Below are 143,422 nucleotides of genomic sequence, written 5' to 3'. Positions count from 1 at the left end.
GCCTGGCCCCCTCCACTTGACAGCCACCCCTCAGGTATTTCTACACATTGATTAGATCCCCTCTCAGCCTTCTCCTCTCCAGACTAAACAGCCCCAGGGCTCTCAGTCTCTCTTCACAGGGTAGATGCTCAAGTCCCCTAAGCATCCTCGTGGCTCTCTGTTGGATTCTCTCCAGCAGTAGTGAGAGATGTTCTGTGGCTGCTGATATAGCTTCAGGTGGACCAACCTGGGGGCTTTTAGCAGTCCAGCTGTGGTGTTGTGGAGGTTAAGAAGGTAGCAAAATCTTCACCAGAAACCTGGTTAGTGGCAATTAATCTACACTGGAACAGGCTGCCCAGGGGGGTTGTGGAGTCTCCTTCTCTGGAGGCTTTCCAAACCCACCCGGATGCATTCCTGTGTGGTCTACCTTAAGTGATCCTGCTCTGGCAGGGGGGTTGGACCTGATGGTCTCTTGAGGTCCCTTCCAACCTCTGATATACTGTGAGACTGTGATATTTTGGCCATCAGGTAGTTTAAAGTCCATCCACAGAGCTGTAGTGACATATCCTCCAGCTTCCAAATCCCAGTGTGTCACCTCAGGTAAGCCCTTTACTTAAGATGTTCTGTCTGAATGGAGGAGGTGCAATAAGCATCCCAAGAGTGCTTGTAAACATTCCAGAGAACAGGATATGGGCCAGACTTTGAAGAAGTAAACACATTAAGTGACTTAGTGAGACTACCCATCAGCAGCAAAGGAGCCTGAACTTTGAAGTGAAATGGTCTAAATTCCAGAGAGGCCAAGGGGTTTACACAGTGGAGTGAAATGCTGAGTTCTGCAGGCCTATCAGAGGTGTGGTGTTGGGTTAAGTGCTGTAAATATAGCGATGACCTCCTGCTGGTGGGTCACCCAAGGACATTTTCTGTGCTAAACTCAGCCTCTGATGGTACAAATCCTTAATAGCCACCTGAGTGGTGAAAAGGTTTGATTTTGTGAGGTCTTCTCTAAAATTGAAGCAGGAGAATAAAGAGGTCTTTTACCAGGGGGGTGGGGTGGGATTCAAATGCCTGTTAAGATCAAGTGGTAAATTCATCACTCCCACATGCAAAACCCTGGGCTGACAAACTGAGCCCACCACCCCACCACCCCACCAGAAAGCACAGCCTGGAGGACTTTCAGGAAGAGTACGAACACAGAGGTGCAGCAGAGGGCATAATTTCCCCATGCTGTCAGTCGAAGAGAGAATATTTTCTGCAGCGACACTGCACTGAACTTGCAGTTATAAAATATCTGCTGCTCTGGGAGGGCCATGCTGGGCTTTTCCTGAAGCAAATGGCAAAGCTCCCACCGATGAGGTTTGGTCCCCAGCAGCTTCAGCTCTGGAAGTGATTCTGTTAAATGTTCTGTGTAGAAAGATGAAAGTTTCCAACCTGCCCAGCTTTGATGCAAACAACTTTTCCTCTTTATGTCAAAGGGATGAAATGTGTCCTGTAAGCAGCATGCAAACCTTTCCAAAAGCCTGGGTTCTTGAATAGGACCTTGGAGTTTTAGTGACTTTCCCAATTGATTCCCTATGCTTCTGTGCTGTCCAAATAAATGGCAAAACCTGGAGTGGGCTTTCCAAAGGCATGAAGCATCCTACCCCTTTTTAAGGGCTCTGTTAACTTGCCCAGGGAGGTGGTTGGGGCCTCATTCCTGGAGATATTCAAGGTGAGGCTTGGCAGGGCTCTGGGCAACCTGATCTAGTGGACAATGTCCCTGCTCAGTGCAGAGGGAGTTGGACTGCATGACCTTTGGGGGTCCCTTCCAACCCAGACCATTGTGGATTCTATGATTCACCAGACACTGCTAGGTCCTTTCAGATAGATCCTCTTGCCTCACATTAAACTATATTCTTACCCTGAATGGTAGGACTAGATAATCCTTGAGGTCCCTTCCAACCTGGTATTCTATGAATCTATGATTCTATGAACTCCAGGCTGTCTCAAACTATAGTTTTTATCAATTTGGGATATTGGAACCAATCTTCTGCTGTGCCAGAGTGCTGTCAAGAAGCTGGGAATCTAAGTTTGATCCAAGCAAGTCCTGCACAGCTTTCTAGGAGGTATAAATCACCTCTCACCTGCTGTAAAGCGAAAAGTCACTGGTTTCTCCTCTCTAGAATGCTGGAGAGTTTCATTTTCATCTAGTTCAGGATGTGCCTGCTGAGTGCAGAGGGAGTTGGACTAGATGACCTTTGGAGGTCCCTTTCAACCCAGACCATCTATGCTTCTATGATTGATCTATGATTCCATGATTCCATGATTCTATGATTCTGTGATTGATTCTATGATTCTAAGCCAGGTATCTGACTTAGACAATCCCTGGTGTTCCATAGATAAAGGTTGCCATAAAGAGCAGTGTTGGTTAGGACACAGTGAAAGAGCTTGGAGAGGTTCTGTTGCCTTAAAAAGGAATAGGACTCAGCTCAGCTTCTGGTCTAAAGGGTCTGACACACAAGCAAGCATCTGTCAGCTGCCCAGTAATAACTTGCAGTTGGGGTATTCTGAGCCTGTGACAATCCACAATAAATGGACAATAATTAGATGTTGAGTTTTCCTCTGTGACTCATGAGAAAGCTGCCCTGTGTTTGACAGAAGGGTCCCACAGGGTTGAGGGCCTGTGTGTGGACTGTGAGAAACTGGTTTCTGGTACTTTGTCAGCTTGAATCCACTCATTGCTGCCTCAGAGCTCTGTGACACAGCAGTTCCCATGTTTTCTAACTCCCTTTGTCTCTGCTGCTGCTTCAAGTGCTGTTTTCCCTTACAGAAAGGAGGTATTCATAGGCCAATACTGAAATTGTGAGTGTCTTGCCCATGTACCATTTCTCCTCTCTGTTTTCCAGGCTGATGGAGATAAGCTGTATCTTATCACCATCAGAACAAGACCCTTGGTTTGCTGCTGGTACTCTCAGCTTCGAGTAACAGGATGCAAACTGCAGCTTTTGCCTTCATCCCTAGGGTTATGGTTAGATGGATGCTCACTCAACTACTGGATGCTCCTGTCCTTTAAGGTGGGTTATAGCTGGAGGGGACCTTTATGATCAGCCAAACAGATCCAACTTCTGCAACCTGGCAGGCACCCCCTGGCTCAGACTGGGGAAGACCTTTGTGCACCAATGATGGGACCAGTCAGTTCTTTCTTATCTCTTTTGCTTATTATTCCATTCAGGTGTGGGTCAAGTTTGAGGTGAGATCTGTGCAAAGTCCTGTTTGTGATGTTGCAGAAGTTGTGGTGGCTCCTTGAGCAAGCCCAGGAGGGTTAAAGCCTTTCCAGAAGCCTGGGAAGAGCAGAGGTGAATATAAAGAGAAAGAACTGGGTCTCCTTGCCTCCTGTGCTGGGTGCCTGCTCCATCTTCTGGCTGGTGGAGTGGGTCCTGCCAGTGGTACTGCAGGTCTTTTGTCATCTCTCACAAAGCCTAGTTAGGTAGCAGAGGTTCTCTGTGGAGAACCACCTGCCTGGTGAGATCTGAGGCAAGCTGATGAGGTGAGGTGTCCTGAATGGAGGTGTGTTCAGGGTGGCTGAGGACACAGTCCGGTGTAAGCATTAGCTCTCTCTGTACTGGCACTCACTCACCATTGGATGAACAGGCAGCAGGAGCTGGTTCAAAGTGGTTCAAAGTTGAGTATTAGTGGACTGTGAAAGTAAGTGCCACTCCCATCAGATGAGGAGAAAACTCAGAAAAGAACATTTTTTGGGGGGGGTCCAAGGTGTGGAAAAATGAAACTCTCCAGCATTCTACAGAGGCGAAACCAGTGACTTTTTGCTTTACAGCAGGTCAGAAGTGATTTATACCTCCTAGAAAGCTGTGCAGGCCTTGCTTGGGTCAAACTTAGCTTCCTGGCTTCATGACAGTGCAGAAGACTGGTTCTAATATCCCAAACTGATAAAAATGTAGTTGGGAATACTCTCTGTGAGAGCCTGAAGTTCATATATTCACAGAATACCAGGTTGGAAGGGACTTCAAGGATTATCTAGTCCAACCTTTCAGGGTAAGAATATAGTTTAATGTGAGGCAAGAGGATCTATCTGAAAGGACCTAGCAGTGTCTGGTAAATCAATAGAATCACAGAATGATGGAATGGTCTGGGTTGGAAGGGATCTCCAAAGGTCATCCAGTCCAATCCCCCCTGCTGTCAGCAGGGACATCCTCAACTAGATTAGGTTGCCCAGAGCCCTGCTGAATATCTCCAGGAATGGGGCCCCAAACACCTCCCTGGGCAGCCTGTTCCAGTGTTCCACTGCCCTCATGATAAAGAACTTGTTCCTAACATGACAGACCTGCAGCCTCTCTTCAGTTCATGTGATGGCAGAAAAAGAGACTTTAGCCACACCACAGGCAACCAAATAGTTTGTGAAAGGACTCAGTAACTTAACGTGATCTTACTTGTATAGAACTTGTTGTTCTTTGATCCAGCTAACTCAGTCCAGGAGGACTTTAAAAGGAGAGAAATAAAGTGTTTCTAATTAAAAATTGGGGGGAAAAAAAAAGAAAGAAAAAAAGTTTTCCAGGAAAAAACCCAAACCAAACCAAATCAAAACACCAACAGAAGAACATCGATTGGAGAGTTATTTAGTTTCAAAAGTTTCCTAATTCTCCCCATGTTTTGACATGAAAGGTGGGTCTGTGGCCAGCTTGTTAAGTGGAGCTGCTTGGCTACTGGCCCACACACATGGGTAGCAAAGCCAACTCCTGCCCTACCTCCTCACTGCAGCGCTGATGTGCTGCAGCGTGGCAGCAGGAGACAGATGGATGTGTGCAGGAGCTCTGCAGAACTGGCAGAGTCAGCAGTTGATTGGATGCCATTTTCACAGCTGTTGGATGTTTGAATTGGGGAAAGGGAAGCCAACTCCTGATTTTAAGACAAGGATCATTCCAGTCCTTTTAGTGCCTCAACACAGGGGACTGACCCGGAGGGACAAAGTCTGAGATTTTGCAACTCGTGTTCAGGCTTCTCCTTGTCAGCTTCTTTGGGTGATGAATTAAGAGAAAGGTTTTTTTTTTTTTTTTTTTTTTTTGTTGTTAAGTCTTTGGGGTAATAAAACCTGGGTGATATTTCTTAAGTAGGTTTAGGCCAGGGCAAAGTTTATTTGATCATCTCGAGTTTCACTGCAATTTTGATCATTCTCCCTGGCATCTGGTGCCCATTTATAAGGTACAAAACCAGGACTCACTTAAAAGCCTGCACAAGCAGCTGTGAGATTTGTGCTAAAACAATGCACTTGGGAGATTTCAATGCAGTAATTGACCCCTTCCCTGTTTGTCTGTGTAATGCTCACTTTGTTCTCTCCAGATCTCACAAGATATTGAATTTACTGGCTAGAGAAGAGCTGCAGACTAGAGAAAACAGAAAAATTTGCTGAGGAAGCAGAAGAAGAGGTTAGTGGAAAAATCTTGTTTTCTCAGGGCAAATAGTACTTATTCTCCTTGTGATCAACACCAGATACTCTCCAGCAGTGGTCTCTTGTTTTTCACTCCACCCTAAAAGAGTTCTTCTAAGCAGAACTGTTGTGGTTTACTGATTTACAGATTTGATAAGAAATACTCAGAAAGCCATAACAATCCATCTGAGGTTATAGCAGATCAGGATTGAAAACCTTCCACTTTGCAAATTCCCAGCCACCTATGAGATTTACAGACAGCAGTGCCAGCCCCAAGCCCTCTTGCTCTTGTTCATAGCATCACAGAATGGCTCAGGTTGGAAGGGACCTCAGAGATCATCTACTCTAACCTCCCCACCATGGGTCAGGATGACTCTCAGCTAGACTCAGCTGCTCAAGGTCTCATCCAACCTGTCCTTCCACACCCCCACAAAGGAGGCATCCACAGCCTCCCTGGGCAGCCTATTCCAAAGTCTCACCACCCTCCTGCTGAAGAACTTCTTCCTAAGCTCCAGTCTAACCCTGCTCTCCCTCAGCTTCAAACCATTCCCCCTTGTCCTGTCTCTAGACACCCTGATGAAAAGTCCCTCTGCAGCCTTCCTGTAGGCTCCCTTGTTCTGCAGGTCATGCTGGAGGGTATAACCACCATGGTTGGAAGTGTATGTTCCTTGGATCAGAATATGCAACATTTCTGGTGACCAAGAATTCAGTACTCCCTGTGTGTCAGGTCCCACACCTCAGAGCTGGGAGAGAGCTGCTGGGGGACTTCACTGAACTGCTGTGAAAGTAGAAACAGGAACAAGTACCACAGTTTCAGTGGCACCTTTGCAGTGGTGTCTCCTCATCCATTGCTTGTGACCAGTCATCCCTGACTCTTCTCTTCCAGCCACATCTCCCTGTTCTGGCTGAGACTGCTTCAGTCAATCAGTTGCAGCACTTCCTGTTCTAGCTCTTGGGCTAACACTTAGGTCTCCAGCCTCTGATCTAGTTCCTTGCTTCTCAGATGCCAAGCAGCTATTTGGATCCTGTACCCAGACTTTCCTTATGCTGGCAGAAGTTGCCAGCATGGCTGCATAGCTCTCAGTAGGCTTTCTTTTTGTAGACCTCTTGTTTCTCAGCCTGTCGGTTTCACCTGTCCTCAGGAGGAAGCATTCAGCAGAGGAAGGATTGAACAGCCAGGTCCCGCTGCAGGACATCCAGTTGTGTCACTCAAACCCCAGGTTTGAGGGCTGATAATTAAGTGTTTCATTAAGTCTGACGCTGTGGTGGAGCCTGAAAAAGTATGTGCTGTGTGTCAGAGCACTTTCACATGCTGCAGCACAGCCAGAGCCCCTCTGCTGCAAGCCACCACGAATACAGTGTGCCTGCAAGGACTTAGCAGGTCTCCGAGTGGGGAAGAGGTGCAGCTGAAGGCAGCATGTCCCAGCAGCAGGCTGAGCTGCACACATGCTACAAAACCTGCCACCTCTTCCCCAGGAGCCTCCTGAACAGAAGCAGAATGGGTGAGAAGAGCTGTCCCTGGGTGAGGGGACACAGGAGGATATTGAAGAGGGCCAGAAAGTGCTGGGGACTTGGAAGACTGTCAGAAGGGAAAGACATGACTGGAAGGGTCCCAAAGACATTAAAATGTGGGAAGGAGAATTTCTCTGCATCTTTAGATGAATTGGAAGGCATTTGAGCATGGCTGGTTCCTTGTCAACTCCTTGTTACCATATTCAGGCATCTCTCCAGAGATCTCTCAATGAACCTTTTGCACTGATTGGTTCTGCAGCAGACACCAGAGGCGCAAAGCAATTTTTGGTCCTGTGGTTTCATGCAGCTGTTCTGATCTACATCACATCTCAATTTTGTCCTGAGGGAGACACTGCTCAACATGATCAAGACAGTCTTGTTTCAGAAAGAACAGAATGAGAACTAAAAGGGAAACAGTTCCAGTAAAGGGAGTTAGAAAAAGGCTCAGGGTCCCGGAGTATCTCATTGCTGTCAGGTTGGGATGTAGTCACAGAATCACAGAGTCACAGAATGTTAGGAGTTGGAAGGGACCTCAAGAAGTCATCCAGTTCAACCCCCCTGCCAGAGCAGGAGCAGAGCATCACAGAGAGCAGGAACACAGAGTCCCAGAAAGCAGGAACACAGAGTCCCAGAGAGCAGGAGCACAGCACCACAGAGAGCAGGATCGCAGTCACAGAGTGCAGGAGCACAGCACCACAGAGAGCAGGAGAACAGAATCAGAGCAGAAACTCAGAATCCCAGAGAGCAGGAGCACAGAATCACATCAGTGCAGTGCATTGGCCAATCTGGTTTCCCCAGGTGCCTGCTGGGTTTATGGCTTGTACCTGCACAGCAAAGCCAAACCTTGTCTGATGCTGAGAACATGTTCAGGTGCCTGTGGGTGGACAGATGATGACACAGTTAGAGGTAGATAGAGGGTGTCCTGCACCTGGAAGGAAACACTGTGGGGGGGCATTTCTTTTACACCAGTGGGAGTGACCTGTGGTCTGCTTTTCTATGCAGCCTGCTGTTTATTGCTCACAAACAATGGCAGCAGCTCACATTTAAAGTGTTTGCTCATCTTAAAACTAAGCCCCAGTCATGAAGGAACTCTCTGAAAGAAGTTTTCAGCAATAATTTACTTCACTCTAATACGAACAAGCTTGAACTGAAACTTTTATGACCTCTGACTTGTCAGATTTTTCTCCCCCAGCCCTTACCCTTTAGCACATTTTTCACCATGATAGAAGCCAATCTGTTTATCATTTTCAATTTAAAATAGTAAAAAATAAAAAAAGAGAGAGAGAGAAAAAAAAACAGAGGGAAAAAAAAAAGGAATATTGCATCCTCCTGAAAATTGCTTCATTGCTGGGCTCTTTGAGTGGTCAGTGTAATATATCATTGTTTGATCTGGCAGAGCCATCTATTTATAAGCTAGTATGTGTCAAACTATTTTGTTGGCAAAACTGGGAAGACACCTGGTTTAGTTTAGATTCCCCGCTCTGCAATTCCAAACATCGCTCAGCCCTCTTGGATTGGAAACCCAGGCTGGGATCCAGGCTTAAGAGTGCTGCTGTCATTCACGAGATGCTCAAGGGCCTCTGCTCTCAAGGTTCATGAGATCATAAATTCTTTGTAGTTTTTTTTTTTCTTTTTTTCCTGTGGTTTAAGTCTAGGCACAAAGCCAGAGCAGGGCACATATTAAATGTAAGTGAGGAGCAGTCAGTCCCCTTTGGGGTTGCCAGCAGAGGCAGAAGCAAAGCAGGTAAAGAAAGTTTTGCTGATGAGATCAAGGGTGGGACACCTTTGCAGAGGTGTTCACAGAATCACAGAATGTTAGGGGTTGGAAGGCACCTCAAGAGATCATCCAGTCCAACCCTCCTGTCAGAGCAGCATCACCTAGGGCAGGTCACACAGGAACACATCCAGGTGGGGTTTGGAAAGTCTCCAGAGAAGGAGACTCCACGACCTCTCTGGGCAGCCTGTTCCAGTGCTCCAGCACCCTCACTGTAAAGAAGTGTCTCCTTGTGTTGAGGTGGAATCTTCTGTGTTCTAGCTTGTACCCCTTGTTCCTTGTCCCATCACTGGGCACCACCACCGAGAGCCTGGCACCTTCATCTTGACACTCACCCCTCAGATAGTTATAGATGTTGATTAGATCCCCTCTCAGCCTTCTCTTCTCCATACTAAACAACTGCAGGTCTGTCAATCTTTCTTCATAGCAGAGATGCTCAAGTTCCACAATCATCCTTGTAGCTCTCTATTGGACTCTCTCCAGCAGATCCCTGTCCGTCTTGAGCCTGGGAGCCCAAAACTGGACACAGTGTGGTCTCACCAGGACAGAGTAGAGTGGCAAGAGAACCTCCCTAGCCCTGCTGGCCACACTTTTCTTGATGCCCCCCAGGATCCCATTGGCTCTGTTGACCACAAGGGCACATTGCTGTCCCATGCAGAACTGTCTGTCCATCAGCACTCCAAGGTCTTTCTCCATGGAGCTGCTCTCCAGTAGGACAACCCCTACTCTGTACTGCTGCCTGTTGTTATTTCTCCCAAGATGCAGGACTCTGCATTTGTCCTTGTTGAACTTGATGAGGTTTGCCTGCACCCAGCTCTCCAGCCTGTCCAGTATCATTGGATGGCAGCACAGCCTGAGGGGGTGTCAGCCAGCCCCCCAGTTTCATATCATCAGCCACCTTGCTGTGGGTCCAGTCAGTCCCCTCATCCAGGTCACTGATGAAGATATGGAAAAAAACTGGACCCAGTACTGGCCCCTGGGGAACACCACCGGCCACAGGCTTCCAGCTGGACTCTGTGGTAGTGATCCCAACTCTCTGAACTCCGTTGTTACACAGCACAGCCATAGGTCATGCTTGGGAAGAAGAAATGGATTTCTGCAGTTAAGGAAGTTTAAAGGAGCAGATGAGTGACTTGCTTTTGGAAAGGTGCTGCTCCCTAACAGCACAATAAAGCCTCTGCAGAGGTGTCTGGAATTTGCTGGTTCCCTCCTATTAGAGCTGACACACAACATCCTGTATCAGTACCATACCTTAGTGCAGTTCCCCTTCTGAGATAGCTAGATCATGCTGTTAGACAAGATTCAGGAAGTCATTGTTGCTTGGTTGTCAGGTTCAAGAGCTTCTCTTGATGTACTCAGCACTGGTTAGGCCACACCTTGAGTACTGTGTCCAGTTCTGGGCCCCTCAGTTTGAGAAAGATGTTGAGATGCTGGAAGGTGTCCAGAGAAGGGTAACAAAGCTGAGGAGGGGTCTGGAGCACAAACCCTGTGAGGAGAGGCTGAGGGAGCTGGGGGTGTTTAGCCTGGAGAAGAGGAGGCTCAGGGGTGCCCTCATTGCTGTCTACAGCTACCTGAAGGGAGGTTGTAGCCAGGAGGGGGTTGGTCTCTTCTGCCAGGCAAGAAGCAGCAGAAGGAGGGGACACAGTCTCAAGCTGTGCCAGGGGAGGTTTAGGCTGGAGGTGAGGAAGAAATTCTTCCCAGAAAGAGAGATTGGCCACTGGAATGTGCTGCCCAGGGAGGTGGTGGGGTCACTGTCCCTGGAAGTGTTTAAAACAAGACTGGATGAGGCACTTAGTGTCATGGTTTAGTTGATTAGATGGTGTTGGGTGATGGTGTTGGGACCTGATGATCTCAAAGATCTTTTCCAACCTGGTTGATTCTGTGATTCGTATTGATTTCCTCTGTAATTGTTTGTCATCACTTTCTAGTGACTGGCATGATGCAGTACCATGTGCATGGTCAGCACTCACATAAATGCAGTAGCAAAGATGAGAATGAAGACAAGGTGAGAGCAAGAGAAGAAAAGGATGAGATAGGCAAAAGGAAGGTGTGAATCCTGCCCATGTGCTGTGTTCCTGGCCAAACCATTGAGGCTGGTCCTTCCTTGTCCAGTACCATCCTACCATTGCATCATTGCCATGTTCAGCATTTAGCAGGCTTTGTTTTCCCTCTGTGGTGGATCTTCTCTCTCCGAACTGAGAAGGAGCCCTTTGCAAGGAGCTGGCCAGTTGTCTAAATAGGCTCCAGCCCCTCTTGATTGTTTTCTCTTCATCCTCCTAGTGAGGGAGATAGGTGGTCTGGAAAACAGAGTCAAATTGAAATGGTTCATGCCCAGAGCAGCTAAGCAAAACTATGCTTTGAGGCCAACTTCTTTTTCATAATTTATCTTGTAATGTAAGCCAGTGCAGTAGTTTAAGACAAATTTATTTCAGGCCTTAGAGGGCAAAGGACTTGTATATTTAACCACAGGCTAAGTTTGCCTTAAGTACACTGAAGTCAGCAATCACTGTTGCTTCATGACCTCCTATCTCCTACTAGGCAAAGTCCTTCTGTTTCTGAGCCTGTGCTTAGATACTCCTCAGTGACACAACCTTGACAGTGCTTGGGGAAGAAGAGATGGAGCTTGGTTGTGAGTAGATGAGTGGCTACCAGCACCAGCTCAATGCTTGCCAATGTGCATTAAGAAGAGCATGTCCAGCAGATCCGGGGAGGTTGTCCTTCCCCTCTACTCTGCCCTGGTGAGGCCACACCTGGAATACTGCATCCAGTTCTGGGCTCCCCAGTTCAAGAGGGATAGGGATCTGCTGGAGAGAGTCCAACAGAGAACTACAAGGATAATGAAGGGACTGGAGCATTGCTTGATGAGGAGAGGCTGAGAGACCTGGAACTGTTAGTCTGGAGAAGACTGAGAGGGGATTTAATCAATGTCTATCAATATCTGAGGGCTGTATCAATATCTGAGGGCTGGGTGTCAAGAGAGAGGGGTCAGGCTCTGCTCAGTTGCACCCTGTGATAGGACAAAGGGCAATGGATGTAAACCACAGCACAGGAGGTTCCACCTCAACATGAGGAGGAACTTCTCTACTGTAAGGATCAGAAAGCACTGGAACAGGCTCCCCAGAGAGATTGTGGAGTCTCCTTCTCTGGAAACTTTCAAGCCCTGTCTGGATGCATTCCTGTGTGACCTGCATGAGATTCTATAGTCCTGCTCTGGCAGGGGGTCCCTTCCAACCCCTAATATCCTGTGAGCCTGTGAATGTGGTGAGCAAACTATGTGGCTGTTTCTAGTGTGTTGGGTACTCAGTTGTGCACTGAGTGAAGAGTCAAAGATCATCCAGTTCCAACCCCCATGGGCAGGGACACCTCACACTAGAGCAGGTTGCTCACAGCCACATCCAGCCTGGCTGCAAAAACCTCCAGGGATGAGGCTTCCACCACCTCCCTGGGCAACCTCTTCCAGTGTCTCACCACCCTCATGGGGAAGAACTTCTTCCTAACATCCAATCTGAATTTACCCATCTCTATTTTTGTTCCTTTCCTCCCAGTCCTATCACTCCCTGACACCCTAAAAAGTCCCTCCCCAGCTATCTTGTAGCCCCCTTCAGATACTGGAAGGCCACAAGAATGTCTCCTTGCAGCCTTCTCTTCTCCAAACTGAACAACCCCAACTCTCCCAGCCTGTCCTCATAGGAGAGGGGCTCCACCCCTCCACTATATCTTATCCTCCTATATCCTATTTCCCACTATATCCTATCCTCCAATATCCTATCTCCCACTATATCCTTTCTTTGAGCATGTATTGGGTTGGATCTGTTATCCAGGGAGAGGAAGCAGGATGTTGTGGATTGGAAGCACTTCATAGTGACTCTGTGTGGACTGAGAATTCAGTCCTGGAGACAGTGAGACATTTCCAGTTTTGTTTTTCCTGTGCTAGCAAATCACTGTAGAAGTAACATTTTCCAGCTTCTTAAAAACTAAGAAAAATTCTGGACATCTTCCCCAGCTTTTCAATGTAATATTTAATTTTTAAACAGTTCTGCCTCTGTGCAGCCTTCAATAGATTCACATTCCATGATACATGTGATCACCTTGAGATATTGCTTGGTCTGTTATCAGTCTGTCCTTGAAGGAGTTGAATATCAAATTTCCTTTGAGGGATGTCATTTTATTTCTTGCTTTGCCAGTTTTCAGGATCCCAAGATCTTTTCTTATCTGAACCTGGGGGTTTGGTGTCACCTTTTACCATGGCAGGGCTTTGGGGAGAACTTAGTTTTTCTCAGACACAGGTGCTGGTGCTTACCCTGCAGTTAGCAGAGATTCAGAGAAGTAGGAATACAATCAAAATGCTTGCATCAGGCTTAAGAACATCTGCAGTCAGTTACACATCTTTGTTCTGCTCCCTTAATGCTTTTGACTTCTCTGCTTTTCATCTGAAATATTGTGTTCAGTTTTGGACCTCTCACTATAGGAAAGACATTGAGGGGCTGGAGCATGTCCAGAGAGGGGCAATAAAGCTGGTGAGGCATCTAAAGAACAAGTCCTGTGAGGAGCAGCTGAGGGAACTGTTTAGTCTGGAGAAAGGGACACTCAGGGGAGACCTTCATGCTCTCTATAACTACCTGAAAGGAAGTTGAAGTGAGGTGGGTGCTGGTCTGTGCTCCCAAGTAACAAGTGATAGGACACGAGGAAATGGCCTCAGGTTGTGCCAGGGGAGGTTTAGGTCAGGTGTTAGGACAAGTTTCATCACTGAAAGGGTTGTCAAGCCTTGAAACAGGCTGCCCAGAGAAGTGGTTGAAACATCATCCATGGAAGTATTTGAAAGATGTGTAGTTGTGGTACTGAGGGACATGGTTTAGTGGCAGACTTGGTAGTGTTAGGTTAATGGTTGGACTCAAGGATCTCGAAGGTCTTTTCCAGCCTAAACAATTCTATGCTTCTATGATTCTGTTGTACCTATTCACTACAAGTACTGAACTCATTCCTTTGGATTTGTCCTTAATATCATGAGGGTAAAAGCTGTTGGAAGCAGTGTTCTGTCTTCCAGAAGCAATATGGAGTCTCAGCATGACATCCTTGCCTCTCTTAAGTGCTTGTTAGTTTGGCCCTGACAATGACTGTGGCTTCCAGTCCTGTACATGCCATAGTATAAACTCTGGCCTGTCCCAGAGGTGGAGGCATAGATTGGTTTTATGAGTGTGTTACACAAACCACCACAAGCCAGTAGATTCTGATTGTTATTTGGTGGTAATCTCGATCAATAGCAGCTAAATCACTTACAGAAGAAAAAGAAATGGGAAGAAAATGTCACATTTATATTCCAGCTGTGCAGAGGGAGCTTGGGTTTTCCCCCATTCTCTCCTCCCAGAGCTTGTCAGCAGTAGGAATTCATAGTAATAGAAGCCAGACTTATTTCCAGTGCAGGTGTTTCTGGAGTGATTGTAAGCTTTCTGATTAACTGCATCTGCAAGGGACCTCATCAGTACAAGCAAAGCAGAAGTTATGAAGGAAGGTGCCCCCTAAAGCAGTGAACTGACAATTAAAATAATATTCTAGGCTGTGAGAGGTGGGATTGCATGGGGAGTTTGGAAATGCAGTAAAGACAGGTCTGAAGGTGTCATTATGCCACCAAGACCTTTGAAGCCTGCAGCAGCATAATGGCCTGGCAAAGGCAAAGGAGCCCAATGCGATTAGGTAGTGCTGAAAGCCAGCTTGTGGAGATTAAGCTGCACTGCTAAGATCAGGGGGCCCTTATCAAACTCAGTCCCAGCAGACTGCCCTAAGTCATCTGCCTTGAGTCATCAAGGAAATGGCTGCAGAAAAGTAAAGTGCTGAGCTTGTGAAAATGGGATCTGACTGCTCGTGGAAGGCCCAGGGCTGACAGCTTCGGAGACAGATGTCTGCTTTCTTCATAAGGCTTGGTGCAGTACAAACTGCACAAACTGGTATTTGGGACAGGTATGTGGGACAACACAATTTAATTGAGGGGGATTAACAGTCCTTAATGGAGGACACATTTTCTTCTAGCCTCTCAGCTGGGGCATGTGAACCACTCGTGAATGACTGTCATTCCAAGCTGAAGTTTCAGTGAGAGCAGGATAAATTTGCACCAGGGCTGCAACCTGCCTAGGGGTTTTCATAATGTTTACAGCCACAGTCTGAACAGAGCTGGCACAAAAGGGTGGGACTGGCAAAGGTGAAGTGGACTTCAGTTTGTTGATGGCAACAATACTCCCTTCTGCTCACCCTAGCTGATACTGCCAGATCTTACCCCAGATCTTGGTTGCCTGGGACTGAGTTTTCTTTCCCTTAATCACCACTCTGAGCCCTCCAGTCACAAGAAGATCATAAAATCACAGAATCACAGAATGTCAGGGCTGGAAGTGACCTCGAAAGCTCATCCAGTCCAACCCCCTGCCAGAGCAGGATCACCTAGGGCAGGTCACACAGGAAGGCATCTAGGCAGGTTTTGAATATCTCCAGAGAGGGAGACTCCACACCCACCCTGGGCATCCAAGTGTTCTGTCACCCTCACAGTGAAAAAAAATTTCCTCCTGTTTCCACAGAACTTCCTATGCCTCAAATTCTACCCATTGGCCCTTGTGCTGTCATTGGGCATCACTGAGCAGAGCCTGGCTCTATCATCTTGGCACTCACCCTTTACATCTCTATCAACACGAATGAAGTCAAGATATCGTCCCTACAGCAGCCTTTTGAGGTGAGAAACTACTTCCACACCGTTAGCTGCAAAAATAGGTGACTGTCCAGGACATGTGCCAGGATTTCAACCCTCGAGTGCCAGTCCAAACCCCTGTTTCTGAGATAACCCATCCTGCATCTCATAATTTGATGTAAAAAATCACCTAATGCTTTGTGGCATCAAAACAGCTAATTTTTTTTGGTGGCACAAACAACTGAACTGCCCCTTCTCAGTCCTTTGGTTTTCCCCTCATTACTTCTAGAGAGCCAAATGAAAGGAATCCTTCAGTGTCATAGAGCTGTGACCTAAAGTCAGAAGGCTGTCTAAGTTGTTACTGGAGGAGTTCCAGTTGTAGAAAGAAAAAAATCTTGCCAAATCAGCTAGAGAAAGTTGGCTGAAAAGTGTTTGAACAGACAGATTGTTCAGCCATCTCTGCAGCTGGCTCAAGAGAGGAAGCAGTTATTTCTGAGTAATTGGAAGCAACTATGTGTGGAGATGTAGAAATATATATATATATGTATACACAGACATATATATTCCATCCAACAAGAGCTGGACAGGCTGGAGAGCTGGGTGCAGGCAAACCTCATGGAGTTCAGTAAGGACAAGTGCAGGGTCCTGCATCTGGGGAGGAATAAGACCAGGCACCAGGACAGGTTAGGAGCTGCCCTGCTGGAAAGCAGCTCCATGAAGAAAAACCTTGGAGTGCTGGTGGGCAGCAAGTTCTGCATGGGACAGCAATGTGCCCTTGTGGCCAAGAGAGCCAATGGGATCCTGGGGGGCATCAGGAAAAGTGTGGCCAGCAGGGCTAGGGAGGTTCTTCTTACCCTCTACTCTGCCCTGGTGAGACCACACCTGGAATACTGTGTCCAGTTTTGGGGTCCCCAGTTCAAGAGAGACAGAGACCTGCTGGAGAGAGTCCAACAGAGAGCCACAAGGATGCTTAGGGGACTTGAGCATCTCCCCTGTGAAGAGAGACTGAGAGCCCTGGGGCTGTTTAGTCTGGAGAAGAGAAGGCTGAGAGGGGATCTGATCAATGTCTATCAATACCTGAGGGGTGGGTGTCAGGTGGAGGGGGCCAGGCTCTTTTGGGTGGCGCACAGTGATAAGACAAGGAACAATGGGTTCAGACTGGAACAGAGAAGATTTCAGCTCAACATGAGGAGAAACTTCATTACAGTGAGGGTGACAGAGCCCTGGAACAGGCTGCCCAGGGGGGTTGTGGAGTCTCCTTCTCTGGAGCCTTTCCAAACCCACCTGGATGCATTCCTGTGCAGACTACCCTAAGTGATCCTGCTCTGGCAGGGGGGTTGGACCTGATGATCTCTGGAGGTCCCTTCCAGCCTCTAATGTACTGTGATTCTGTGAGATATATATTAGACAGTCCTTCTAGTTGTCACCATTTCTCTCAGTGAGAAGTCTGAAATCCAAGGGTAGGTAACAGGGACTCAGACCTAGGAATTCCCCACCTCTCCCAGTAATATCCCTATTTCATCACAGTAGGACTGCATGGCTCCAGATATTGCTGAACACTTGTCCTGTGCTTTGGGAGGTGGTTTTTCACGTGCACCAACCAGCTGTATCCAGTCATACGAACTGAGCACAGGAGAGGCACCTCTGGTCCCCACCTGGTTCTCCCCACAAGCCTGGACCACATCTGGCATGTTTTCCACTCCAGGCTGTGGCCCTTCTCCTGCCCACATGCCAGGCAGAGCTTTTACCTTGCCAAACAGTTTTGTACAGAATACCATGTGGGAGAGATCAGTGTGGGAGAGAGGAGAGGAGTTTGAGGCATAAATAGAACAAGGCCAACCTGGCTGTGGAACCAAAGTGATTCATCACCATTAAATCATGTTAGCATCAGTGTCCTGTGGCCAGGCCTCCCAGGGTAAGGGATGTGCTGCAGATATCCAAGTGCTGGAGCACCTCTGCTGTGAGAATAGGCTGAGGGAGTTGGGTTTGTTCAGTATGGACAAGAGAAGACTGCAGGGGGACCTTATTGCTGCCTTCCAGTACCTGAAGAGATCCTACAGGAAGGCTGCAGAGGGACTTTTCATCAGGGTGTCTAGAGACAGGACAAGGGGGAATGGTTTGAAGCTGAGGGAGAGCAGGGTTAGACTGGAGCTTAGGAAGAAGATCTTCAGTAGGAGGGTGGTGTGGCTCAGTGTCATGGTTTGACAGGGTGTCTTTAAAAAAACCACAGAGTTGAGACCTCTAGTAGGTGCAGAGTGTCCAGCCCAGTAGGTAGACACAGGACATGATGTTATTTCATTCCCATAATGCCTGCATCTCCGATATAAACCTGGTTGCAGAGTCAGTCTCTGCCCCTTCTTCTCTCCCTGAACCCTTCCTGATGTGGCTCCCTTATCTCCTGTTTTGGTATGGAGGAAGGTTTTTTGGCCTTGAGGTCTGCTAGCCTCCTAGGCCAAACTAATTTTAAACAGCATCACTTCTGCCTGGTGTTGGGGGGGTAGTCAGGCCTGGGATTTTGGCCTTGTTGGAGGGAGGTTTGTAGAAGCTTTGGCCTAAAAAGGTTCTTGGATAACCATAGTCTATGGATTTCTTTGTATTTTATATGCTTTGCACTGTAGTATTCTAGTTTATGAATGGCACTCCCATTTAGACTTCCAATAATATTCCATATTCCTATCCAGTCCTCTGTGGAGTTTTCTTTAATACCTTTGAGAAGAATTAAAGAGCCTTTCTTCCTCCCTTAAATGAAGATACCATGGAACAGGCTGCCCATGGAGGTGGTGGAAGCCTTCTCCCTAGGGGTGTTCAAGGCAAGGTTGGATGAGGCCTTGAGCATCTGAGTCTAGTTGAGAGGTGTCCCTGCCCATGGCAGGGAGGTTGGAGTGGATGATCTGTTGAGGTCCTTTCCAACCTAAGCCATTCTGTGATGATTCTATGATCTTAGAGTGTCTCCATTACCTTGTGCAAAGCACAAAAATGCATCATCAGTCTGTGTTTGCTACTCATGTTTCTCATGTCCTTGCCCATGGCAGGGAGGTTGGAGTAGATGATCACTGAGGTCCCTCCCAACCTGAGCCATTCTCTGATTCTATGACTGTGTCATAGAATCATAGAATTGTTAGGGTTGGAAGGGATCCCAAGGATCATCCAGTTCTAACCCCCCTGCAATGGGCAGGGATACCTCACACTACAGCAGGTTGCTCACAGCCACATCCAGCCTGACCTTAAAAATCTCCAGGGATGAGGCTTCTACCATTTCCCTGGGCAACCTGTTCCAGTGTCTCACCACTCTCATAGGGAAGAACTTCTTCCTAACATCCAATCTGAATTTACCCATCTCTATTTTTGTTCCTTTCACCCCAGTCCTATCACTCCCTGACATCCTAAAAAGTCCCTCCCCAGCTTTCTTGTAGGCCCCCTAAAGATACTGGATGGCCACAATAAGGTCTCCTTGGAGCCTTCTCTTCTCCAGACTGAACAGCCCCAACTCTCTCAGTCTGTCTTCACAGAGAGGTGTCCTACCTTCACAAGCCATTCCAGATTTCTTTTGCTCCACCTTCTCTCATGGAAGAGGGAAAACCATTTGGTTTAGTGAACCTGGTTGCTAAATCCACAGATGGGGTTTTGTCAACAGCTAAATATCAATGCAGAACCACGGCTTGTACTTCTTAGCAACACATTTCAAATGCCCCATTCTGCCTTCATTTGTGTTCTGGGACTTGGCAACAGCACCAGATTTTGTATTTGTGTTCAGATACCATAAGAAGAAAATCTTTTCCCTGCGCAGCGTCTACCCTTCCCTGGCAAGCAGTCTCTTGTTGGTCTAATGGAGGGACACCACTGCTCTGGACCTGGCCTTTCTAGTGGTAATTGAAGGGTTAAACCCAGCTCCAAGCACTTGTCCTTCCAACATACCATGAAGTCCTCACTCTCCAGGATTTATGGTCATCCAGTCACATGTTAAAAAGATTATTGGAAAAATATGTAAATGAAAGCTACTAAGTGCAGCCAGAGCGGTGTAAAAGCAGACTTATTAGCAACAGGATGCAAGGCTCTGCACCAGCTACATGGCTGTTGCTGGAAACACTATCAAAGAGCTTTCCAAGGCTGCAAGGCCCAGATGGATTTTACATCTTTATGCACCAGCCCTGAGCCAAAGCTGGATTCACAGGTGGAGCTGACGCCACAGCACATGGGGAGGTGCCTGGGTTGCACGCCTGTCCCTCAGCTGGGCTGTGGTGCTGGCTCCCGGCGGTAGTGGAGGTTTCCAGAGAGGTGGTTTGGGAGAGAGCTTTGCTAAAACTAATCACAGAATCACAGAATGTCAGGGACTGGAAGGGCCCTCAAGAGAGCATCCAGTCCAACCCCCCTGCCAGAGCAGGATCACCAAGGGCAGGTCACACAGGAAGGCATCTAGGCAGGTTTTGAATATCTCCTGAGAGGGAGACTCCACAACCCTCCTGGGCAGCCTATTCCAGTGTTCTGTCACTCTCACAGGGAAATAATTCTTCCTCCTGTTTCCATGGAACTTTCTATGCCTCAGCTTCCACCAAATGCCCTTTGTGCTGTCATTGGGCATCACCCAGCAGAGCCTGGCTCCAGCCTCTTGGCACTCACCCTGCACATCTTTATAAACATGAATGAGGTCACCCCTTAGTCTCATAATAATAATAAAAAGAATAGTACAAAGGACAGTCTTGCTTCTGCCCTGGGAGTTTAATGAGGCTTTGTCCTTTAGGCTGAAAATACACATCCCAGCTATTCCCTTTCCAGGCCCCCTCTAGAGGCTACTGCCCTTTTGCCAGCAGCCCACGGGGCAGTGCTTTAACCTTGGTCTTTTCTCCCACTGCTGGCAAAGAGGTTTTAGAGTTAAACAGCAAAACACCAGTGCCACAAAACACATCTGGTTTTTGCACCCACGTGGCTTATGGCTAGGATTTCTGTGGCAGCTAGAGGCAGTGGCAACCACTCTGGGCAGCAAGGCACTGAACAGAAGGAGCAGAAAATGTTTTCCCCCACAGTCTCTTTTCCCTGTGAGAGCAATCACCCTGCTGTGTAACTGCACACACTACCCCAGGGGGAGAACCAGAGCCAGGTCTGTGGGGGTACTTCAGGAAGAGGTCTAGATTGCAAAACATAGGAATTAATACTATTGAATTACCAAGCACTTAGCAATACTTGAACTGTACTCTGCAGATTCCCTCTTGAATTCCATATCAGATGCTGTCAGCATACCAGGCTGGATCCCATTCCATAGATGTAGCAAAGTTCCCACTAATTCCCTGTCTGTGATGGCATTTGCTCTGCAACTGCCCAAACAACGCTGATCCCTTCTGCATCATGAGCAGATCCTCTGGGCTGCTGCAGCAGCAGTCAGCTCTGCACTGCTCTCTGCCTGCTGGGAAGACAATGCAGCAGGCCAGCTGGTCCTGCACCCTCACCCACACTGTGAGGAAGCAGGCCAGGGGTCCTGCTGCACAAATCCACCCTCTTGATCAGGATCCAGATGGGTTCTTTACCATAAGGGGGGTGGAACACTGGAACAAGCTGCCCAGGGAGGTGTTAGGGGCCCCATCCCTAGGTATATTCAGGGTGAGGGTTGACAGAGCTCTGGGCAGCCTGCTCTAGTTGAGGATGTCTCTGCTCAGTGCAGAGGGGGTTGGACTGGATGACCTTTCAAGGTCCCTTCCAACCCAGAGCATTCTGTGATTCTGTGTGATTCTGTATTCAAGTCTCCTTAAATCTGGTCTCTGGAAACCTCAAACTGAGAGAGCCTTTAAAATAATGAGCCCTCAAACAATAACAACAAACCCAGTGTGTGACTATAGGCTGGGATGAGGCACTGCCAAGATTTCCCTTGCCAACTCCTCATTCTAGGAATCTGCTCCTTGCCACACTCGTGCAAGGCACATTATTGAACATTTCCTGACTATTTGCCTGGGATGCTATAAATGCTGTCCAAATAGCAGGGTCTTGCCTGCTCCTTTGATACATCTGGCTAAACTGCACAAAGCAGCATGCCAGAGGCTGGTGGAGTCCCCAGGGGATGTGCTGTGTCTGTCAGGCTCTGCAAAGAGCCTGGCTGAAGAATGAGAGCCCTAACATTAAACAGCCTGCCCGGGATGGTTTTCAAGCGTCCCTTCCCAAGAGCTCACCCGCTGCCCTGTCTTCTAGGAGATAACCCAGCACAACAGAACATTACCTCATTAAGAAAGCAAGCCCTAATTAAAACCAGACAGGGCATCACCTCCCTTCTGTTAGCTTGAAGGGTCCACCCTGACATTTAAATTCCTCTTTGGAAGATGAATATCCACACACACACACACACACACACGCTGCGAAGAGTGACGTCCGTAGAAGTAGTCAGCTCGGAGCAAATGCTGGATGTGATGAAAGTGAGCATCAACAATAAAAAAAAATACAGTCACAGGGCCATCAGATGTTCCTGCCATACTCTAGAGGGGTTCTGTGTGTGTGTGAGAGAGAATTCTCCATCCCCAGCTTGGAAGAAATGGAGAGACATGATTTTGTCCAAACCCCACGCTAATCCCATCCAGATGTATTGCTTAGGCTGAGGGTCTGCCTCATGACAATGTACCTGTCTGTCCCCAGCTCACAAGCTGAGCAATGTCAAGAACAACTTGCTGGACAACCAAGGCAAAGCCTTCTACAAACATCCTGTCACATCAGCTCCTCTGTTCCTGCCATTACTCTGAGTTTCAGGGTAAAGAAAGGCCAGGTAAGAGATGGTTTTAGCTGGCCCCTGAATAGATGGAAAGTAAAGGGGAAAATGAATCATATCCATGAACTCACAGCTCAATTTTCATGGCACTCAGGCTTTTCTTCCCTGATGGCTCTCTGGTTTATTTTAAACCAAAGGTTTTAAGTTCAAAAATGACTTAATTTGGAATAATTTGAAGCAAGCCAGTAGCATCATTTAAGTCACTTACTGCTTATTTTGTCCTTTAATTCCTGCAGAGCCTTTGGCACGGAGTACTGCCATGATTTATGCCAGAATTCCCATCACAGGAGCAGCCTGACACACTGGAAGCACTCTTTTTTTTGCTTCAAGATTTTACAGCACAGGCTTTGGAGAGCCCCTTCCACACTGCCTTCAGGTAGGCCAAGGCAGTCGTTGTTGTTTGCTGGAAAAAAAAACATCTGGTGGGTTTTTTTTTTGGTGTTTTTTTTTTTTTTTCCCCCATGTGGATCAGTTTCCTGGGATGGTTTCTTGCTTCAGCACCTCCACCAGTGGTACTGGCATGTGAGTGAAATAAGAAAAAAAACCCCAACCAATCACCCCAGAACTTGCATGTAGTCTTTGGGGCACTGTTTATAGCAGGGCAGTAGCAGGAGAAATTCCTATAGTCATGTCCCCAGCATAAGGACTCAGAGCTGTTGGAGTAAGTCCAGAGGAGGGCCACAAAGATGAGCCAAGGGCTGGAGCACCTCTGCTATGAGGATAGGCTGAGGGGGCTGGGGGTGTTCAGCATGGAGAAAAGAAGACACCAGGGGGGTCTTAGAGCTGCCTTCCACTACCTGAAAGGATTCTACAGGAAGGCTGCAGAGGGACTTTTCATCAGGGTGTCTAGAGACAGGACAAGGGGGAATGGGTTGAAGTTGAGGGAGAGCAGGGTTAGACTGAATCTTAGGAAGAAGTTCTTCAGTAGGAGGGTGGTGAGACTTTGGAATAGGCTGCCCAGGGAGGCTGTGGCTGCCTCCTTTGTGGGGGTGTTGAAGGCCAGGTTGGATGAGGGCTTGAGCAGCTGAGTCTAGTTGAAAGGTGTCCCTGCCCATGGTGGGGAGATTGGAGTAGATGATCTGTGAGGTCCTTTCCAACCTGAGCCATTCTAGGACTCTGTGATTCTTGGCTGTTTACCTCTCACCTCAGAGAACCAGAGCTCACTGCTTTCCCTTCCAGAGACCTCAGATTCACCCTCTCTTACACACAGCCCACCTAGGAGGCCCTTGTTTGGCTGCTGTGTTCATTTCATATTAAACTGGTCAGCAGCCAAGATCCAAGTGTACCTATGGGTTCTCACATCTTCCAGGGGGCCCAGAGCTCCAGAAGCACCCTGCTTACATCCAACAGACACACAGCCTGTGTTAAGAATGTGAACTGACCCTATCAGATGCTCTCTGCTGGACTGAAGGAGAAATTCCCAGTTGCACAGATCACAATTATATTAACTTGTGGGGATTTCCATACTGAACAGTCTTTGGGTTTGGATTTTTCGGTCAACATCCCTGGAGGTGTTTAAGAAGAGACTGAATGAGGCACTTAGTGCCATGGTCTAGTTGATTAGATAGGGTTGGGTGATCAGTTGGACTTGATCTTGGAGGTCTTTTCCAACCTGGTTGATTCTGTGGTTCTGTGATTCATTGATAAGAAGATCCCTGAAGCCATTAAAAAGCTGCCTTAGCAGCCACTGCTCTGGAAAACCTTTACAACACAAAAGAGGTTTTTTACTTTGTCAAGCAGCACGTAAACAGCCAAATGCAGTTGTCTCTGGGGGGAAAAGCTGAAGAGCTTTGTTTGGGGAAAGGAGGTATGAAAGAAAAAAACTAAACTAAACTGAAAAGGAGGTATGAAAGAAAAAAACTAATCTAAACTGAACTGAAGTATGTGTTTAGATAGCTGGAGGTATAGCCTAGGCTTGGTGATTTGCAGTGCCTCGTTTCAGTACAGACTTCCCCTGAGCTGCCTTCCATATCCTTCTCCCAATTCAATTATCCTTAGCAGCAACTCCTCCAGAAGACCTAACTTCACTTAGTCTAGGACCTGAGACAGTTTGAAATGCAAGTGGCATGGGCAATAATTTCAGGTCATGGTGCCATGCCTACACTTTGTGAAGAGTGCTGAACAAAAGCCATATCCTTGGTCAAGTTGAGGCCATGCTGCTGCTCAATTAGCTGATCTCTTGGACAAACCACCTAGAACCACTCAAATTTCATCACACATTTAGTGGAAACAGGGATCCTGAAAGAAGGCTGCTCATCTGCTGGGCCTGTCTCTCCCCAGCAAATGTTTTTTTTGGCTCAAAACCTAAGCAAGGGAATTGAGATTTAAAACCGAAACCCCAGGCTTAATGCTCACCTTAATGTGCACACAGGGACATTGTGATGGTTTGAAACTGTCTTTTTAATTTTTCCTTGCAAAGTTCAGAACAGAGAAAGTGAAAGAATGTAAATAAGTCACTATTGGGTGTAAGAAAGCAAAATAACCATTGTTCTAAACACTTCCATTGGATAGATAGAAATGTTTAAGAACTATTACCCAAAACAAAGTAGGCACTCTGCACATTCTGCGTTCTGCAGTGGGGGCAGCTGCTGGGCTGTCTGGCTGCTGTTTCTTCTTCTCTTCTGGCTGAAGATAACACACTGACCTTGGCAGCTAAGTTAACAACTTTCTGCTTAACTAACTCTGCTTCTCTGTCCAGGGGGGTCTGGGGGGAAGCTCCTGGGAGAGAGAGAGGCCCCTTTGGGAGGGTCCCCTTGGGGGGAAGCAAAGGGAGATCGGTTGTGCTTTTCTGTTGATTGTATATATTTGTGAATGTTGTGAATTTTGTATATTTGTACATATTCATTGCATTTCATTGTAGATTTTAGACTCTGCTTGTAAATACAGCTTTTCATTTGCTTCCAGACTGAGCTAGCCTGGTTATTGTCGGTGAGGGGGGAAATTTCAGCTCACACCGACACACTTTTTATTTTTGGCGCCCAACGTGGGGCTCAATTGCTTGTTTGATTTATTTCTGCTCAGATTAGGAAGCAAAATGAAGCTGTTTTGGATTTTGAGTAATTTTATTTCATCTATTATCGGTGCAATTGTCTACAGATGGGCTGTTACCTGCATGATAGACAAGATTGTGAGATATGTGGCATATAAGTAGTTTCTTTGGGTTAAGAATAAGTTACTGAATGTTGGTGAATTCTGTTGTGGTCTTATTGGGCTAAGAAGCTATGGTAACTCAACTATGGATCTGCTAGCAGACACAGATGAGTTTGTTACTCCTCTTACAACTACAGAGGGTCCTTGGAACCAGTGGTACCCTAGATATCTTGTGCTTCCCTTAATTTTGTTGCTTCTTGGAATAATCATATGGCTACTGATAGCACTGTGTCAAGAAAGACATAAGGCTACTTGCTCTTCCAACTCTGCTGTGAATGTGAAAACCAAGCCAGTAAATTTGGTGGCCACTGTAACCAGAAAGCGTAAAGGAGATGCAGATGCTGCAGGAGATGGTGCAGATGGAGATGAGGGTCCTTCTACTCAGGGTCCCTCTGTTAAGAAAGATCCTTCTGATGAGGAAGAGAGGGTTAGCCTTAAAACTCTGGTAGACCTCTTGAGACCCCACATGGATGATGGAGATGTAGGTCAGGATGTAGACCCTGGTAGATTAGCAACTGCTGGCAGAGCCTCTGAACTCAAGGAAATTCAGCGGAGGATTACAACAGGATTATGGGGACAGCAACCTCAGGATGATGATGATGAGGAGGAGGAGGATGACATACAGTCAGCTAATGCACCCAGACAGGAAATCAGACATGTGAGGAAGGATTACATCAGAGGAGATAATGAGCCAGTCCTGTCTTGGCTAGCCAGGTGTTTTGATATGGGAGCCCCAGCATTGGTGGTAGGTGACAAGTCGGCCTCTCAGTTGGGGATGCTCTCAAAGGATACAGGCATAGACAGGCATCTAGGCAAGTGCATTGGTAAAGTTTCTCTGTGGGCACGCCTCCTACTGGCAGTCTCGCTGAGGTACCCCAGCAGAGATGATTTACCGTGGAACCCTAAGCCTTGGACCACAATAGCTGAGGGAATCAAGCGTCTGAGAGAGTTTGCTGTGAGAGAAGTAATGTATGGAGATCATAAGACTCTGAATCCTGATGAAATTCCTGTTGGAACAGGCCTTGCAAAAAAGCTCATTAAGCTTGCTCCTCCTAATTATGCCACTATTCTGGCAAGCAGGATTGTGGCAAGAAATTATGGTGGAGTACCTCCCACTGTTGGCCATTTCACTGACCAAATGAGGCAGTTGGAGGATAGTCTCGCACGTACTTCTTTGGTTTCAGTCATTGAAACTCTGTCTGGAAAGATGGAGAATTGCATGAAAGAGCTGAAGGAGGAGCTTAAAACCTCCATATCCAACTTGATGAAGGGGGATGATTCTGATTCCTCTTCCTCCAGATGGATACAAGTTTCAGCTGTCAGAAACAGACGTGCTCCAAGAAGGCCATTCCAGAATAGGTCAAACCAAAACAGACAGCAGAGGCAATCACGTGGCAGTATCTGGATAACTCTGCGTGATCAGTTTGGTGAGAACATGAACAGATGGGATGGTCAACCAACTTCTGATCTTTTCAAGAGGTTACGGGAGCTGCAGAGGGGCAGATCCCGAGGTAGCAATACCAGGAGGGTAGCTGTCGCTTCCTCAGTTTCCCAGAACAACTCTGATAGCTCCAACAGTGATCCTAATTCTGGTGCTGGACGTTGTGCCAGCTGTACATGTGGAGGTAATCCCCACCATTAGGGGTGCCCTGCCTTCCGCCAGGGGGAGGTAAGGGATAATGGAGATAACAGAATCTATTGGGATGTGTACATCCAGTGGCCTGGCACTTCAAAATTTCAGAAGTACAGGGCCTTGGTTGACACAGGAGCTCAGTGCACCATAATACCATCAAATTATCAAGGGGGAGAATCTATAACTATTCAGGGAGTCACTGGTGGATCTCAAGAGTTGTTTAAGATAGAGGTTGACATAAGCTTAACTGGGAAGCAGTGGAAGAAACATACTATTGTAACAGGTCCTAATGCACCTTGTATTTTGGGAATTGACTTTCTGAGAGAAGGGCGTTTTAAAGACCCTAAGGGTTACAAATGGGCTTTTGGAATAGCAACTGTAGAAATTGATGGAGGAAAATTGAAGTTGTCTATCAGACCTGAGCTTTCAGATGAATCTGCAGTTGTGGGACAACATGAAACAGAGGATGTAAAGCTGCTGGTTGCTTCTCAAACTGTGCATCACAGACAATACAGAACCAACCGTGACTCTTTGGTGCCCATTCAAAACTTGATTTGTCAGTTGGAGAGTCAGAAGGTCATCAGCAAAACTCATTCACCTTTCAACAGTCCAGTCTGGCCTGTGAGAAAGCAGAATGGAGAGTGGCGTCTGACAGTTGATTTCCGTGCCTTGAACGAAGTAACTCCACCCATGAGTGCAGCTGTACCAGACATGATGGAACTCCAATATGAGCTGGAATCCAAGCAGGCCAAATGGTATGCTACCATAGACATTGCTAATGCTTTCTTCTCTATTCCCATAGCAGAGGAATGCAGGCCTCAGTTTGCTTTCACCTGGAGAGGCATTCAGTACACATTCAATCGTTTGCCCCAGGGGTGGATTCACAGTTCAACCATCTGCCATGCAGTGATCCATGATGCTTTGGAGAAAGGTGGAGCTCCAGAACACATTCAGTTCATCGATGACATCATCGTCTGGGGTGAGACTGCTGAAGAAGTCTTCGAGAAAGGTAACAAAATCATTGACATTCTCTTGCAAGCTGGTTTCGCTATCAAGCGAGACAAGGTGAAAGGACCTGCCAGAGAAATCCAGTTTCTGGGAGTGCGGTGGCAAGATGGTCGCCGTCACATCCCAATGGATGTGATAAACAGAGTCTCCACCATGGCAAATCCCATCAACAAGAAAGAAACTCTGCGTTTCTTAGGCATAGTGGGATTTTGGAGACTGCACATTCCTGGATACAGTCAGATTGTGAAACCTCTCTATGATGTGACTCGAAAGAGAAACAGTTTCCAATGGGGTCCTGAGCAACAAGCAGCCTTTGACCAGATCAAGCGAGAGGTAGTCCAAGCGATGGGTCTGGGACCTGTCCGAACTGGTCCAGACATTAAGAACATTCTGTACACAGCCACCAGTGACAATGGTCCAACCTGGTGCTTATGGCAAAGAGCTCCAGGGGAGACACGAGGACGTCCTCTTGGTTTCTGGGGTCGTGGCTACAGAGGCTCAGAGGCAGACTACACTCCAACAGAGAAAGAGATTTTAGCTGCTTATGAAGGAGTGAAAGCTGCTTCTGAAGTGATTGGAACTGAGTCACAACTTCTTCTAGCTCCTAGATTGCCAGTTCTGAATTGGATGTTCAAAGGCAAAGGTTCTTCACCACATCATGCAACAGATGCTACCTGGTCTAAGTGGATGGCTCTGATAACACAGCGAGCTCGAATGGGAAATCTCGAAAGGCCTGGTTTGGTGGAGGTGATCACAAACTGGCCAGAAGGCACAAGCTGTGCAAAACCTCCAGAGGAGAGAGTAGCTCGTGCTGAGGAAGCTCCTCCTTACAGTGATCTGTCTGATGATGAAAAGAGATATGCTTTGTTCACAGACGGTTCCTGTCGTCTTGTTGGGAACAAGCGGAGATGGAAATCTGCAGTGTGGAGCCCAACGCGCAGAGTTGCAGAAGCGAGAGATGGAGAAGGAGAATCCAGTCAATTTGCAGAGGTAAAAGCTGTCCAGCTAGCTCTTAACATAGCTGAACGTGAGAGATGGCCAAAGCTTTATCTCTACACCGACTCATGGATGGTAGCCAATGCCTTGTGGGGTTGGCTGAAAGACTGGAAGAAGAATGGCTGGCAGAGGAAAGGAAAGCCAATCTGGGCTGCAGATCTGTGGCAAGACATTGCTGCTCGCATTGAGAGAATCCCAGTGAAAGTGAGACACATCGATGCTCACATTCCTAAGAGCAAAGCTACTGAAGAACAACAACACAACCATCAGGCAGATCTAGCTGCAAGAGTTTCCCAGGTGGACACAAACTCTGATCCTGATCCTGATCTTGACTGGAAACACCGAGGTGAGCTGTTCTTAGCTCGGTGGGCCCATGACTCGTCAGGACATAAGGCAGAGATGCAACCTACCGATGGGCTCGTGACAGATCCATTGACATTTCCATGGATGCTATCACACAAGTCATCCATGACTGTGACATTTGTGCTGCTATTAAGCAGGCAAAGCGGATCAAGCCCTTGTGGTACGGTGACCGATGGTCCAAGTACAAGTATGGTGAAGCCTGGCAGATTGACTACATCACTCTACCTCGTTCTCCATCTGGTAAGCAGTATGTGCTGACTATGGTAGAGGCAAGCACTGGATGGCTGGAAACTTATCCAGTTCCTCATGCAACTGCACGTAACACCATTCTTGGTCTGGAAAGACAAATCCTGTGGAGACACGGAACTCCAGAGAGGATTGAGTCGGACAACGGAACTCATTTCAAGAACAATCTTGTAAAAAACTGGGCCAAAGAGCACGGCATTGAGTGGATATTCCACATTCCCTACTATGCACCAGCTGCAGGGAAGATCGAACGCTACAACGGTTTGCTGAAAACCACTCTCAAAGCCATGGGGGGTGGATCTTTGAAAAACTGGGAGAAACACTTAGCACAAGCAACCTGGTTGGTGAATAGTAGAGGTTCAGTGAATCGAGCTGGACCTGCCCAATCAGATTTGTTGCGAAAGGAGGAAGGTGATAGAGTTCCTGTTATCAGAGAAAAGAATCTGTTAGGCAAAATGGTTTGGGTATTTTCTCCTTCAGGAGAGGCCAAACCTGTCCGAGGGGTGGTTTCTGCTGAAGGTCCTGGTCACACCTATTGGGTGATGCAAGAAAATGGTGAAATTCAGTGTATTCCACAAAGAAATCTAACTTTGGCTGAGAGAGGTTAAATTCAGAGTGTTGTGCAGATACAGCATCGCGCCCAAGAGGAGAGTTCATGAGATCTATGGTGCACGAACCCTGAGAGCCCTGAGTCACCTGAGAGTCCCTGTTCCTTTCTTCGCTCCATCTGCAAGGAAACAAGCTGTTTGCTGTTTTTCCTGTGATTTGACTCTTTTGAATCATCTACATCTGAGATAGCCGGAATGGACTATGGTCTTTATTCACCTATTGTTGTAGATATTATTTTAGATTAGATAAATGATAGTAGCAGCCAATGGAATTGTTTAGAAGGGGTGGACTGTGATGGTTTGAAACTGTCTTTTTAATTTTTCCTTGCAAAGTTCAGAACAGAGAAAGTGAAAGAATGTAAATAAGTCACTATTGGGTGTAAGAAAGCAAAATAACCATTGTTCTAAACACTTCCATTGGATAGATAGAAATGTTTAAGAACTATTACCCAAAACAAAGTAGGCATTCTGCACATTCTGCGTTCGGCAGTGGGGGCAGTTGCTGGGCTGTCTGGCTGCTGTTTCTTCTTCTCTTCTGGCTGAAGATAACACGTACTGACCTTGGCAGCTAAGTTAACAACTTTCTGCTTAACTAACTCTGCTTCTCTGTCCAGGGAGGTCTGGGGGGAAGCTCCTGGGAGAGAGAGAGGCCCCTTTGGGAGGGTCCCCTTGGGGGGAAGCAAAGGGAGATCGGTTGTCCTTTTCTGTTGATTGTATATATTTGTAAGTGTTGTGAATTTTGTATATTTGTACATATTCATTGCATTTCATCTGCTTGTAAATACAGCCTTCATTTGCTTCCAGACTGAGCTAGCCTGGTTATTGTCGGTGGGGGGGGGGAAATTTCAGCTCACACTGACACAGACATGAGAATGGATTCGGTGGGGAAGAGCCAATTTGCATCCTTGCCCATATCTTAGTCCCCATTATCAAGGTTCAAGAATGATCAGGTGCAGTTAAAAGAAAAAAAAAAAAGAAAATAACTAAAGATGGTTTCTTATTTCTATGTTCTCCAATTTCTGGTTCAAAATGAGCTTGTCAGGTACTCCAAGAACATCTGTTTTCTAGCAAGACCTTTTAGGTATCAGGAAGACATGGAAGTATATCAAGAAAATCTGCTATCAGGAGACCATCAGTCTAGTTACAGAAGGTCATCTGAAGAGGGCAGGAAGCCCTAGCAAAGCAGGCAGACTTTTGGGGTGCTTCTGTTAGTAGTTACAGCATGATTTCATTAGGTTCTCAGAACCACAACTGACCTTACAGCTCCACTTGGACTCCATCCCTCCATTTATGGTGACATTCACACTTGCAGACAAATTCCTTTAATTGGTTAAGCATTCCCCTTTTGTGGTATTATGAAACTCTTCATAATGCTTTAAAGTGTTATGGGTTTAGAAATCCAAACCAAATCACAGAATCACAGAATTAACTAGGTTGGAAAAGACATTTGAGATCATCAAGTCCAACCTATCCAACACCTTCTAATCAACTAAACCATGGCACTGAGTGCCTCATTCAGTCTTTTCTTAAACACTTCCAGGGATGGTGACTCCACCACCTCCCTGGAGAGCACATCCCAATGGCCAATCTCTCTTTCTGGGAAGAATTTCTTCCTCACATCCAGCCTAAACCTCCCCTGGAGCAGCTTGAGACTGTGTCCTCTCATCCTGTCACTGTTGCCTGGCAGAAGAGACCAACCCCCACCTGGCTACAACCTCCCTTCAGGTAGTTGTAGACAGCAATAAGGTCTTCAACCTTCTTCAGCCTCCTCTTCTCCAGTCTAAACAACCCCAGCTCCCTCAGCTGTTCCTCATGGAATTAAATAAACAACTTTTTTTTTCAGTTTGCTTTTGAGTAATCTGCAATAGCCATAAAATCAAAGAGGAAACAATAAACTCCACTATCGACACAGGTTGATAACAAAGTGGAAATGGCTTGTAAAAACTCTCAGCCTCAGTTTGTGCTGCATCCTTGGCAGTTTCATAGAATTGTAGAATCATAGAATGGTCCAGGCTGGAAGGGACCTCCACAGGTCATCCAGTCTGACCTCCCTGCAGTCAGCAGGGACATCCCCAACTAGATCAGGTTGCCCAGGGCCTCGTCGAGCCTCACCTTGAATATCTCCAGGGTAGGAGCCTCAACCACCTCCCTGGGCAACCTGTTCCAGTGTTCCACCACCCTCACGGTGAAGAACTTCTTCCTGATATCCAATCTAAATCTGCCCTTCTCTATTTTGAAGCCATTGCCCCTCATCCTGTCACTGCAGGCCCTTGTTTCATAAAGGATCCCTTAAGAGATAGAAGTGGCAAAAGTTCTGGTAGAGGACAGAGCAGAGCAGACTTCTCTGCTTCAAGTGGTCTGACCCACAGCTCTATCCTAAAGCTGACTAGTTCCATATTCTCACCCTCACTTGCACACAAGATGATAACTACAAATCAAACAGCTTGCAGCTGTGGGAATTGCAGGAGAGGGCAGAACTTGCTGATCCCAGTGATCAAGCAAATCAGTTTATCAGGCACTCCAAAAGGATCACATTGCACATCTATCCTTCAGAAAGGTGTACATCTCATTTCCTAATTCACCTTGGTGAGCTGCTGCTCTTCTCTTCCATTCTGCCCATCATAACCTTTGTAGCCATGATATGGCAATGCTTAAGACATCCTCCTTTCTTCTTTCTCAGAATTGGGTTAGCTTCCACCATTCTGCTGTTTTCCATGCCAAAATCTGATGAAAACTGATTGTTGCTTCTTTTCTTCATTAATTCCTCTAATAGATATTTTTTTTCTCAGTAACTTAATACACTACCAAAGGAGATTCCTTCAGTGTCCCATTTTCCAAGCTGGTTGCTTGCAGCTCTGTTCAGTTATTAGTACACTTACAGCAGAAGTCTGTAACTCCTGAAACCTGACTTTGTTTAGATCTAGTATAATAGATTGGATCATTAAGCTGTTCTCCACTCAAGGAGGGCTGGCTTGTGAACTTATAGAATCATAGAATCACAGAATTGTCAGGGTTGGAAGGGACCTCAAGGATCATCCAGTTCCAGCCTCACTGTCATGGGCAGGGACACCTCACACTACATCAGGTTGCTCACAGTCACATCCAGCCTGGCTGCAAAAACCTCCAGGGATGAGGCTTCCACCACCTCCCTGGGCAACCTCTTCCAGTGTCTCACCACCCTCATGGAGAAGAATTTCTTCCTAACATCTAATCTGAATTTACCCATCTCTATTTTTGTTCCTTTCCCCCCAGTCCTATCATTCCCTGACACCCTAAAAAGTCCCTCCCCAGCTATCTTGTAGTGCCCCTTCAGATACTGGAAGGCCACAATAAGGTCTCTTCAGAGCCTTCTCTTCTCCAGACTGAAGAGCCCCAACTCTCTCAGTCTGTCTCCATAGGAGGGGAGCTCCAGCCCTCTGATCATCCTCTTGGCCCTTCTCTGGACAAGTTCCAGCACCTCCAGATCCTTCTTGTAATACTGGACACAGTACTCCAGGTGGGGTCTGACTCGAGCAGAATAGAGAGGGAGAATCACCTCCCTCTCCCTGCTGGCCATACTTCTCTTGCTGCAGCCCAGGATACAATTGCCTTGGTGGGCTGTAAGTGCAAGTCTTCTAGAGTTAACAGATCCTGCTTTCATTTTCAGGTAACTGTGCAGCACTAGACTCTATAAACTGTCCCAGCACAATCCAAAACAGCTTTCAGACAGGCTGAGGCAGCCACAGCTGAGGAGCACCTCCCCTGCAGATTACCTTCCTGCTGAAGATCATCTTAGCACAGTAGTCCTCAAGAAACTAGCAGAGTATCTTCACATGTCCTTGTTGTGCACAAGGGGGTGGTGAGGACAGGTAGAAGGATGAAACAAAGCAGATAGTGTCTGGCAAACATTTCCTGAGAGTGGGACAAGGAGGAAGCACCACTCTACAAAGAGGTGTCCAGCAGGTCATGGCAGGTGGTTGGCCATGACACTTCAATCTTTTCTGACAGATGCAGATGTTGGGCATATCTAACTTTCTAATGCACCAGGAGACAACATTTTTATAGCCCTACTTACTTCACTCACGAAAGTAATTGGTTTTAGCTGAAAACAGCTACATTCCCTCATGCCTGCCTCTTGGCAGACCAAGCAGACACCTGCACAAGCTAACCAAGGCTATTTTTTTTTAATTATTATTTTTTAGCTGTGGGTTTGTTTTTTTTTTTTTAATGCTTCTGTTACTACATTAGACTGCTAAGCAACAGCCAAACTTGTAGGAGTTCTGTATTAGCAAAACCTCTGTAATTTTTTTTCATGTAAATGAGTAAACTCTCACCTGAGCCTCTGGCACCTTGGGGCAGTGGCTGTCACATCTGATGGCAGCACACAAGCACCCATGCCATGCCTTGGCCAGCAGTGCTGCAGCAAGATGTGGCAGCTATGTCAGGGCTGCCTGCATCTGAGAGGAAACCTCCTCTACTTCTACATCACTTTGTTACAGAAACTGCTCCACTCCACTTCATGGAATCCTAGAATGGCTCAGGTTGGAAGGGACCTCAGACATCATCTGCTCCAACCTCCCAGCCATGGGCAGGGACACCTCTCAACCAGACTCAGCTGCTCAAGGCCTCATCCAGCCTGGCCTTCAACACCCCAACAAAGGAGGCATCTACAACCTCCTTGGATGTCCTGTTCCAGTGCCTCACCACCCTTCTTCCTAAGCTCCAGTCTAACCCTGCTCTCCCTCAGCTTCAACCCATTCCCCCTTGTCCTGTCTCTAGACACCCTGATGAAAAGTCCCTCTGCAGCCTTCCTGTAGGACCCCTTCAGCTATTGGAAGGCAACTCTAAGGTCCCCCCAGAGTCTTCTGCATGCTGAACACCCCCAGCTCCCTCAGCCTATCATAGCAGAGGTGCTCCAGCCCTTGGATCATCTTTGCGACCCTCATCTGGACTCAATCCAACAGCTCTGTGTCCTTCTTCTGCTGGGGACATGTGCTGGTTTGGGGCCAGACAGATCGTCTCTTGCCCCGAAAGGGACAAAAGAATGAGACTCACACAAACGGATTGGCGAGTGATGGAAAGTTTAAATGGAAAAGCAATTGGTGAAGCTACAGAGAACTACAAGCTACAAAGCATAGTGACAAAGAGTATCCCAAAGCGTACAGAACCCCTCACAGAATTCCCAAAGCTTCCCAATCCTTCCCTTCTTCCCACCTGAGGGTAAACCCAAACCCCCCAGGGCTCTTTCTTCCCCCTCCCGCTGCTAGGCAAGTCTCAGGCTGGCCAGGTCTGAGACTGCCCCCCCTCCATTCTCCTCCTGGCATTAGGCCTAGACAGGCCTAAGAGGCCTTGAGGATACTCCCCCGGCATTACCTGATAAGAGAGGACATCTCCCATGGGAGCAGAGAGGGAAGAAAGAGCAAGAGAATGACTTTGCAGATGGCCTTATAGGGTGCAGGACTTATGGGTAGAAATACGCCGTTTCCTGTGTCCACCCCTATGGGTGGGCACCCAGGACACCAGAGGTGTATCTCATGCAGCAGTGGCAGGAGGCACCCAGCCTAAACTGCCACAGGACACCAGAACTGGAGGCAGAGTGGGGGAGGTGGGGTCTCAGCAGAGCAGAGTCAAGGGGCAGAATCCCCTCTCTTGCCCTGCTGGCCACACATGTTATGGATATTCTCCACCAACAGGACAGTAAAAACCAAAGAAGCTGTTCCTGAAGAAGGCTTAGAAGGTTAGAATGTAGTCAGATATTTGTGTTAGCTTCTACTGCAAGCTGAGGCCAGATTCACAGACAGAATGTAGAGAATGCTTCTTCTCTTCTCTAAAAACTGGGAACCTCAAGGGTTTTCCTTGCTGAGAATCATCACAAAACCAGAAACAGCTCACAACAGACTAAACTTACTCCCCTGGGGTGTGGCCAAGCCCATTTCCATCCTGAGCAGGGCTCTCTCAGGATGCTCTGAGTTGTCTTGGCATTAAGAAACAGATGATTTCTGATGAGTTTTCACTAAGAACTTCTCTAGCAGGAGACCTGTCAAAATGGTCCTAACCAGACCTTGCAGTAGAGTCAATCAGTGCTGGGAGGTTCAATGGTTAATTCCAGCTTCTAGTTCTGTTGCAGGCAAGATTTGACACAGCTGGGACTGGTTAAATAAGAAACTTGAGCCTTGTGATGATACCATTGCAGGCCTAAACATTAGCCTGGACTAATGACAACAGATCTCTCTCCTCTCAGCACCAGAGGTAACAATCAAAACAGTCTTGGATATGTCTTGCTCATTGGCAAATCCAGAGTGTTTCAGGCTGCACTGCACATCTGCCCTAGCACAGACCCAGCTGTGATCTTGCCCCAAGGAAACAGGGCAGACTCTTGACCTTGGTTTCTCACTGATGCTCAGACTTCCCATTTCCACCTTCCCCTTTCAATTCCCACAGTCTCCTTCCAAAGGGGAAAGGACTCTAATTCCCCACGAGCCCTCCAGAACATAAGCACAAGGCTAACGTTCAGACAGAAGAATTTATTTGCCTAGGAAAGCTTTTCCAGAGAATGAACTAGTTCCTGACTGCAGAATTAGAGCTTAGCCATATAAACTCACTTTGGGGTCTGTACTACAGGATATGAACATGAATGAAACATTAAAAATGTGAGTTGAGAATAAAAGCTCTCCCTAAATCTCCCTTATTGTATAAGCTGCTATGAATTAAAGCCCTTTCAGGCTGATTTTCAGTCATCAACATAATTATTTAGGAACATTTTCCAGACCAGTGTTTTTTACAAGTACTTTAACAACCTGCAAATCAGGAAACTGTAAATCAGAGAAATGAACTGAAATCAGCAATCACAAGGCAGGAGGCCCCTGGCTTAGGCTGTGGCAGTGTGCCGTGAATAGCGGCGGCTCTGTTCCCTCCCCTGCAGGCACTGGCAAGGGCTGCTGGAGCTAGGCCTCAGCTGAGAGGAAGGACATGGACCTGATGGAGAGGGTCCAGAGGAGGGCCATGAGATTGATCAAGGGGTTGGAGCAGCTCTGCCACAAGAACAGGCAGAGGGAACTAGGGGTGTTCAGCCTGGAGAAGAGGAGGCTCTGGGGAGACCTAATAGCAGCCTGCCAGTACCTGAAGGGAGCCTACAGGAAGGATGGAGAGAGACTGTTTGCAAAGGCCTGCAGGGACAGGACCAGGGGCAATGGCTTCAAACTAGAGCAGAGCAGATTGAGATTGGATGTTAGGAACAAGTTCTTCACTATGAGGGTGATGGAACACTGGAACAGGTTGTCCAGGGAGGTGGTTGAGATCCCTTCCCTGGAGATATTCAAGGTGAGGTTCAATGGGGCCCGGGGCAACCTGATCTAGTTGGGGATGTCCCTGCTGACTGTGAGGAGGTTGGACTGGATAACCTTTGGAGGACCCTTCCAGCCCAGACCATTCTATGGTTCTATGAAAGGCACCAGAGCCTGGGACTCAACAAAGTGTGTCCAGAGAAGGGCAGTGAGGTTGGTGAAGGGCCTGGAGCACATGGCCTAGGAGGAACATCTGAAAGACCTGGGGTTGTTTAGTCTGGAGAAGAGGAAGCTGAGGGGAGACCTCATTGCTCTCTACAACTACCTGAAGGGAGTTTGGAGGAAGGAGGGAGCAGCCTCTTCTTGGTGACAAGGGACAGGACCAGAGGAAATGGTTCCAAGCTGCCCCAGGGGAGGTTCAGGCTGGATGTTAGGAAATATTTCTTCACTGAAAGGGTTCTCAAACATTGGAATGGTCTGCCCAGGGCAGTGGTGGAGTCACCATCCCTGGGTTCTCAAGCAGCCTGTGGAGCTGGCATTTAGGGACATGGTTTAGAATTGACCCTTCAGTGTTGGGTTGAAGGCTGGACTCTTCCAACTGGATGTTTTCTGTGATTCTGTGAAGGCTGAGAGTTCATCTGTAGTGCTATGAGCCAGAATCATAGAATCATGGAATGGTCTGGGTTGGAAGGGACCTCTGAAGGTCATCTAGTCCAAACCCCTCTGCAGTCAGCAGGGCATCCTCAACTAGATCAGGCTGCCCAGAACTTGTGCTTGCTGTGAAAGACGGGGCATAGCAACACCTTGGATTTGGTTTCCTTCCTCCCCAAGCAGAACAAACCTAGAACCAAAAGTCCTTTGCAAGCATCTTCTTCCTCTCTCCAGAATGAATCACTTTCACTTCACTTTTATATGACAAACTTGAGGTAATAGGTTCATAAGCCATAGGAAGAGCAATGCTTAAGCTTAGTGCCAACAAAATACAGCTGTGTGCTTTCTAGAGGTGTACTTCATCAGCTTGGGTCAGCCTTGCCTCAAAACAGAATACAGAGCTCTGTTTCATGGTGTAATATAGCCTTAGTTTCCCTGGAAAGTTTTTTTTGGTAGCTAATTGAGACAGTTTATTCACAAGGAGTGAAGACTGGAAGTCTCTAATTCAGGCATTGCAAATATGGTTGAGTAGCAGCCCTTGGATTCAGTGGTCAGCAACCTGCTTGAAAGGCAGATGTTTAATCTTTGCTAAGGGTTTCATGTGCCAGAAATATAAATCACTTCGGTTCTAGGCTTAATGACATGGCAGAAAAGTGATCCAGGGAAGTCCCTGCTCTCTTCTGTCTGGGAGTGAAGTGTCCTGATTAATTGCTTTCCTAGGAGCAAGTGACAGCAAGTAGAAGGTTAAAGGTGAAATCTCACATTCTGGGCCTCTAAAAATCTCAGGCAGTTGAGAACATGACAATTCCTGTTGGCTAAAAAACTGTCACAGCTCTGAGGTCTCTACTCCAAGATGTTCAACACTTCTTAAAAGCAAAGCAATGATTTTCAAAGCCATTTGTTCAGATACTCAGGCACCTGAAAGTTAGGACCTTCTACCTTAAAATACACTCATCTCTTCAGATACTGTCTCCAACTTTCAGGGCTTTAGATGCATTATCTGCAGGGAAACTATAAACAGCTTTGGCCAAAAGGCCACCTTAGAGCTTCAGACTGTGGAGCATGTTTAGTGTAAGACAAGAATCAGCATGGTAGCTGTGCCTGGAGAAACACTTTACGATTTGCTACAGATGTTTAACTAATGAGGAGAGAAGCAGTGTTGCTCGAGTGGAGAACCCACAGAGCTCTACCATGGTGCAAGATACAGAGAACAAGCAGTTCCCTAGGAAGAAAAGTTGTCTGCTGTTACAGTACCTCCCTCAGGCTGCATTTCTAACTCCTATGAGACAGAAACCATCCCTGAACAAAGTCTAAAGTCACCAAGTTTTAGATAAAAAAAAGTTTCACATTGAAATGTCCAGACTTGAGAAGATTGCCTTTTCACAAGCTCATGGTATTCCAAATAAAACACAGACCTCATCCTGTGAGAAGAGTGAGAAAACATCTTAAACCTCAGGCCTAGCCTTCAGTTTTGCAAGTACAGATATTTGTTCCCATGGTGGCCTTTCTGAATGTAGTCATCAGGTCTTGTTCAGGCCACTCTTACCAGAACAATCTACAGCTTCAGCTATTTTAAAAGTCTCTGTAAAGATGTGTTACAATAAAACAAAACAAAACAAACCTGAAGCAAAAATAAGCAACAGCCAAATATAATTCCTCCATTGAATTTTGTTCTTATCTAGTGCTTACCCAATACACCAAATGAATTCTCCCCTCCATCCCCATCTAAAAGAGACAGCAAAATGAATAATAGAATTGTCAGGGTTGGAAGGGACCTCGAGGATCATCCAGTTCCAACCCCCCTGCCATGGGCAGGGACACCTCACACTACAGCAGGTTGCTCACAGCCACATCCAGCCTGGCTGCAAAAACCTCCAGGGATGAGGCTTCCATCACCTCCCTGGGCAACCTCTTCCAATGTCTCACCACCCTCATGGGGAAGAATTTCTTCCTAATCTCAATCTACCCATTTCTAGTTTTGCTACATTCCCCCCAGTCCTGTCACTCCCTAATACCCTAAAAAGTCCCTCCCCAGCTTTCTTGTAGCCCCCTTCAGATACTGGAAGGCCACAAGAAGGTCTCCTGGAAGCCTTCTCTTCTCCAGACTGAACAACCCCAACTCTCTCGGTCTGTCCTCACAGGAGAGGAGCTCCAGCCCTCTGATCCTCCTCTTGGCCCTTCTCTGGACACCTTTCAGCACCTCCAGATCCTTCTTGTAATAGGGGCTCCAAAACTGAACTCAGTGCTCCAGGTGGGGTCTCACAAGAATGGAGTAGAGGGCGAGAATCACCTCCCTGGCCATGCTGGCCACACTTCTCTTGCTGCAGCCCAGGCTCTGGTTGGTTTTCTGGGCTGCAAGTGCTCACTGGTGGCTCCTGCTGAGCTTCTCATCCTCCAGCACTCCCAAATCCTTTTCTTCAGGGCTGCTCTCAAGCCAGTCCCTGCCCAGCCTATATCAGTGCCTGGAATTGCCCCAACCCAGATGCAGGACGTTGCACTGGGTCTTGTTGAACCTCATGAGGTTGTCATGGGCTCACCTCTGCAGCCTGTCAGGGTCCCTCTGGATGGATCCCTTCCTTCCAGTGTATCAGCAGCACCACACAGCTTGGTGTGGTCGTTGAGCTTGCTGAGGGTGCACTCAGTGCCCCTGTCCATGTTGCCAACAAAGATGTTAAAGAAGACTGGTTCCAGTACTGATCCCTGAGGGACTCCCCTTGTCATTGGCTTCCACTTGGCCATGGATCCATTGACAGCCACCCTTTGTGTGCAGTTCTTTATCCACTGAGTGATCCATCCATCAAACCCATATTTACCAGCTTGGAGACCAGGATGTCATGTGGGACAGTGTCAAAGGCTTTGCTCAGGTCAGCCTTGGAGACCCAGATTAATGATGCTGTATTGGAGATTCTGTATGCTTGGCTGTAACCACATTCAGGGAATGTATCAAAGGTGAGTTCCAGGAGCTTCTCTCTTGTAAAAGGACTGAAGTAGTGGAAAGGAGTGAGAGGAAGATAAACAGGCTGTGTGAGTCTTCTTCTTTTCTGAATAGTAGTGTTTCTTATATGAGTATGAGAATGTTTTCTGTATGAGCCTGAGAAAAGTCTTTCTATTGTTTCTGAGAGGCTTTGTGGTTTCTTTTGCCATTCTGTCTCTAGTTTCCCCATGGCTTTGCAAGTTTCTGTTTTAGCCCAGAATAAGTTTGTGTTCTCTAAAGTGAAGTGGTGGATCTCCTTCCTCCACTTCCTTCCACAAGGAAAATGCAGTGGGGTTACCCAGAGGGCTGGCAGCAATTTCTTAAACAGCCTTTCGAACGTTATTTTGATTTGGAAATAAAAATCATAGCAAATAATGTACACAAAGATATTCAGGGCTCCCATCTCCCTGTCCAGGCTGTCAGAAATGTTGGCAGCTGCTGTGAGGAGCTGGGGGGAAAAAAAAATATATATATATAAAAAATCATCTTTATATTCTCTGGGCAGCTTGAAATGGAATAATAGTGCACACAAAAGGTTTTCATTTTGGAGCTATTGTGCCTGGCCTGTTTTGGAGGAGGGGAGAAAGAGACCTATTGTCTATTAAAAAATAAAATAGTGGCCTGGTTTTAGTTGTGCAGGAATGGAGTGATCTGTGTGCTATTAGCTGTCAGTAAAGACATCCTCTTTGGGGAGCTCGCTTGCTGCTCTGCTTAGTTTGCGACTGGTGACTGCCAAATCCCCACAGGGTAAGGGGCCTTGCACTCCAGCTGTTGGAGAAGTAATATCCCCTGCTGCTCAGCATGATAGAAGAGTAATAAAAACATCAATTCTAATGGGAAAATGATGCTTGCAGAAGCAAATGGAGGCTGGCTGGCTTAGGAGAGAGGGGGCTTTGGGAGGGCACAGCCCTCCTTAGCAGGCTTGTGGCTGAAGCCTTGGAGAGAGCGAGAAGCATCCCAGAGTCCCTCAAATCTAGGCAGACAGTGAAACTTCATAGGCATCTTTAATCACTGTCTAAAGTCCTGTTAAACTTTTAATGGACCCTGCAACTCTTTATGAAGGAGATGTTTAGGAGCTTTCTAGAAGGAAAAAAAAAAAAAAGCTCCTATTTACAAGGAGTCACTGCGACTTTTCTCAGAGCCTTCCTTTTTGTTCCAGACTCTGCTTTTCTAAACAAAAACAATTGCTAAAGAAAACTCCTGGCTGTGGGTACAAAATATCCCCAGTGTTTGAGCTCTGTCTTTGTCAAGGACTTAGCACTGAGCTCAACTGTGAATACAGAGCAGCTGAATGACACTTTTATAAGTCCATTTTTCATCATAGAATCTTGCTCAGGCACTCTTGAAAACGCACAGAAAAGATTGTACCAATGTGGTAAACTCCATAATTATTTCATCATGGCCTATCTTGCTCAACACTGGTTGTGGAAGCACCCTTCAGATTCCAAAGAAATGGATTTATAAAGGGGGAAAAAAAAGTCCCCAAGAAGGGAGAAAATCTGAGTTTGTTGCATGTGCTTGGTCCAAAAGGTTGAGGTGCAAATTCTAAGGCAATGTCTCTCCAGCTGCCTCATGCACTGAGCTGGTGTCCAGCAGTTGCTCAACATCCATATGTTTCATCAGCTAGGCTTTGGAATAACAACATGCACAGTAGGCTGCTTTACCCTTATCTGTCCAGGAAGTCCCTTTGCAGAGAATTGCTCTTGGCAGGGAAAGTGTCAGCATTGTTCGTGCCGATGAGATCACTGCCAGTTAACCACTGGCTCTGCTGGGATCCCATGCTGCCTTTTTGCCTGAGAGAGAAGAATCATGCCCACTGCCCATTGCTATTGTTTTTATACAGACAAGTCAGGTAGTAATTCTATATTGATACCTCGATGGAAAGGAAAGGGAGTATTCAAGGGGCCTGGCCAAGTCTTTTTTAGGTAAGATACATAATTGAAAATCCTTCTTCTGGAGCTTTTCCACACCCTAGCAAAGTCATAGCACTTCAGATTTGAAGTGTTTTGGAGGTGCTGAGTGCACTTTCCCTTGGCAGAACATGCTGCCTTCTCAAACATCATGACCTAGAAGGTGCCACTGACTCTAAACAAAAGTAACTCAATCCAATTCTCTCTGCTTAGATGCACTTTGTGCCAAAAACATTTTTAGCATCTTAAAAAGCGATTTCCCTTCTCCCCTTTCCCCCCTCTTTTTCCCTTTCCCCCACTTAATCTCAGCTGTAATCTAATAATTAAGGAACAAAGATATGAATCCCTTCTAGTTGTGTTCAGTTGGTTTTAATGAAGAATCTTAAGGGTAGCATCAAGAGCACTTCGCACTCCCTAAATGTGTCAGCACATGGGGGCTCTTTGCAAACAAGGTTCAGAGTAGCTACCTCATTTGAAGCAGCAGGACAGCAAACCCATAATTCTAGAGACAAAAGGGAATAAACTGTAGGATTTGTTATGTTTTTCGTTGGTCAAAACATGGTCACATGAAGAGAGTAAGGAGGTTCTACAGAGGGACTTGGATAGATTGGATCCATGGCCAATGTTAGCAGGATGAGCTTCACCAAGGCCAAATACCAGGTCCTGCACTTGGATCACAACAACCCCAAGCAACAGCCTGGGGCAGTGTGGCTGGAAAGCTGTTTAGCAGAAAGGGACCTGGGGGTGCTAATGGACAAGCAGCTGAACAGGAGCCAGCAGTGTGCCCATGAAAGCCAATGGCATCCTGGCCAGGATTAGAAATGCTGTTGACCAACAGGAGCAGGGAGGGGATTGTCCCCTTGTACTCAGCTCTGGTGAGGCCAGACCTTGAGTATTGTGTCCAGTTTTAGGCACCTCTAAACAGGAGAGATGTGGAGGTGCTGGAGACAGTGCAGAGAGGGGCAACAAAGCTGGGGAAGGGCCTGGAGAATAAATCTGATGAAGAGTGACTTAGGGAGGTGGGGCTGCTTAGTTTGAAAAAGAGGAGGCTGAGGGGAGACCTCATTGCTGCCTACAACTACCTGAAAGGAGGTTGTGGAGATGGTGCTGGTCTCTTCTCACAGGTAATTAGGGATAGAACAAGAGGGAATGGCCTCAAGCTACGTCTGGGTAGGTTTAGACTGGACATTAGGAAGAATTCTTTCCCAGCAAGAGTGGTCAGAGATTGGAATGTACTGCCCAGGGAGGTGGATGAGTCACTAACCCTGGATGTGTTTAAAGATCATTTGAATGTGGTGCTTGGGGTTTAGGGGTGACCCTTGTAGAGTGGGGTTCTGGGTTGGGCTTGGTGATCCTGAGGGTCTCCTCTAACCTGAATGTTTCTGTGGTTCTGTGAAAATGGACAATGTTTTGAACTTCTCAATGCCAGGACTGAGCTTCTTTCCCTGAAATTGTGGGAATTTGTCCTTTGAAACAGAAACAACTGCTTCAGTCCTGAGCATTAGAGGGGCTGTTCTGATACTGAAATGAACTGGTCTGCTTGCGTTCAGCTGAGCACAATGGTACAGGCATGCACTAGCTGCTCATTGTAATGTGGTTTGTGTGTATCTAGTGGTGTGAAGAATCCCCCTTCCTTCCTTCTGGGGTATGGCTACAGTGCTGGGCCCTTTGCAATACAGCAGTCTTGGTGTATTTCTGACTTCTAAGGAGAACAATGTGATATCTTTGAGTCAAGCTTATCACTTGCTTACTTCATACTGCTTAATATTCAAATGTTTGCCAGTCTTGGGTCAAAGATTTTGGACTGTATCTAAGATGGCTTTCATAGCAGGAGGGAATGGCCTCAAGCTGCACCAAGGTGGTTGCAGGCTATATATTAGTAGTCAAGCATTGGAACAGGCTGCCGAGGGAGACTGGAGAGGGGCTGTTTACAAAGGCCTGTAGTGATAGGGCAAGAGATAAAGGCTGCAATTAGAGAAGAGCAGGTTTAGATCGGATGTTAGGAACGAGTTCTGCACCGTAAGGGTAATGGAACACTGGAACAGGTTGCCCAGGGAGGTGGTGGAGCCCCCATCCCTGGAGACTGAAATTCAGTCAGGTTTGACAGGGCTCTGAGCAACCTGCTCTGGTGGAGGATGGCCCTGCTGACTGCGGGGGGATGGGACTGCCTGGGGAGATGGTGGAGTCACTGTCCCTGGAGGTGTGCAAAAAAAATTGGATGTGGCACTTGGAGCCATGGTTTAGTTGTCAGGAGATGTTAGGTATCAGGTAATAGGTTGGACTTGATGATCTCCAAGGTCTTTTCCAACCTGGTTGATTCTGTGATTCTGATTCTGTGACCTTTGGAGGTCCATTCCAACCCAAACCATTCGATGATTCAAAGGACAAAGCTACATCCAAAGGGTCTTCAGAGTGTGTGCTCAGTGTATTACCTCAAAGCTGCAGTTCTGGGAATGACCTAACACATTAAATAATATACAAGCCCAAGAGACAAGACAAAATTTGTGATATATCCAGAAACCCCAGGTATTGCTGGTAACAGCTGAGAGCAGCTTTGAGGTCTTAGAAACTTTTTGAGAGTGAAGAAGAGATGTTTTATAAACAAAAAAAGGAAACTTGTGGCTGAAACTTTATGTTTAGGTGCTGAGAGGGCTACTGCAGAGACAATTATTTGTCTTCAGGATGAAAAACCACCTGCTGCTGAGAATTACAGTGAAGCTGAATCACAGAACCACAGAATGGTTTGGGTTGGAAGGCACCTCCAAAGGTCATCTAGTCCAAGCCCCTCTACAGTCAGAAAGGGCATCCTCCACTAGATTAGGTTGCCCAGAGCCCTGTTGCACCTGAAGGATGAGTTAAACAGAGCACCAGATAATAAAACATGGTAGAGATGATAGAAGAGAAGTATTATAAATACTTCATATATATATATAATTTATATAAATAAATAATGTGAATGTGTTTTACAAGAACAGCCATTTGTGGAGGAGTGAGGGAGCTCCTCTCCTATGAGGATTGGCTGAGAGAGTTGGGGTTGTTCAGCCTGGAGAAGGGAAGGCTCTGAGGAGACCTTCTTGTGGCCTTCCAGGATCTGAAGGGGGACTACAAGATAGCTGGTGAGAGACTTTTTAGGGTGTCAAGTAGTGATAGGACCTGGGGGGAATGGAGCAAAACTAGGAATGGGTAGATTCAGATTGGATGTTAGGATGAAATTCTTCCCCATGAGGGTGGTGAGACACTGGCACAGGTTGCCCAGGGAGGTGGTGGAAGCCTCATCCCTGGAGGTTTTTGCAGCCAGGCTGGATGTGGCTGTGAGCAACCTGCTCTAGTGTGAGGTGTCCCTGCCCATGGCAGGTGGGCTGGAACTGGATAATCCTTGAGGTCCCTTCCAACCCTGACAATTCTATGATGATTCTATGATTAAGGATGAAGGTGGAAATTACAGTCTCAACTATAAAAAGAGAGAGAAAATACTGTGATGTCCCTAATAGTGAGGTAAGATAAAATAGAGATCCTGGCTGTAATCCAGACAGCTCAGCTGGTTTGTAGAAATACCACATTTTGAGGACCTTTGAGAGACAATTACAATTCTCAGGACCAATAAAGCACCAGAGGCCGATTGTGTTCCTGCTGCGTTATTGGAAACAGAAGGCCTGCATGAACTCAGAGACTTCAGAAACTGGTTTAGTTTGGAAGCTTGAATAAATTCCAAGAGAATATGCCCAGTTCTGAAGCAGAGAGAAACCAGAGTGGAAGTCTGGTGAGAATCTGGAATAGGCTGCCCAGGGAGGCTATGGATGCCCCCTCTGTGGAAGTGTTGAAGGCCAGGCTGGGTGAGGTCTTGAGAACCTGACTCTAGTTGAAAGGTGTCCCTGCCCATAGTGGGGAGGTTGGAGTAGATGATCTCTGAGGTCCCTTCCATCTATTCTATGATTCTATGAAATGCTGCAGCATTTTCCCTTCTCTATACAGTCTGTGATGTCCAACCTGCTTTATAAAAAACCCTGGTTTTCACAGGAGGGAGAGATTTGATCTGTCAGGCTCTTGAGAGAGGGCAAGATTATGGTCAGGAGTAATATCTATATCTGTGTGTACATAGATGTGTTTGCTCTGTAGCTTGTCATAGAATCATAGAATCAGCCAGGTTGGAAGAGACCTCCAAGATCATCCAGTCCAACTGATCACCCAGTCCTATCCAATCAACCAGACCATGGCACTAAGTGCCTCATCCAGGCTTCTCTTGAACATCTCCAGGGATGGTGACTCCACCACCTCCCTGGGCAGCACATTCCAATGGCAAATCTCTCTCTGTGAAGAACTTTCTCCTAACATCCAGCCTATACCTCCCCTGGCACAGCTTGAGACTGTGTCCCCTCCTTCTGCTGCTGGTTGCCTGGGAGAAGAGACCAACCCCCACCTGGCTACAACCTCCCTTCAGGTAGTTGTAGACAGCAATGAGGTCACCCCTGAGCCTCCTCTTCTCCAGGCTAAACACCCCCAGCTCCCTCAGCCTCTCCTCACAGGGTTTGTGTTCCAGACCCCTCCCCGGCTTTGTTGCCCTTCTCTGGACACCTTCCAGTACCTCAATATCTCTCGTGAACTGAGGAGCCCAGAACTGGACACAGGACTCAAGGTGTGGTCTAACCAGTGCTGAGCACAGGGCAGAATAACCTCCCTTGTCCTGCTGGCCACACTCTTCCTGATGCAGGCCAGGATGCCATTGACTCTTCTGGCCCCCTGGGCACACTGCTGGCTCATGTTCAGCTGCTCTCAACCAGTACCCCCAGGTCCCTCTCTGCCTGGCTGCTCTCCAGCCACTCTGACCCCAGCCTGTAGCTCTGCATGGGGTTGTTGTGGCCAAAGTGCAGAACCTGGCACTTGGACTTGTTGAATGCCATCCTGTTGGACTCTGCCCATCTGTCCAGCCTGTCCAGGTCCCTCTGCAGGGCTCTCCTACCCTCCAACAGATTGACACCTGCTCCCAACTTGGTGTCATCTGCAAGAATGGTTTAAGAAGGTTTGTTTATTTGTTCCAATTTGACTGTCAAGCAGAAAAAGGATCTGGATAGCTCAAAAAAAGTTTTAGAAAGGTGCAGATGTCCACTGCTTGAAATGGCAAAGGTTACACACCCTGCTCTATTCTACCTGAGTGAAGGTTTAACTTTGAGAGAGAACCAAGTATCGTGCCTGATACTTTTAATGTGAGGGTACAGGGATTAACGTGCTCATTGTGGAATTCTCAGAATGGTATGAATTTAAATGGGCTACATTTCCTTTTTGATCAGGCTGGTGTGTCATGAGAGAGAAAAAAAATATAGCTCAGAAGAGATTTGGTGACCAGAAGGGCTTGAGCACCTGCCATGTGAACAGAGAGCCCTGGGGCTGTTTAGTCTGGAGAAGAGAAGGCTGAGAGGGGATCTGATCAATGTCTATCAATATCTGAGGGGTGGCTGTCAAGGGGAGGGGGCCAGGCTCTTTTGGGTGGTGCACAGTGATAAGACAAGGAACAATGGATACAAACTTGAACATAGAAGATTTCACCTCAACTGGAGGAGAAACTTCTTAACAGTGAGGGTGACAGAGCCCTGGAACAGGCTGCCCAGAGAGGCTGTGAAGTGTCCTTCTCTGGACACATTCAAAACCTGTCTGGATGCACTTCTGTGCAGACTACCCTGGGTGATCCTGCTTTGGCAGAGGGGGGTTGGACCTGATGATCTCTGGAGGTGCCTTCCAACCTCTGATATACTGTGAGACTGTGAAATAATAATAATAACAGTAATAACAATAACAATGATGATGATATTAATAATAATAATCTAAACTTCAAATAGTGCTTAAATTTGAAGAAAATACCCCCCAGTTGTTAGCTTAAGATCATCTTGGGAAATCTTTTCTGGGAGTCAGTAAATGCACTGGATTATAAATTTGATGCTGAATGGTTTCAACACCTCAGAGGAAACTCAGGCTTGTTAAAAGTGAGAATGACGTTAATTTTCCTGCAGGTAACTTTTAGGTCCAAACTCATGAGAGAGGCCAAGCTGCAGAGATCCAAGTTGTTGGACCTCTTCTGAGGTGGAAGAATGACCACTAAATAACTCGTATAAAGCCCTGGGATGGATTTTTGGAGAACGTAAAGGAAAATGTGTGGAGAAGATTTAATAAAGACGAGCTTGAAGTCTATAAAGAACCTAATATAGTAAAGGTAATGAAATCCTTAGCCATTTCCTTGGCAGAGCCTACATTTAGCATGATGGAAGGCAGAACAGCTGAACATTTCTTGGAAGGCTGTTCTCATGATATTTGACCTGGGTGCTGATCAAAGAGACAGCTATTGCTGAGCACAACCAAGGGCCCTTAATGTAAATTAGTGGCAATGGATTAAAAAAAGAAATGCCCTTAACAGTCTTTGCAAGTTATGGAAAGAGCCTGAGATTTTGGGGGTCTGTAGGGCTAGTAATTAAGTTTTAATTTTACTAGGAGTGCATTAAAAGCTGGATATTCTAACAGTATTTCTGTAGTAGCAGATAGGATGCAGTAAAAATTCATTGAGCATTTTGTGTGTGTTAGGCTGGAGGTTAGATCTGACCCAGTCGTTCTGCATGGATGGTGATAGTAACATCAGGGCAAGTACAGGGCAACGAGGATGACCAGAGGGCTGGAGCTCCTCTCCTATGAGGAGAGACAAAGAGAGTTGGGGCTGTTCAGTCTGGAGAGGAGAAGGCTCCGAGGTGACCTTCTTGTGGCCTTCCAGGATCTGAAAGGGGCTACAAGAAAGCTGGGGAGGGACTTTTTAGGCTATCAGGTAGGGACAGGACTGGGGGGAATGGAACAAAGCTGGAAGTGGGGAGATTCAGACTGGACGTGAGGCAGAAGTTCTTCACCATGAGAGTGGTGAGAGCCTGGAATGGGTTGTTGTGGTAGTTTGAGCTTTGAGTTTAGGAGCTCAAATGATAATAGATATAAATTCCTCCCCCTGCCCCTCTCCCTTTTTCCTCGGCAGGGTGGAGAGAGAGAAGAAAGGGAAAAAAAAGGGTAGGGGAAAAGGGGAAAAAAAATTGTGAAAGAAATATTCTGAAGTCAGTTTGGAAGTAGGAGGAGTAAATTTTTTTTTTCTTTTTTCACAAAAAGGGAAAGGAAAAAAATAATTTTTTACATATATATATATATCAGTAACAGGGGGGGGTTCACAGAGGTGAGGGATGAGGGTAAGTGGGAAAAAATATATACAAAACCAAGCCTGGATGGCCTTGTGTTCCCCTGGATGTCGGTGGATTCAGGTGAGAGAGGGACAGAGCCCCAGCCACGTGGTCCGGTGCAGGAGACAGCAACAGCAGCAGAAAATCCTCTCGAGCAGATGAGGCAGGAAAAAGGGAAGAGCAGCAAGATATCCACCCCTTTTATAGGCTTGCTGGACAGGAAGGGGAAGTGGAATAGACCACCTCTGAGTCAGGGGACCACCTTCTCCCAGCAGGGGAGGGGCCAAGCCCTCCCCAGATTAAATTTCTTTTGTCCCCCTGGGACTGGGTTCTTCTCAGTCCCATCTAGGATGGGTGTGCCCCAGCACAGTTGTCCAGGGAGGTGGTTGAGGTCCCATCCCTGGAAGTGTTTAAGGCCAGGGTGGTTGAGGCTCTGGCCAGCCTGCTGTAGTGGGAGGTGTCCCTGCCCATGGTAGGGGAGTTGGAACTGGATGATCCTTGTGGTCCCTTCCAACTCTGACTGATTCTATGATTCTGTGATTCTATGATTCTATATTTGGGAAAAGCTGTTGGACTAATAACTGTGAGAGAAAGCAATTTGGCTGGAAGTCTGGACACTGATTTTTGGAAGCTTTCTGATGGCTGCAGTTTTGGTTTTTCATGTGAATTCTCAGATAAGAAGTGTCCCTACTGTAGATAAGGGGCTGTGCATGCAGGAGACTTGGCTGATTCTGATACAATTGTTTGCTCTGAATCTGTTTCTTCACTTCTTTTGTATTCTAAACTTCTCAATTGCTAGCACAATGTTTTTATGACTTGGACCTACTCTTTAATGCTGTTTGTTTGTAGGGGTGATTCTGTCCTTAGCTAGCCTGAAAATAGCTGTTCTGGGATATGAGCCAAAGTTCTCTGCAGCTCATGGAAAGACTTGTGGACGAGGCTCTGTCACACAACTGCTTCCCAGGCCCAAACATTTTCATGGTTCTGTGCCAGGTTCTAACTCTAGCTGCTGACCTGGTTCAGCAGAGCTGACCCTTTTCTATTTTTCATTTCTTCAACCTGTTTATTCTACACTGACATGCAACCAAGTCAACATTCAGTGATCGCTTGCTGTTGTGTGGCTATGTGTAATTACATCTTTTGGGAGGTGATCTGTAGACGCTTCCCAACTCCAGCAATACTTTGGTTTAAATTCCTTCATGTTCTTTGATGGGAGGTTGGTATTCCTTGCTTGGCAAAAGATACAGCCAATCATATTTCTGTACAGATGTGTCTATAAAAACATTTAAATATGTATTTATGTGCACACATATGACCCACACACAGCCCACAGCACTCAGTTCATTATGTTGTAACCTCCCTCTCAGCTCCTGCTGGCCTTTTGCTTATTCTGTCCCTTTTGCAGTGGCTTTTCAACTCAGAACTTTTCTCCATATCCCACTTCCTCTTCACAGACTTAAGGGACAAGCTGTTCTTCCTCCAATGGCTTTTGTTCCCATGACTCTTTCTCAGACTTTTGCATTAGCCATTAGTATCCTGTTGCCCCTGATAGCTCATTGAGCTTGATCTTGAGTCAGTGCTCTTGTTTTGAGCCGATTAGCAAAGATTTCCTTTTCTTTATCAAAGCTAAACAAAACCAAGGAAATTAAATTAAATACAAAACTATGTTTAAATAACAGTAGGATTGTAACATGAGGCAGGAAGCTCAAAGATAAGGCTGATGATCTGCCCAGAACTTTGATGTGGAGAGGCATTGTGGCAGGAATGAAGGCCAGGATGTCAGCCATCATATAGCATTTCTGTGGGGGTTAGTCAGGTGTCTACCAGAGCGGTGCTTGTCTGGAGTAAGCAAGAAAAGAGCATCTATTTGCTGAGCTGGGAAAAGGGGGACGTGTCATCTTCCACTGCAGTTAGCACCATCACTCTCTGCAGGCTGAGAGCCGAACACCTTGGTGCAGTGAGTGGAGCATATGCACTGTGGACAAAGATGCAGGAACCATAGCCATGAGATTTAAGAGAGCCTCGAAATGTCCTGACAGTGTCACTCCTTCAGGAGCATTATCAGGTGAGATAATGCCTGTTGGGAATTTTAGGCTACTTGTAGGGTAAGGAACATTGCTAAACTGGGCGTCTGTTGCTGATGATGCTCAACAGCTTTATTGGTCACCGTTTCCAAATACTTTTAAAGCCAGGGGCAGAGGGAAAGCATCAGTTCATTCTATCCTTGCCTTCATTTCCTTGACTAGAAATTGTGTCTGCACTTGATGTTAAAGGGGTTGGATTGTTGCTGTTGTTGAAAACCTCTTATGTTAGTAACTCAGGTATACCTATTTTAGATTACCTCAGATTAGAAGCTAGAGTTATACGGCAACCACTCACCCTGAACCTCATGGAGGTTGTTCAAGCTTCCCCTCTGTGCTGGTGCTTGGCTATATTTGTGTCTGACAGCCTGACAGAGAAACAGTTGAATGTAATGGCTCTAAGTGTACTCAACTGCCCTAAGCACAAGTTAGGATGCTTACGTGTCCACCAGCAGACTGAGGCAAGCTCAGAGATGAAGGCAGCCAGAAGAAAACTGTTGTCTCTGCTGGCAAATCCTTGAGCACAGAAACACTGGGGATGGGGGTGGGTAGGTGGGGGGTGTGGAGCTATGGAAAAGAGCCAGAACTGCAGGTCTTCTGGCTTCCATCTACTTTTCTAAAGCATATGGAAATTCCTTTTGAAAACTCGAGTCTCTCCATCGTCCTTACTTTGTATGAGTCCATTTAAATTGCACTGACCAAATAGTTCTTTGGTGTCATACTGATTTTAAAGTAATGTATTGAAAGTTCTCTCTTTAAATACAGAGACAGAATATAGGACTAAAATTCAAGGGAAGGCCGTCTTTGCTAGAGTGCTGCTGACTCTGTATCATCTCTGCCATCTTTACCATCTCTACCATCTCTACCAGTCTCTACCAATCTGTCTCTTTTTACCTCTTATCTCTGTCTCTCTCTCTGTCTCTCTCTCTACCCCTCTACCTCTCTCTCTCTCTCTCCCCCTCTATCTCTATCTCTATCTCTATCTCTATCTCTATCTCTATCTCTATCTCTATCTCTATCTCTATCTATCTATCTCTATCTCTATCTCTATCTCTATCTCTATCTCTATCTCTATCTCTATCTCTATCTCTATCTCTATCTCTATATCTCTATCTCTATCTCTATCTCTATCTCTGTCTCTGTCTCTATCTCTATCTCTATCTCTATCTCTATCTCTATCTCTATCTCTATCTCTATCTCTATCTCTATCTCTATCTCTATCTCTATCTCTATCATCGCTGTCTCTATCTCTATCATCTCTCATCTCTCTATCTCCCTCTCTCATCTCTCTCATCTCTCTCATCTCTCTCTCTCTCTCTCTCTCTCTCTCTCTCTCTCTCTCTATATATATATATATATCTGTCACCCCTATCTCTGTCCATCTCTATCTCTGTGTTGCTGGAATGCTGGCCAGGCAGATTGCACTGGGGCAGGTTTGGTGAAGGGATGTGCCTGGCACAGTGAAAGGGGTCCTGATGTCCGTATCCAGCACAGTTCAAGACCCTGGGAGTGGACATAAGAAGAAAACCTCCTCTGGCCCTGCAGCTGAGAGCAGAGTGGTAGAGCTCAGCCCTGTGGGTGCTGACAATGCCCAAAGACCATCAGGCTTGGAGCTCCTACTTCATCCTGTGCAAAGCAGGTGTTGTCAGGAGCTGAAGGCTCTTTGCTCTTGTTATCTGTGGCTGTTATCAGATGCAGCCACTGCCGGAAGGGTGGATAAGAGAAAAGAGCACACCAGCGACCCTGAAATTGTGGAAATGCCTGGAGTTTGGGACCACCTGCAAGCTGCTGGAGAGAAACAGAGGTGACTGATGAGTTTCTCCTTTTTATTGTTCTGTTTGTCGCTCCAAATGCCAACCCTTCACAGCCTTATCCTGCTCCATCTTAGCATTAGTTTAACAGCATGGATGGTTTCCTTTGCCTGGGGCAATTTCAGGTTCATCCATCTGGAAAAACCTGCCGCACTGCCTGTGAGAATTCGTCTGGGCAGGAAGGAATACTGGTTAGTGTGCCTTAATGATTGACAGAGTCTCTGTAGCTCTAGTTACACAAGATGATACCCTCTGTGCTGCTTTCTCCTACCCCCAATGGGGATACATCCTGTGTGGTTCTATTTGCAGTTTTTTTCCCCTCCCTCACTGGAACAGAGAAGAGAGCTGTTAAAAACCTGTTTTCATTTACTCCTCTTCCTATGCAAACCACTATCTTCTCCTTTATGGTATTTGTTCACAGAGGGTCTTTTGAAGCTGAAGGTGTTTTTCAGAAGATAAGGCCACCTTGTTTATCTTTGCTTAGCTATTTCCCCCAGCTCCAATCCTGGAAGAGGGATCCCTGACCTCTCTCCTTGATCCTTCTTCTGCTACTATCAGATTTTCTTTGCATGACTTGCAGTTCCCTCATGCATTTGCTTTTTCGAGTTTTTATTCTCTTTTGGGCACACAATGAATTCAAAAAAGGGACCAGTCATGCAAAGAGGGGACCAAGAGCAGCACCACTTGGTGGAGAAGTAGAGATGACTGACCCAAACAGCAAGCAAGCTCTTTCCTCTTTCAGGGCAATTAAAAAAAAAGAAGGGAAAAAAAAAGGGAAGGGAAGGGAAGGGAAGGGAAGGGAAGGGCAGGGAAGGGAAGGGAAGGGAAGGGAAGGGAAGGGAAGGAAAGGAAAGGAAAGGAAAGGAAAGGAAAGGAAAGGAAAGGAAAGGAAAGGAAAGGAAAGGAAAGGAAAGGAAAGGAAAGGAAAGGAAAGGAAAGGAAAGGAAAGGAAAGGAAAGGAAAGGAAAGGAATAAGAAAAGGAAAGGAATAAGAAAAGGAAAGGAATAAGAAAAGGAAAGGAATAAGAAAAGGAAAGGAATAAGAAAAGGAAAGGAATAAGAAAAGGAAAGGAATAAGAAAAGGAAAGGAATAAGAAAAGGAAAGGAATAAGAAAAGGAAAGGAATAAGAAAAGGAAAGGAATAAGAAAAGGAAAGGAATAAGAAAAGAAGTAAGAAAGGAAAAGAAAGGAAAGGAAAAGAAAAGAAAAGAAAAGAAAAGAAAAAAGAAAAGAAAAGAAAAGAAAAGAAAAGAAAAGAAAAGAAAAGAAAAGAAAAGAAAAGAAAAGAAAAGAAAAGAAAAGAAAAGAAAAGAAAAGAAAAGAAAAGAAAAAAGAAAAGAAAAAAGAAAAGAAAAGAAAAAAGAAAAGAAAAGAAAAGAAAAGAAAAGAAAAGAAAAGAAAAGAAAAGAAAAGAAAAGAAAAGAAAAGAAAAGAAAAGAAAAGAAAAGAAAAGAAAAGAAAAGAAAAGAAAAGAAAAGAAAAGAGAAAAGAGGGAGGAGGTTTGGTGAGATTGGGATCATCCCAAAGCATCCCAAAGCAGAAGAGTATTTATGAATTAGATCCTCCAGACTACTCTTGCTGTGAGGTGGTGACCAAAAAAAAGCTCTTTAAACAGCAGCATCATGGTGACAAGCCCAGAGCCTGAGCCTGTTCCCCCATTTGGTATTTGTTATTTAATAGAAGTTAGACTGACAGGGAGCTCTTTAACAAAAGGCCTTAAGAAAGAACATATTGTTGATCTGGAAGAGCTGATAAACAACTGGCAGCCATGCATGGTATTTTCATGCTAAACCAAGATAAAAAGATTCCCTCCCTTTTCTCTCCGCCCCATCCCCCACCCCCTTGTTTCTTTTTGGGATAATGTGAACACATGTTTTGTCCCCATGAAAGGGAGGTGGTTTTGATCAAGGCTTTGGCATGTCCGAGGAGCCTAAAGCAGTTTTTGTGTTTACAAATAACTGAAATGATCTTTGGAGGATTGGCAGCCTCTCACCCTTGCATGGAACAAACCACCTCACAGCATTTACAGTGACACACAGGCTGGCAGCTGGCTTCCCAACGAGTCGGAGGGAGTCTGCACAGCCCTGCTGAAACCTGATCATCTCCTCAAAAGGACTTTTGTAACCAAAGCGATGGCTTTGCTTCCTCAGCTGCTGTCTACTGTCAGATTCTGGAGCTCTAATATTTCATACCAACTAATAATTAGCCTGCCATGGCCTGTGTGGCACTTGAAAATCTCAGCAGTGGTACCTAAACGTTCATAGAATCACTAAGGCTGAAAAAGACCTTTAAGATCATCAAGTCCAGCCACAACCCAGCCACCATGGCCACTAAACCATGTCCTGAAGCACCACAACTACAGCTTCTTCAGCACCTCCAGGCATGGTGACTCCACCACCTCCCTGGGCAGCCTGTTCCAACCCCTCACCACTCTCTCAGTAAAGGTTTTCCTAATGTCCAATCTAAACCTCCCCTAGCACAACTTCAACCCATTTTCTCTCATCCTGTTGCTGGTTACAGGAGAAGAGACCAACATCAGCCTCACTCCAACCTCCTTTCAGGTAGCTGTAGAGAGCAATAAGATCTGCCCTCAGTCTTCTCTTCTCCAGACTAAACAACCCCAGCTCCCTTAGCCTCTCCTTGTATGACACCTTCCAAACCCCTCACCAGCCTCCATTGCTCATCTCTGGACATGCTCCAGCTCCTCAATGTCTTTCCTATCCTGTGGAGCCCAGAATTGAACCCAAACTCTGGCCTTCCCAGGGCTGAGTACAGAGGCACCATCATTTCTCTGCTCCTGCTGGCCACACTGGTTTTGATCCAGTCCAGGATGCCATTGGCCTTCTTGGCCACCTTGGCACACTGCTGGCTCATGTTCAGCTGCCCACCAGCACCCCCAGATCCTTTTCCATCAGGCTGCTCTCCAGCCACTCTGCCCCAAGCCTGCAGCATTGCTTGGGGTTGTTGTGACCAAAGCACAGAACCCAGCACTTGGCCTTGTTAAACCTCAGCCCACTGACCTCAGCCCATCCTGATCTGAACCTGTCCAGATCTCCCTGCAGAGCCTTCTTCCCCTTGAGCAGCTTAACACTGCTGCTCAGTTTAGTGTCATCTGCAAACCTGCTGATGGTGCCCTTGATCCTCTCATGCAAATCATTAATAAATCATCACCAAGTTTCTCTATTTCAAAAGAAAATAAATACACAAACATTGAGTGAGCAAATATGTACTTCCTAGTTCTAAATGCAAATGATGGCCCTGTGCTGGTTGTCAGGCCTTGTTCTGGTGCATGTTGCTTCTGATCTGCCCATGATGTTTGTTAACATTTTCCTCTGTAGGAGCACTTAGGAGATTTCATCAATCATGCATGCAGCTCCTCTGTCAGCTTTTGAAAGAGTGATGTGGTTTCATTTATAAGAAACATGTTGAGAACATGTTTCCTTTTAAAAAGTGAAACCTCTTCTTCCCAGTGCTTCATCTGGAACTGGCAGGGTTGGAAAACAACTTTAGCTGGCCTTGAGAATTTTTCTCTGCTCCACAATGCTTATCAGATCTTAATGAAGCCAACCAAGGTAGCCTTTGTGAAGGGGTCAGTATAGCAATTAGATCACTCTCTGTGGATGCCACAAACTGGAAACCACTTATGACAAAGTCTCTACTCTGCCCTGGTGAGGCCACATCTGGAGTATTGTGTCCAGTTCTGGGCCCTTCAGTTCAAGAAGGACCTCAGGGAACTGCTTGAAATAGTCCAGCACAGAGGCACAAAAATGATGAAAGGAATGGAACATCTTCCTTATGAGAAGAGCCTGAGGGAGCTGAGGGCTCTTTAGCTTGGAGAGGAGGAGCCAGAGAGGTGACCTCATTCATGTTGATAAAGATGTTCAGGGGGAGTGCCAAGAGGCTGGAGCCAGGCTCTGCTGGGTGATGTCCAATGACAGCACAAGGGGCACTGGGTGGAAGTTGAGGCATAGGAAGTTCCATGGAAACAGGGGGAAGAATTATTTCCCTGAGAGGGTGACAGAACACTGGAACAGGCTGCTCCAGGTTGTGGAGTCTCTCTCTCTGGAGATATTCAAACCTCACCTGGATGAGTTCCTGTGTGATTTGCTCTAGGTGATCTTGCTCTGGCAGGGGGGTTGGACTGGATGCTCTCTTGAGGTCCCTTCCAGCCCCTAACATTCTGTGATTCTGTGATCCTGTGACATGGAAAAAAAACATGAAAGTACATCACAGGCTGGGCAACCAGCTTCCTCCACCTTCTGACCACAGCCCTTCTAATCCACCCTAGGATGCCCTTGGCCTTCTTGGCCACAAGAGCACATTGCTGGCTCATGGTCAACCTCCCATCCACTAGGACCCCCAGGTCCTTTTTCCCTTTACTGCTCTCCAGCAGGTCAGCCCCCAACTTATACTGGTCCATGGGGTTGTTCTTTCCCAGGTGAAAGACTCTACACCTGCCCTTGTCCAGCATCATGAAGTGCCCATCAGGCTGTGTAACACACTGTGTAACAAAGCACCAAGCAGTTGGTCTGTGACATCTCAAGCAGCTCTCACTGGCATTATGTTTTCCAGTTGCACTCAGGGTACCTTCTTGGTGAGGGGATGGTAAAGAGTGGCTGAGAGGGAAGTTCCTGGTTAAGAAATGAGCTAATTGAGTGTATTCCCAAGCAGTGACTTGAAAGCTTCTCTGATTGTCCCTCTAGCTCACCTGATGCTCCACTCCAGAATCTGATGGAAATCAAACTGAAGAGAAATAGAAACTAGAAGGTGCTGTGAGGTGCCATGTGTCTTGGCACATGGCTTTTGGTATTGGCATTGAGGCCAGGAAGCTGTGGCTCACATCAGTGTCGCTGCATGAGCTCATGTCTGTGGTGTTGCCATGCTGCCACTTTCCAGTGAAACAGGAGAGGCTGCGTTGGCATCACATGAAGAAGATTTTTGTCTCTTTCAAATGTCAGCTCTCCCTCTGGAGACTTCTTAAGCAGAATATGACAGTGTCCCCAGGTCATGTATTACTCAGCAGCAACATGAGGCCCCCAGATGTGCTGTGGCTTCAGTTCACAGGATGTTCTTTGTCCAGAGGACATTGTTCCACTTTTTTGGAGTTTTTTGGTTTGTTTTGTTTTCAATGCATCTGCCTAGAAAAATCAGAAACCGGTGTACCAATTTGCCTTGAACTTGAGGCATCCTTCTCAAAGACAAAGATCCTCCTACTTCCTTCCCATTCTGTCTTCAGCTCTTGAGAAGAATTAAAGACATGACCCTGCACTTGCTGTCCTTCATGCCTGGACTCTGCAGAGAATCAATCAACCAGGTTGGAAGAGACCTCCAAGATCATCAAGTCCAACCTATCACTCAACCCTATCTAATCAACTAAACCATGGCACTAAGTGCCTCATCCAAGTTTTTCTTAACACCTCCAGGGACATTGACCCACCACCTCCCTGGAGTCAGGATGTATTTCATACCCTAAGTAGCCCTTGGTGTTTTCTCAGGCTAGAGCTGATCCTCAGAGAGCAAATGAGTTGCAGCAGACCAAACACATACAAGCTGAAGCTGGCCTCCATCCTAACAGTGCCACAGCAGCTCCCTGTGTTGAGATGGCTTGAAGTTGCCATGGTGGGCAAACAGAGGGAGGCCAAGATGTCACAGTTTTACAGAGATCTTCTTTCAGTTCAGTTTGAAATTTCTGTAGCATATGGACATGTTTAGGGCTTGCAAGAGCATCTCCATGTCTTGTAGGAACTGTAGATTTGAAGACTGAGTTTGCTTCCGGTTCTGCGTGTGTGAAAGGCTGCTCCACTTCGAGATATATTGGGCATGAGAGCACACCAAGGGTTCTTTGTACTCCATCCAAAACCTCTCACAAAGCACTTCAGTTGCCTAGCTCTGAGTCTTCCTTCTGAGTTCTTATGCCCAGGGTGCTCTGCAGCTTCATACACAATGGTGTGTGCCAGTTTAGCTCCACGGATTTCAACAGAGCTTGGTTGCTTTTCCTCACACCAGCACAGCCATATGGCAGAAGCTTTTTGTGTTTTAATGTGGCACAAATAGAAAATGAAGAAGTAAAGCCCAGGAATGTGCTAGAGAAAGCACAGTGTGTGTCATATGAACTCAAGATGTCTTTATGAAAAAAGGAAGATGGATTTTTTTGGCCCAGTTAAAGACACTCTGCTAAGAGACATATGTAGGATGTTGCAGAATTACTGTGGGATGCCATTGACAGTAAGAAGAGAAAGTGATGTCTTCTAGAAACAGAACTTTTCTGTAAGCAGATGGTTCCTGAATTCCTAGGAATTGTTTAGGACTCGTTGGGAGGTACCCTCAGTATTACCATCAGCTAATGGGACTCACTGGCTTCGTGTGTAACAGGGCAGCAGTGTGGTCTGAATGTCTGTTGATTCATGAACACTTGAGAATGCTCTCTGTGGACAGAGGTCTTCAGTTGTAAACAGATCTTCATAGGCCCTCCTTCCACTGTAGGTGCTATTGTATTGCTTGATTTAGGAGCTCTCTGTAGGCATCTGTCATCTGTAGGCATCTCTCATCACCATTGCTGGTCAGCTTTGGAGACCCTCTAGCATTTGTCTGTGCTGCTGCTGCTGCTGCTATGGAGTCTCAGTAACTGTCCATGGCCAAGAAGCTGAGAGAGAGCAGCGTTAGACTGGAACTTAGGAAGAAGTTCTTCAGTAGGAGGGTGGTGAGACTCTGGAATAGGCTGCCCAGGGAGGCTGTGGATGCCTCCTCCGTGGGGGTTGGATGAGGCCAGGTTGGATGAGACCTTGAGCAGCTGAGTCTATCTGAGAGGTGTCCCTGCCCATGGTGGGGAGGTTGGAGCAGATGATCTCTGAGGTCCCTTCCAACCTGAGCCATTTTATGACTCTTTGAACTATGAAATGCTTATCTGGGCAAAAACTGATGAATTTTCCTCACCATTTCTATTGAAAAGGGAGGCAGTAACTTGTCATCTGATGTGCCTGACATAGGGATCTCCAAAAGGAAATCCCAGTGAGGCAGGCAGTCTGTCCTGTCTTGTCTTCTATTTTCCTTTCCAGGGCACATGGGAAGCTAGAGGAGCAGAGTGTGGGTTAGATATGGGAGAAATTGGCAGTGAAAGTCAGCACAAACCGATCAAACTGATCTAGACAAGGCTTCAGGGAGACTTAATAGCAACCTGAAGAAGCCTGCAAGAAGGCTGTAGAGGGACTTTCCAAGGGCCTGCAGTGACAGGATGAGTGGCAATGGTTTGAAATGAGAGAAGAGCAGATTTGAATTGGATGTTAGGAACAAGTTCTTCACCATGAGGGTGGGTGGTGGATTGCTGGAACAGGTTGCCCAGGGAGGTGGTTGAGGCCCTATCCCTGGAGATATTCAAGGTCAGGCTGGACAAGGCTCTGAGCAACCTGATCTAGTGGAGGCAGAGGGATTGGACTAGATGACCTTTGGAGGTCCCTTCCAACCCAAGCCATTCTATGGTTCCATGCTCCTAGGAACATTCAAATGTATATCCTGCTCATGACAGATGAGTAAAACAAAAGAAGCTGGCTCCCTTTTTTAGGCTGGGTGCAATTCTGAACTGAACTTCTCTTTGAATCTAACCACTACGGGGCTGTGCTTGTTTTTAAAGCAGTCTCATCCCCTTTCCAGAGAGTTTTGTTTGTTTGTTTCTTTGGACTTATTCACTAAAATTTAGTTTCATCCTTGTGGAAGGTCGATTGGTGTCCTGGGAGCCTGCTGTAGGTCCAGCTGTAGATCCATGATTTTAGTGCTCCTAGAACTGGATTAAGGATGGAAATTGAGAGTCAAGGACAAAAACTGATGGAATTTAATATCCTTCTGAGCCTGAGCTCTGGTACTGGTGAAGTCATACAGAGAAATTTCCACAGAAGAACTCCTCTGTGAGTGTTGGATATGCAAAGAGACTCTGATAGTGCTACCATGAGAAACAGATTCAAGCCTCCTCAGGGCTGAAGTTTAGTCTGAAATCTGTTGCTGGTATTTTTATTAAAGCCTCTCCAAAACCTACAGGAAAAGTTAGATATTTTAACAAATACTTTAAAACCTTTTAAAAGGAAGAAAAGAGCTTGTAATTAACATCTCTCTCCATCTCCTGGTTTTTCTTTGAATTTGAAAACATCTGGAGTTCAGTGTTGACAGATAAACTCCTTAATCTCTTTACTTCTGTTAAATGTGTTCTCCAAGTTATATTTTTCACTGCTAATTTAGTGGCATTTCAAGGAGGGGAGGGAGTGGGTGGGGGAACTGAGCCAGAGGCTGAAGTATTTGCAAGAGAATTGGTGCTGTGAGTTTATTGTTGGAAACACACCTGAGGATGCCTACAGACCAACCTCCTTTTGGCTACCTACGTTTGTCTTGGCAGCTGGTGGTGTGTGAAGTCTTCTCCAGTCACAGAAATCAGGCTGGAAGCAGGCAGAGGGTGCAAGGATCAGTTGTGTCTAATCTTGAAGGCAATGAATGGATGGGGTTTGCTCATTTCTGCTTTCCTCCTGAAGCTACCCAGGGCTGGTTTCAAAGCTTTGAAACCAGTACTGTGTTCAATTCACAGTGTCACAGTATCACAGTCTCACAGTATATCAGAGGCTGGAAGGGACCTCCAGAGATCATCAGGTCCAAACCCCCAGCCAGAGCAGGATCACTTAGGGTAGTCTGCACAGGAATGCATCCAGGTGGGTTTGGAAAGGCTCCAGAGAAGGAGACTCCACAACTCCCCTGGGCAGCCTGTTCCAGGGCTCTGTCACCCTCACTGTAAAGAAGTTTCTCCTCATGTTGAGCTGAAATCTTCTATATTCAAGTCTGAACCCATTGTTCCTTGTCTTATCACTGTGAACCACCCAAAAGAGCCTGGCCCCCTCCACCTGACAGCCACCCCTCAGATATTGATAGACATTGATCAGATCCCCTCTCAGCCTTCTCCTCTCCACACTAAACAGCCCCAGGGCTCTCAGTCTCTCTTCACAGGGGAGATGCTCAAGTCCCCTAAGCATCCTCGTGGCTCTCCCTTGGATTCTCTCCAGCAGGTCTCTGTCTCTCTTGAACTGGGAGCCCAAAATTTGACACAGTATTCCAGGTGTGGTCTCAGCAGGGCAGAATAGAGGGGGAGAAGAGCTTCTCTATACCTGCTAGACACAATTTTCTTGATGCATCCCAGGATCCCATTGGCTCTCTTGGCCACAAGGGCACATTGTTGTCCCATGCAGAACTTGCTGTCCAAGTTCATGGTCCTTATGTAGACTGCTATGCAAAACTGTTGTTGTATGAACAATTCCTACGGACTCTTCCATGAAGGAAGACTGAGAGTCCTGGGGCAGCTTAGTCTTGAAAAGAGAAGGCTGAGAGAGGGTCTTATCAATGTCTCTAAATATCTGAGGGGTGGGTGTCAAGATGAAGGTGCCAGGCTCTTGCTGGTGGTGCCCAGGGACAGGACAAGGAACAATGGGTACAAGCTGGAACAAAGGAGGTTACACCTCAACAGAAGGAGATATTTCTCTATGGTGAGAGTGACAGAGGCCAGAGAGGTTGTGGAGTCTCCTTCTCTGGAGACTTTCAAACCCCACCTGGATGTGTTGCTGTGTGACCTGCCCTGGGTGATGCTGCTCTGGCAGGAGGGTTGGACTGGATGATCTCTGGAGGTCCCTTCCAACCCCTGGCATTCTGTGATTCTGTAATTCCCCATGGGCCTTCAGTGAACTTGAGCTGCTGTGCATGAAGCCAAAGCAAATCCATCCCCTAGGGAATCACTTGTAATGTTGCCAGGAAAAGCAAACTGTTACTTAATAGCTGTCAGTTCTCCTGGATTTGTGGAAGGCCATTTAGCACATGATGCTGTTAGTATCTGAGGTTTAATGGAAGGTTGGATGCAAAGATCTGGCATATAATTGCATTGAGAGCTGTGAAATCTGAGATTACTTGCTAAATATAAGCCTGTTTTCAGGGACATCTCTCCCATGACAAGCCAGCAGTGTGCCCTGTTAGGAACCTCCTGCATCTCTTAGGATGGATGTTGTTTGGTTGTGTTTGCTTTGTGGTGACCAGCTGTCAGAGGTGGCTTCGTCCACAGTTAATCTGCTTTGTTACTTCAAGGGAGGAGGGCTCATAAAGTCCTGATTTTGGGTTGGGGCAATCCCAGGCACCAATATAGGCTGGGCAGGGACTGGCTTGAGAGCAGCCCTGAAGAAAAGAACTTGGGGGTGCTGGGGATGAGAAGCTCAACAGGAGCCACCAGTGAGCACCTGCAGCCCAGAAAGCCAACCAGAGCCTGGGCTGCAAGAAGAGAAGTGTGGCCAGCAGGGTGAGGGAGGTGATTCTCCCCCTCTGCTCTGCCCTGGTGAGACCCCACCTGGAGTACTATGTCCAGTTCTGGAGACCCTAGTAGGGGAAGGATCTGGAGGTGCTGGAATGTGTCCAGAGAAGATCCATGAGGATGAGCAGAGGGCTGGACCTGCTCTGCTATGGAAACAGACTTGAGAGAGTTGGGGTTGTTCAGTCTGGAGAAGAGAAGGCTCCAAGGAGACCTTCTTGTAGCCTTCCAGCACCTAAAGGGGGCCGACATGAATGCTGGGGAGGGACTTTTCAGGGTGTCAGGGAATAATAGGACTATGGGGAATGGATCCAAGTTAGAGGAGGGGAGATTCAGATTAGATGTTAGGAAGAAATTCTTCCCCATGACAGTGGTGAGACACTGAAACAGGTTGCCCAGGGAGGTGGTGGAAGCCTCGTCCCTGGAGGTTTTTGCAGCCAGGCTGGATGTGGCTGTGAGCAACCTGCTGTAGTGTGAGGTGTCCCTGCCATGGGGACTGGATGATCCTTGAGGTCCCTTCCAACCCTGACATCTCTGAGATTCTGTGAAATGTAACAGCCATAGCACAGTGCTATTGGTAAGGGTTTTGGGCTCTTTAGCACTTCTAGAGTTGTATTCTTTAAAGCACCATCTCCTGGAACCCAGTGGTTCTGTGGCATTTTTGGCTTTGGGGATTAAAAGTTTGTTATTCTCAAAGCTACAGGAAAATGCTTAAAACCCCAAGAGGTGTGAGCCACATAAACCCAAAGGCAAGAATTAAGAATATGGTGGCTTTGGTTGGCCTGTAAACTGAATGATCTCCTTGGGAGTTACGGAAGGAGAATATGCCCTGACTCTTGAGTGTTTGGATTTTCCAAGGCTGAGGAAGAAATTCCTCATTTCTTGTGGGCGGTGGGAGAGGATAGCTTGTGGGGAGAGCAAGGGTAGTGCCTGGGGTTCATGGTGGAGAATGAAGACTGTCAAGACACCTGCACTGACATTTTAAAAGGCAACCGTCTCAGCTTTCACTGTTCTGTCCCACACTTCATAAATGAATAACTGCAAGACTTTTGAAAGAGTCTTCTCTTCTACTTCAAGTCAGATGGTATGTCAGTAAGAAACAGTGACTAGAACTGAGCAAATAGGAAAAAAATCCTTGTGGCTATTATTTCAAATTCCAAAATGGATTTGCTTGGCCTGTGTTCAAAAGCCTCGCACGTTAGCTCTATGGAAACTCTTGGGTGCCAGCTTTTTACTAGCAAATATGGATTTTAAAGCTCAAAGACTTCAGTGAGTCATTGAAAGGGCATTTGGTAACTGGGACTATCTCATTCAGGTTTTGCACTGTGTTGAGCCCCACATCCATTCAGGTGGCACATCCTGAACGTGAGTTCTTTGCGTTTCCCTCAGAGAGCTGTTGAAAGTTAGTCAGTAAACAGCCTCTGGCAGGCAGAGGAAAAAGGCTCAGAAGTCTCTAATTTGAAATAGTGGAAGCTTCAGATAGCAAAACTACTGCAGGAAACAGGGAGCTGCTTTGTTTGTGACATTCATAATTTCAAAGGGTTAAGGGGTGTGCTGATGATGCAGCACAGAATCACAGAGTGTTAGAGGTTGGAAGGGACCTCTAAAGATCACCCAGTCCAACCCCCCTGCCATAACAGGGTGACCCAGGGCAGGTCACACAGGAACACATCCAGGTGGGTTTTGAAGATCTCCAGAGAAAGAGACTCCACAACCTCTCTGGGCAGCCTGTTCCATTCTGGTCCTGTGGCACCTCCTCTGCTCCAGCTGCACCCTCTGCCCCATGTCCTATAATTGGTCTTCCCTGAGCAGAGCCTGGCTCTGTCCTCCCCACACTGCCCTGCACATCTTTATCAGTGTGAATGAGGTCACCCCTCAGGCTCCTCTGCTCCAAGCTAAAGAGCCCCAGCTCCCTCAGCCTGTCCTCAGCAGGGAGATGTTCCCCTGCCTTCAGCGTCTTTGTGGCTCTGTGCTGGACACTTTCAAGCACATCCCTGAGGTCCATCTTGAACTGAGGAGCCCAGAACTGGACACAATATTCCAAATGCAGCCTCATCAGGGCAGAGTAGAGGGAGAGGAGAACCCCTCTCAGCCTACTAACCTCAGCCCTTCTAATCCACCCCAGGATGCCATTGGCCTTCTTGGCCACAAGAGCTCATTTGTGGCTGGCTCATCTAAAGCTCTTACCAAGGAGCTGCCAACGACAGTGTTAGAGAAGCTACAGGCTTGACAGAAATTGTATGTATGCAAACTTGGATCTCTTGCTGGTGACCATGCAGATAAGATGTGAAGAACAGACCTCTGCTCATCCAAAGGCACCCTTCTGAAATACTTAGCTGGATGGTAGCAGATTCAGTAGGGAAGTTGAGAAGTTCTGACAACTCCAGGTTTATCAAACAGCTAACAATCCATGCCAGCTGCCTGTGGTTTCCTTGCTCCCACTGCCAAACCAATCCTAAATTGGAAAGAAATCTTTCAGTGTAGTACATCCTGGTTGTGTTTCTTGAAGCACACAGAAGGATGAGGGATCAGCCTAAACTCTAAGTACTGTGGAGAGTTTTCTTTCAGAGTGAAACGCTGCTTTTGTGGATCTGGGCCTTTCTTGTAGCCATTTGTCACCAGCTGTGACTCAATGTGGGGGAAGAAGATTGGAGTAAGGTCTGGTATTGCTATAAGGAGGTGCAGGGAAGGGAGGGAGAAAATCATAGAATCATAAAATAGAATCATAGAATGGTCCAGACCAGAAGAAACCCCCAAAGGTCATTCAGTCCAACCTCCTCACAGTCAGCAGGGACATCCCCAACTAGATCAGGCTGCCCAGGGCCTCGTCGAGTCTCACCTTGAATATCTCCAGGGAAGGAGCCTCAACCACCTCCCTGGGCAACCTGTTCCAGTGTTCCACCACCCTCATAGTGAAGGACTTCTTCTTGATATCCAGTCTAAGTCTGCCCTTCTCTAGTTTGAAGCCATTGCTCCTCGTCCTGTCACTGCAGCCCTTTGCAAACAGTCTCTCTCCATCTTTCCTGTAGCTCTCTTCAGGTACTGGCAGGCTGCTATTAGGTCTCCCTGGAGCCTCCTCTTCTCCAGGCTGAACACCCCCAACTCCCTCAGCCTGTCCTCATAGCCCAGCTGCTCCAACCCCCTGATCATTTTCATGTCCCTCCTCAGGACCCTCTCCATCAGGTCCATGTCCTTCCTATACTGAGGGCTCCAGACCTGTGCAGAGTAATCCAGGTGAGGTCTCACCAGAGCAAAATGGTAGAATCACCTCTCTGGATGTGCTGTCAAACATGAGTAGCAGCTTTGCAATGATTAGATATCTAGAAATTTGCTGATGTATTGGATGAACCAGGGTGGTTGTTGGGAGTTGAGACCATGCTCAAGAAGTACCTTCCCCGATCTCATTGCTCTCACTTTCTGCTGCCCTGTGTGTCAAGTGGTCTAAGGAGTCCTTTTGTCTGTACTGAAATGAAAAATGTCCTCCCTTTTGCTGTCTCAGGCTAAGCAGAGCTGAGCTGACTCTAGAGAGTCCAGAGCTGAGCACTCTTTCCAAGCTGTGGCACCAATGTGCTGGTCAGGATGAACAAATAGACCTGAGATGAGAAGCTGGAAAGAGTGAGAACTGAGGGTATATGACCAGGAGAGCTGCTTCACTCTGGGATCATCTCAACTATTCAACTGTCCTTTATGCAAAGAGACAGAGTTTTCATTTGTAATTTCAGAAACAGCACCACCTGTGCTCAGAAGGGGTGGACCCAGGTGTACCTCATGAAGATTAATGAGACCAAGGGCAGGGTCATGCACCTAGGCTAGAACATTCCTCATTTTAAATCCACTCTGGGCAACAAGGTGGTGGAAAGTAGCTCTACAGGAAAGGATTTGTGGTGTTGGTGGATAAGAAGCTGTGTGTGAGTTTGCAGCCCAGAGGGACAATGGCAACCTGGGCTGCATTAAAAGTGGTGTGGCCATCAGATAGAGATGATTCTGCCACTTTGTTCTGGTGAGTACTGTGTCCAGCCCTCTATGCAGGAAGGACAGGGACCTGATGGAGCAGGTTCAAAAGGGTGCTATGGGAATGTTCAGGGGGCTGGAGTGTCTCTGCTATGAGGAGAGGCTGAGGGAGCTGGGGGTGTTTAGTTTAGAGAAGAAAAGGCTCCAGGGGGATCTAATAGCAGCCTGCCAGTACCTGAAGGGGACTACAAGGCGGCTGCAGAGGGGCTGTTTACAAGGGCATGTGGGATTAGGCCTATGGGCAATGGCTTGAAATTAGAGAAGAAGAGATTTGGGTTGGATGTAAGGAACAAGCTCTTTATCATGAAGGTGGTGGAACACTGCAACAGTCTGCCCAGGGAGGTAGTTGAGGCCCCATCCCTGGAAGTATTCAAGGTGAGGCTCAACAGGGCTCTGGGCAGCCTGATCTAGTTGAGGATGCCCCTGCTGATGCAGGGGGGTTGGACTGGATGACCTTAGGAGGTCCCTTCCAGCCCAGGCCATTCTATGTTTCTATGAGCTGGTACAGGATCTCTCTGAGGGCACAGGGGTGGAGTGGGAAAGCCATGGAGACTGTTGGCTTTTGCAAAGCTCTCTGCACAGCAGTGTGACTGCAGGTTACATAATTGTTGTGAGCAAGCCTGGTGTTTACATGAGCATTACAGAGCTCTTTGGCAAGTGCCCACCTGTCACAGGTCAGCCAACACAACCAGCCAAACTCTGATCTCACAGCCTTGAAACTCAGGCCTGTGGATTTATATGGATCTGAATGAGGTCGGGATCTGGCCTGGGATCCACAGGAATGGTCAAGGTTCGTCATGCAGGCTGGGAATCCTTTTAAGGCTGTCCTGCCATGGCTTTTAGGTTGGTCTAGTGATTGAAAAAATATTATTTCCAGTTGTCCAAACAGAAAAAAAAAAAGTACAAGAAGTGGAGATTTCACATCCTTGCAGAGAGCTGCTGGCAGCTGCTGTCCTTTCTACACTTGTAATGACAAATAATATTAACCTCAGCCATTTTGCTTGGCACTTGGGATTGTGTTTTGGTTTGTTTGTTTTGTTTTGTTTTTTTTTTTTTTTTTCACTCATTATTCCTCCCAGAACAGGGAACAGTTTGTAATGACTGCTTCAGATTTTTACCAATCTCATGTCCTAAAAGAAGGCTAAAGCCAAGGACTAAATGCCTTTTTAAATGTTTTTTTTTTTTTCTTTCTGTTCTTGCATGGGGACAAAAGCTCACAGAATCCTCCTGATCATAAAGCACCTTCCTTCACAAGACAGTAGAAGATGTTTCTTTCTCTCATAGAAATGGCTTGGGAGATTCCAGCCCCAGGGTTGGAATCTTTGATTTTTCTTCAAAACTGGCTGCTCTTATGTTGCTTCTTTTCTTTACATCTGCCTCTCCAGCATTTGTTTTGCCAAGGGCTTGCAAACAAATAAGTAAAGGAAAGCAGAACACAGAGTTCAGGATCTGCCTGGCTGTGATATCAGTGGACTACAAAGGTTTTAAAAGTGGGTCAAAGAGGTGGCTGTATTATGGCAGTGATATGAGACAGACTGTGTTGCCTGATATTATGTCATTTGTCACCTTCCTTAAGTGCCTCAAAGCTCTTAGTGTGTCCTTTTCCACAGATGTGGTCAAACACATCAGTACCAAACACATCAGTACTGCTTAATCTTTTAGATAGCATCACAGGATGGCTCAGGCTGCTCCAGCCTCCCCACCACAGGCAGGGACACCTCTCAACTAGACTCAGCTGCTCAAGGCCTCATCCAACCTGGCCTTCAACACCCCCACAAAGGAGGCAGCCACAGCCTCCCTGGGCAGCCTGTTGCAGAATCCCACCATGCTCCTGCTGGAGAACTTACTCCTAAGCTCCAGTCTAACCCTGCTCTCCCTCAGCTTCAAACCATTCCCCCTTGTTCTGTTTCTAGACACCCTGAGGAAAAGTCCCTCTGCAGCCCTCCTGTAGGATCCCTTAAGGTACTGGAAGGCAGCTCTAAGGTCCCCCTGGAATCTTCTCTTCTCCAGGCTGAACACCCCGAGCTCCTTCAGCCGATCCTCATAGCAGAGGTGCTCCAGCCCTTGGATCATCTTTGTGGCCTCCTCTGGAGTCCCTCCACCAGCTCTGTGTCCTTCATGAGTTGAGTGGGCAGGTAGACCTGAGGTGATCTCCTTGGTCACTGGGTCCATTCTCTGCACACTGCAGGGTAAGGAGTTGTGCTCCATTCATAAGCATATCAGGCCTAAGCCATGGTGCACAGCCAGCTGATACCTGGCATTTTCAGGGTGATCTTTTTAGGTTTCTTTGGAAGAATACTCCAGGGAGCTTTTTTTAATTGAATGGATGTGATCTGAGCAATCACTGCATTGAGTATTTCACCACTAGACTTGTAAATATGCAAACCCAGCTGGCTGGGCCATATTTTCAGAGAGCCTGGATGCAAGCTTATGTTAATGCAACGTTGCCCATGAGCCAGCAATGTGCTCTTGTGGCCAAGAAGGGCAAGGGCATCCTGGGGTGGATTAGAAGGGCTGTGGTTAGTGGGTCGAGAGAGGTTCTCCTTCCTCTCTACTCTGTCCTGCTGAGGCTGCATCTGGAATATTGTGTCCAGTTCTGGGCCCCTCAGTTCAAGGACCCCAGGGGACTGCTTGAAAGAGTCCAGTGCAGAGCCACAAAAATGGTTAGGGGAGTGGAACATCTTCTTATGAGGAGAGCCTGAGGGAGCTGAGGGCTCTGTAGCTTGGAGAGGAGGAGCCTGAGAGGTGACCTCATTCATGTTGATAAAGATGTGCAGGGTGAGTGCCAAGAGGCTGGAGCCAGGCTCTGCTGGGTGATGCCCAATGACAGCACAAGGGGCACTGGGTGGAGGTTGAGGCATAGGAAGTTCCATGGAAACAGGAGGAAAAGTGTTTTCCCTGAGAGGGTGACAGAACACTGGAACAGGCTGCCCAGGGGGGTTGTGGAGTCTCCCTCTCTGGAGATATTCAAAACCTCACCTGGATGTGTTCCTGTGTGATCTGCTTTGGCAGGAGGGTTGGACTGGATGAGCTGTTGAAGTCCCTTCCAGCCCTTAACACTCTGTAATTTTGTGAATGGGAGGGTCATGATTTGCCACAAATTAAGCAGTGTGATCCTTTTAGGTCATCTCTAGGAATACTTTTTAGCACACCACGAAGAAAACAATGCAGGTGCTAAACCTAGCAAACCTTTACTGGTTCTCAGCCCCTAGCTATCTGGTTTTGCAGTAAAGCGGAAACTATCACAGTATATCAGAGGTTGGAAGGGACCTCCAGAGATCATCAGGTCCAACCCCCCTGCCAGAGCAGGATCACTTAGGGTAGTCTGTGCAGGAATGCATCCAGGTGGGTTTGGAAATGCTCCACAACCCCCCTGGGCAGCCTGTTCCAGGGCTCTGTCACCCTCACTGTAAGGAAGTTTCTCCTCATGTTGAGGTGAAAATCAAATGCTGTGGAGCTGTTCAGGGTGCAGGGAAGTCTCCCATGTGCCAGAGATATTTACAGAACAATTTGAGTATCTTGAATCAAAACAAATGGGGCAGCTTTATCAGTAGACTCTCTCTGCTTTTCTAATCCTGTTTCTCATGCAAACTCTTTGTAATAATCCAGGCTGGATGTTGTCCAGGCAGCTGGTGGATGTTGTCATTCTTCCATTGACTTGACAATGGAGGTGCAGGCCAAGAGTGAGAACCTGGCAGACTAATTGCCTTGACCACAGAGGGGTGGGAAAAGACATTGCTGGCAGTTTTGGAGGCAGTCATTACTAAGAGGCATGCAAAATCCTCTCCATCTCTTTCTGGATGGTTGGAAGGATCCAGTTCTGCATGCCATCACCAGGGTTTTTTTGGCTTGGAGAAGTATTTGGAGGTTCATTCATTACTTGTTATAATCCCTCCCAGTTCAGCTGTGCTGCAAGTGAAATATTGACATTAGAAATAACATCATCCCTGCCAATAACCAAGCTGCCCATTGTAGAACCTGTGAGGGAAATGCTGCACTTTGCCATTCTCTTGATCACTCAGCTTTTGCTCCCTTGGTACCATAATGTATGGGTGACCTTCAAAATCAACTCTGAGCACAGCCAGCTTTTTACTATCAAGAGTTAGATTTCAAATACTTCCCTTTTGAACTACCTACCACTTGTATCTGGGACCAGTTTTTGGGCCTTCTTGGCTAGGTCTGCTCCCTTCAGGCTTTTGTCTTAGTCTCTGCAGATTTATATTGCCCTGTTAACACAGTTTGAGTCCAAACACTACATCACAACCCTGGGCTCTTGGGCAGCTCTCCAGCAAGTTGTTGGATCTTTCTCTTTTGCCTCACTTTTAATAATTCTATTATATGTAGAGAGAGGAGCTGCTGCTGCTTTTAGTGCACGTCTTGTTGAAGCTTTGCAGGCTCCTTCAGATTTACACAGGACTCTCTTTATAAAAGGAGAAACTAAATCTCTTCTCCATCCCACTCCCAAATCTGTGTGTTTCTCTTCTTTCCAAACACTTCATTTAGAAAGCTGGCCAGAGAAGCCTGATCTGATGCCACGTGCCTCATGCAGCTCAGTTGTTTAGTCCAGGCAAGCTTTGCTTTTGTAAACTTTTTTTTTTTTTTTTTTCCAGAGATATATAGAATGAAATGTGAACCATGAGTCAAACAGGTTCTGGATGTGTTTCAGTTGGAACACTTTGTAGTTGTGATGTCCTGATTCAATACAGAGGAATGGACTTTTTTTTTTTTGCCCTCCAGCAGCTTTGTAAGATGATTATCAACTGGATAGATATCTACTGACTCATCTTGCTCCTGACTCATTTGCTTTGCTGAGTCCATCTCCAGCAAAGCAAACCAAGAAGCTGTGCCAAAGCAGCTCACATTTCTGTGATTTCAGGATGAGAAGAAAGTCCAGATCTGCAGGAAATATTTCCATCCTTCAGAGAGTTCAGAACAGCAGGCACAGAATCTGCTTTGGACTACCATTGTAGAAGAAATGCTTTATGCAGACCAGGTATGAGGGAATGATTAGGTAATCCCTGAGCATATGCCTGTTGGGGAAACTCCTATCTAATCCATAAACCTGCAGGCAAACCTCATTCCTGTTTTAATATCTGAAGGACCACCTGGGAATCTTAGACCCTTTCATCCAGGTCTGAGTAATTCTTTACTCTGATTCTTTCACCTCAAGGCTTTCTTTGTACCAGACTGCTCAAATTGATCCTCCAGTGTCTGGTGTTTGGCTTTGCAGCCCTGTGGTTTTGCTGTCTTTTTATCCCTCTGGCTCCACCTGAATGACCTGAGGGTTACTCTTGCACTGTAAGGCATCTTTTGCAGACCTCAGTATGTGCACCAGGTGAACATCAACAGAGTTTGCACATTGCTTCTGGTCAACCTGTTTAATATTTAGGGCCAGGGGACATCACAATTTCTGGGGATGCTGGTCTAGGTAAACCTTTTGTTTCACCAGTTGTTACCTGAATGAAGGAAAGAAGGCTGTCAATGCAGATCAGCCCATGGTGTTCAAAAGCAATTCTTGGTTTCATTTGGTTTCCAGAGACACTCAGGCTCCTTCTGGTGGGAAGGCAAACAGCTTCCCTCTTGTCCCTCAGTGTGCACCAGAAGAGGCTTAGGTTGGATATTGGGAGAAACTTCTTGACTGAAAGACTGAAACAGGCTCCCCAGGGAGGTGGTGGTATCCATATCTAGGGAGGTGTTTCAAAGAGGCAGAGATGTGGTGCTGAGGGCCATGGTTTAGCACAAGCCTTGGTAGTACTAGAGGGTGGTTGGACTGGATGATCTTACAGGGCTTTTCCAGCTAAGACAATCCTGTGAATCCTCTTTTTTGCCTTTCTGTGTGTATGTACACCTGATTCCTAACTGAGCTCTCCACCTGTAGCTTCAGCCCGTGGCCTGCTTCACCCTCTGTTTGGTGAGCTGTGGTTGATCACTTTGCACCAACTGAGTGCTGGAGCAGGTATCCAGAAGGAATCTGCATGCTGGGCTTTCCACAGCTCTGTCAAAGAGCACATTGCACCACTCCTGGCAAACTGTCTTGTAATGGTTCACACCAGCAGTTTCTGGAGCTTGTCTGTGTTGGTGCCAGCTGCTGGCTGTGCCCTCAGGTTAGAGACCTTTGCACTCATGTAAACATTGCTTATCAGCAACTTCCCATCCTGTGAGCAGGGCAGCAAGAATTAGTTTTGGAATGGAAAAAAAAATCATAGTAATCTATATCTGCCCTGTATCAAGGTCACAGCATTCCTGACCCAGGTTCTGGCTTGGGTGGCTTGGAGCTCTATGTGGGCTCCATGCTTTAAAGGTTTTCTGCAACAAAAAAAGCTATTCAAACCCCTGATTGAAAACACAGAAAAAGCAGGGCATGGGCTGTTATCCTCAGTCAGCTTGTGGAGACTTGTTGCCAATTGAGCCAATATTTTCCACTCATCTGAGATAGTAATGGAGGTCAATGTTCATTTATTACCTCAGCTGGCCTAAAATGTCACCAGTGGTTGTTTATCTCCTGCACCTCATGCAGTTACAAGCTGTAGCCTTGGCTGCTCGACAGTGCAAAACCAAAAGGGACTCTGTCTGAAGTCATGTTTTATTCAGCTACCTCTGGCCAGAACTGTTCTGTTACCCTTGCAGAGTTGTGTTATTTGTAATAGTTGGCCAAAGATGTAGCCCCTGTGTGTCAGGAACTACTCAGAAAGGCACAGTGGAAGTGGGAGGATTAGCAGAGCCCTGGTGCCTCCATCAGGAGGAAAAGTTGTGTCCATACGAAGGGCTCTGTGTTAGCCATCCCCAGGTGCTGGGTCTGCTCGTAAACATTCAAGGCCTTATCTGGGGTCTGCACTCTCTGTGTGCAAGAACAGTGCTAATCTGAGCAGATTTGGCAAGTTCTTAAATCAGACCTTTTGTCATAACCCAGACTTTAGTCACTTGGCTCTCAATAAACTAGTCTCTTCTGTGGGAGCAGACTTTATGTGCAAAAGATCCAATTAAATGCTTAAAAAAAAAAAAAATCTGACAGCCAACCAAAACCTGCAATTGGCTGGGAGAGTGAATGAAAATCAGGTTTTGTCCTACAAGCAAGCTTCAAAACACTACCTTTTGAAATGTCTTCTTTCTTTTCCCACTGGCAAACACACAGATCCCATTCCCTCAGCTCTGGACCCAGACAGGCTTTCTGCTCATTTCTGGAGCTGTAGACATGCTCCAGACTCTGAACATTCAGCATCTGTTCTACCCTTGAAATCTTCAGAGACAGACGAAACTGCAGCCTATGGTTCCTTCAGATTTTGTCCAAGTTTGGATTTATGTACAAACAGAGGAGCTGGATTTTTACTCTTTCAGTGGGAAGCTGCTCTGTGTTTGACCTGTCTGTGTTTTGGAAACAGATCTGAAAGTGAGGCAGACAGAAACAAGAGACTCCACAGGTTAGGCTTCTCTGAAGATGTTGTTTGAGGTAGAGAGGTTCACTTGATTTTTTGAAAGTAGTCCAATGTGTTTCCTACGTAAGTCTTCACTCCTCAAGGCAGAACCTGGCTTAGTTACTTCCAGATTTTTATTTATTTATTCCTCCTCCCCCCACCAAGAAATTTGGTATTTTAATCTATGGGAGCAGAATTTCCATTCCAGCTGAGAGGGTTTGCCATTGTTCCCATGATTATTTCACTAAGTTCTACCTCTTCATGATGCTTCCACATCATCATGAGGAGAGCCTGAGGGAGCTGAGGGCTCTTTAGCTTAGAGAGGAGGAGCCTGAGAGGTGACCTCATTCATATTGATAAAGATGTGCAGGGGGAGTGCCAAGAGGCTGGAGCCAGGCTCTGCTGGGTGATGCCCAATGACAGCACAAGGGGCAATGGTGGAAGTTGAGACATAGGAAGTTCCATGGAAATAGGAGGAAGAATTATTTCATTGTGAGAGTGACAGAACACTGGAAGAGGCTGCCCAGGGGGGTTGTGGAGTCTCCCTCTCTGGAGATATTCAAAACCTGCCTGGATGAGCTCTGATGTGATGTGTTCTAGGTGATCCTGCTCTGGCAGGGGGGTTGAACTTGGATGATCTCTTGAGGTCCCTTCCAGCCCCTAACATTCTGTGATCCTGCTGGGGCTTGACCCTCTGTGACTGGCATGCAAGACCATTTGTGAGCATCATTCTCCAAAATTCAGTTACTTAACAGCCCTTTCATCTCCTCTAGTTTATTTCCATGTTCATTCTAATGTTTTTCTTGACTCCTCGGGGTTTAATCCTGTCAAGGGTTTTTCTTTCTTTCTTTTTTTCCTGTTCTATCACTTTGTGATCAGTGATGAGCAGAGCAAGCCATCATCTAACCAGCCCACAGCTCTAGGTTTGTGTCCTAGTTTTGAGCCACAAACTGCCCAGGGCACAAGGACAGAAAAGATATTTTACCCCTTCCCAAGGAGTGAAATAAAAATGCTCCACACTGGATTGGAATTTTTAATTGAAATTCTATTTACAAATATATACAAAAGGCATTCAGGTGAAAGGAGTACATTCACAAATTAGGCTCAGTCCTTCACCTGAACCTACCAGGCCAAAACCTTCCAGAGCCTTCCAAAAACCTCCACTTCCCTCAGACTCAGCAGGCCCAAGAGCAGCCAAACTGTCCCCACTAGCCCCAGGTCTACGCAGGCTTCAACAGGCCCAGTGGTGTAGCAGGAAATTCCCTGCCAGCCAAGGCCAGGAGAAAGCCTTTCCCCACAAACCATAAAGATAACAGCACATGGCCTGGGATGGAGAGAAGAGAGAGAGAGAGTTGGCTGTACAGTGCCTTAAATAGAGAGGTCCAGGGAAATGGAACAGAGTAACAGATTACAATATCCTGGGACAAGCCACCTGTCCCCCTGGGACTCTCCAGCCTCTGGAGGAGTTTTCTTTATGGTTATACCAATTAATTCGTAATTTCCCTTAACCTACAACTATTTGTGATGCTCCTTCCCTGCACAAACTGCTGAAGGGATCAGTGGTTGGGGTTATTCAGTCTGGAGAAGAGAAGGCTCTGAGGTGACCTCATTGTGGCCTTCCAGTATCTGAAGGGGGCTACAGGAAAGCTGGGGAGGAACTTTTTAGGGTGTCAGGGAGTGATAGGACTGGGGGGAATGGAACAAAACTAGAAATGGGGAGATTGAGATTGGATGTTAGGAAGAAATTCTTCACCAGGAAGGTGGTGAGACACTGGCACAGGTTGCCCAGGGAGGTGGTGGAAGCCTCATCCCTGGAAGTTTTTAAGGCCAGGCTGGATGTGGCTGTGAGCAACCTGCTGTAGTGTGAGGTGTCCCTGCCCATGGCAGGAGGGTTGGAAATAGATGATTTTTGAGGTTCCTTCCAACCCTGAAAATTCTATGATTCTATAGTTGGTGATCAGATCAGTCTCAGCCACTGATTATGAAGGGATGTTTTTCTGACCTTCTACTACCTGTGGTTGGAGTTCTGCAGGGCTCACTGTTGGGATGTTTGTCAGCTGCGGTGTTTGACATCCAAGGTTCTCCAAACAGTGTGAGACTCTCCATCACTGGGGTGTTACAAGGGCGTGTTTGTCATGCTCATCTTCTGGCACCTCTGTTAGGAACACCACCACAAGGGGGTTGTTCTTTTGCAGTGTTTGCTCTCTTAGTCTTGTGTGGTCTTTGCCAATGTGTGTTTGTTCCCCTTTTGGTAGCTAGTGTGGTTTTCCTCTCCGTTCTGGCTGTGTACAAGTGCTACCTTCTTACCTGTGTTATGGCAGAGTAAAGAACAAAGAAAGTTGAGACAAAATCATAAGTGATGGTGCCTCTGTACTGAGCCCTGGTGAGGCCACAGCTTTGGATCAGTTCTGGGCTCCACAGGATAGGAAAGACATTGAGGAGCTGAGGCATGTCCAGAGAAGAACATTGAGGCTGGGGAGGGGTTTGGAGGGTGTCACACAAGGAGCAGCTGAGGGAGCTGGGGTTGTTTAGTCTGGAGAAGAGAAGGCTGAGGGGAGATTTTACTGCTGTCTACAGCTACCTGAAAGGAGGTTGGAGTAAGGCTGATGTTGGTCTCTTCTCCCAATTAACCACAGACAGGATGAATGGAAATGGATTGTGCCAGGCAGATTTAGATTGGACATTAGGAAAACCTTCTTTACTGAGAGAGTGGTGAGGGGTTGGAACAGGCTGCCCAGGGAGGTGGTGGAGTCACCATGCCTGGAGGTGTTCAAGAAGCTGTAGATGTGGTATTTCAGGACATGGTTTAGTGGCCATGGTGGTTGGGTTGTGGTTGAATTCAATGATCTTAAAGGTCTTTTCCAGCCTTAGTGATTCTATGATTCGAAGTTTTGACTCCACTATCATTGCTTTCTTTCAGGGATCCTAAAGTTCTTTACTGAATTCTTCCAACACAGTCAGAAAGAAGACCTGAGGCTTAAATTCCTGCACATGTAGACAAGCAGAGGTAAGTCACGTACTCTTTTGTGGATATCTTCTCTTTGTTGGATTTGGTTGGAGGATTTAGACTGCAGCATTATTTTCCTAGAGACCTCTTTGCTCACAGTCACGGGTGCAAAGGAGGCAAATTGAAGGCACTTTCCTGTGCAGAGAGGGAGATGTTGATCTGGTTTGTACTGGGTACGAATGCTGACAATTCAGAGTGGATCTTTCAGGAACTTCTGAGGGAGCCCAATCAAGACCATGGGATGCTTCTTTTAGAGTAGTCATCTTTCAGGTAGAAGGAGCATCTTTCTCTCATCAGAGCTCTACTATGAATATTCAGTGCAAATCATGACCCTGCTTTTTTTGTGCCCTGCCCCCCCCTTTTTTTTTCTGGGGGTGGGGAGGTGAGGGGATAGAAGGAGAAATACTGGGAGAAAGGCAAGCCCAGAATAGATACCTCCTGTTCTGTGTAGCAGACCTAGAAGATAGCTCCAGGTGATGTCTGAACTCAGGAAATTTCAGGTCCAGACTGTGGTACTTCATCTTTGTCCTTCATCATTGTTACAGCTTTACCTGCTACTTTTTACTGCAGGAGCAGAATTAACACTTTCATGGTGACTGCATAGTTTTCTCCTCCTTTGCTTTCACTTCTTTCCCCCACGTATCTAGAGAAACACAGCTTGCAACCACAATCATAGAAAGTTAAGGGTTGGAAGGGACCTTCAAAGATCAAGTCCAACCCCTGCTGCCAGAGCAGGACCATAGAATCTAGCACAGGTTGCACAGGAACACATCCAGGTGGGTCTTGATAGTCTCCAGAGAGGGAGACTCCACCACCTCTCTGGACAACCTGTTCCAGTGCTCTGTGACCCTCCCAGTGCAGAAGTTCCTCCTCATGTTGAGGTGGAACCTCCTGTGCTGGAGTTGATATTCATTGCCCCTTGTCCTGTCACAGGGTACAAGTGAGCAGAGCCTGTCCCCTCCCTCTTGACACTCAGCCCTCAGATATTTATAAACCTTTATTAAATCCCCTCTCAGTCTTCTCCAGACTAAAAAGCCCTCAGGTCTCTCAGCCTCTTTGTGGGGGGGTGGTGGGGGATGGGGAGAGCAAAGATGTATAACACTGAATTGTTTGTATGTGCTTGGCTAACTGTTGGTATGACTCAGAACCCTGTCTCCACCCTTGTCCTCTAAGATCAAACCTTTCCCTCAAACTGTACCTGTCTGGCTGATGCTTGGGCCATGGGTGTAAAATGAAAGCATCTTTGGCTGCTGAGAAGCAGGGCTGTGTCTGGTACTGACTGGTGGTCTAGTGGTAAAGAAAATGTTACTCAACTGACCCAAATTCAAAGGGGAGTAACCCCACATTTTCCTTCAGCTTCACTACTGGTGTTGAAGTGTGATCTCGCCTGTGCTGTGCTGGTCTTGCTGATGAGGAACTGAGAAAGTAGAGAACTGTAAACCCATTTGGTTCAGATAATCTGTTACATGTCCTCTGTTGTTGAGGAGAAGGGGGAAAAAACCCACAAAATATTTATTTAGAAAATGCAGCTTGTTCCTATTTGTGACCAAGCAAATGAAGAAGATGGAGCTTTGGGAGGAGGCGGGGGGGGGAGTCTGAATGGAGGGAGTGGGGACCCTCTAATTGTGAAAGCCTGGGAAATGAGATTGTTTTCCTAAGGAAAAGAGCCCCTTGAGAAATGTTAATGTACAAGCCACAAAGCACAGTAATATTGACCTCTCTGTTCTACGCCTCCTCAGCTCACCTTCTCCTGCACAGCTTCGTATCTCAGTGTCTACAGCTCTCTTTTCATGGGGCTTCCTCCCTTTAACTTTATCCTTCATCTTTCATCCTCTTGGGGTAGAAGGGAAATGAGGCTAAGGGTCCTCCTTAAAAATCCAGCTCCCTGCAACCTTCCATAGGACTAAGGTAGGCTCTCAGCTCAGGGTGGAGAAGAGGTAGCTGTGGTCTTAAGCAGTGAGACCAGCAGGTGGGTGCAGGGCACAATAATAGAATGATAGAATGGCTCAGGTTGGAAAGGACCTCAGAGATCATCTGTTCCAACCTCCCCACCATGGGCAGGGACACCTCTCAGATAGACTCAGTTGCTCAAGGCCTCATCCAACCTGGCCTTCAACACCCCCACAAAGGAGGAGGTATCCACAATCTCCCTGGGCAGCCAATTCCAGAGTCACACCACCCTCCTGCTGAACAACTTCTTCCTAAGCTCCAGTCTAACCCTGCTCTCCCTCAGCTTCAAACCATTTCCCATTGTCCTGACTCTATTCACCCTCATGAAAAGTCCCTCTGCAACCTTCCTGTAGGATCCCTTCAGCTCTTGGAAAGCAGTTTTAAGGACCCCTGGAGCCTTCTCTTCTCTTCTCTAGGCTGAACAACCCCAGTTCCCTCAGCCTATCTTTGTAGCAGAGCTGCTCCAGCCCTTGAATCATCTTTGTGGCCTCCTCTGGACTCACTCAACCAGCTCTGTGTTCTTATGCTGGGGACACCAGAACTGGAGGCAGCATTGGAGGTGGGGTCTCAGCAGAGCAGAGTCAAGGGGAAGAATCCCCTCTGCCTCAATGGGCTGGACCTTTGTACCAAAAAGAGAGGTCTGCACCAAACAGACCAACCAAAATCCTGGACTTTAGAGCAGGAGATGCTGGTTAAAAATGTGTGGTCTGGATTGTACAGGAAAGTGGAGTTTGACAGACAAAGTGTTTCCTTTGGTTTTAAAATTCTAAAGCTCTTCACTTATGAGGGGAGAGTTAGACTGGAGTAACAATGTTAACTGCAGAGGCTTTTAGAGGAGGTTGAAAGAATCTTAACTGTCTTAGCTGTCAACCCATTGTATCAACTGCAGGCAAATGCTGTTGAGCAATTTATTTTCTAGCTGCTAAATTTCTCTCTTGGACTATGGGAGGGAGGTGTTAACACTTTTATGCTGTATTATGGGGTTGCGTACTAGAGAAGAAATATGAGGGTCTCGTTCCTGGGAAATGTAACCCCTCTGTGCCCTGCAAAGGAGTCAGTTCATTGAGGCTGAAAGTGCAGAGGTGTCCTCTGGTGACAGGGAACCACTATGAAACTCAGCAGAAGCATGGGATTGCAAGAAGTAAATGTCACATTGAGTAACTACTGTTGAAAGAGAAGGCTCTGTTCTGAACCCAGGCAGGGAAATTGATGGTGGAAGGAGGAAGAAGACATTTCATGTAATAGTTTTGGGTTGGGGAGTGGTCTTTCAAAGGAGCTGTTTTAACCAATTCCTTCAGCCCCACAATCATTACATATAAAAGCCATTGGCAAAACTAACACACACAGAGGCTTCTTGTACAAAGGACTGAAAAACCAGCCCAGATGTTTACAAAGCAACCACAAAAGACCGGAAGAAAAACAAACAGGCAGAGATGTTTAAAGTGCAGAGCAACCAACAAACACAGAAGGGGGGTGGGGGTTGGAAAAAGTCTCCATGTTCCTGGCAGGAGCTTTGGAACATAATGAAACCATTTGGGGCAACCCTCCTTTAAACTTGCCCCATAGCAGGTTTGAATTAGCAGTTCTGCTTTCATTCATCACTTAAGGTCAAAGGCTGCATCTTTCACTCTAGGTCTGCCCTTTTCTCAAAAGGCAGATGGAAGAGGTAAAGCAGGTCTTCATCTATTTTGTGATCATTAGTCCTAACTGATTTCCCCTGCTTTCCCCTGCTTCCTTTCTCCTGAGAGAAGCTCTACAACAAGGACATTCAAGAGGCTACTTCTGTCCCAGCTGTCTATAGCTGTGAGCAAACCTTGGTGCCTTTGCAGATCCCAAAGTCCATTGGACTGCTGGGCAAGCTGCTCTATGCCCACTTCCTTCAGGATGATGTTCTGGGGGTCTCCTCAGTGGTTTGGAACATGAGAGGAGATCTGACTGGAAACCCTTTCCTCTTTCCTCCCAGGGTGCAATCCCTTTCTGTGCTGCAAGGAAGGGGGAGGTCATCAGAACAGCACAGATGTAGCAGAGCTGGTCCTGACTGTGTTGCATTGCAATGAGGAGTCTACTTCCTGCACTAACTTGGTCTCTTTGGTTTGTAGGACCAAAGCTACTACTCCTGTAAATTTTTTTTTTTGGGTGAGAAGCAACCTTTCCATTTTTTTTCCTGGTAGGTATTTGCTTGTCTCCTTTGCTTGCTAAGGGAGAGCAGCTTGGAAATGCCTGGCATTTGGACAGATGCTTGGATTTGTGTAGCCATTCCTCAAATGCAGCTTACATTTTCCAGATGGCTTCATAACAAAGGTGATTTAATATTTTTTTGTACATAAAGGATCTCAGAAATCCGTGTGCCTAGGTGAGGTGGTCCTGAACCTGGGACTATGAAATACAAAGCTAATCTGGATCTATACTCCAGCTTCACGGCTTTGACCTGTTGCTAATTAATACATTCATTACCTTATGGTGAAGGCAGCAGAAAGAGTGCTGCTTTTTGATGAAGAGGATGGTATGCTTTACTCCTCAAACACTCCAGCAGCTGTTTACTTTGGCTTTTCATGTCCTGAACTTGCTGAAGAAGGTCATGGCTTTTGTCCTCCTCTACCTACGAGGCAAAATGCTTGAAGAGAAGAGGAAAAATGCTCCTTTCAGGCTGGAATATTGAGGTTGCAATTTATTGTAAGGCACTTGAAAGAGGAATTTTCAGTTCCAACTTGTCTGAAGAGGAATGGGCTGGTGAAAGAATTTAGGGGCACTGCTGAAATGCAAAATGTTGCCTGTCTGTGGAATGGCCCAGAAAGGAAACATCCGTGAGGATCTATGGCTCAGATACTCCATGCTGCCTGGACAGAATAATGAAACACTTCTCTGGAGATTTATGACCCTGGAAAATAGGCTACAGGCTTCCATCAAGGCCTGAGAATACTGCAGGCTGGAGCTACAGTCTCTAGTGCATCTCTTGGATGGATAGTAGGAAATATTTCTTCACTGGAAAGGTTGTCAAACATTGGAATGGTCTGCCCAGGGCAGTTCTGGAGTCACCATCCCTGGGGGGTGTTCAAGCAGTGTGTGGAGCTGGTGCTTAGGTGCCTACTGTTACACTGCAAGGTGAGGAGAGCTGGGCAAGCTTCTCTTTTTGTAACAAATGCCCTGGCAATGGAGTTGGTGAGCCCAGGCTGCTTCACTTTCCTCTGTGGAGACCGGGGGCTGTCAGGAGCTTACTGTGAATGCTTCTTCATCACCTAATGTGAGTGCTGAGCCATCCCTTCCTCTTGAGTGAAGGATGAGTGAGGCAGTGACTTGCACACTTCAGGATAATTGTACCTCTGCTACAAGGATAGGCTGAGGGAACTGAGGTTGTTCAGCCTGGAGAAGAGAAGACTTCTGGAGGGACCTTAGAGCTGCCTTCCAATAGCTGAAGGGAAGGCTGCAGAGGGACTTTTCATCAGGGTGTGCAGAGACAGGACAAGGGGGAATGGTTTGAAGCTGAGGGAGAGCAGGTTTAGACTGGAGCTTAGGAAGAAGTTGTTCAGCAGGAGGGTGGTGAGACTCTGGAACAGGCTGCCCAGGGAGGCTGTGGATGCCTCCTCCCTAGGAGTGTTGAAGGCCAGATTTAGATGAGGCCTTGGGCAACTCCTTGCATGTGTGGCCCAGCTGGTGATTCCCCAGTAAGGTGCCGCTCGCAAGGACAGCTCTAGGAACTGTTTTGTTTTGCGGGCGGAGGATTGGAGCAAGTGCCTAGTGTGTGATGATTGATGCTGCCAGTTGGACAATAATTATGATTTACAGATGATTTCTTGATTCTTGAGGGGAAATCCCAGGTGCCCAGGCTGTTAACGACCTACGTAATGGTGTGTTAACGGACACCGTTACCCTGCCGGACAAAACGGAGGCCTCTGCCAACACAAACCTTCTCCAGTGCTAGCTTTTATGGATCAGCAGATTCTGAAAGCACTGCAGAGTGGAAATGAATATCAGGGCACATGCTTGAGGAATGGCGAACTGTTTCCTAACCACAAGTTTAAAGGTATCTGTTAGTAATTAAGCGCGCTCCAGCATTTGGTTAATTCCAGCATCCTACGAGGTGCAATAATTGCAGCCCGGAAATAGTTGGGTTTTAGCCTTGTGCCTAGATTAGGATGGAAAGTAGCCCCAGCTTGTAGCAGCTCATGTTCACTTCCCTCACCAGCACCGACACACCGGCTTGCTGGTGCTCAGGAATGTGCTTGTAGCCCAGGGGCGTGTGGGGAGCTGTACCTCCAGCACCTCCCCTACCTCCACAGATCCTCCCCGGCGCCAGCAGGACCCTGCGCTGAGGTCGTGCAAGGTTCATGGGAGACGACCCCATGCAGCCACAGGGAGGGGGCTGGCAGACCCTCTGGCTCAGGGTGAATTATGAGGGCTGAGGAGCTGTGAAAAAACCTGGGCACAGATTGTAAAATTACAGAAAGGCCTGGATTGAAAGGGACCTCCAAAGGTCACCTAATCTGATCCCCTCTGCAGTCAGCAGGGACATCCTCTGTTAGATCAGGTTGCCCAGGGCCCTGTCGGGCCTCACCTTGACTATAGCAAGGGATGAGACCTCAGCTACCTCCCTGGGCAACCTGTTCCAGTGTTCCACCATCCTCATGGTAAAGAACTTGTTCCTAAGGTAAAGAGTCAGGGTGGCTCAGCACTCAAGGGTGTGCCAAGGTCTGTGTCAGTGCAGCAGGGCTTGGGCTGTATCTGAGTGGGGTTAAAGATGCTGGGGGATATAGGTGCAGCTTTTCAGTGGCAGCTGCCTGCAGCTTGGCAAGAAGAGTTTGTTCTGTGGAGGCATGAAGTATCACACCTCCCCCCAGCCTGCAGTGCCTTCCCTTTATCTCTCTTTCCAGATTGAGTTTTTCTGCATCATTCATGATTCACAGTAAATTTTGCAGAGTGGAGACTTTTCTGTTTCCAGCAAACCTGGCTTGATTCAAATCATGGAGACTTCTGCACTATCACACGTGCCAGACAGTAGAGGACATTAAGATCCTGGAAGTGTTGAGCCATAGTTTGATCCTAGGGTCTGGAGCAGCAGAGAGATGTGAGCTTCCTGCAATCTCAGAGCCCTCCAAAGCATTACAAAACCCAGCCCACACCACCCCTTTACTCCAGAGCAGAACTTCTGGGCTTATAGATGTACTCAATAAAGCTCAGTAGAGTAGTTTATTGCCTCAATTAGGAACCCTCATCTATGAATACAAGAATTTCAGAGCACAAGTATGGATTAAATAAAAGGCTGACAGGTCTTGTGTGTTCCAGCAGTGCTGCTGATTCTTCCTTTGAAAGGTTCCCATTCATCTCAGCCATGATAGTCTAATCTTTCACTGAGACAAGAGTTTTACCTGGAGAGTTTCCAGTCATGTTGATGAGGGCTGTGTGAACCCTGTGCCTATCAGCAGAAGTGGCCCCTTGTTCAAAGAGAATGATTTGGGTTGTTTCGTAGCCGATTACAATAACCAGCCACCAGCCTTAATTGCTTTTCTTTTTGTACCACTTTCCCCTCCCCTCCTCCTGTCTTTATCTCTTCATGCTGTAAAAACCCTGTGCTTTAGAATGAAATCAAGGAGACAGAAAGCAGAAGAGAAACATGGTTTGCATAAGAGAGGAAACATGTGTTAGGAATAAAGACTCCAAGTGGGCAAACACATTGAAGACACACATCCCTTCCCTCTCCCCCTTTTTTGCACCCTCCCAGGCGAGCAGGCGTGGAGCTGCTCTTGTGCCTCTCCTCCCTGCAAGGGGGCTTGGTTATGCCTGCAACATTAACCAACATCCTCCCAAGAGAGGTGTCAGGGTATCACGGTATCTTAGAGGTTGGGAGGAACCACCAGAGATCATCACGTCCAACCCCCGTGCCAGAGCAGGATCACCGTGGATAGTCTGCACAGGAATGCATCCAGGCAGGTTTTGAGTCTCCAGAGAAGGAGACTCCACAACCTCCCTGGGCAGCCTATTCCAGGGCTCTGTCACTTGTAAAGAAATTTCTCCTCATGTTGAGCTGAAACCTTCTATGTTCAAGTTTGTATCCATTGTTCCTTGTCTTACCACTGTGCACCACCCAAAAGAGTTTGGTCCCCTCCATTTGATTCCCACCCCTCAGGTATTGATAGACATTGATCAGATCCCCTCTCAGTCTTTTCTTCTTCAAACTAAACAGCCCCAGGGCTCTGAGTCTCTCTTCACAGGGGAGATGCTCAAGTCACCTAATCATCCTTATGGCTCTCAGTTGGACTATCTCCAGCAGGTCTCTCTTGAAGTGGGGAGCCCCAAACTGGTCACAGTATTGCAAGTGTGGTCTCACTAGGGCAGAGTAGAAGTAGAGAAGAACCTCCCTAGACCTGCTGGACACACTTCTCTTGATGCATCCCAGGATCCCATTGGCTCTCTTGGCCTCAAGGGCACCTCCCTGGGCATCACATTCCAATGGCCAATCTCTCTTTCTGGGAAGAATTTCTTCCTCACATCCAGCTTAAACTTCCCCTGGCACAGCTTGAGATTGTGTCCTCTTGTTTTGTCACTGTTGCCTGGGAGAAGAGCCCAACCCCCACCTGGCTACAACCTCCCTTCGGGTAGTTGCAGACAGCAATGAGGTCACCCCTGAGCCTCCTCTTCTCCAGGCTGAACACCCCCAGCTCCCTCAGCCTCTCCTCACAGGGTTTGTGCTCCAGACAACCCCCCCCCCCCCCCCATCTTTGTTGCCCTTCTCTGCACACGTTCCAGCATTTCAACATCTTTCTTGAATGGAGTGGCCCAGAACTGGACACAGGACTCAAGGTGTGGTCTAAGAAGTGCTGAGTACAGGGGAAGAATGATTTCCCTGGGTCAGGTTGGCCTGGAGCTAAGTGGGGATTTTATCCACCTTGGGCTGTTTTGTGTGGGTGTGAGCATGTCCTGGTACTTTCTTTGAAGCTGAACAAGCTGGCACAAGCAGGTGAAATTCCTCCGAAGAGCTAGAGATGACCCCAGCTCTTTTTCCCAAGGGAGTGAAAGGTTCTTGCTGCTCCTAGGAAGGGAAGTGAGGTGTGGGTTAATCATGTTCATCCTCTGTGATGGTCCTGCTTAGGAAATTCAGTGCATGGTTGTCCTGTAATCAGACATGAGTCAAATGAGCTATGCTTGGCACTGGTAATTCAGCATGGATTCATGGATTTCTTATGAAAATATTCAGGTGACTCTCTCACAAAAGCCTCACACTGCTGCTTCCCCTCTCCCCTCACCTGAGCTGTGTCTGTGCTGCCCTGTAGTGATGCCAGGGTGGGCAGAGCTGAAGAATGAAGGGCTTTCAGGGAGCCTGACTCCACCTGGACCTGATCCTTCTTTTCTTTTTATGCCAAGAATAATAAAAATGTATTCCCCCACTAACCCTTAAAAAAAAAAAAAAAAGGCAGGAGGGGAAATACAGAAATATTTTAAGTACTTGTTGTTTTTCCTAAAGGGAAAAAATGCAATGTGGTTTCATTCTAGCCATGCAAATATTTATATGAGCAAGAGAGAAACAAGATCAGAGAGAAAAACTGAGTCTGGTTGTGACACTGCCTTTCATGCCAGAGACATGGATTTACTCTTGGCCCTGCCAGAGGTTGCCTGTGTAACCTTGAAGCAGTCACGTTCACCTCTGTGCCCACAGCTGCCCATCTGCTAGAGCTGATCAGAACCCTTGTTTTTGTGTGTGTTAGCAGCAGGGGGCTGGGACAGCTTCAGGGTAGAAAGGAGCTTTTCAACTCCACAGGAACATCTAAAGTGCTCAGGTGATGCAGTAATAGTGGAAAATGATGGCAATTGGAGCTGGGGAGGCTACCTCCAAAACTTGACTGGTGCTGTGCACACTGTGCTGGGCTTGCTGGAGTCATCTAAGTGCTACTGTAATGCAAACAGTGGTCTGCATTCAGCAAGGAGCTCCTCAAACTTCCTGTGGATATCCCCAGCAAATCTGTATTTAAATAAGCAATAGTTTCTTAATCCTGGACTGCAAGCTGCTGGGGCAATTTGTACTCAAGGTGAATGCTGAGGTTAGGGAGATGTTGAGCTGTATAAAAGAAGCTTGCCATCCAAATTGTTTCCAGCTGCTTTCATTATGCCCCCCTACTGCTGAATAACCCAAACATTTTTTAGCTTTCAGCTATTTCCTTCTGGACTCTGCAAAGCTACCTGTTCTGAAAAGCATTATTTGCTGTCTTGAAGTGTTTTGGGCTGATGGTTTTTGCAGTTGTATTCAGCCAGGCTAGAAAACTGCCTCTAAACAGATAGGAAAGGCAGCTGAAAAAGAAAAAACAAAACCAAAAGCAGTTGGGTTAAAGGAAGAAAAGCAGTTGGGTTACAGGAAGAAAATCCCTTTAGTCTGAGTTGTTCAAAGCATGAAAACATTTCAGTAATACATTTTGGATTTCTTGAGAGCTGTGTACTTTTCCACTTATCCCCCAAATTGCCAGGGCTGTTGAATTTAGTAAACCATGCATGAGGTTGTGATGAATTTCCTCCCCATTTAACCAGACACTTCAGGCCAGATCATCCAGAGCAAGGTTCAAAGCTGTGCTGCTGGGGCCATAGGTGACATATCCACCCCTGGTTCTAGCAGAAATGGGTAAAAATTTTAAATCTTTGGGGATTTTTTTAAATGTCAGTCTCAAAGGAACCAACATTTTGCCAAGTATTTGAGGAGTGGTGAAGGGGCAAGTTATGGAAACACTCTTTTAAAGAAATGTTTTTGACTTTTGCTTCAAGTATAGAGTCATAGAATGGTTGGGTTGGAAAGGACCTTAAAGATCATCCAGTTCCAACCCCCTGCCATGGGCAGGGACACCTTCCACTAGCCCAGGTTGCTCAAGGCCTCATCCAAGCTGTCCTTGAACACCTCCAGGGAGGAGACATCCACAACCTCTCTGGGCAACCTATTTCAGTGTCTCACCACCCTCACTGTGAAGAATTTCTTCCTAAGCTCCAGTCTCAATCTCCACCTCTTTCAGCTCCAAGCCATTGCCCATCACCCTGTCACTACAAGCCCTTGTCAAAAGTCCCTCCTCAGCTCTCCAGTAGCCCCTTCAGGTACTGGAAGGTTGCTGTGTGGTTGCTGAAAACCCAAAGCAGTGAAGTGTCTGAAGCAGTCATCCTGATGCTTAGGGGACTTGAGCATCTCCCCTGTGAAGAGAGACTGAGAGCCCTGGGGCTGTTTAGTCTGGAGAAGAGAAGACTGAGAGGGGATCCTGATCAATGTCTATCAATATCTGAGGGGTGGCTGTCAGGAGGAGGGGGCCAGGCTCTTTTGGGTGGTGCACAGTGATAAGACAAGGAACAATGGGTTCAGACTTGAACAGAGAAGGTTTCACCTCAACATGAGGAGAAACTTCTTTACAGTGAGGGTGACAGAGCCCTGGAACAGGCTGCCCGGGAGGGTTGTGGAGTTTCCTTCTCTGGAGACTTTCCAAACCCACCAGGATGCATTCCTGTGCAGACTACCCTAAGTGATCCTGTTCTGGCAGGGGGGTTCGACCTGATGATGTCTTGAGGTCCCTTCCAACCTCTGATATACTGTGAGACTGTACCTTCCTCAGACCTTAAAGCCCAGGAAGGATGAGATCTTTCCTGCAGAAAGGCACCTCCCTACTAACTGAAAATATTTCTCCCCAGAAGTGAAAGTATCTTAGGCCCTTTCTTTTTAATGTATCTATTTGTGTGATATTTCCATGCCATTTGCCCACTTGCCCAGCTGTCTGTGTTACCTTAAAAGCAAAGGGACAGAAGAAAGGTTAGGAATGTGCAACACCATTCCTCCTGACTTTGGAGGAGGCAGATGTTTCTCTTCTGCTTCCAACCTTCGTTTTCTCTGCATGAAGAACGAGTTCCTTAAAACCAAATAAATATCCCTTTGGTTCCCACTGTTATTCTTTACATTAACTCTTCTGGAACTAAGGCAGAGCTTGGCTTGTTGATTTTTATTGCAGAAATGAAACAAAAAAAAAGAGAGAATGATGGATTTTTTCTTTTTCTTCTATAAATGTCTTCAATTTGGCCTGGTCAAAAAAGTAAGAACAGCAACAACAAAAACTTCTGACACCTGACACAATCTGTACTCTCATTGCTCATTCAAGTAGTGGAAATCTGACTAAAAATATTTGTGGGTTTGTTTTTTTTTTTATTCCCTGCAATTAAGATTTCATTAAACGTTCATAACGGGATCACAGATCACAGGATGTTAGGGGTTGGAAAGGACCTCCAGAGACCATCAAGTCTAACCCCCTTGCCAGAACAGGACCACAGAATCCAGCACAGGTCACACAGGAATGCATCCACATGGGTCTTGAAAGTTTCCAGAGAAGGAGACTCCACAACCTCTCTGGGAAGCCTGTTCCAGTGCTCTGTGATCCTCCCAGTGAAGAAGTTCCTCCTCATGTTGAGGTGGAACCTCCTGTCCTGTAGTTTCTATCCATTGCCCCTTGTCCTGTCACAGAGTACAAGTGAGCAAAGCCTGTCCCTTGCCTCTTGACACCCAGTCCTCAGGTATTTATAAACCTTTATTAAATCTTCTCTCAGTCTTCTCCAGACTAAACAGCCCCAGGGCTTTCAGCCTCTCCTCATAGGGCACATGGAACCATTGCAATACATATTGCACATAGATGAAGATAGCAGAGGATGATTGTATCTGCTAGCAGGAATCAATAGGAGACTTCTCCTGATGCAGGAGACAGCAAAGCCAAGTCAAGGTTGTTATGCATGGATGTCACTTTGTCACTTGCCCCTCACTACAAAGACTTTTCTCTGCACTCAGGGCATGCCATGTGTGTCACGCTGATGGTAGGATGGTATTCACCTCCTTGGCTAGCAGGACTGAAAGGGTGGGTAGGCTTAGACAAGCCTACAGAATAGAAAAAGTGACAAATGTTTAGTTTCAGGTTAATGTCCTTCCTCTAGGGATGCCCCTGGGACTAATGCAGCTAATTTCATGCTCTGTAGCTCCTGTTTCCCAGGGAAAAGGGCAGAGAGCCTGGCAGGGGAGGGTATCTGTGTGTGGCTGGGAATGGACACTCTGAGATTTCTAGGGCCTGCTGAAGCAAGGCCAGAGGCTGGGGGTCACTGATAAGGTAACCTTGGCCATTGTTTGGGTTTTGACATTTGTCTGACTGATGGGAAACGTGGACAAAAGCCTCTGTGAAGCTCTGCTTGCCATATGTAGCTGTGCAGGGCTACTGGGGAGGCTGGCCTGTTTACCCACCAGCTCTGCTAGAGGCATTTGGTTCCTAAGCTTATAAATCACCATGGTGTCCCCTTTCCACAAGGTGGAGGAGTGGCTGAGGAATTGCAGAGACCACTGTCTGAGGGGGTGTGTGTGTCTGGCCACGATGGCATCAACGAACTCCACTGTCTGCCTCTCGTCCCTGCTGAGTGCTGAGCAATGAGGACCTTCAGAAATCCCCCCTGAGAAGTCTTGGGAGGAAAGAGCAATGTGAAAAACAGAGAAGGGGGAGAAGTGTCCAGGAGGGGTGAGACAAGGGTTGCCTCTAAGGAAGTCTGTTGTAGTCAGTGAAGCAGAACCAGTGGTGCTGAAAGATGTGACACATTCCTTGCCTCTGTTGCGTCTAGATGGGGATTGGTCAAAGCAAGAACTGGTGGTGTAATAAATAAACAAACTGGTGGACAAAGCATGTGTGGAGTTGAGACTAAACCCACACTGTCCAAGCAGAACTAGACTTGAGTGCTTCAGCCAGTTGCCCACTGTCTGGCCTGCCCAAGATGAGCTTTAATGGGTTGTGAGACCCTTCCCAAGAAACCTGTGCTGGACTGAGATGAAGATGGAGGGTAGAAGTGGAGGAGGAGAAATAGGGCTTTTCACATTTACTAATCCTAAGTGGCTCTTTAGGGCTGCCTGTGATTTATTGTTTCCACATTGTGTGAGTAGGGGGCTCTCAGCCCACCCACACACAACATTTCTTTCCTATAACAAACAGGAGAACACAAAACATATGAGAGAGCCCCACATGTTTGTACTCAGCTGACTTCTTCCTCACCTCTGGGATCAGTGCTGTTTGTCTCCTGCTCAGGTCCATTTCCAGCTGAAGGAATGTTCGGTAGCAAAGTATGAAGTCTGCTGGGACATCTGGGGACATTTGTGTACCCTTGCTGTGTGTGGCATCATGAGACAAAGTGGTTCATTTCCCCATCCAAATGCATCTATGTCTTATCTTTTCTTCTTATAGAAGGGGTTCTCATGCTTGTCCTAGTTTTGGAGTGAGCATTTACAGCATTTTCTCCTGCCCTCTCACTTTTCCTTCTAGGCTGTCCTAAAGGCCCTGTGTTCTGTCCCCTTGGCAAGGTCCTACCAGCTGGGTATCAGCCCTGCTGATCAAGGGGAACCTGAAGCTCTGCCCCATTCTGCTCAGTGCATCTGGGGCTGTTGTCTGTTCTCACCTGAACTTCTGGCACAGTCTAGGAGCATGCAGCCAGACTTGTTGCTGCCACTTTGGGATGATATTTTCCCTTGAGCCACTTGAGAGTGAAGAACCTGTTTCCTGTTCAGAGCTCAGAGAGTTCAGCCCAGCCATTTCCTCGCTATGGAGTTTGGAAAGAAGCACCAGGACATCCTTCCAAGCACTCTGAAGGCATCTGAGTTCACATCTAACAAACGAGTACAGATAGATTTGCCTGTTGCTGCCTGCATTCTGCCTGAGTAGGGTTTGGGATCCTGGCCAGATCCAGTAGTGTATAAAAAGGTGGATTAGTGCAGCATGATTTCAGCCTCCAATGGTAGGTGGCTTCTGGCCTGAAGCTGTTGTGTGTCTGTAGAGCTTTCTTCAGGCCTGTGTTGGTTCGCATGTCCTCTAGGTAAAGACAGTCTGCAATCCTTACACTCCACTATATGGAGGTAAGAAAAATGGAGACAGTCTTTTGAGCAGGGCCCTTTGTGACAGGATAAGGGGTGATGGTTTGAAACTAGAAGAGGGGAGATTCAGACTAGCTATAAGGAAGACATTTTTTACCATGAGGGTGGTGAAACACTGGCCCCGGTTGCCCAGAGAGGTGGACAAGCCCCATCCCATTCCAGGCCCTAGCTGCCCAGAGAGGTGACAAGCCCCATCCCATTCCAGGTCAGACTGGACAGGGCTCTGAGCAACCTGCTCTAGTTGAAGATGCTTTCTATAGGGGATTTGGACTAGATGACCTTAAAGGTGCCTTGCAGCCCAAACCATTCTTTGACTCTGATTCTATGACTGGCTTGTTCCTCACACAATTAGCAATAAGCCAGGCATAAAGTTCGAGTTCCTGCTCCACTTGTCTTTAAGTTGAATTTTCTATGCAAAGCTCTAGCTCTAGCAGCAGATAGAAAGGTCCCATCAGAGGCTTTTGCACATGGATGTGCCTTTGTCTGTTGAAACCTGGGTAATTTCTGGCAGAAAGCACTAATCCTGCCCAGCCATGCAGAAGTGTGCATGGGCTGAACCAGAGTTTGCATTAGCTTACCCTGGGAGGTTTCCCAAGTGCAACTGTGGTGCAGCAGGAAAGCTGAAAAGGTGCCTACTTCTGGGTTTGTTTTACACACTGAGTCTTTCTAGCTAACAGATTTCTAAAGCCCAGTGAAATATACTGCAATGCCTTACCTGACCTCATCTGAAGAAGGGGAGATGTGGTTTCTCAGGGCTGCTGTCAAGAGGCAGTACTCTCTCTAATCTTACCATCCAAAGCTCTCCATCTGCTGTTATATTGCCATCAGATAGATTTGGTGCTGCTGTCAGGCAGTCACAGCTTCCATTCTGCCTCAGACCATTCAGGAATTTAGCAGAACATCTGATAAACCTTTGGGTGTTGCCACAACTTAACTAAAACTGGGCACCCTTCCTGCTCAGGGCATCCTTCCTGCTCTGACAACAGGGAGGAACATTTCAACTATTTCCTAAAAGTGACTTCTGTGTAATTCCACCAATTCTGTTTGCTTTCATCCTAAAGGATGTTTCTACTTAAGGGAGTACTGCTGATGCTGAATAACTGTTGGGTGTTCTGGAACTGGAGGAAGCCTTTTAGCATATAAAATATAGAATCATAGAATGGGTTGGGTTGGAAGGGACCTCCAAAGGTCATCCAGTCCACCTCCCCCTGCAGTCAGCAGGGACATCCTTCACTAGATCAGGTTGCTCAGAGCCTTGTCAAGCCTCACCTTGAATATCTCCAGGGATGGGGCCTCAACCACCTCCCTGGGCAACCTGTTCCAGTGTTCCACCACCCTTATGGTGCAGAACTTGTTCCTAACATCCAATCTAAATTTGGTCTTCTCTCAAACCGTTGTCCCTCGTCCTATCACTGCAGGCCTTTGCAAATAGTCCCTCAGCAGCCTTCTTGTAGCCTCCTTCAGGTACTGGAAGGCTGCTCTAAGGTCTCCTCAGAGCTTCCTCTTCTCCAGGCTGAACACCCCCAGCTCCCTCAGCCTGTCCTTGTAGCAGAGGTGCTCCAACCCCTTGATCATTTTTGTGGCCCTCCTCTGGACCCTCTCCATCAGGTCCATGTCCTTCCTGTGTTGAGGGCTCCAGGCTTTGACAGAGTACTCCAGGTGAGCTCTCACCAGAGCAAAGTGGCAGAATCCTCTCTCTCTGTCTGCTGACTAATTATCTTTTGAGGCAGCCCAGGATGTGATTGACCTTCTGTGCTGCAAGCTCACACTGTTGGCTCATGTGCAGCTTCTCACCCACTAGCACTCCTAAATTCTGTTCTGCAGGGCTGCTTTTTACCACCTCCTCCCCAGCCTCTGTTGATAATGAGGATTCTTTTGGCCTTGATCCCTCTGCCTGTATCATTGATAAAAACATTAAACCTTAACACATATCTCTTAGGAGGCAAAAAGTCCATTCCCCAAGACCTGCTAAAGCACTCTGTTGTGGTGGGGGGAGGATCTTATATGGAATAAATCATATGGAACTATTTATCAGCAATCACTTCTTTAACTTTTCCACAGGCTTCAGTTTCAAAGCACATTTTGAAGTGCCTGAAGTTTGTACAGAGCAGTTTATTAAAAAAAGAAAAAAAAATATTTTAGGAAAATTACCTCAGGGTTGATTGTGTATTTATGAAGGGTTTCTTTTTTCTTTTCTTTTCTTTCTTGGTGTTGTTTTTTTTTTTTTTCCCCCACATATTAACATAATGTAAGAAAATGGCTTTGTTAAGAACAGTGGGAAAATGTGTAGAGGAACAGAAAAGATCTGGTGGCAGACAGCAGTGGGGAAAGTTGTGCTTGTCATGCAGTCACAGATGACAAAGCCAGTGAAGAGGTCCTGATTTCAATGGCCTTTGGGTGAGGCTCTTTAGCAGCTTGGGATTGTTCACTGCAGAACCTTGAGTTGTTTCTGGTTACATCTACATCCTCCTCAGTGAGTGTGTTTGGGAGGGAGCCTGCAGGAAGGCTGTAGAGGGACTTTACATCAGGTGTCTAGCAATAGGACAAGGGGGAATGGTTTGAAGCTGAGGGAGAGCAGGGTTAGACTGGAGCTTAGAAAGAAGCTCTTCAGTAGGAGGGTGGTGAGACTCTGGAATAGGCTGCTCAGGGAGGTTGTGGCTGCCTCCTTTGTGGGGGTGTTGAAGGCCAGGTTGGATGAGGCCTTGAGCAGCTGAGTCTAGGTGAGAGGTGTCCCTGCCCATGGTGGGGAGGTTGGAGCAGATGATCTCTGAGCTCCCTTTCAACCTGAGCTGTTCTATGCTGATGATTCTATATGATTCTCTTATTTTTCACCCCTGCTATCACAGAATCACAGAACAAATCTGATTGGAAGAGACCTCCAAGCTCATCCAGTCCAACCCTTGACCCAGCACTGAAGGGTCTGCACTAAACCATGTCCCTAAGCACCAGGGCCACACATTGCTTGAACACCCCCAGGGATGGTGCCTCCAGCACTGCCCTGGGCAGCTCATCCCAGTGTTTGATTAATCTCATTGACCTACCTCATCCTCCTTGCTTGCTGCTTTTTCCTTAACCTGAATCCTGTCCTGATCTTCAATTAAAAATGAAATTAAGATTCAAACGCCCAGGTTTCAAACAAAGGAGGAGAGTTTTTCCCCTGCAACAATTGCTGCATCACCTCTTGCAAATCCACACTGGCCACTTGGTGTTCCTGACGTTGTTCATTCCTGACACAGTTATGGCCTGATGCAGTTTAGTGATTGTGTCTTTCAGTGCACACCACAGCATGGTGCTGTGATGAGTTACTGATGTTCTAAATCGTGGAAGAAATCTGACTGTGAGTGTTCAGTTTGTAGTTTACAACCAACTAGATGATGACTTTTTCCAGAGGAGTCTTCTGGTGGTGTGCCCACAGGTGGGAGTAGAACTGGCTTTCTGATGGAGATTGTTGTGGGCTTTGTGGTTGCATTTTTCAAAGGAAATTCAGTGTTTTCCAGATACTTGGCATCTGTCTGAACCATGCTGGTGCTCCATGGGCATAGCTTTGGCCCTCCAGAGATGAGCTCAAGAGTGAAGTCTGTATGAGCTCTATTGTCAGGGGCTGTGTTCCTGGAAGGTATCTTAGAATCACAGAATCACAGAATTGTCAGGGTTGGAAGGAGATCTTAAGGATCATCCAGTTCCAACCCCCCTACCATGGGCATGGATACCTCACACTACATCACGTTGCTCAGGGCCAAATCCAGCCTGGCCTTAAAACCTCCAGGGATGAGGCTTCCACCACCTCCCTGGGCAACTTGTTCCAGAGTCTCACCACCCTCATGGGGAAGAATTTTTTCCTAACATCCAGACTGAATCTACCCATTTCTAGTTTTGTTCCCTTCCCCCTAGTCCTAAAAAGTCCCTCCCCAGCTTTCTTGTAGCCCCCTTCAGATACTGGAAGGCCACAAGAAGGTCTCCTCAGAGCCTTCTCTTCTCCAGACTGAACAGCCCCAACTCTCTCAGTCTATCTCCAGAGCAGAGCAGCTCCAGCCCTCTGATCATCCTCTTGGCCCTTCTCTGGACACATTCCAGCACCTCCAGATCCTTCCCATAGTAGGGGCTCCAGAACTGGACACAGTACTCCAGCTGGGCTCTTACCAGAGTAGAGCAGAGGGGGAGAATCACCTCTCTTGACCTGCTGGCCACACTTCTCTTGCTGCAGCCCAGGCTCTGGTTGGTTTTCTGGGCTGCAAGTGCTCACTGCTGGCTCCTGTTGAGCTTCTCATCCCCAGCACCCCCAAGTCCTTTTCTTCAGGGCTGCTCTCCAGCCTGTCAGCTGCACCACACAGCTTGGTGGTGAGGCTGCACTCAGTGCCACTGTCCATGCCACCAACAGAGATGTTAAAGAAGACTGGTCCCAGTACTGATCCTTGAGGGATCTTCATGTCATGGCCTTGGCAGAGTGCAGTTTGAAGCCTGCTGACTGCCCGTGGAGCTGGGAAGAGAGCAGGGGAAGTGTTGTCTGCTCAGGTCAGTGCACATGCAGAGCTGGAGGGGCACAAAGGAGCCCTGGACATGCTGGGATGTCAAGGTGCAGTTTGGATTACATAGAGACGAGGCCCTTTCCCAGGCATCCATGGCTGTTGAAAGGGAAATTGTTTGCAGTGGCTTGGAATGGATGAAGCAGACAAAACAGGGATATTTGACTAAAGTAGTAGCCACAGCTCTTGTGTAGACAGTAAACAATGGTTTATTGACAGTAAACTCTTGCTCTTATGGAAAAATGCCTTCAATCACTTATTTCCTGCAAGGCTCAGGCAGGGTGTCTTTGGTCACTCACACATGGTTTTGAACTTTATCTCAAATCAAAACATCCTGATTTCCAGCCTCTGGAACTCATTACTTGTCCATGCTTCCCCTGTTTGAATAAAAGGTGGCAATCTTGGCTGTGCACTCATCAAAGCTGTTTTAGGTAGCATCTATGAGTTAAGAAAATGCTGTGGATGGGTGAAACCCTAGGATTTGTGTAGCAGAAAACATCCTTGGACCAGGCTTGACAAAAGGGAGTTGTGCTTTTGGATAGCTTTTCTTACTCCCCTCCTGTTTAGGCTTTGATGTGATTGTTGTGAAGGTACTGAGTGCTTGTCTCTCAAAGAGAAGCCTTCAATCCCTTTTATGCCCTAGTTAAGCTTCCATGTCTTGAAAAGCTTCCCAGTGTCAGACCATTGCAAAGGGGAGCCAGCAGTAAGTCTGCCTGGGTGTCCTGTGGGTATTCACCTATGTGCCAGCTTGGTGAGTATCAAAGGGTCTCCTGGAGGGCAACAGTGTGCTGCTGGTTGATTTTTGAAACCACAGCACCTTCTGAGATTGAGTCTTTGCTCTGGTCTAGGAACTGCTGCTGAGATTCAAGAAGTCCACTGCTGGCTCAGGTAAGTCTTGAGAAGTGTTTGGTCTGTCTGTTTCCTTCTGTGAGCCCCAGAGTTGAGCATAAAAAACCTCAAGCCTTAAATCCAGCTGGCAGACTGGATAGAGGGGACTGGTCAGCCTTCTGCAGGACAGAGCATCAGCTGCTATGCACTGAGTCCTCAGCACAGCTTCAGCAGTCAGCCCCATCTAGGACTTAGCTGTGTACCATCTTCTCAAAGGTACCTTCCTCAGGCAAGCTGCAGGAGACCTCAGACTAGCTACCAGAGACAAGATTCTTCCACTCTTCATATTTTATGATGAGATTCCAAAGCATGAGCAGATCCCAAAGTTGCAATATAGCTGTACAAGGCCTTCTTGGGAGGATAACTTAGCTACCTTATCATCAGTATCTGGAGAAAGGCCAAAGGCATTCAGCTTACATCCAGGGCTAAGGGAGTGATGGCAGGAACTGTGATGGTCACATATGTCAAAGACTGTCTTTTTTCCCCTGCAGTATGTGGAATTAAAGCACCTCTTCTGTGAATGGTCTGTTAAAAGATGTATATCCATTCCCCACACAACAGGGTGGGGTGGCTGTAACCAGAGCACAGGGGATGCTGAAGCATCTTGTTCTGCCTCACTGAAGGAGGGTCCCAGCCACATCTACCTGAGCTCCACCTGAGCTCCACCTGCCCAGCCTCAAGCCCGAAGATGTAGCTGCATTGGTACTCAATTCTCTACTCTGATACTGTCAAAACAAGGCAGAAAAAGTCTTTCTACTACAAGTAGTTGTGAGCTGTGGTTGTTTTGACAGCATTTGCTTTAAGAGTGATTGTGCAAGCAGTTGTGCTGGAAGGACTGATGGGAGGGCAGAGGAACCATGGGTGTTTGGGGCCCTGTCCCTGCAGACATTCAAGGTGAGGCTGGACAGGGCTCTGGGCAACCTGATCTAGTTGAGGATGCCCCTGCTGACTGCAGAGGGGGCTGGACTGGATGACCTTTGGAGGTCCCTTCCAACTCAACCCAGACCTAAAACAACCTAAATTGCTTCCCCTGGGTTGCAAAGTTGTGCACATCGGTGCTTCTGGCAGTAAGGGTCATTGCAGGCAACTTGCTTGCCCTTAGGACAGTCCTGGGTGCTGTGTGGGTGCCCTGTGCTGTGATGGAGCTCGACTCAGACTTCTGTCTGCAGCAGTCTCACCAGGCCACTCCTCATGGGCCATGCTGCCCCTGGGACCAAGCTGCTGCAGAGCACAGGGCTTTGGTGGCAGCATCCATGCACATCACACTGCCCTGCACCAGGACCCTCAGTGCTAGCTCCTCCTTGCAGAGCCAGCTGGGCTCTGGGTGCTTGTTTCAGTCTCTGCTGGTCTCCACCTTGCACCATGCAAGGTCTCCAGGTGAAATGTCTGTGGGGCAATGGCAGCTCCTCCTTGATTTCCAGTTACACCCTTTGGGATTGTAAATTGGGAGCAGCACAACTTCTTTACTGATCAGCCAGGGGAAGTGAACCTATCTGTAGCTTGGTCTGGCCAGAGATGGTCACCTGAGAGTGTCCAAGGTGTGAGGAGAGTTTTGGATTGGTCTTGGCTTGTGTTTGGTCCACTCAAAAGGTGAGAAGGAGGAAATTCAGGTCTGTTTGCTGTTAGCTGTGTACACAGGAGTTTAGGGGATCCTGAGGGTCTTTTCCAGCCTGAATGTTTCTGCGATTGATTTTTGCGGCCCTTAGCATTCAAATGACTCTAAACTGTGACATTTGGGAGATTTCTTTCTGCAGGGGAGGACTTACTGTGACCCTGTCTGGAGCTTGCTGGCCTCAGGAAGGGAGGATTGCTGAGCACTGTCAGCTGTACCCCAAGTGTTTTTTTTTTTTTGCCGAAGGGTCTCCGCCGCTGTTTATGTTTTCTAATGCGCTGCGGCTGGCGTTTGTTACCATTAAAACTTCATTTGTTTGGAGGAGCTTTTCAACAAACTCAAAGCCAATAAATCACGACTCAAATATTTATTATTTCAACTGCACAAGGAGGGAGGGGCCACTGGCCAAACTTGCCTTCCTTCAGCAGCACGTTAAACAGGAGACCGTGGGGGCGCACATTAGCCGCAGCACCCCGTCCCCAGAAGAACAATTATTTGGCTGGACGGGACCAGCTGAGTGACAGCTTCAAATGTTTGGCAGCAGAAGTGGAGCAGAAATACTCTTGAGTGCTCCAGCTTTATCCTGTCTACCCATGGAATTGCATCCAGAGCTGATGGCAGCGAGCAGAGGGCTTCTGGATTAAACCTGTCAAAAGTGCAAGCCTCTAATGCTTGGGTTAGAAAGCCTGGGCTAATGAACTGCTCCCACTGATGCTGGTGGCAAAGCTGCTATTGTCTGAGGTCAGGATTTCACTCCAGGGATGTTTTCATTCACAGGCAGTAGCAGACACCCAGCTCTTCCTCCTGCTGTAGGATATGCTACACTAGCTTGTGGTGGGACAAATGAGATGAAGGTCTGGAGTGGGATGTGGAAAGTGTCAACATGAGTATCACTGCATTAGGGCTGTGTGGCTTCATTTATTTGTTGAACAGTGAACTGCATTAGAGCTGTGTGGCTTCATTTATTTGTTGAGCTCAGTTAAAAAACAGGGTGGGATTTAGGGCTGATCCTGTGCTTTTGCCCTCAGCCTGTGGCTTTGGCTGAAAATCCAGAGGGAGAGTCAGGCAAGTCAGGCTGTGATTTCAGCATTTCAGATACAAATGTCACTTGGCCACAGTGTTTAGTTTTCAATGTGATATTTCTTTCAATGCCAGAAAACACACAAAAATTTTGCTTTTGGAGCTGAACAGAAATAATTCTGACATCTGTCCATGGGGGTACGGTGACCGATGGTCCAAGTACAAGGAAAAACCTCTGCATTGCCTAGTGAAGGTCTGAGCATTCATACTACTAGGAGATGTAGCAGGTTCCATAAGAAGCTTGATGTATATCTCTAGTATTTCTATGGAGAGCTGGTAATGACGAATAACTATGTTAGAATCTCTCTTTTCAGTAAGGAAGATGTCCTTCTGCATCTGTAAACCAGAACCTGCCTGTAAGCAGCTCCAAAATAGTCATAGCTTTGCCTCCAAGTTCTACTTAAATCATTCTTTCATCCTGCATGCTAGTTTCTCCCCCACACAGCCCCCAAAGCCATCCCCTTCACTATTAAGGCCTCTAGATGCTACTATAATACCATAAAAACATTTGATCCTAGATAAAGTGAGTGTCCATCTATCCAACACAGGACATGCAGCAACCCTGCCCAGTGAGTCATCTGTTCAGCATTCTCCAGTCTTTGAGGCCTCTGCACTCACCAGGGAGCTCTGACATTTACCAGTGTTATCTTTCTTATTTCAGTCTTGGCACCTTCTCCCTCTCCTCAGAGACTGCAGTGGGCAAAAGCCCTGTGAAATGAGCAGCAGACATCATCTGTCAGTTCTCTGAAAGGTTCCTGGGCTGGTGTGTGGTGCTTGGCTGCAGGTGGTGATTAACTTCACCAGCAAAACACCACCACAGCCCCCCTTCCCCTCAGTTGTTAACTGAGTAGAGCTGTACAGGAAGGGGTCCATTTTTTGAAAGGGAAGAGTAATCCTTGTTCCTAGTGACTTCTGAGATGACTAACCCCTCAAGAAGCAGATCAGAAAACGTTCTCAAATGCCTTTCCTCCTCTCATGTAATGTGAATCAGCAAGAAAGTAGTCACCCCGTGTGCCCACTGAGGTCCACAGAGCCAGTGTTTCACCCCTGCCAGTCCTGCTCTGCAGCAGGGCTCTCCACAAGGCTGTGTCCATCCCTTTTCACTTCTGTGAGCACTTGCAAGGCTACTCACAATGTTTCATGATAGAGGAGCAATGAAAAGGAATGAGGGAGAGCTTTAAAGTGGATGAGAGTAAATCCAGGCTGCACCTGGCTTTTTATCAGCAGGAGATGTCAAAATACTTTACAAGAGTGGTCAGTACCAGTGTCTCTGTTTAGCAAAGAGATGAACATAGATAACACTACCTGCTCAAGGTCACCAAGCAGACAATGGCAGAGTCAGAGTGGGCAACATCCTCCTACACTCTGCAGCAGGCTCTGGTTAAGATCAAGCTGCATTTATGCTGCAGAGCTTCTGGCAAACAGGTCAGCAGGATACCAGGAATTCAGTGGCGTGGACTTTGTGTTTATGTGGAGAACAAATGTGGCACAGGGAAGATGTAAATTAATTAAGGACAGCAGCTCCTGGATTTGTGGTGAGCTGTCTGATTCTGCAGAACAGGAGGATGCTTAGGGGACTTGAGCATCTCCCTTGTGAAGACAGACTAGGGCTGTTTAGTCTTGAGAGGAGAAGACTGAAGAGGGATCTGATCAATGTCTATCAATATCTGAGGGGTGGGTGTCAAGTGGAGGGGGCCAGGTTCTTTTGGGTGGTTCACAGTGATAAGACAAGGAACAATGGATACAACCTGGAACACAGAAGATTTCAGCTCAACATGAGGAGAAACTTCTTTCCAGTGAGGGTGACAGAGCCCTGGAACAGGCTGCCCAGGGGGGTTGTGGAGTCTCCTTCTCTGGAACCTTTCCAAACCCACCTGGATGCATTCCTGTGCAGACTCCTCTGAGTGATCCTGCTTTGGCAGGGGGGTTGGACTCAATCTCTGGAGGTCCCTTCCAACCTCTAACGTTCTGTGATTCTATAAGAACGGGTAACATGTTTCTTATGGATAATGCAGATGCAGAGCTGGCTTTTGGCAGTGATGGGTTTCTTGAAAACCCTGCTGACTGTCTCAAACATTTGGTGGTCCATGTAGATAGGGATCTGTCATTTTGGAAACCTACCCTGTGTGAGGTGAGCAAAGGTGGTGTTGATTGTCACCAGAGATATTCCCATGTAAGGGTGAAAAATAATTAAGTTTTGCTGGGGTTATTCAGAAATGGGCAATTGACTGAGGCTTAAGGCCTGCAGTTACAGGACAAGGGGCAGTGGCTTCAAACTAGATTTAGACTGGAGTTCTTTATTCTGAAGATGGTGGAACACTGGAACAGGTTGCCCAGGGAGGTGGTTGAGGCCCCATCCCTGGAGATATCCAAGGTCAGGCTTGACAAGGCCCTGGGCAGCCTGATCTACTTGGGGATGTCCCTGCTGACTGCAGGGAGGTCAGACTGGATGAGCTTTGGAGGTTCCTTCTGGTCTGGACCACTCTATGATTCTATGATTCTTTCAGGGTTTGTCCCAGATCAGGCAGGACTCATGGATCCTTGCACCTCCACACCAGCTCTGATGGCATTCTTTCAGAGGCATCCCAGCAAGCTTTTGTCAGCCCCATAATGAGCGCAGTTGTCTGAGCTGAAGGCAAGAGGGTTGTCTACCCTCCCAGACAGCATATCTTGCCATACCCATGAGTAGTCACTCAGGGAGAGTGAAGTATGTTCTCCAGCTGAGTTACTGGCCCTCCTTCTGCCTGTCCTCAAGAAGTATCACCCCCAGCAACTCATTAACCCTTTCCATCCTCCCATGGCCTTTCACATGTGCTTTTTGGTGCCATAATTCTTGGCAAGAGAGGCAACTTTAGTATTGCTGTTGGACCTATGTGCATGTCTGTTGCTCATCATGGAAATTCAATGGGCTACCCTGGACTGGAAAGAGAGAAACTAACGATTGCCATATTTGCAGCAGCTGGCAAGCAAAAGAAGCTGTCTGAACTTTCCCCCAAGGACACTTATGCCTCTGGCAGTGATTTTAAACCCCTGGGTTCCTACCCTTTTCCAGGTGATTCGTTTGGTATTGATGCCTTTGCTACCTTCCCCTCCCCAGGGGAGTGGGTGAGCAGAGGGAGAGAGGTAAGACAGGGAGAAGGAACTTTTCCCAGCTCGGTCCCTCTCTAGTAGGAGAAGGCCTGATAGCTGCTTCTCTTCCTCCCTCCTCTTGTTTCCAGCAAATTCCCACGTGCTTTCAGATATTTCATTATGGTTTGGGTTTCATTCCTCTTCAGTGCACATCCTGATGTGTTTTGTTCCTCCTCTTTCTCTCCTCCTTTACCCAGTAAAATGATCCCACTGGGAAGGTGAAGGTCCAAGTAGAAGGTGGAAGGAAGGAAAGCATCTTTTCTCCTTCCTGGCAGCAGACTGATTAATAGTGTGTGAGCCTGAGGCAGATTCTCTCTGGGGGGTGGGGAGATTGCAGCCTCATTCTTAGGGGAATGATAGGCAAGAAGTTGGGATTAAAAACTGGGCCTGCATTGGATTGCATGACTGATTGTGGTGCTTGTCTGGCCCTCTTCCCAAAACTCAGGAGAGAAATGCTGGTGCAGGCAGTGTCTCCATCCTGCAGGAGATTTCAAGGGCTGTGCTCTGTGATTGAGGAAAAGGCTGCATCCCGCCACAACCGGCAGCTAGAGCTGACTGTGACCAGAGCTGCCCTGCTTAGAACTGCCTTGGAAATCTGCACCTGGGGGTGTCTTGCTTCCTGACATTGAAATGGACAGTAGGAAAAAAGCAGCAGAAAAATGAGAAAATCCCCAGCTAGGGGTTGGGCCTAGATGATCTTTAAGGTCCTTTCCAACCCAAACCATTCCATGATCACAGAAACATTTGAATTGTTAGGGTTGGAAGGGACCTCAAGGATCATCCAGTTCCAATACCCCTGCCATGGGCAGGGACACCTCACACTAGAGCAGGTTGCTCACAGCCACATCCAGCCTGGCTGCAAAAACCTCCAGGGATGAGGCTTCCACCACCTCCCTGGGCAACCTGTGCCAGTGTCTCACCACCCTCATGAGGAAGAATTTCTTCCTAATGTCTAATCTGAATCTCCCCATTTCTAGTTTTGTTCCATTCCCCCCAGTCCTATCACTCCCTGACACCCTAAAAACTCCCTCCCCAGCTTTCTTGTAGCCCCTTTCAGATACTGGAAGGCCACAAGAAGGTCTCCTCAGAGCCTTCTCTTCTCCAGACTGAACAGCCCCAACTCTCTCAGTCTGTCTCCATAGCAGCGGAGCTCCAGCTCCATCCTCATGGCCCTTCTCTGGATATATTTCAGCGTGTCCAGATCTGTCTTGTAGCAAGGTCTCCAGAACTTGAGCTCCAGGTGGGCTCTCACCAGAGTAGAGTAGAGGGGGAGAATCAGCTCCCTGTCCCTGCTTGTCATACTTCTCTTGATGCAGCCCAGGCTCTGGTTGGCTCTCTGAGCTGCAAGTGCACACTGCTGGCTCATGATCTATGATTGTCAATAATAAATCAGGGGGAGTGGAAAAAGCCTTTCTAGTTGTCAGGGTGATCCCCTCATCTTGAATATAGGACAATTTTTTTTTACAGTGAGAACACTGAACAATTAGGGTAATCAATCAGACCTCCCCAGGGATATGGTAGAGTCCTCATCACTGGATGAGGACTTTCAAGATGCAGTTAGACAAGTTACTAGATCATCTCATCCAGGCTCCTTTACCCATCAAAGCTGAACCAGATCATCTTTTTAGGTCCCTTCCACCCTGGGCTGTTCTGTGATTCTGAGATCTTCAAGATGCTGTTGTCTGGGTGTGTAATGACTGCAAATCAGAGGTGGTCAACAAGTGAATCTGTGCTGTCTGCATCATTCCTCTATTATCTGTTTTTTTCCCAGTCTTACCTTGCAGTTTTAGTGGTAATTAGGAGTCCCTGTAAGATTTTCTACCTGGCTGCTATCTGAGCTTTCTCATTTGCTCAAAGATGGGGCTCTGGAACCTGCAGTGAGGGGAAATCTTCCATTCCTTCATGAGAACGAACTGTGTAAACTCACTTTCTGAAAGTCTTTCCCTCTGATTAATAGTGGAGTTCAACCTGGTGGCTCCCTGGAGTTGGGCAAAGGAGCAAAGGACAGCAAATAGAGAGATTTGAACTTTATCTCCAGTGCTGCTGGATTCTGCATCTCAGCTTAACTGAATGTAGAATGTGACCCTGTGGATCATTCTGTTGTCTTCAGCCTGATGATCCAGGATAGGCTGCTAGAAGTTCCTAAGGCAGCTTGATTCCAAATAGGATATTACAAAGTAACAGCCCCCACCCCTCTGCCAGCCCCCCCACTCCCCCTGTGATTCAATTTGAATCAAATTACCAGTAGGAAGGGCCTTTAGCCTGCTCAATATGGAAAGCATTCTCAGGAGAGAAATGTTGGAGGACAGGATCATGAAAGCTGAGACAAGATGTGAGGGTGTCTAAAACACAGAGGCCAAAGTGGAAGAGGATAGAGAGCTGGCCAAGAAAACATCATCAGTGACCCTTGTGAGCATTGTGTTCTTGGAATGGGGAGGATGGAAATCAGCTTGGAGAAGATCCAGAATGCTGGAGACAGGGAATACACCTGCTGTGCTTATCTTGCCCAGTTCCTCCAGAAGCTTCTGAAGTAAAGTAGGTCCCAGAAGACTTCCCACTGTGAGCATTTCAGCAAGGACTTTTGTTCTTTAAACTGCAGAGAATTTTACTATTTAAGTCAGCTGCCTTGGTGTGTTTTCAGGGCTCTTGGTATGATTTGGTTCTGCTAATCCATGCTGCAAAGATCAAACTGGGAAGAAAAGGTGGCAGGGAGAGCTGACAAGCATTGTAGGGAGAACCAGAGCAGGAGAAGAATGAACCAAACTGATGGTAACTATAATACAATCTGATATCTTAGGTGGGTAAAGTGTGTGCTTGGAAGAGGCCATGAATTTCCTGGCTTCACAGGAGACTGTGAAGCCAACATCTTTCAAAGCCTTCTCTCCTCCAGGATGCAATTTCCTCCCTGTTCTCCTGACAGAGCATTTTCTGCTGTGTGTATTTTTCTTTCAACCAGCTTAGCAAAAGTACTGAAAACTGATGAGGCAACTCAGAGCTGTAAGAGATCTTGGACCAATTCTTCCCTCTTTCCCAGGATGTTCAGACATAGTAACACAAGACTACAGATCAAAAATATGGCATTTTCTGGCAAAGAGAGTAAAATATTTCCACATCTGACAGTGCGTTTGTCCTGAACAGTGCATGTCTTGACACCAACATTTTTATCTGCAGAGACCCAGTTAGCTTGGGCAGTAGCATAGCTAGCATGATAACCTTGAGTTGCTTACAATTAAAGAATTGTTAGGGTTGGAAGGGACCTCAAGGATCATCCAGTTCCAACCCCCCTGCCATGGACAGGGATACCTCACACTAGGTCAGGTTGCTCACAGCCACATCCAGCCTGGCTGCAAAAACCTCCAAGGAATGAGGCTTCCATCACCTCCCTGGGCAACCTGTGCCAGTGTCTCACCACCCTCACGGGGAAGAACTTCTTCCTAACATCCAATCTAAATCTACCTATTTCTAGTTCTGCTAGAGGGACACCCTAAAAAGTCCCTCCCCAGCTTTCTTGTAGCCTCCTTCAGATACTGGAAGGCCACAAGAAGGTCTCCTGGGAGCCTTCTCTTCTCCAGACTGAACAGCCCCAACTCTCTCAGTCTGTCTCCATAGCAGATGAGCTCCAGCCCTCTGATCATCCTCGTGGCCCTTCTCTGGACACCTTCCAGCACCTCCAGATCCTTCCTATGATAGGGGCTCCAGACCTGGACGCAGTACTCCAGGTGGGGTCTCACCAGAGTGGAGCAGAGGGGGAGAATGGTTCTGGTTGGCTCTCTGGGCTGCAAGTGCTCACTGCTGGCTCCTGTTGAGCTTCTCATCCACCAGCACCCCCAAGTCCTTTTCTCCAGGTCTGCTCTCCAGCCAGTCCCTGACCAGCTTATGTCAGTGCCTGGGATTGCCCCAACCCAGATGCAGGACCTTGCACTTGGTCTTGTTGAACCTCATGAGATTGGCTTGGGCTCACCTCTCCAGCATGTCAGGGTCCCTTTCGATGGATCTCTTCCCTCCTGTTAACAAACAAAAGGCTTGAATGAAAGCAATGTGTTAGATTGCTCATCTGTGGTGCCGACCTCTTGTTACTCATAGCCAGATCTGAGTGTGAGTCCTTATTTACCCCTGCAGACAACACAGACCCTCAAAAGACTCTCATAAATGTCAGTGGGAATTGGCTCTCACAGGCTGAGTTCATGAAATCATTCCCTGAATCCATGCCCAGCAAGAATATCTGTTTTTCCTTCTATAACTAGTCTTGGGCTCTCATGGGTAATGGATTTATTGCTGTTCCACACTCCTCTGTGGGCCTGGGTATTTGCTCTACAGCTATGTTGCAAGTATTAGATCTTGAATTCGGGTTTGGCTTTTAGGGTATGTTTATTTGAATCTGAGCTGTGATTTCTTCCCCAATTCAGATTTTCCTGCTGTGCACTTGCTTCATTTTCACAGAGTTCTAGAATGGCTCAGGTTGGAACACACCTCAGAGATCATCTGCTCCAACCATGAGCAGGGACACCTCTCATCTAGACTCAGCTGCTCAAGGTCTCATCCATCCTGGCCTTCAACATCCCCACAAAGGAGGCATCCACAACCTCCCTGGGCAGCCTGTTCCAGAGTCTCACCATGTTCCTACTGAAGAACTTCTTCCTAAGCTCCAGTCTAACCCTGCTCTCCCTCAGCTTCAAACCATTCCCCCTTGTCCTGTCTCTAGACACCCAGATGAAAAGTCCCTCTGCAGCCTTCCTGTAGGCTACCTTCAGCTATTTGAAATCAGCTCTAAGGTCTCCCTGTAGTCTTCTCTTGTCCAGGCTGAACACTCTCAGCTCCCTCAGCCTATCCTCATAGCAGAGGTGATCCAGAGGTGTTGAGAAATGGCTAAGACACACTTGAAAACTAGGCACAGGTATAGCCTTCTTGGAAGTTGTATCAGGGTGAGGCTCAAAATACCTTTAGAAGAGAAGGGAATTCTTTCAGACTGGGCAGATCTAGTGTAGGTGGGCAAGAATGTTAACAGATGTCCTGCAGGTAGCTGTTGGCTGTGCAGAGGTGTGTCTTAGCTGAGGTGTGTGTTAGCAGGTGCTGTCAGCAGCTTACTGCTTCAGAGATTGTCCATTCTCCTCAGTGAACATCTTCAGAGGGTTATGTGCCCCTGAGGAGTAGCAACAATGGGTGTTTTCAGAGAATCACAGAATGGTCCAAGCTGGAAGGGACCTCCAAAGGTCATCCAGTCTGACCTCCCTGCAGTCAGCAGGGACATCTCCAACTAGATCAGGCTGCCCAGAGCCTCGTTGAGCCTCACCTTGAATATCTCCAGGGAAGGAACCTCAATCACCTCCCTGGGCAACCTGTTCCAGTGTTCCACCACCCTCATAGTGAAGAATTTGTTCCTGATATCCAATCTAAGTCTGCCCTTCTGTACTTTGAAGCCATTGCCCCTTGTCCTGTCCCTGCAGCCCTTTGCAAACAGTCTCTCCCCAGCCTTCCTGTAGCCCCCTTCAGGTCCTGGCAGGCTGCTATTAGGTCTCCTGGAGCCTCCTCTTCTCCAGGCTGAACACCCCCAGCTCCCTCAGCCTGTCCTTGTAACAGAGGTGCTCCAACCCCCTGATCATTTTCATGGCCTTCCTCTGGACCCTCTCCATCAGGTCCATGTCTTTCCTATAATGAGAGCTCCAGAACTGGACACAGTACTCCAGGTGAAGTCTCACCAGAGCAGAGTAAAGTGGTAGAATCACCTCTCTGGACCTGTCTTGCTTTCATAGATCAAGAATGAGCAGATGATTGCTTGGAGACCAGCTCTGGTGGCTGAAGAAGTCCCCTACTTTTAACTCTTTTGAGGGAGGAATCATCTGAATTCCCTTCTGAGCAAACAACATGGTTCAAAGTGACCTTGCTAAGTGAGTTGGTCACCTGGAGCTACAAGGGACACCACGCCCCAAAATCAAGAAGGCTCCTTCTAGTGTGGGATTCCTTTTACTGCTTTGCTCTGGGTAAGTTGCTTGCTGGCAAATATCCTAAAGCTCCTCTGGCAGCTCTGAACAGTTGCCATTCTGCTCGTCACAGAGCACTGGAGCAGGCTCTCCAGAGAGGTTGTGGAGTCTCCTTCTCTGGAGGCTTTCAAGACCCATCCGGATGCATTCCTGTGTGACCTGCACTATATTTGATGGTCCTGCTCTGGCAGGGGAGCTAGGCTGAAAGATCTCCAGAGGTCCTTTCCAACCCCTAACATGCTGTGATCCTGTGTTCTCTCTGTTGGGCATCACTGGGACGGTTCATCAAGGGACACTATGGCTTCTCAACAGGAATCCATGTGGCAGTTGCAGGGTCTCTCTCCTGGCCTTGTGAAAGGCCTAACTGCTGTTTGGAATCATGTATCATCATGAGCCCATCTGAAGTGATTTCAGGTTGTCCCTGCTGCCAGCAGCAGGTTGGGTTAGATGACCTCCAGGGGTCTCTCCTGACCTACGTTTTCCCTGTGGTTCCAGCAGTGAGTGGCAGTGAGCTCAGGCTCTCCGCAGCACAGGCTGCTTTTATTTCTTCCTAGGGTGAATAGGCACACTGTGAGCATACCCAAAGGCCCTGCCAGACAAGCCCTGGCAGTGAGTTGATCTTCTACTGTCCTCAGCTGTCAGCCTGTGCCTCTGACAGAGGATGTCAGGCAGCAGCAGGAGGGAAGCTGCAAACTCAGGAAGCTGAGGATGCTCAAATAGTTTGTTCCTACAAGCTATGTATCATGGGCCAGTCATGTTTCAGACCATGGCAGCCAATTGCTCAGATAATGAGAGGCAGAGCTCTAGATGTATTCAGCCAAGCCTGGGAAATGAAGCCAAACTGACCTGAGTTTGACTTGAGTGTGAAGAAGGGGTGCTGCAGCCCTCTGCACCATCTGAATGCTCAGCATAGCATGACATGGCCCAGAACCTAAATGCTTGCACATCTCCCAACTCTGAATATTAGCTTTGAATTGGCTTTGATTTTGATCATATACTGTCCACAGCAGTTGTCAGAAAGTTTAAATGTTAGAATTACTGCCTGTTAGAATTTAGCCTTCAAAAGTCCTTGGCCCATGGGGAGTTTATGTAATGTACTGAGTGGTACCAAAAACTATGCAGAGAGAACATTTTGCTTCCTGCAGATTTCAGCTCGATTTGACAGCTCAGTGCTGACTCACTGGCAGGACCTGGCTTTACACCTTGGTGTTCCTCTGTAGTAAAGCAGTGAGAACTGCTGTCTGGGAAACACAGCCATCAATGTCTCTGGTGAGACCCCCACCTAGAGTACTGCTTCCAGTTCTGGAGCCCCTATTACAAGAAAGATCTGGAGGTGCTGGAATGTGTCCAGAGAAGGGCCAAGAGGATGATCAGAGGGCTGGAGCTGCTCTGCTCTGGAGACAGACTGAGAGAGTTGGGGCTGTTCAGTCTGGAGAAGAGAAGGCTCCCAGGAGACCTTCTTGTGGCCTTCCAGGATCTGAAGGAGGCTACAAGAAAGCTGGGGAGGGACTTTTGAGGGTGTCAGGGAGTGATAGGACTAGGAGGGATGGATCCAAGCTAGAGGAGGAGAGATTTAGATTAGATGTTAGGAAGAAATTCTTCCCTATGAGGGTAGTGAGACACTGGAATGGGTTGCCCAGGGAAGTGGTGGAAGCCTCATCCCTGGAGGTTTTTGCAGCCAGGCTGGATGTGGCTGTGAGCAACCTGCTGTAGTGTGAGGTGTCCCTGCCCATGGCAGGGGGGTTGGAACTGGATGATCCTTGAGGTCCCTTCCAACCCTGACAATTTTATGATTCTGTTGGGCCACAAATGGATGTGAAACCAGGTAGACTTTGGAGCAGCCTTCCAGGACCTGACAGTGCTGCAGGAGAGCTCAGGAGGGACTTTTTATGGGGACTTGGAGTGACAGGATGAGGGGCAGTGGCTTTGAGCTGGAGGGGGTGAGATTGGGACTGGAGATCAGGAAGAAACTCTTTACAGTGAGGGTGGTGAGACACTGGAACGGGTTGCCTGGGGAGGCTGTGGATGCCTCCTCTCTGGAGGTGTTCAAGGCCAGGTTGGATGAGGCCTTGAACAACTTGGGCTAGTGCAAGGTGTCCCTGCCTGTATCAGGAGGGTAGGAACTGGATGACCTTTAAGATCCCTTCCACCCCAAACCATTCTGTGATTCTGTGGTTCATCCAACACTCTCATTTTGTCTAGTTTCCTTACATAACTTCCAGAGTTGCAGCTGAATACACTTCCAGGTAAAAGAACTTTTCCTAACAGAGCTCTGACTTGTTTTGAATTGATTCTCTGAAACCATCTACAAAAGGCTTCCAAAGCACCCTATACAGTGTAGGTCTTTGTCCATCAAGGAAAGGGTAGGAAGAGACCCAAGCTCCATAAAAGCTGAGCTTGTCCCTTATTCTGGAGATGATAAAAAAAGATGATTGTGTTTGGGTTGTTTGTGTCAAGAAAACAGAGTGGTTTCCAGATAGGCTTAGTTGGATGGGATTAGCACACCAGAAGCTCCTGTCCTCCCAGGACTACACACACTGCACTCCTGGGCCTGACTCTCTGCTCCCTTTGGCCACACTAACTTGTGCTCTGTGCATATGAATCATAGAATGGGTTGGGTTGGAAGGGACCTTTAAAGATCATCCAGTCCAACTGCCCAGTAGTGAGCAGGGACATCCCCAACTAGATCAGGTTGCTCAGACCCACGTCCAACCTGATCTGGAATGTTTCCAATGATGGACCGTCTGCCATCTCTTTGGACAACTTGATCTAGAGTTTCATCACCCTCATTGTAAGAAATGTCTTCCTTCTATCTAGTTTGAGCCTCCCCTCTTTTAGTTTCAAACCATCACTCCTTGTCCTGTTACAACAGGTCCTGCTAAACAGATTGTCCTCATTTTTCTTGTAGGCCCCCTTCAAGTGTCAAGTGAACAGTATGTGGAGGTGCTTTGGGGCTCCATCTGCCTCCCCTCTGCTCAGTTCAAGCTCTATCAGTGGGAAGAAAGGAGATCTGCTTCTGCTGCTTGCCTCAAGCTGGTGGCTGCCCTGGGCAGCTGCCTATGCCTAGAGCAGACTTCTGGGTTAGGGTGTAGCTAAAATTAACACTGCTCTGGCACTTCTCTCTTGCTCAGGAGCCACAGGAGGCAGATGACGAGTTGGCAAAATATGGACTATTTTCTAATGCTCTCTAGGGACCAGGTGGGTCCCTAGCTGCTGCAGGATATGGCCTGAGAAAGGCTACCTTTTCTTTTCCCAATTCCCTTCTCGTGTCTATGTCTGTAAGAAGAAAAAAAAAAATCACCAGAATCCAGGCCAGATGTCCTCTTCAGCCCCTCCCTGCATCTAAAAGGGAAATATTGACTGCAGCATCCTAGAAAAGCCAGCCTGCTGACCAGCCATGCATGAAGGATGGGGAAAACAAGGGCTTGAAGAAATGTGAACAAAATAAATGTAAGCTGAAAACAAGGCCAAGCCCCTGCACCCCTGCAGCTCTGCTCTTTTGCATGCTGGAGTGTAAACTGGGCTGGCCATAGCAGCAAGAAATTCTGGTGCTCAAATGTGGGAATTGGACAGCAGCTCCTGGGTTTGTGGTGATCTGTCTGATTCTGGAGAACAGGAGGATGCTTAGGGGACTTGAACATCTCCCTATGAAGAGAGACTGAGAGCCCTGGGGCTGTTTAGTCTTGACAAAAGAAGACTGAGAGGGGATTTGATCAATGTCTATAAATATGTGATGGGAGGGTGTCAGGTGGAGAGGGCCAGGCTCTTTTGGGTGGTTCACAGTGATAAGACAAGGAACAATGGGTGCAAACTTGAACATAGAAGATTTCAGCTCAACATGAGGAGAAACTTCTTTACAGTGAGGGTGACAGAGCCCTGGAACAGGCTGCCCAGGGGGGTTGTGGAGTTTCCTTCTCTGGAGACTTTCAAAACCTGCCTGGATGCATTCCTGTGCAGACCTCCCTAAGTGATCCTGCTCTGGCACGGGGGTTGGACCTGATGATCTCTTGAGGTCCCTTCCAACCTCTGATATACTGTGAGGCTGTGACAGACAGGCGAGATGGTTCCCTACAGTCTTCTAATTGTAAGGTATTAGGGCTAGGTGCTAGCGTGTGCAGACTTCACAGAATCACAAACTGTTAGGGGCTGGAAGGGACCTTGATAGATCATCCAGTCCAACCCTCCTGCCAGAGCAGGATCACCTAGAACAGGTCACAGAGGAACAGAGCCATGTGGATTTAAATATCTCCAGAGAGGGAGACTCCACAAGCCCCCTGGGCAGCCTCTTCCAGTATTCTGTCACCCTCACAAGGAAAAAAAATTTCCTCCTGTTTCCATGGAACTTCCTATGCCTCAACTTCCACCCAGTGCCCCTCGTGCTGTCATTGGGCATCACCCAGCAGAGCCTGGCTCCAGCCTCTTGGCACTCCCCCTGCACATCTTTATCAACATGAATGAGGTCACCTCTCAGGCTCCTCCTCTCCAAGCTACAGAGCCCTCAGCTCCCTCAGGCTCTCCTCATAAGGAAGATGTTCCACTCCCCTAATCATTTTTGTCGGTCTGTGCTAGACTCTTTCAAGCAGTTCCCTGAGGTCCTTCTTGACCTGAAGGGCCCAGAACTGGACACAATATTCCAGATGCAGCCTCAGCAGGGCAGAGCAGAGGGGGAGGAGAACCTCTCATGACCTACTAAGCACAGCCTTTCTCATACAGCCCAGAATGCTGTTTGCCTTCTTGGCCACAAGAGCACATTGCTGGCTCATGTTTAACCTCAACAAGAGCACATTGCTGACTTGTGCTAATGTGGGGCTGGAGGTTCTGGAGAGCATATTGTAAAGAGACCTCAGTTTACAGTGTGTGACCTGTCTCTGCACAGCCAAATCACCTCCAACCCAGTGCTGTGCCTGAACAGGCAACCCCTTCCCCAAGCCCCACTACAGGGGTAAGGGCTCCACCTGGATGGGGCCCTGTGGCTTTGCTTGGACACCATGTTCCTCTTCACAAAGACCTGGGCCTTCCTTCTTCTCTCCTGACCTGCAGCATCTCTGAGCATTGAAGTAAACTAACAACGTTTCACAGAATCACAGAATGTTAGGGGTTGGAAGTGACCTCTAGAGATCATCCAGTCCAACCCACCTGCCAGAGCAGGAGCACCTAGGGCAGGTCACACAGGAACACATCCAGGTGGGTTTTGAATATCTTCAGAGAAGGAGACTCCACAACCTCCCTGGGCAGCCTGCTCCACAGCTCTGTCACCCTCACCATAAAGGAGTGTCCTCATGTTGAGGTGGAACCTCCAGTGTTCTGGCTTGTACCCATTGTTCCTTGTCCTATTGCCACCAACAAGAGCCTGACACCTTCATCTTGACACCCACCCCTCAGATATTGATAGACATTCATCAAATCCCCTCTCACCCTTCTCTTCTCCAGACTTAAACAGCCCCAAGTCTCTCAGTCTCTCTTCATAGCAGAGATGTTCAAGTCCTCAATATTTAGGGCTTTGGCAGCAAATTAAGGCAGGTTTTTCTCCCTGCCACTGAGCTACATCTCCCAGTGCTGAGACAATGGAATGGGTTGTCCAGGGAGGTGGTTGAGGCCCCATCCATGGAGGTGTTTAAGGCCAGGCTGGATGAGGCTCTGGCCAGAATGATGTAGTGTGAGGTGTCCCTGCCCATGGCAGGGGGGTTGGAACTGGATGATTCTTGAGGTCCCTTCCAACCCTGACTGATTCTATGATTCTAATGGAGATGTTGATAGCTCTTATGACAGGTAACCCAGAAAAGGATTTCTGTGCAGTGTGTCTCCCTGAAGATCAGCAGTGATGTCCATAGGGTGAAGTAGCACTGCGAAAGCCTTCTTCCAAAATGAGAAGCAGGGCACTGGTATTGGATTTGATTTAGGAATGCAGCTGCAAGACAGACCCATAGGATCATAGGGTCATAGAATGGTTTGGGCTGCAAGAGACCTTGAAGATCATTTAATTCCAATTCCCCTGCCATGGGCAGGGACACCTTCCACTAGAACAGGTTGCTCATAGCCCCATCCAAGCTGCCCTTGAATGCTTCTAGGGATGAGGCATCCATAATTTCTCAGGGCAACCTGTTGCAGGGTCTCACCACCTCCATATTGAAGAAATTCTTCCTTATATCTAATGCAAATCTACCCTCTTTTGGTACTCATAGAGCTACTACCTGCTCTATCTTCATGCCTAGATGATTCCATTATTCACCTTTTTTTTTTTTTCATGGTCTTCTGTTACATCCCAGTTTTTGTAGGATGTCTAAAAAATGCCCAGGTCTCAAGACAGCAGGAAAAGGGGAGCAAAGAGCAGTGAGGGCTGCAAGTACTGTTTCTTTCATGAAATACCTCTGCTTGCCCTGAATCCAGGGATACCAGCTAGTCTGTCAGGACAGCAATATCAGCTGGCTCTCTGCCTTTCCCAGAGTTAACTTTGCATGCCAAACAGGAATCCTGCACAGTGAAAAGAGGAAATTATCATTTCTGTCCAGATAGGTTGTATCATTTATTGAAGCTCACCTGATAACAGCAATAGCTGTTTCTAACTTTGATCTTTGCTATCTGAAAGGAGCTGCCCATAGAGTCCTCCTGGGTGGGAAATGCAGAGCCTGCTGCCAGATGGGGAGTGGAAACTGAGGTACCAGGATGCTGATGATTTGGAAGCAAGGAGTGAACTCAGATGTTGTATGTCAGTGTCTTCTTCTTCTTTTTTTTTTTTTTTTCTTGCAAAAAGCTCAGGAAACAGCTAGTGGTGTGTGCAGCCTTTTCTGCACTTGAAAGGAAGCCTTGGAGCTGGTCTGTATGAATCAGAGCAGGCTCTGAGAACCAGCTGAGGGTCCCCCCAGGGCTCCTGTTCAGCAGCACTGTGTATTATTTTAAAGGACCCTCATGCAGGAATTCTGTTGCATTCTGAAAGAGAAGATTGTTTTACTTACTTGATGTGGGAAGGCCCTCAAATTACAGCCCTTCCTGCTTATATTATTGCATTCTAGGGTTCATCCTGCTGCAGTTACCCTGAGCTGTATGGGAAGCAGGATCCCTGACAGATAACTCCACAGCCAAAGCCTGTTGCTACAACAGACGACTCTTGCCAAAGAGCCTGAGCTATTTCAGCCTTCTCATTCCAGATGAATGCTGTTAATAGCTACTTGGTTGTGCTCTGGGAAAAAAAAAAAATGTGTGGGAGACAGGTCAGTGTGTCCTGGAGCACAGTCACTGTGTAGCTGCAGTGCAGGTTCAGCATCAAATGGAGGCCACGGTGACAGGGGATGGCTTCAAGCTAACATTGAGCAGAACACTCCTGTCTGCATCCTGCCTAGGAGACTCAGTTTGGCTTGTGCCACCATCACAAAGTGATCTGCTTTCCAGGGAGATGAAGGGGAAGGAGGTAAATTTTACCCAGGGACAGCAATGTGCCCTTGAGGCCAATGGGGTCAATGGTGTCCTGCAGTGCTTCAAGAAAAGTGTGTCCAGCAGGTCTAGGGAGGTTTTCTTCTGCCTCTACTCTGCCCTGTTGAGACTATACCTTCAATACTGTGTCCAGTTTTGGGATCCCTGGTTCAAGAGAGACAGAGACCTGCTGGAGAAAATCTACCAGAGAGCCATGAAGATGCTTAGGGGACTTGAGCATCTCCCCTGTGAAGAGAGACTGAGAGCCCTGGGGCTGTTTAGTCTGGAGAAGAGAAGGCTGAGAGGGGATCTGATCAATGTCTATCAATAGCTGAGGGGTGGGTGTCAGGTGGAGAGGGCCAGGCTCTTTTGGGTGGTTCACAGTGATGAGACAAGGAACAACAGGTACAACCTGTAGCATAGAAGGTTTCACCTCAACATGAGGAGAAACTTTACAGTGAGGGTGGCAGAGCACTGGAACAGGATGCCCAGAGAGGTTGTGGAGTCTCCTTCTCTGAAGGCTTTCCAAACCCACCTGGATGCATTCCTGTGCAGGCTACCCTAAGTGATCCTGCTTTGGCAGGGGGGTTGAACTCAATCTCTGGAGGTTTCTGCCAAGCCTTAACATTCTGTGATTCTGTGAAGTGGAATATCCCCACCCAAAACTCTCCCTTGTAATCTTGACCAAGATGAAACATTTGTGTCCTGACATTCCCATTCATGGGTCTTCTGGTCCTGACTGCAGATGTCCCTGTTCCTTCTGGTGGCCAAGCTCCCCAGGTGAACTTGCAGCCATTCATGCCACAGATGCATCACACTTGTCATTGGTAGAGGAGACCACAGCATGTCATGGGAAATGTAGTCCACCACACTCCTCATCCACTAAAAAACATGGGTGTGATGCAGAGCTGCAACTCTTATGGGTCATAAATGTATTTAGGCTTTGAAACAATCTATTTTTACCTCAAAAAAAAAAAAAAGGTATTTTGAGGAGGAGAATGAGTTTCTAAGCCTTTGTAACGTGCTGTAGTTGAATGCTAAGGTGTAGGATCTCATCAAGGAATGGGGGGATGGGGGGGATTCACACAGGTGGTTGGCCAAGGAATAACAGATAAAAATGAGCAAAAGGAACCTAGCTGAGAGCAGTGTCGAGAAAACATTTCTTGGAGAATAAGGTTGGAGCTTTGCAAATTTCCTGGAGTTGTCTACTGTTCCTGAAGAGCATAGAGAGATCCTGGTGGTCCTTGAGTGAGGAGCAGAGGAGCTTGGTGCTTCATGTCTTAAGTGGCAACCTTCAGTGACTTAAGGGCTTTTGCATGCCTGCTCTGACACAGGTTGCAGGCTGCTTTGCTGCACAAACAAAAAGTCAGGCTAGGTGTGCAAATGAAAAGATAGTAAAGCAGGACCAAAGCTTTTGAAGTAGTCAGCTCCAGTCAAAGATGCAGCTCTTAGGTTGCAGACCCTGAGAAGAAGCCTGTGCCTGAAGCCTGGCACCATCTGGCTCTGTCTGCAGACTTGTTTCTTTGCTGGTATTTCTCAGGCTGTGCTCTGGGCAGGCCAGGCTATATTTAAATCCATCTGACTGGTGAGGGACTAAAGGGCCTCCAGAGTTGTAACTTCCTAAGGGCTATTCTGCAGATTCCTTCCTCTTTTCTTTTTTTGTTTGCCTTTAAAGGAAACCCTCAGCCTTCTTAGGAAATAATCCTTTGTTTATGTCATGAAAAAAACCTGTGCTCTCCTGGCCTGGAGAGTGGAAGAACCAATAGGAAGGAATGCCAGTGGTGTATTTTGATACAACCAAGCCTGTCTTAAATAAACACTTGTTTGTTTTTCTGCTTCTCTGTTGAATCACATGGTTGCCAGCAGAGAAGGTAAAAGTATCCAGTTCAAAGGAGGCTGGAAGCATAGGCTGACATCCTGCTTCAAATATAGACCTGGCCTGGGGACAATGCCCTGCTCAGGGACAATGGGAGCAGGGCTGGGACAAAGAAATGTGTGAATCAACACAGCCAGGCAAATCATTAACAGCTGATGGTGCAAAAGAGCTGTGGGCAAGGCTGCGTGCTCTCAGGGCTGCCCCTTTCACAGAGCTGTGCCACCTCTCTGCCTTGCTCCCATGCCGTGGGTGATGCCACTCCAGGGTACCAAGGACATGGGAGACTTTTTTGTGCCAAACCACAGAGCAGATTTCCCTCTCCCCTCATTCAGGCTGGTCACAGCAGGAGCTTTCATCTGCCTTTGCCTCTGTCCTGCTTTGCCACCAGGACACCCAGCCATGGAGCAAGGGCAAGTTTCTGCCCTGCCCAGAGGCTGGTGTTGGTCTCTTCTCTGAAGTAACCAGTGACAGCAGGAGAAGGAAGTGACCATTGACAGCAGGAGAAGAAATGGGCTGAAGTTGTGCCGGGGAGGTTTAGGTTGGACATTAGGAAAAACTTCTGTACTGAGAGAGTGGTGAGGGGTTGGAACAGGCTGCTCAGGGAGGAGGAATCACCAACCCTGGAGGTATTCAAGAAGCTGTCTGTCTGCTTCTGGACATGGTTTAGTGGTCATGGTAGTTGGGTTAGGGTTGGACTTTATGATCTTAAAGGTCATTTTCAACCTTAATGATTCTGTGGTTCTGTGATTTGCAGTGTGTTGGGATTTGGACCAGCAGGGACCAGCACTAGTTAGAATCTGCAGCCAGACTGAGCCCCTGCCCTTGGGACAGCACTGCCCAGAATCCCTGTTGGCTGGGTGATGCCCACCCTCCACTGTGTTGCACTGGGATGGGTAGTGGAGACCCATTTTCACAAGCAAGATGAGAGCCCTAGGCACCACCAGGACAGAAATGAGAAGGTTCTTCTCAGTCAGGATCTGCCATGAGGAAATGGAGCCTCAGGCTGATTAGGAACCTTACTGATGCTTTCTGAGATACCTGGGGAAATCTGTAATGGCTTCATGAGAACCAGCTTGTGGCTGTCAGTTTTTTCTTGGTTCTTGTGGTCTTGACAGAAGCTACCAGATTCTGTACCCACCAAAGGGGAGCAGAGTGGAAGGAGGTAGGAGTCACATCCATCTATTGCTGGTCTTTGCATTTTCCAGATATTTGAGGGACTTGGAGTCATAGAATTATTTTGGTTGAAAAAGCCCTCTAAGATCACCCAGTTCAATCATCAACCCAACACCACCATGGTCATTAAACCATGTCCTGAAGTGCCACAGGTTTCTTGAACACCTCCAGGAAAGGTGACTCCGCCACACTCTGGGCAGCCTGTTCCGATGCCTGACCACCCTTTCAGGCATGAAATCTTTCCCAGTGTCCAACCTCAACTTCCCCTGCTGCATGACTTCTCCATGACCTTTTAGGAACCGATAGCTGAAGTGGGTGCACTCCCTTGTGGCAAGGAGAGGCTTTCACTTTGATGAGTCCTGGATTGAGCTTCCAAACCTCTGCAGAGAGCAACCCAGTTCAGCTTATGTTATGGTGTGGGGAGATGGAATTCCCTTCCCGCATTAACAATTACCAGGCTTCATACTTGTTTTCATTTGATTCATTACAGGGGGGTGTTGTGTGACTGTCCTGTGGAAAATGGTGTCTTTGACCACTTCACTCGTGTCCTAAGCCACCTTTAGCTCCCAGGCTGAGCCAGCAGACCGGGGTCCACAGAGACAGCGCGGGGCTCTCACTGGTTTGTCTTATCTATCACACAGAGTATGGCATCCAAGAGGCAGAGCACTGGGTTTTCTTCTTTTCCCTTTCTGTGCAGCACAGGGTGTGCCCCGTTTGACCTAAATATTTGAGAAGTGACATCCTTGGGACAGGCTGACCGAAGGTCATGAACTCCTCTGTTTTCATCTTGTCCTAATCCAGGCAGGCTGCAGTGAGGCATGACCTCTGCCTCACGTCAGGTCACCTTCCTCTGACACATCTCCTGCAGGCCACCACCTGAGACAGGATGTTATTGGGCTGGAAGAGCAGTTCCTGCTTTCTTACCCTAGGAGCTTATGGCTGCTGCCAGCTCATCCCCTTCTGTAGGCACTGAGGGGCTGTGGAGGCTCCATTTGACTTAAGAAACAAATAGTGTCACAGGACATCAGGTGTTAGCTCTGTCTTGAAAGGTCTCTCTATACTCTTGGGTTTGTTCCTCGGCCTGCTGAACCATTGTGAATCAGCACAGTGCTGTGGTGGGCAGGATTCTGCCAGTGAAGTCAGTGCCACTAGGATGCTTTGCACCTGAACCATCATAGAAAGGTCCAGACCAGAAGAAACCTCCACAGGTCATCCAGTCTGACCTCCCCACACTCAGCAGGGACATCCCCAACTGGATCAGGCTGCCCAGGGCCTCGTCGAGCCTCACTTTGAATATCTCCAGGGAAGGAGCCTCAACCACCTCCCTGGGCAACCTGTTCCAGTGTTCCACCACCCTCATGGTGCAGAACTTGTTCCTAACATCCAATCTAAATCTGCTCTGCTCTAGTTTGAAGCCATTGCTCTTTGTCCTGTCACTGCAGGCCTTTGTAAATCAGCTGTGCTTATCTTTGGAGGGAGAGTGGAAAGAGAGAGTTGTGAATGTGAGTGGAAGGAGATGAGGCCATTTGATCCCAGAGCTGCAGGGGGTGTACACAGTGACCCCAGATTTTGCCATAACCCCAGCACTGTTCAACAATGGCTGTGTTAGATCACTGCTGTGGCACTGTCCTGTGAGGAACTGAGGGGACTGAGGTGCAGCCTCAGTATTTAAGACAGAGCAGAAGCATTTTCCACTCTATTGTTGACTTTGACATTGGTCAGATTCCTCAGCCACCTCCAGAGCCTTTCCTAACATGGGTGCCAGCTGTGCCCACATCTGGGCTCCTCTGGGTGTGAGGCTGGTGCTGGCTGTGCAAAGATGCTTCTGCATGGAGCAGTCCCAGGTGCCAGATCATAGAATCACAGAATGGTCCAGGCTGGAAGGGACCTACAAAGGTCATCCACTCTGACCTCCCTGTAGTCAGCAGGGAGATCTCCAACTAGATCAGGTTGCCCAGGGCCTTGTCAAGTCTTACCTTGAATATCTCCAGGGAAGGGACCTCAACTCCCACCCTGGGCAACCTGTTCCAGTGTTCCACCACCCTCATAGTGAAGAACTTCTTCCTGAAGTCTCAAGCCAGTGCTATATGCCAGACCCATGGACCTGGGCAGAGAACAGTAGGTGTTGTGTCTTCCATGGTGTCTTTGAGATTTTGGGCTGCAGAATCTTGGTGCTTGTCTGTAACCACACAGCACTCCCTGGCACACTCAGAGAGCTCACTCATGCTGCCCTATCAAGCAATCTGTCTTCTCCAGAAGCTGAACAAATCTGCAGCCCGAGCATTTCTGAGCCAAGTGCATAGTGTCCATTAAACATCCTGGCTGTGCTGGACTTCTGAGAGTCTGCTCTGAAACAGCAGACCCCTGGTTTGTGTGCTATCAGTGGACAGAGGTTTGAGGGAACATTGGGGTGTGGGTGGAAGAAAGAGATCCCCAAGTATCCTTGGGAGTGCCAGGTGAGCTATTGCAGGAGTCAGTGCAGCCCAGGAGCAGGAATGTTGTGCAGGGTGTGAAGCTGGCACTGGCTGTGCTGAAGCTGGTGAGTGCAGTGTGCAACCAGTGTGACCTGATCCCACTGTTTGCCTTTGCTCTGTTATCAGAGCTTCTCAAATGTTTTCCATCAGCTAATCCTTAACCCTTTGCAAGCACAGACCAGCCCTGTGCTGGAACCAAGAGCCAGAGCAGAAATAAAATCTTCCTACTTTTCCTTGGAAGGCTTTTTGCAATGGGTGCTTCCCCTCCCCACTGAAAAACATGAGGACATTATTTAGGCAGAAGCACCAACCAACAACTCTGTCCTTTTACATAGCGGGCATTTAGCAGGGCAAAGGCAAAATATCTGTGGAAAAAAGTGATTTGCAAAAGCCTGGAGGAGAGGCTCAGAATCCAAAAATAAGGGTGACTAAAAATTGAGTGATGCAGTGGTGTCAGTGCCACTTGAAAACATGTGCAGGCCTTCTGGAGCAGGCTAGACCCTGCATCTTCCAGTGTCCCACAGCAGGCAAAAGAGAGTTGAGTGCTTGATGTGTGTAGAGACCTTTCCCTGCCTTATAACTCACTGAAAAATGACATGGATGTAAGGCTTCTGAGCTCTTGTCGAAGTGACTTGCCACTTCTAGGGCAAAGTTCTTTTTTGTTGTAACTGATCTGATGCTCTCTCGGTGCAACTTGTCCTTTTGCTGTGCGTCTTTGAGAAGCAGAGCTTCAGCTTCTCTGTTGGCACTCTTTAGCAGACTCTTGTCAGTGCTGCCCAGTGACAGGACAGGGGGCAGCAGGCACGAACTGGAACACAGGAATCACAGAATCAACCAGGTTGGAAGAGACCTCCAAGATCATCAAGTCCAACTGACCACCCAACCCTAACTAATCAACTAGACCATGGCACTAAGTGCCTCATCCAGACTTTTCTTAAGCACCTTCAGGAAGTTCCACCTAAGCATAAGGAAACATTCCTGTGAGGGTGGCAGAAGGACCAGGCTGCCCAGGGAGGTTGTGGAGTCTTCTTCTCTGGAGATCTTCAACATCTATCTGGATGTGATCCTGTGCAACCTGCTTTAGCAGAGTGGTTGGACTAGATGGTCTCCAGAGGTCCCTTCCAACCCCTTCTATTCCGTGATTCTTTGATTCTTTGGTTATGTACTGGAAGTTGCAATTCCCCACCACAGTCTCTGCCCCAGCCTGAAGAAGCTCACTTGTCTTGTCCCACGCCATGTGCTTTGGTCTCCAGACAAGGCTCACTGCCATTGTCACACCCTGGGGAGCCCAAAGCTGGATGCTCCCAAGCGCTGAAGAGGGGGAAGAACCATTTCCTTCAGCCTTGCTGGTTACACTCTTGCTGGTGCAGCCCAGTCCAGGGTTGGACTTTGTCCCTACAAGGCCACATTGCTGGCTGAAGCTCAGCTTGTTGTAGTGCCATAAATCCTCTCCTCTGCGCCTGGCAGGCAGATCTACAGCATGTGCCTAACTAACCTCTCCTGAATCTAGGCAACAGGACCAGATAAGGACTTGAGCAATCCTATATAGCTTCTATTTTTTTAAACAGTCCCACCTTGCATCCAGTTTCTGGCTGTCAATCCAAGCCTTGCTTTGAATTTTTGCAAGCTCACAGCAAAAGCAGAAGCAAAAGTAGAAATGTGCCTGCTCCACAGCATTGGAGAGCTCCTATCCTATGAAGACAGACTGAGAGAGTTGGGGCTGTTCAGTCTGGAGAAGAGAAGGCTCCCAGGAGACCTTATTGTGTCCTTCCAGTGTCTGAAGGGGGCTACAAGAAAGCTGGGGAGGGACTTTTTAGGGTGTCAGGGAGTGATAGGACTGGGGGAATGGAGCTGAACTAGAAATGGGTAGATTCAGATTGGATGTCAGGAAGCAATTCTTCCCCATGAAGGTGGTGAGACACTGGAACAGGTTGCCCAGGGAGGTGGAAGCCTCATCCCTGGAGTTTTTTAAGGCCAGGCTGGATGTGACTCTGAGCAACCTGCTCTAGTGTGAGATGTCCCTGGGCATGGCAGGGGGGTTGGAACTGGATGATCTTTGAAGTGCCTTCCAACCCTGACAATTCTATGATTGCTTTCTCAGGACCTTCTGTTATCCAAGCACTGGTTCCAGGGAGAAGTCTGAAGGGAAGCAGTGTCCTTCATGTGGAATCTGGTTTCACTGATCTTGGCAGACAGACTATTCTTGACCACTTTGCTTGCTGCTACACACTCCAGTTGCAAATAAGTAAAGAGCAATGCAGCCAGAGCAAGAAGAGAGTAGGCTGGCAAAACCCCCTGCAAAAGCTTCGCACCCCAGAGAGCCTTCATGGTGAGAACTGCTTGAATAATGCATTTCTTCTGCCTGAGGGGTGGAAAGCTGAGCTGCTGGGAGGAAAACAAGGAGCAGTGAGCACTGCCTGAGTGTTGTTGCTGTGTCCTGAATCTACAGCTGGTTCCCCAGCTGCTGAGCACCACTGTGACAATGTCCTGGGGCATGGCAATGTCTGATGGGCAGAAGCACAGCTCTGTATTGGGGAGGATCCTTTCTAGGTTATCCCAAGGCCATTCACATCATTCCTTCTGTATCTGCCCAGCTGCTCTGTCCTAATTCTGAGCCAGGGGTACACAAGACTCTTCCTCTGCTCTTTGTCCTCAGCTCTGCGAGTGCTTTCAGTTGTGCTCTACCACCACGCGTGGTGGTGCTGCAAATGGGAGCCCCACCACCCATCCCCACCACCACCTCTGTCCCATGAGGGCCGTGCTGTGACCTCAAATCACCTCTGCCAGCAGAAGGGTAGGTTGTGTGCATGAACCAACCAGGTGGCTCTTGGCCTAAGCCCTGAACTTTTGCACCAGGCTAAGGGGAAGGTGGCTGGTTTGGGGTTGTGAGAATCCAGCAGCATTCCTGCAGCCAGACTAGGTGGGGCAGCGACAAGGGGATATTAGCTCTCCCCTGCAGTCAGTGTCTGAAACTTCCTTGTATTGTTTGCCCAAGCTAAGAGCTTCCCCCCAGCACTAAAAATAGCTTTTTGTTTGTGAGTTCACTTTGCATTCAAGCTTCCTCTCTTGCTTTTCTCAAGAGGTTCCCTGGTATCTTTAAATTCACTTTAACCACAGGAACAAAAGGCAGCAGAAATCTCCCTGTGTGAAGCTGGGGAGCTTTTCACCTCAGAAATAAAGTGGGGGAGGCAGCTTTTAGTACCTTTTTTGGGGGTTGTTTTTTTTTTTTTTTAATGTATTTAGTGCAGCTTGGTAAGGGCAAGCATCATGTTCAGCCTTTATTCCATTTGCACAGTGAGAGCAGAAAGAGAATTCACTGTCCTCCTGGGATCCCAGGGAAGAGTTGGCAGGGACACCAGAGGATAAAAAACCCCCCAACCTGTTCTCAGAAATGCACAAGCAACCACCAAGCAGCAGCAAGCATTGTGCCTCTTAGCTCTAGCCCTTGGCAGCTGTTATCTGGACCAGATGTTGTCAGAAGTAGAAGGGAGATGCTGTTTGCTGGGCTAGAGGGAGAGATAGATTTTTTCCTGACATTCTTGCTTGATTGAGTCCTTTGAAAATCATGCCTGGTAGGGTGTTCATAAATAGCTGTTTATTTTGACAGCAGTGTCAAGAGCATGCTAATGTGTTATTGTTTGCACTGGGGACGCTTAAGACATATAAAGGGAGTTTGTGTTGCTGGTTCCAGGGAAGCAGGAGGTTTTTGCTAGTGGTGGACCCAGTCCAGAGAATGTGCATTACATATGGGTGTTTATATCTCACTCTGCCTGTAAGAGTTCATTTGGTTGATGAAAGATTGTTTGCTAGCACTCTTGGAGCTGGCAGGATGGTATTTGTACCATTGTCATTTCTGATAAGTGTTTCAGATGTTGCAAAACCTCTTAGGTTAAATCAGGAAAAAGGAAGGAGAGGAAAAGGGAAAGGAGGAAGGAAAGGAAAGGGGAAAGGAAACGAGATAGGGAAAGAAAAGGAGAAAGGAAAAAGGAAAGGGAATTAATTAAATTTTCTCTAAATTTGTTTGTCTTCAAAAGTGATCTTCTTGCAGGCCTTTCAGTCTGGACTAATCTACTTGGCATCTATTGCAGGGAAGCTGATTGGAAACCAGGCAGTTGTGCAGCAGATGCCAGTGTGACCACAGCAGTGTGGAGTTTACTGTGTCATGGAAGAGCAGACAAAACATCAGGTAAGGCAGCTCATGCTGTAGTTGTGGTTCAGTACTTGTCCTGGTTTTGCTGAGACAGAATCCTAAGCCAGCCAAGGCCATTAGCAGTTTTTGGAGTCAGGACAGCTGACCTGAGTTGGCCACAGATGTTTCCCAGGCCATAAATGTTATGCTCAATATGAAGGGAGAAGTTTGCTGGGGAGGATTCCTCCAGTTGGTTTCATTTTTAGGCTTGTGTTTGGACTCCTCTTTGGACATGGTCTCCTCTTGCACCTGAAGATGGCCTTCCTGTTTATTGTGACCACTGCAGACTCACTGGGCTGTGTGTAACTCTCTATAGGTCTCATTGGTGTTGGTATCAGTTTGGCTGTTTCGTTAAATCCACTTCCATTTCAACCTGCAGATCTCCTCTCCTTTTCCTGATCCTCCCTCACTGCTGGGGAGGGGTCACTGGGTGACAGAGGAACTGCTGTAGTTTAGCCTTGGGCATGCAGCAATGTAGATGTGGCTGGTAACTCATGCTTCCTGCAGGCAGATCCCAAAGCTCAACCCCTGGGTGGAAGTGTAAAATCACAAGGCTAGAAAAGCCCTTCTAAAAAGTCACCTTCTCCTCTTAGCTGTGGAGCTAGACCAGCTCTGCCCAAATCACTCCTGGCTCACAGCTGGTGGTGTGGACAGTGCAGCCTACCTAGGCTGTCTGATGCACTCCTGTGCTCTCTCACTGCCTAGGAAGCTTCTTCCAAGGTATAATTACAGCCTCCTTGGCTTCGATTTACTTCTTGTTGAAGCTACGGTGGCTGCACTGATACTGTAGCATGAATGCTGAGGACTTCTGGAAATGTGCTTCTTCTGACTGCATTTATCCAGCAAATAGAGTCATAGAATGAACTGGGTTGGAAGGGAAATCTGAAATTCATGTGGCCCTGCAGTAAGCAGGGACATCCACAACTGCAGCAGGTGGCTCAGAGTCCCATCAAGCCTCACTTTGAATGGCTCCAGTGATGGAGCCTCCACCACCTCCCTGGGCAACTTGTTGCAGTGTTCCACCACACTCATGGTGCAGAACTTGTTCTTAACAATCATCTAAATCTACCCTTCTCTAGTTTAAGACTATTTGCCCTTGTCCTGTTGATACCCTTGTAAATAGTCCCTGCCCAGCTTTCTTGTAGCCCTCTTCAGGCACTGGCAGGTTGCTATTAGGTCTCCCTGGAGCCTCCTCTTCTCCAGGCTGAACACCCCCAGCTCCCTCAGCCTGTCCTTGTGGCAGAGCTGCTCCAACCCCCTGATCATTTTCATGTTCCTCCTCTGGACCCTCTCCATCAGGTCCATATCATCCTGTGTTGAGGGCCTCAGAGCTGGCTGCAGTACTTCCAGCTGAGGTCTCCCCAGAGCAGAGCAGAGCCAAGTGGCAGAATCACTTCTCTCCATCTGCTGGCCACGCTGCTTTTGGTGAAGCTCAGGATGTGGTTGGCCTTCTGGGCTGCAAGTGCCCATAGCTGCACTTCTAGGGTGGAACCTTGTTTTCAGTATCTGCAATACAGATCTGTGAAAGAGAGCCCTTTATTCATAGCAAACAAATCCTGATGACACGTGAATGCCAATTCCTTGGTGAAAGAATCTATTTTCCAATCCACACTCCTTCTGGAGCCGGTGTACAGCACATGGTGGAATCATCTTCACCTCTCTGAGGACATAGCACAGCAATACCCTGCATTATAGCCCTGGAAAGGTTGCATTTCTTTGCCTGTGTGACACATTAGGCATTGAAACAACACTTCCTCTGGAAAGTTTGTGGCACTGAGTCATGCAGCAAGGCTTATCAACAAGCAGGCACATGCTGTATGAAATGTTGGTGCTCATAGGTGTGAGAATGTTCCTCAAGACAGCATCTGAATTTATGGAGTGTCAGGAATAGGTGGATACGTTTCCTGCTAGCCACAACTATCATAAAATCAGATTGCAACTGCAAACAAATGCTAAATTCAATCATGAAAATAAAATAAAAATGAAGTGCTGGTGGACTCCCACCTAAATCAGATTCAATTAAAGAAACTGTTGAGGCCAAAATGACTCCACAAGCAGTTGTGAAGGATGGGCCCATAATGTCATCTCCAAGCTGACATTCAGATGAATTACTTTCTCTTGGAGGGAATGAACTCCCCTTGAATTCCCACCAAGGAACAATCTTTTCAGCTGGTGTTTCTCAATTCTTCTGCCTGTCTGCATGCACAGGCTCAGGTTATAACTATAACTATAGGCCAGGCAGTCTCACCTCTGTGCTTGGTAAGATCATGGAGCAGATCCTCCCGGAGGCACTGCTGAGGCAGAAGAATAACAAAGAGGTGATTGAGTACAATCAACACAGCTTCACCAAGGGCAAATCCTACCTTCCATGACAAGGTCACAACATCAATGGACAAGGGGAGAGCAACTGATGCCATTTACCTGGACCTGAGCAAAGCCTTTGTCACTGTCCCATATGACTATCCTGGTCTCCAAGCTGGAAAAGCATGGGTTTGATGGATGGTGGATAAGAAGCTCCATGGAGACATGAGGAAATTTTTTTTTCCCTGTGAGGGTGACAGAACACAGGAACAGGCTGCCCAGGGGGATTTTGGAGTCTCCCTCTGTAGAGATATTCAAAACCTGCCTGGATGAGTTCCTGTGTGATCTGCTCTAGGTGATGCTGCTCTGGCAGGGGGGTTGGACTGGATGATCTTTTGAGGTCCCTTCCAGCCCTTCACATTCTGTGATTCTGTGGATAAAGAACTGGCTTGATGGCTACACACAAAGAGTGGCTGTCAGTGGGTCCATGTCTAAGTGGAGGCCAGTGACAAGTGGAGTCCCTCATGGATCAGTACTGGATCAGTTTAACATCTTTGTTGGTGACATGGACAGTGGCACTGAGTGCACCCTCAGCAAGTTCAATGACCCCACCAAGCTGTGTGGTGCTGTGGACACACTGGAGGGGATGGATCCCTCCAGAGGGACCCTGACAGGCTGGAGAGGTGGCCCCATGCCATCCTCACAAGGTTCAGCAAGACCAAGTGCAAGATCCTGCATCTGGGTTGGGGCAATCCCAGGCACTGATATAGGCTGGGCAGAGACTGGCTTGAGAGCAGCCCTGAAGAAAAGGACTTGGGGCTGCTGGTGGCAGTGGGGTTGGAACTAGATGATCCTTGAGGTCCCTTCCAACCCTGACAATTCTGTGATTCTGTTATTTGAGATTGCTGGGGGCTGTGAACAGGGAGGGTGTTCAGCAGTGCCTCCTGAGATCTCCTGAGTGCTTCCAGTGCTGAGTGCTCTGTTCAATTCCAGGACAAATCTCAGCACAGGAGAGTGGGAGGAGAGGTTTTATGCTCCAGATAACCACCAAAAAAAGTCTGCTGAGAGCAATGATCTTTAGTCCATCTGGCACATGTGTCTTAGGGCTGGGATATGTTTGTACTGCAAGCTCTTGTCACTGAACACATTTTAGCCTGGGCTCCTATCAGTGCTTTGAAATGGGTGACCTCTGACTTTCACAGGAGCAATGTCATAACGAATTAAGGTTTGTTCAGGTGGGAATCTGGCAGGATTTTTGCCTTTTGCTCTGATTGGACACTTTCTTGCAGCTGTAATGATGTTTAAAATGTCTGCTTGTGGATTTTCTGCCTGGGCTTTAGTAATCAGAAAGTAGTAATCTAGGAGAACCTGTCTATGTTTGCATGTACTAAGGTCAGTTCAGGAAATCTCCCAGTCCTGAAATCATTTCCATGTGGTTTCAAATATGGAAAGCAGGAGATCTGGGTGGGTTTTAGCAGCTTTATCTTGCTTTGCTGTTGTCTGTAGCATTAAACCCAGAATGAACATTGCAGCTGATCCATGCCATTTCCCCTCGTGAGCTGATCCCTTTGCAAGGATTTTGAAGCTCTGATTTTCCATTCCATCTCAGGGCAGTAAAGCACTCCCCTGACTCTGGTCTTATGTGAGTACAAAGATTTACTGGAGCTTTCTGACAACTCAATCTGAGTTCCACTTAGGTGGAGGAAGGCCTCACTGTAGGGATGTCTCAGCTCCCTGCATTGCTATTCCTCACTGCACTTTTCCTACAATTCTGATTGTCAGAGCCATGGAGTTCTGCAAGCTTCCAGAAAGTTTTCAGCCCTGAAATGGATCCCCTCTTTGTGGTACAAACCCCACCCTTTCCCTTTTTACCAGGCTTTTTCTCATGAAGCTTAAAACTAGTTCTGATGGACCTTATCTGGCAGGAGGCAATGGGAGGAAAATTAGTAAAAAATAGCAAAAGCTAAAATGTGGTGTCCTGGAGGATCCTGGCTTTACCAGTCCATGAAATCTTCAACGGAGAGCAGAGAGAGACAGAAAATAGCAGAGCACCAACAAATCACAGTGGAGTCTGGGGGCACTGGAGCAGAATGGAAGTGCAAGGAGGAGGGAGATGAAACCATCCACGCAAAAGGCTCTGCTGCCTAGATGTGTTTGGATCAAGCCAGACCACAGGGTGTTAGGGGTTGGAACGGACCTCTGAAGATCATCGAGTCCAACCCCCCCTGCCAGAGCAGGACCATAGAATCCAGCAGAGATCACACAGAAATGCATCCAGATGGGGCTTAAAAGTCTCCAGAGGAGGAGACTCCACAACCTCTCTGGGCAGCTGTTCCAGTGCTCTGTGACCCTCCCAATGAAGAAGTTCCTCCTTGTGTTGAGGTGGAAACTCCTGTGCTGTAGTTCATATCCATTGCCCCTTGTCCTATCCCAGGGTGCAAGTGAGCAGAGCCTGACCCCTCCCTCCTGACACCCAGCCCTCAGGTATTTATAGATATTTATTAAATCCTCTCTCAGTCTTCTTTTCTCCAGACTAAACCACTCCAGGTTACTCATGGGGCAGTGCTCCAGTCCCTCAATTATCCTTGTAGCCCTCCGTTGGACTTTCTGAAGTAGATTCCTGTCCCTCTTGAACTGGGGAACTCAGAACTGGATGCAATATTCCAAGTGTTTCCTTGCAGGCATGTTTTTGTCCAGAAAGCCACAAGTCCTGCATGCAACCTGAATGACAGATGCCAGTCAAAAGGACTGTGTCCTTTGGAGGGAATTGTTTACTTTCTGTAAAGGCCTTGGTACGTTCTTCCCTGCTCTGTGTGCCAGCACATGCTCCTCATTGCAGCAGTGGACAACACAAACCCCTGGTGGGCAGAATCATAGAATTGTCAGGGTTGGAAGGGACCTCAAGGATCATCCAGTTCCAACCCCCCTGCCATGCCCAGGGACACCTCACACTAGGTCAGGTTGCTCAGAGCCACATCCAGCCTGGCTGCAAAAACCTCCAGGGATGAGGCTTCTACCACCTCCCTGGGCAACCTGTGCCAGTGTCTCACCACCCTCATGGGAAAGAATCGCTTCCTAATGTCTAATCTGAATCTCCCCATTTCTAGTTTTGCTCCTCCCCCCTAGCCGTATCACTCCCTGACACCCTAAAAAGTCCCTCCCCAGCTTTCTTGTAGCCCCCTTCAGATACTGGAAAGCCACAAGAAGGTCTCCTCAGTGCCTTCTCTTCTCCAGACTGAATAGTCCTGACTCTCTCAGTCTGTCTTCATACGAGAGGTGCCCCAGCCTTCTGATCATCCTCGTGGCCCTTCTCTGGACACGCTCAGAAATCCCTTCCTGTCTGCATGGAGCCTGTGCAGTGCCCTGGGTGAGGGCAGCACTTGCCACAAAGCCTCTCCGGAGCCCTACATGCACTCAGGCTCAACCCGAGGGGGGAACCAGCACTGTTGGGCTCTCATCTTGCAAAGGGAATTCAGGGCTGGCAGCTCTCTGGGTTGGATCTGTACGCTGGTGAAGCTGGTGGCCACGAGGTCAGGCATGTCTGTGTGTGTGCTGCTGCCTGCTCTGCAGCCCCAGAGCTCTGTGTGCAGGGGGGAAGCAGACTGCTGCGTTTCCAGCGGTGCTAATGGCTCGGGTCATGGAGGCCATCCCAGGGAAGGAAGATGAACTTGCATTTTTCTCCAGTGATGATGGTGATGTCATGAGATGGTAAACAAAGTATTTCATCTTTTCTCCTTTTTTTCACTCAGTTCCAGGAGCTAGTCAGGGTTTTGTGCCAGAAAGCTGACTTTTCTCCTGGCTTGAGGCTTGAGGGCCCATCAGTGCTGAAACATCACTGGAATGTTCTGTCCTGCAGACACAAGGGAACAAAAGCCTCTCAGGAGTAGGAAACACCAGCCCAAGAGCTCCAGGCTTTGTTTCTGTACCTGTCACAGCTATTTATTATTTCAGGCAACTTCTGAATTTATGTAGTGCTCCTGAAGAGTTGTGCTGAGCTTTGAGTAAGGAGCTGGACAGACTCTCAATACCTCACTGCTCATGTTGGTCAGACTCTTCCTCTCCTTACTCAGGGCTCAGCCCTGTGATGGAGCAGAAGGTTTAGCATCCAAAATGGGCAACAGCCAGTGATGCTTTTTAACCCCTGCTGGTGCAGCTTTGGAAGCAGCTGATTTTGGAGGCTGCCTAGAAAGGCAGGGTGTTTGCAATTAGGTCTCTCTGCCTTTGCCAAAATGTCTTGTCCAAGCAAAACCATGTGTAGCTGTGCTCATGCACACACATGCACACACACTCACACACACATTCTGGCACAAACCCTCCCCAAAAATAGAGAATCACAGAATCGTAGAATTGTCAGGGTTGGAAGGGACCTCAAGGATCATCCAGTCCCAACTCCCCCTGCCATGGGCAGGGACACCTCACACTACAGCAGGTTGCTCAGAGCCTCATGCAGCCTGGCTGCAAAAACCTCCAGGGATGAGGCTTCCACTACCTCCCTGGGCAACCTATGCAGTGTCTCACCACCCTCATGGGGAAGAATTTCTTCCTAACATGTAATCTAAATCTCCCCTCCTCTAGCTTGGATGCATCTTCCCTAGTCTTGTAACTACCCAACACCCTAGAAAGTCCCTCACCAGCCTTCTTGTAACCCCCTTCAGATACTGGAAGGCCACAGCGAAGTCTCCTGGGAGCCTTCTCCTCTCCAGACTGAACAGCCCCAACTCTCTCAGTCTGTCTCCATAGCAGAGGAGCATCAGCCCTCTGATCATCCTTGTGGCCCTTCTCTGGACACAGCCCAGATCCTTCTTGTAGTAGGGGCTCCAGAACTGGGCACAGTACTCCATGTGAGGTCTCACCAGAGTGGAGTAGAGGGCGTAACAGTTCTTTCTCTCTGGTACAACACTGCTGTTCTCCAAGCATCCTGCTTGGGTTTGGGTACTGTGATCCTTCTCTCTCCAGTCACTGCCTGACCCTCACAAAAGCTGTATTTTCACAGTGCTTTTCCCACCAGTACCACAAATGTCTGAGGAGCTGGGATGAGGTCCAGCCTAGTGCCTTTTGCTCCTGCTGCATACCCTCTCCTGGCTGTGCTCCCTCCTTGCTGCTTCCTCTACTTCAGGATGCAGTGACTGAGCAGAGGCCAGCAGAGGCTGGCTCAGACAGAGCCAGCAGTGCTCAGGAAAGGGCTCAGACTTCTTGGAACCCCCATGGAGGTTCTAACCTCTCACTGTGCCTAATATGGCCTTGAAGCTACTTTGTTTTATGGAAACTGTGCGTGGTGTTAGGCTTGGTGAAGCAGGAGGCTTAGGATGACACAGGAGTTAGTTGTGAATCAGAAGAATGGATGTGGCCCTATGGGATTTGTGCACTGCAGGGTTGGGGAAGGCTCTGGGAAGTGAACCCAGCATGGGCCTCCATCCCACCTACAGAGCCAGCCTTTCTCTCCCTTCCCAGAAGTTCCCAGCTACAGGGGATGTTTGTGAGCAGGGAATCAGGCACAGAAATGGTTCTCTGATGTTTCATGCGAAGTGCAGGAGGAAGCCAGGAGTTGCTGAGGGATGAATCCCAAATACGTGCACATTTCCTCACTGTGTTTGCTGGCAGGCTGTGGATGTGCAGCTTTCCCTCAGGGAGGTGTGAGAATACCAGCAACCAACCTCAGCAAACTTCTGAGTTAGATGACTTTGAGATGGGGAATCTTGTTTTCATAAAATCCTTTGAACCTGGCCCCTGCCCAGTACAGCATGGCCAAGAAAACTGCCTCTGCTCCACGTCTTCACTTCTTCTGCTTCTGAATGTGGAACAGGCATGGCAAAGAAGTGGGGGGCTGGGCCAAATCCTGTGTGTGTTTGTGCTAAGGGTGGAGAATCACAAGATCAGAGGTTGGTAGGGGTTGGAAGGGACCTCTAAAGACCGTCAGGTCCAACTCCTCTGCCAGATCAGGACCATAGAATCTAGCACAGGTCACACAGGAACACATCTAGATGGGCCTGGAAAGTCTGCAGAGGAGGAGACTCCACAACCTCTCTATTGTGCTCTGGGACCCTCACAGTGAGGAAGTTCCTCCTCATGTTGAGGTGGAACCTCCTGTGCTGTAGTTTATATCCACTGCCCCTTGTCCTATCACAGGGTGCAAGTGAGCAGAGCCTGTTCCCCTCCCTCTTGACACCCAGCCCTCAAATATTTATAGATATTTATTAAATCCCCTCTCAGTCTTTTCTTCTCCACACTAAACAGCCCCAGGGCTCTCAGCCTCTCCTCATCAGGCAGTGCTCCAGTCCCTCAATCATCCTGGTAGCTCTCCGTTGGACTCTCTCTAGCAGATCCCTGTTCTTCTTGAACTGGGGAGCCCAAAACTGGACACAATATTCCAGGTGAGGTCTCACCAGGGCAGAGTAGAGGGGGAGGAGAACCTCCCTGGATCTGCTGGACACACTCCTCTGAATGCACCCCAGGGTCCCGTTGGCCTTCTTGGCCACAAGGGCACATTGCTGAACCATGGACAACTTGCTGTCCACCAGGACTCCCAGGTCCTTCTCCACAGGGCTGCTCTCTAACAGATCACCTCCTAACCTGTACTGAAGCTGAAGCTCACGATACCTCTCAGCATTTTTATTCATGCTATATAGCTGAAGGTAGCAAAAAGAAATATCTTTATCTGTCAGGGGTATGGGACAACACTAATCCATCCTTGGGTACCTCCTCACTCTTGTACTTTGGCAGCAGCTGGAGTTTTGCTGTCAGCTTCAGACCTGCTCCAAACACATAGCTTGGCTAGAAGGAGTTTAATTTAACTTGCTGTCCTACAGCTAGGTGAGTGATTTGCCCACATCCCAGTTCTCCAGGTGAGGTCCTAGCTCCCTTCAGACCTTTGGCATTGCCCAGCTGCCATGTGTGGGGTTTTGCCTGCTGCCTGCGCTGTCTGGCAGGGGTGGGGGGCAGCAGATGGTGCTGTGGGACCATTGCTAGGTTTCTTCTGACCACAGAAGAGGGACATTCAAGTCTTCTGACTGTGTGAGTGGTGGGCAGTGTGGGGGAGAAATGCAGTGCTGGGGAGAACTGAAGTGTTGGGCACTCTGTGCTGTGGTGTATTTTGGAGCAAAGCAAAGTGGTTTCTTCTCTATCTTAACCTCAGTCCTCTGGAGCAAAGCTTCTCCCTGGGGAATTTCTGTTTCCAGAAAGCATTGGTGGCCAACACAAAGACTGAGACCCTGTCCCTTTGAGGACTTGTGTGTGCAGCATGAGGTAAATGTCACTGGGTCTACAGGGCCCACTCTGCTGAGAAACAGCAATCTGTTGTACGATGGGAGCTGTGTGGTTAGGCAAGGAGAGCTGTTTGCTTGGAATAATCTCGTATTAAGTAACCCTTCCCTTTCAATAATATTTAGTTAGGTAACAGAAAACTGAAGTAGAAAAATCAAGGGGAGTGAGAAAAAAACCTCTAGAAGATGTTTTGAGTAGGTTGGGCCTTTTCAAATTCAAGCTGAAATGGGGCCAGGGTGGGAAGTCTGAAAGATTTAGACCGAAAAGAAAAAAACGACCTGGAATTTATTAATCAAAGCCTTTTTTTTTTTTCTCCTCAGGAAAAACACAGTTAAAAACATTAATCTGTCTTGAATAAGAGCTGCTTAGTCAGCCAAAAGCATGAAATGAACCCTGTGATGCTATTTGAAGTATGTAGGTGGCATGTGTAGACACTTCTGTTTACCTTTCTACTCTAGCGAGCTGATCAAACAATTAAGAGGTGTGCTAGGAAGAATGAGATGAAACATGGGCAGTGGGTAAAAAAAATAAGAGAAATTGGTTTTAGATAATAAAGAAAAGGAAAGGCAAAGGAATGGGTCCCTGTTGAAAACTGATGGCAGCTCCATCATTTGGATCATTTGAAACTGAGCTGCTAGCTTCAGTAGAAAAAAATATGCTGAGGGAAACAGCTGTGGGTCTGCTCCCCCCAGGGAGGGGCAGGGCGGCCCTAATAATTCTTCTTAATTTCATTTCTAATTTCTGTGCTTCAAATCATGGAGGCAAACCTTGAAATACAACCTGCAGTCTGCTAATTCCTTCCTTTCTTCCTGTCTAGAGAGAGATATTGAGTGGAAGGCAATTGCCCAACGTTTCTGAGTTATTATTTTTAGCCTGGTTTCCTAAGGAAATGAAGCTTATGTGAACAGTGTCACTGAGTCTGCCTGCCAGGCCCTTCTCTTTTCTCTTCCCCCAGGAAGCTCTTGGCCAAATTTCAACAAAACTTAGGATAAGGCTGAAGACTAAAAAGATCACAGGATGTTAGGGGTTGCAAGAGATCTCCTAAGATCATCAAGTCCAAGCCCCCTGCCAGAGCAGGACCAGAGAATCCAGCACAGGTCGCACAGGAACACATTCAGACAGGGTTTGAGTGTCTCCAGAGAAGGAGACTCCACAACCTCTCTGGGCAGCCTGTTCCAATCCTCTGGGACGCTCACAGTGAAGAAGTTCCTCCTCATGTTGAGGTGGAACTTCCTGTGGTGTAGTTTATATCCATTGCCCCTTGTCCTATCACAGGGTGCAAGTGAGCAGAGCCTGTCCCCTCCCTCTTGACACTCAGCCCTCAGATATTTATAGATATTGATTAAATCCCCTCTCAGTCTTCTCCACACTAAACAACACCCCCAGGTCTCTCAGCCTTTCCTCATCAGGCAGTGCTCCAGTCCCTTCATCAACCTTGTAGCTCTCCGTTGGATTCTCTCAAGAAGATCTCTGTCCCTCTTGAACTGGGAAGCCCAAAACTGGACACAATACTCCAGTGAGGTCTCACTAGGGCAGAGTAGAAGGGGAGGAGAACCCCCCTGGATCTGCAGGACACACTCCTCTTAAGGCACCCCAGGATCCCATTGGCCTTCTTGGCCACAAGGGCACATTGCTGTCCTGTGGACAACTTACTGTCCACCAGGGCTCCCAAGTCCTTCTCCTAGGGCATACTCTCCAACAGGTCACCTCCTAACCTACAGTTACTACAGATACTACAGTTGTTCAAGATTTAAGGGTAGAGGAAGGTCTGTGGAGAAGTAAGTGCGTGTAGCACCACTGGACATAGACTGGCTTGGAGAGTTAACCTGCAACCAAAAGTTCTCAGTGAGTTCAACCTGGGAGGCACAAGCCCTGGGAAACTGGTGGCCTTCTGGCAAGGCAGGTCCACAGGTTAGCTCAGATGTTGGCAGAGATGGGGCTGTGCTGGGACCATGTGGCTGGGCTAACTGAAGTGGCAGCTTCTCACTGGTCTCACTTGTGCATGGCTGCCTCTGCTGGGCTTTCCATCCCCTTTTCATTGTCTCTCGGGGTGCATGCTGGGGTGAACCACTGGCAACTGAGCTCTGCCACATGGCCTTCAGTCCAGGAAGAGACCTTCTTGGTTCTCACAGGAGGGCTTTTTCCATTAACTCCTCTTTGAAGTGCCCTTGCCCCACGCCCCAGGAAGCTGATGTCATCGGAGGATGGGAGGCTGTGGCCGCTCGGCCAGTTCCCACCTTTGGAGGAAGGAAATTCCTTGGGGCAGTGCTGTTGATCTATTGGCCCCTAGAGAGCTGGTCCAAGAAATGGTGTGGCTTTCTAAAAGCCACAGATTTGAGATCCCCTCCTCTCTGCCTCCTCCTCCTCACACTTGCTGCACTTCCATTGTGCAGGTGGCTGCCTGGGGACAGCTCATTGATTGTGGTGTCAGAAGGCTGAAGCTCGACGCATTAATTGCCTTTACACCTTGCTTGTGGAATTCACTCCTCAGAAGCACAAAGCCTTGTGCAAGCTCATTTCTGTGGGCTGATTAAGGAAGAAAAGGCCAACAAACAACCCCCTCAGGATTAGTGAGGGCAAGGAGCCAATGCAGCTCTGCAAGGAGGAAAAGGTGGGACTCATTGCTCCAGAGGATGCAAAGGAAGGGGCCCTGGCCACAGCCTTGAAGCCCTGTTAAACAGGGAGCTGAAATGACCCTGTTGTGTTAGAGAGGAGTGCAGTGGGCACAGCAGAAAGAATGGAGAGGGTCTGAGACCACAGAATCACAGATTCAACCAGGTTGGTAGAGACCTCTAAGTTCATCAAGTCCAACTGATCACCCAACCCTATCTAATCAACCAGACCATGGCACTGAGTGCCTCATCCAGGCTTTTCTTAAACACCTCCAGGGACCTCGACCCCACCACCTCCCTGGGCAGCACATTCCAAGGGGCAATCTCTCTTTCTGGGAAGAACTTCTCTCTAAGATCAAGCCTAAACTTCCCCCTGGACAGCTTGAGACTGTGTCCTCTTGTTCTGGTGCTGGTTGCCTGGGAGAAGAGACCAACCCCCACCTGTCTGCAACCTCCCTGCAGGTAGTTGCAAATACCCTGCCTGAGGATTCTTACAGGTTACTTACACAAGGCTGCAGAAGAGGGAAGGGGAGAAGAACACATCCTGCCCCAACAGGTGCCACCATGGGCAGTGAGTGGTAGCATGTCGCTGGCATGGGGTCATTCGGATGAAGCTTCCCTGTACGATGGCTCTGGCTCTAGCTCTGCCCATGCTGCAGTCAGACAAATGAGTACAGCAGGTGGGAGCCAGCCTCTGGGACTACATTAGGCTCATGTTGGGCAAACATCAGGCTCAGCAGCAGTGGGAATAAAAGGTAAATTCCATAGCCAGAGCATGTACAGTGTAACTTGACTGCAGCCTCCAGGTAAAACCAGAGAGACCCTATTTTGATTCTAGCTTAAACACCTTCTGCCACCAAAACCGCAGAGCATGGTGTAGCTATGATCCCATCTCACAACCCTGCTGTGCCCACAACAGGCAGGACAAAAACATTTGAGGTCCAGCTTTCTAAACCCCAGCATGCAGCAGGAGCTTGCCACTGATGTGGGCTGTGGGCTATGCCAGAAGCCCAGGAATGGCTACATGTTATCACAGAGCAACACTTTGGCTGAAGAGAAATTCACTTTGCAGCTGAGAGGTGGTGTGCCAGGCAGGAACGTGCCTTCTGACAGAGCAGCCTCTGGCTCACAGCAGATCTTTGCCCTTCACCACATTGTCTCTCTATGTCCTTTTAGTGGGAGGTGTCCCTGCCCATGGCAGCGGGGTTGGAACTGGATAGTATTTAAGGTCCCTCCTAACCCAAACCATTCTAGGATTCTATGATTGAATATCTGAGCCTTCTTTTAGCCTCCCTCTCTCCTAGGTAAAGACTTCAGAGAATTCAGCACTAGATCTCTCTTCTCCAGCAGGAGGAATGTGCTGACAACACAGATATTGCTGGACTGGCAGCCTACCCTGGAAACACAGATACTGGAGCCAAGAGTTTTCTTGTGCTGGTGTAGTTTATCAGAGCTACCCAAACAAAATTAGCTATACTAGAAAGAAGAAATAATAAATAAATCCCTTCTTTTGTAGCAGTGCATCCACAGCAGGGCTTTTTGTTGGCCTGGCTTTCTCTCTTGTAGGGATGATGTATTTGTTTTTTCACACTCCTAGCTGACATAATTAGGCTTGCAGAACTTCCTTGTGTAGACTAGCCCCAGCAGAAAAGGGCTCAGCTTGCTTCAGGAACAATTCCATGCTCCAGTGAGAGTTGCTGTTGTCTTGAGGTAGAACATTCTGTGTGCTTTCCACCCTTGTAAAAGATTTCCCACAGTGCAGACAAAAAAAGCAACCCCAAAAGCTCTGTTTTGTCCAGACAGTTTCCTTGAGCCATTTTGCCTTGAGGCTTGTGTGTCTAGGGACCTTGCTCACAAATTACCTTGGCATAGAGTTTGGGGTGCTGCTGAAATGAGTACAAGGAATTTATTTGCAGTTATTCAGGCAGATGAAGAAGCATGGAAAGAGAATATCATAGCTAGATGGTTGTGCTTGTTTCAAGCTGTTAATTGGATATGCCATGTGAAAAAAATCAGGACCAGTTTGTTGTCCTAAGGACAGTTGAATCAAAGGGTTTAACATCTGTACAGGAAGGAATTTTTAATCATGGAATCATAGAAGGGTTTGGGTTGGAAGGGACCTCCAAAGGTCATCTAATCCAACCTCCCCGCACTGGGCAGGGACATCTTCCACTAGATAGGTTGCTCAGAACCTCATTGAGCCTCATCTTGAATATCTCCAGGGGTGGGGCTTCCACCACCTCCCTGGGCAACCTATTCCAGTGTTCCACTCTCTTCATGGTGCAGAACTTGTTCCCAACATCCAATCTAAACCTCCTCTTCTCTAATTTCAAACCATTGCCCCTTGTCCTGTCACTGTATGCCTTTGGAAACAGTCCCTCTGCAGCCTTCTTGTAGCCCCCTTCAGATACTGGAAGGCCACAAGAAGGTCTCCTGGGAGCCTTCTCTTCTCCAGACTGAACAGCCCCAACTCTCTCAGTCTGTCTCCAGAGCAGAGCAGCTCCAGCCCTCTGATCATCCTCATGGCCCTTCTCTGGACATCTTCCAGCACCTCCAGATCCTTCTTGTAATAGGGGCTCCAGAACTGGACACAGCACTCCAGGTGGGGTCTCAGCAGAGTGGAGCAGAGGGGGAGAATCACCTCCCTGGCCCTGCTGGCCACACTTCTCTTGCTGCAGCCCAGGCTCTGGTTGGTTTTCTGGGCTGCAAGTGCTCACTGGTGGCTCCTGTTGAGCTTCTCATCCCCCAGCACCCCCAAGTCCTTTTCTCCAGGTCTGCTCTCAAGCCAGTCCCTGCCCATCCTAGATGATATTTTCTGTTCAGTGAAAATATTTGGCTCCACTCAGAGCTCTCCAACCATCTCACAGGATGGTCCAGGTCATCATTCCCCATCCCTTCATTCCTTCATTCCTTTTGTGTGATCAAGCAACCCCATGAAGGCCACCAGCAAGGGCTCTGAGGACCACCACTGGCATTCCATGGTGAGCAGCATCAAGCCTAGAAGCTATTGCCTGGCTTTGAAGCTGAGTGGTCAGCCTTTGTACACTGAGCTAGATTATTTAGATAACAGGCTACTGGGTGGAAAAAGTTGCTCTTCCCCTCCAATATAGCCTTGCACCCTGAGGAATGTGGTGCCTCCCACTTTGTTGTGATATTAATCTTGGAAGCCAAACAAAATCCTTTACAAAAGATCAATTTAGTGCATCTCCTTTGTCTTGGCAGCAGACAAATTGAAGCTGCAACATCTGTTGGTTGGTTTTTTTTTTTTTTTTTTTTTCCTGAAGGGATAGTACTTTTCCACTCTTAGTTTGCTCTGGCAGCTGCAAGCTGCCTGAAAGGCTGAAG

This window comes from Indicator indicator, chromosome 10 (genome assembly GCF_027791375.1).
Source record: "Indicator indicator isolate 239-I01 chromosome 10, UM_Iind_1.1, whole genome shotgun sequence".
Classification (NCBI taxonomy): Eukaryota; Metazoa; Chordata; class Aves; order Piciformes; family Indicatoridae; genus Indicator; species Indicator indicator.
Note: the sequence above shows the minus strand (reverse complement) of the source record.